The 144,179-nt window shown below is 43.0% G+C and overlaps 1 protein-coding gene across 1 annotated transcript; it reads right to left on the reverse strand.

Moving 5' to 3' along the window:
• Window positions 1-10,808: 10,808 nt before the first annotated feature.
• LOC124613510 (trace amine-associated receptor 1-like) lies at window positions 10,809-67,403 on the reverse strand. Its single transcript, XM_047142219.1, has 3 exons — window positions 67,167-67,403; window positions 11,755-11,880; window positions 10,809-10,889 (listed from the first exon to the last, which is right to left on the reverse strand). Exons 1-3 carry the CDS (start codon window positions 67,401-67,403, stop codon window positions 10,809-10,811), a joined length of 444 nt encoding a protein of 147 aa, XP_046998175.1.
• Window positions 67,404-144,179: the final 76,776 nt, after the last annotated feature.

Below are 144,179 nucleotides of genomic sequence, written 5' to 3' on the forward strand. Positions count from 1 at the left end.
ACTGGACAATGCAGCTATTAAAAATGACAGTTGATCCTGATGCTACTTCGTCACTGTCTATGGTAAGCATCACGGTGAAAATAATATAAAGCCAGGCTAATGATTCTATAGGATCTATTCGCTGCTAGCCTCACTCCTAACATGGTCTAATAGAGGCGATGTAATACTCTCACATACACAACTACACACTTACATCAATTGTCTTTTAAGATGTGGAGCTATGAATCTGTAAACCAAAGTGAACTTTTAATGTATACTATTAATCTGCATTTTACGTGATATTTTGAATGAGATTAGCAGTAAGCACTGTCTGCCGTAATATAGGCTGCATATGGATATACGCATTCAATTTATAGGAAGACAGCTTCTCAGACAAGATCGCATTTGTGAAACCTTTATTTACGATGACCGGCTTCAGTAAACAGAATGACCAACATCTGATCTGTGGGTAGGTAAACTGTAAATCGTGTTAGATTAGAAAAATAGCGAATACTGTCATTATTATAGCAATAAATGTATACTCTGTATCTTACTTAGCTGGATAGCTGAAGTAAGACACATTGTCAAGTTAAAGTTAAAACCAGCAAGTACAAAAAATAGTTCAAATCGCTCTGAGCACAATGGGACTTAACATCTGAGGTCATCAGTCGCCTACAACTTAGAACTACTTAAACCTAACTAACCTAAGGACATCACACACATCCTTGCCCGAGGCAGGATTCGAACCTGCGACCGTAGCAGTCGCGCGGTTCCGGACTGAAGCGCCTAGAACCGCTCGGCCACACCAGCCGGCCCAGAATGTACAATATGTTTCGCCGAGTGGAGCTGTCCCATATAACAAGTCACGGAGGACGTCACTAATACAAGATGGTCACTGAACTGAAACGCTGCGAAAGTTGCTAATAAACATGTTGACATTTAATGCCGCTAGAGGTAGCTTGTGTATTCATGTGATTGTCAGTTGCAAATATGTTATTTTAAAGAGATGGTGGTAATTTCTATACAAAAAAAAAAAAATTTAGCCGGCAGAAGCCAAATTTTTTTTCTAGAACAGCAAGAGCATAAGCAACTAAACAGAGGTAAAAGAGTAAGTCGAAAAAGACAACATGTCGTTAAGACTGCAACGTACATGAACTGCAATAATAAATATGTAATTTCCAAAACAATGTGGAAACTGGTGCACACAATATTTTTTTGTTGCAGGTAAAAGCTAAAACACATTCCAGACAGAGGAAGAGCGTATGTAATCACGCAGAGATAAAGCATGAAGTCGAAAGAACAGCATGTCGTTAATACTGCAACCTAACTCGTATTTTAAAATTCTGTCCATATAGACCGTCAGATATAGGACGAAATAATCGCACAGTAACATTTATTGACAATATGTTTGCACAGTAGATACCTAGTAGAAGACGAGATCGCACAGTACAGAGCGCCATATGTAACACATTACGCATTTCACGAAGAGGCATAGTTTCATAAAATACATTCAGCAAAGTGTTTTTCGTACCTACATACCGGTAGTGTTGACCGCATCACGGGATGTCATCTGAGCGAAAAAGCCTGTTAGATATGCAATATGATACGTAGCCAGAGATCTACGTATGATTGTGGATTCTCGGCAAACGTTACATATAGAAAAATTTACAAGTTCAAAACAAAAATAATATGGCAGCAGCGTCAAGGAAAATTCACTGAGACGTTAAAAGAGTTAGATAAAATAGCAATACAGTCATAACTATGACGTGTAGTTACGAGGTTTATTGTCCCTAGATACAAGAAAGGACTAATTACACGATTTAGGTACATGAAGCCCGCAGCAAAATAATTATTCGGTGCTTAATCCAGCTGAAGACAGGTGAAACAAGAAGACATTCAGCAGCAAGGTAAAGTGAAATGTCTAGTGTACAATGCGATCCATAGATCACCACCTACGTGTGGTACTACCTGAAAGCCAAAGCTGCAGCTAAGTAGGATTGTACCAGAAGTCTAGGGATTGCGTCCTTGATTAGTAATCAAAACTCGTCGGTTCAGGGTTCGTCTCTGATACCGCTTAAGTTTTAAATAAAACTTACCAGCATTTGCAACGGAAGACTTCCGGCATAAGCAATCACCCTCATTCTGTCAAAGAGAGCAGAGGATCAGACCGAGGTTCAGGGCACTCTCTCGTCGGTGAGGTGGCAAACTACTCCTAAAGGTGGAAGAATTAGCGATGATCAACCGCAGTAAAATGCAGACGGAAACCACTGCATTTAAAAAAAAAAAAAAAAAAAAAAAAAAAAAAAAAAAAAAAAAAAAAAAAAAAAACGCTTAATGTGTATCCAAAGGACGTGTGGCCTGTAATTGAAAAAGTGTTATGATGATCTCTCCATTGGCAAAAGATTTGGACTAGACTCCCATTCGAATCTTAGGGATGGTACTGCCAAAGGGGAGCTGACAGTGAGAAAAATATTGAATAACTAACGAAAGGATAATGTCCTTCGAGTCCGGGAGTGGAATGTCAAAGGTTTGAAGGTGGCAGGAGAGCTAGAAAATCTCAAAAGGGACATGCAAAGGCTCAATCTAGATATACTGGGGGTCAGTAAAGTCAAATGAAGGGAAGACAAAGATTTGTGTTCAGATGTGTATATGGTAATATCAACAGCAGTAGAAAAAAGTATAACCTGTGTAGGATTCGTTATGATTTGGATGGTAGAGCAGAGAGTGTGTTACTGTGAACAGTTCAGTGATAGGGTTGTTCTTACCAGAATCGGCCGCTAACCAAAACTGCCAACACTAGCACAAGTATACAAATACACGTCGCAAGCTGAACATGAGAAGATACAGAAAGTGTATGAGGACACTGAACGGGCAATTCAGTTCGTAAAGGGATATGAAACTCCAATGGTCATGGGGACTGGTATGCGGTTGTAAGACAAGGAGTCGAAGAAAGGTTATGGTAGAATATGGGCTTCGTTGTAGGAATAACAAAGGGGAAACTTAATTGAGTTTTTCAATGAATTTCATCTAGGAATTGGGAATACTCTGGTCAAGAATCATAAAAGGATTTGAAGGCGTGCCCGGGAGCAGATATAGGCACAGAACACAATTTAGTAGTGGCGAAGAGTAGACCCCAAGTTTAAGTGACTAGTCAGGAAGAATCAGGAAGAAATACGGAAGTACTAAGGAAAGAGGAGATACGCTTGAAGTTCTCTTACACTATAGATACTTTGATAAACAATAGCTCAGTAGGCATTTCAGTTAAAGAGGAATGGACATTTCTAAAAAGGACAGTCACAGAAGCTGGGAAGAATAACTAACATAGGTACAAAGAATGCAAGAAACCACAGGTAATAGGAGAAATACTGCATTTGATCAATGAAAAAGGAATAACAAAAATGTTCTGGGGAATTCAGGAATTCAGAAATGCAAATCACTGAGGACTGAAATAAATAGGCAGTGCCGGATAGCTAAAGCAAAACGGCTGCATGAAAAATGTAAAGAAATCGAAAAAGAAGTGATTGTCGAATCGGCAGACTCAGCGTGCGGGAAAGTCAAAACAACCTTTGGCGAAATTGAAAGCAAGGGTGGTAACATTAAGAATACAATGGGAGATCCTCTGTTAAAAGCAGACGTGTGAGCAGGTAGGCAAAATGATTACCTCTAAGCCCTCTATGAGGATGAGGACTTGTTTGATGTCGTGATAGAAGAAGAAAGAAGAGTCGACAAAGAAGAGATAAAGGTCCCGTATTAGAATCGCAACTGAGAAAAGTTTTGGACGGCTTAGGGCCAAACAAGGCAGCAGGAATGGATAACATTTCGTCAGAATTTCTAAACTTGTTGGGGGGAGTTGCAACAAGGCGACTATTCGCCTTGTTGTGTAGAATATTTGAGTCTGGCGATATACCATCTGAAATTCGGAAAAATGCCACCCATCCAACTCAGAAAACCCGCAAGAGCTGACCAGTGCGGGAATTATCGCACAATCGGCTTAACACCTCATGCATCTAAGTTGCAGACTAGAATAATATACAAAATTAAGGAAAAGGAAATTCCTGATGTGTTAGATGACGGTCAGTTTGGCCTTAGGAAAGGTAAAGGCACCAGAGAGACAGTTCCGACATTGAAGTTGATAATGGATTCAAGACTAAAGAGAAAGCAAGACACGTTCACAGGCTTAATAGACATGGAATAAGCTTTCGATAACATAAAACGGTGCAAGATGTTCGAAATTATGAGGAAAATGTGGGTAATCTATAGAGAGATCTCGTTCTTCGTTTTATAAACTTATTATTAATCCCTCTTACAACATGTACAAGGGCCAAGAAGGAATAATAAGTGTGGAAGACCAAGAACGAAACGTTCAGATTAAATAGGGTGTACGACAGAGACGCAGTATTTCGCTTCTGGTGTTGAATCTGTACATCGAAGAAGCAATAATGGAAATACAAGAAAGGCTCAAGAGTGGTACTAAAATTGGGTGAAATAATATGAACGGTAAGATTCGGTGATGGCACTGCTATCCTCAGTGAAAATGAAGATGAATTACAGGATCTACTGAATGAAATGTACAGTCTAATGAGTACAGAATATGGACTGAGAGTAAATTGAGGAAAGACGAAATTAATGAAAAGTAGCGGAAATTGGAACAACAGCGAGAAGCCTAACATTAGGATTAATGGTCACGAAGTAGACTAAGTTAAGGAAATCTGCTACCTAGGCAGCAAAATAACCAATGACGGACAATGCAAGGAGGACATCAAAAGCAGACTAGCACTGGCAAAAAGGGCATTCCTGCCTACGATAGGTTTATTAGTATCAAACATAAGCCGTAATTTGAGAAAGAAATTTCTGTGAAAATACGTTTGGAGAACAAAATTGTATGCTAGTGAAACATGAACTGTGGGAAAACCGGAATAAAAGAGACTCGAAGCATTTGAGATGCGGTGCTCCAAAAAAAAGTTGGATCTTAGACGGACTAATAACGTAAGAAATGAGGAGTACTGCGCAGAATCAGAGAGGAAAGAATGTACGGAACATAACGACAAGAAGATGGGACAAATGGTAGAACATATTGTAAGACATCAGGGAATAACTTCCATGGTACCAGAGGGAGCTGTAGAAGATAGAAACTGAACGGAAGACAGAGACTGGCATATATCCAGTAAAGGATTGAGGACGTAAGATTCAAGTGCTACTCTGAGATAAAGAAGTTGGTACAGGTAAGAAATTCGTGGAGGCTCGCATCTAACCAGTCAGAAGATTGATGACTACAAAAAAAGTAAACTACAGCGTTTAATTACGTTTCTTAAAGATATTGCCTCTGAAGCCTAACAAATGGAGCTAAAGGAAAAGAGATTGCAATTACAGTACATCACGAAATATTTTAAATACTTTGTATTCTGTGATGATGATGACGTTTGGTTTGTGGGGCGCTCAACTGCGGGGTCTTCAGCGCCCGTACGAAGTCCCAGTTTTTACACAGACCATTTTCTTTTCAGAATCCAACCTAATAACTCTCACAAATGATGATGATGATATGACGATGACAATACAAACTCCCAGTCCCCGGTATTCCGTGATATCTGACTGGTTGTTAAGAACATTATTTGTGTATAGCTTCTTATGATAACATACTTATAAATTTTCCTGAATATCTAACTTCTTGCTTTTAGAGGGATTGAGAGGACTTTTCATAATGTGATCAGTTCTGGTAATGTTCAGTTTTGAGTCTCACAGATGATCACTAACGCTGTGCGGCTATGTTTTCCAATATGTCCTCCACATCTGGGGAATACCGATCGATTGGTTTGACCTATGTAGAATCCTTAATACTGATCACTTTGTAGTTTACACACACCAGAGTTTTTGTATTTGTCTCTGTTGCCTCAGATATCTTATGCCATAATTTAAATCTTAAACTATTGGCGGTTTGAAAAACTATTGAAATGCTAGGTTTATAGAACTGCTGCTGGATTTTGTCAGAAACTTTTCTTTAATGAACCATAGGTATATACTTTTTCTTTAATTTTATCTTAATTTTGGGAACCTTACTGCCATTTCTGCTCTTCAGTATGTTTTCCAATTTTTTGGACTAATTGTCTAAGACAAACTACTTCAAAGTCCGTAATTTGATGGCAACACAACCTGGCTCTAGTGGTAACGAAAGGATTCTATAAATCATTGAGTTAAAAATGCATATTTTTAGGGTGGTGGATGACACGAATCTGTATTTATAATAGAATCAGTGTACGTCGGTTTAGGGAAAATACCGAGCTTATGCTATCCACTCACTTTTTTAATTGTGACATCTATGTGAATAAAGCTTTCTTGTTTTTCTATTTCTTCAGTAAACTGAACACTCTTATACATCCTATTTAAAGCCTTAGATAATCTAGCACTGTCTTTTCGTCATTCTTAATGGGGCGACCACGTTATCTGCATATATCCTCTAATTTACTGTTTCAATTTTACAACGTACCTTGTTATTAAAAAAATAATTTTTTGCTAGCAAATATATCATCCATAATTCCTGAGAGGCAATTGCCCAGGACCAGAACTACAATATGACAATAAATTTTGTTTTTGCATGAAAATTAATTACAGGGTAATGAAAGTTCCGATAGTTGAATCAATTCCACAACTGAAGCGTGACTCAATTTTTTGTATGTCAATCAATTTTTCGTAATAATTTTTTATAGTTCCTTAACAGACCACCGACACGATCTATATATTCAGGTTATTATTATTATTATTGTGTGACAATGTCCCATCACTATCTGACTGCCTTCGTTTTTGCACCCTTCACTACTATTTTAGTATTCTTATACCCCCCAACACATCTGATGTATTCCACAAAGCGTAGTCACATTAATGTGACCACCATCTATGTTCGACGTCAACATTCAATAACCACCAATAGACCGCAGATGGCAGCACTAGCAGTGGAGGGGATATAAAACGTGTCGAGGGGACAGGGAAAGCAGCGCAGTCGTTATTGCAAAATGTAAACAGAGCGGTTTATCTGACCTCCAATATCTGTTCCTGTGCAGTGTTCACTTGCATCCGAAATATGCTCTCAACCGTAATCACGGACGAAAATGAACCGATCGTTGCGTGACTTTTCATCATACGCCAAAATTTTGTCAACGTACTTGTAGCAAGTATTCAAATATGCAATGTGCTTCTGCAGTGACGAAAAATGGGCGAAAAAGGTTTTTAACATGCCTGAAAGAACTTAATATTACTGCCAGAAATTATATGAAATTGGAAAGTCTGCAAATTTAGCAACAAATTTAAAGTAAAGCTTTTACTCTTTTAGGATGAAAATCATAAGCAGGTGTTTTCAGTGAATTACGATCGATGAGGACAGTATTCAGAAAAAAAAAATATACAGCAAACGTTATTGTGTTAAAAGTATATTATGCGAATATGTTCGCGTGCCATATTTTTTTGTTGAGGATGGCTGAATGACGAATGAGGTGGCGGGGATCCCACTCTTCGGTCAGAGTCTTTCAAACAAGAGCATATTCGCCGTGTTTAGCTCAGGACAGTCATGGACTGTGCGGCTGATCCCGGCGGAGGTTCGAATCCTCCCTCGGCCATGGGTGTGTGTTTGTGTTTGTCTTTAGGATAATTTGGGTTAATTAGTGTTAAGTCCCATAAGATTTCACACACATTTGAAAATTTTTTTTTTAGCTCAGGAGCAGTTTTCCGCTGGAATCTATTGACCAAATTAAAAATTTAAAATCCAGTCATAATCATCTCGTTAAGAGATATTATGTTACGTTAGAGGTTTTATACAGTAAATTAAGAACTGTGTATACGAGTATGTCTTGAGGCTTCCATATTACCAAAACTATACATTTATCAGTACTTGAGAACGGGCGCACTTCGCGACTTTCAACCCACTTTGTACACAATTTGAAACCTTTTCGGAACTTTTTCTTGGTGACATCCCTAAAAAATAAGGAAAGAAAGATAATTTGTCGCTTACTACATTTTCACTCTTCATGCAGTACAACTTCAGCCTCAGGTATGACGTTTTAATTGCAAAAAACAAGAATCTCTCAAAACCGAGCACGTCATCTAATATTTACTACATTTTCTCTTTGTAAGTTAATCAGACGTCTGAAGTTGTGTTATGCACGGTACATCGAGTCTCTGAAGAATCGGTGGTAGAGGATGGAGTTATCGGTAATTTACTAACGCAGTGAAAAATTATTTGCAGTATAAATTCCAATATTCCCGTAATATCAACTGCAGTGTCACAAAATTATATGTGCAATAATTCCCTCTAAATAAATAGAGATGGTTTAAAATACAGGGTGTCTCTTGCAATTAGTGTTACATACGGCTGCTAAAAAAAGTATGTGCGACAGTGCTGAATAATTACGTCTGCTACGTGATTACGCGCATGATAATACCTTTAAAAGCAATTACTAATAATTAACTGTAATATTTGTTATTTTTGACACCGCTGTAATGGTTCATTTGTATCGCTTGCACTGTTTGAAAGACTGCGTTGTCGACCGGCGGGTGAAAACATAATCTTCCTTCCTCTATTACACTAAAAAGTCGCAACATCTTGACAAAGTAGACTCTAATACCTTGTGATATTAGATCCATGCTGTTGTGTGTGTGAGTGTGTGTGTGTGTGTGTGTGTGTGTGTGTGTGTGTGTGAGTGAGAGGGAGAGAGAGAGAGAGAGAGAGAGTGTTTGAGTGTGTGTCTTGAGTGTCTTTCCGACAGTAAAGTACTAGAACAAGCACAACCGATGATCTTTGAGTTGTAACAGAGCTTGCTGTAATCTCTTTGTAAATCTATGTTTGTTATTATTTATCCTGTGATATGGAATTTTTGTCTCATGCTACTACCTGAAGGTATTCTGGGGACTGAATTACATCGGAAGGGCAACTATACCATTGAGGCATGCTGCAAGAAGATGTTACAGGTGCAGGTAAATTCTTAAAGACAAGAAAAATGGGAAGGAGCCTAATTACAAGTGACAGCTTTTCAATGATGAAAGTAATGGAATGAGTAGCTGATGCGTCTACAACAGTACCGAATTATATTTCTGACGTAGATTTAAAGTGCAGCTAACTTTTAAGCACACAAAACGTTGATATACTTTTTCAATAACTGCTTTAGGCAGAGCCTCTAATTAAAGCGAATATCGTTAGATCAGTTTCTGCATTTCAATGATAGACAAGGGCAACGTATTTGTCAAGGCAGAACCCTTCTCTCAGTTCAGTTACGTTTATTTGCGTGATAAACAACGCTGTGTGCAGTTTACATGTTAACTAGCTCTAAAATATTTGATATTATGTGCAGTAAGGAACATACAGGTACTAAGCGAAGAACCAGGAGACGTCATGGTGTTTGCATATTTTACACGCCAACTTCAAGCACGATGAAAGTAACCTCTATAATTAACTTTCATGAAGATCTAATCACAATTTGAGGTCTGTAGTTCACACCCGGTAACTGACGCTGCAGTACCCTGATGTAGTTACGGTTAGTTTAATTGTAAGCTCTGTATCTTCTTCAGGTTGACTAGGTTTTCTACTGAATATGTGACTTTATAGTCAATAAACTAATTGTGATTGAGCAATTAATAAGTGAATTCCAGGAAACTGTTGTGTTTTTATGAGTTGAAATGTATTAAAAATCCCGGCCGCTGTGGCCTAGCGGTTCTAGGCGCTTCAGTTCGGAACCGCGCTGCTGCTGCGGTCGCAGGTTCGAATCCTACCTCGGTCATGGATGTGTATGGATTTCCTTACGTTAGTTAGGTTTAAGTAGTTCTAAGTTTAGGGGACTGATGACCTCAGATGTTAAGTCCCATAGTGCTTGGAGCTATTTGAACCATTTTTTTTATTAAGAATGATCTGCAGTTAGCTGCCACGCGGACGTGTATTTCATCGCTAAGCCAAAACAAAGCAGCAGTGTTGCCATCGGTGTTGCTCGATCCACGTCGAACGAGGTAAATTGTCCTCCGACACAACAACAAGGTCGTACGTGTAGGTCATCTGTAGGTAGGAGCTAACATTTTTAGCGAATATTAGTCCATATTGCTTGAGGGTGCAATACCAAATGTCATTTGGAAGAAAGTCTTAATATGTTTCGTGAACACGTGGTTCTCCTGAACGGTAAAAGCTAACCTCACTCATAGATTTTGCACTGAATGATGCTGATATTCAAGCTGGTCAATCTGGGATTACTGTTGCTATTGTTCGTCTTGATTCTGCATTACGGACATTGGCTACAAGTTTCGAAAATATCCCTGTACGCGATTTAATTACGTACCGAAAATTCATGGTAACACAAGTGGACCTTTCTACGAGAACTGATGCTTCAGCGAATTTCTTTCTTGATAAACCTATGTGCGTATGTGCTCTTCATATGTGTAAATTGTTGAAAGATGACACTGTATCTATTTTTATGAGGGGTCGTGGGACGAACATGAAATTTAAGTTACTTGGTGATATAAAATAAAACCAAACACCGTCCGCACAGGGTTTGAAGACCCAACGGTACCGACCAGCATCCGTGTCATCCGCAGCACACAGGATTCAGTGGTTGTGGTGGATATGGATGGGCATGTGGTCAGCACACCGCTCTCATGGACGTTATCAGTTTTCGTGACCGGTGCTGCTACTCCACTGTCAAGTAGCTCCTCAGCTGGCCTTAATAAGAGCTGAGCGCAGCCCACTTGCCATCAGCACTCGGCAGACCCGGACGGCGACCCATCCAAGTGCTAGCCAAGCTCGACAGCGCTTCACTTAGATTGTCTGGCGGGAACCGGTGTTACCACAGAGGCAAGGCCGTTTGCTACTTGGTTGTATGACTGTGTATATTGGTTTCTAAGAGCTGCAGCGTCAGGTGAGAACTGTCTAAGGGTACATCGAGGACCTGTAGAAGTTAAAGATATAACAGATGACCAAATAAACTACACGCTAAAAATGCAATACGAAATGTCACCCGGAATAAAAGTCTTGACATGTTTCATGTGCAAGTGATTCACCTGCTCGATAAAGCCTATCACTGCGAGAATAGTGTATAAGAATACCTGCAACATGTAGTTCTGAGAACAGCTCCTCAACCCTTCTCAGCTACCAACAGTGCAGACTTCACACAGATCGGCCAACATGAAACTTCCTGGCAGATTAAAACTGTGTGCTAGACCAAAACTCTAACTCAGCACTCCGCTGCAGAGTGAGAATCTCGTTCTGGAAACATCCCTCCCGCTGTGGCTAAGCCATGTCTCCGTAATATCCTTTCTTTCAGGAGTGCAAGGTTCGCAGGAGAGCTTCTGTAAAGTTTCGAAGGTAGGTGACGAGGTACTGACAGAAGTAAAGCTGTGAGGACGAGGCGTGAGTCGTGCTTGGATTGCTCAGATGGTAGAGCACTTGCTCGAGAAAGGCAAAGGTCCCGAATTCGAGTCTCGGTCCGGCACACAGTTTTAATCTGCCAGGAAGTTTCATATCAGCGCACACTCCGTTACAGAGTGAGAATCTCATTCTAGACTGACCAAAAATTATTTAAACGTCTTAAAGGGCTTTTACTAGGGGAATAGTTAGAGACATATCAAATCTTTGTCCAGGAGTATTTACATCACTATAAATGGCTCTTCACTAATGGGACTTCCAATCCCACGGCATGGAACAACTTCAAAGTTTCCCCATACATTTGAGCACGTCTCATTTCTTTGGTGGATTACACGCCAGAGTCTGAGCAGAAGGTGGGTGAGAGGCGTGGCGGTGCGCCGGCGGCCTACCTGTATCTGGCAGAAGATCTCGCCGTATGGCCAGCAGCGGTAGACGGCGGGCAGCACTCCGAACGGCGTCACCAGCAGCCCGATGGCCAGGTCGTTGCTCGCGAGCGACGTCAGCAGGTAGCGCGGCTGCAACACGACAGCGCGGCGCGCGGTGAGCGTCCACAGTCACGTCTAAAACTCTGCTTGCCAGGCCTATTTTAAGACCAAGGGACGCTTGCTGATGCAGAACGTGTCAATGCTGTAAGCTAACACAGTTGAAAGTAGACGATACTAGAAGCACCAAATACTGAGTAAACATAGGCCGGCAAACGAATCTTTTACGGGATAATTGCGGATTTGCAGTTACAATCCACAACTGACGTGATTCTGTGTAAACACTGCACGCCTGTCGGTGTATGGTCTTTGTTTTACAATCTGTAGACGTGGAGTTGTAAAGAGTGGATACAACAGGACAGTACAGAGTCAGAGAGCCACTCTGTCAGCTGTTTGCGGAGTGTCAGTTGTGCTGTACTAATGTCGGTGGTAGTGTGGAGCATTACAATACCGAGCAAGGTGGTGCAGTGGTTAACACACTGGACTTACATTCGGAAGGATAACAGTTCGAACCCACGTTCAGCCATCGTAATTTAAATTTTCCGTGATATCCCTAAATCGCTTAAGGCAACTGCCGGGATGGTTCATTTGAAAGGGAACGTCCAACTTCCTTCCCTAATCCGATGGGACCGATGACCTCGATGTCTGGTTCCGTCCCCACAAATCAATCAACCAACCAACATTACAGTAACGAGTAGTTGACCAACACGCATTTCGTGACAATTCACGGGAGGTTGCACGATTGTACCAAGTAGCATACCCTGCTCGAAGGCTCCCCGAACGTTTACAAGTGTGCATTAATCCCTCCGAGAAACTGGGAGCCTTACAAATGCCGCGGGTGTGGTTAGGCCCGCACGAATATCGCCTGTGCTTGGAAAAGTGATGCTCGAAGTAGTCAAAATACTCTACAGCAATCTTGGCAAGGAGACCTGCCACACAAAATTCTGGAATGAGCCACAGCAGCGTTTGGAGAATAATACATTGCAATGCAGTCTACCCACAACACCCACTAGTTCAGTGCCATACAATAGGACACAGTTCGGAATGAGACTTCGCAGGTTAGTAGTATACCTCAAGGACGTCCACTCATACAAGTCTTAAGGCGCACTATCCTGAAAGTCCCGAAAAAAAAGCTCTAAAGTTTTAAGCGTAGCTCACACGCCATATACATTTAAAGTAGCATGGCAACACTCGCGTGAAATTGCTCAATTAGTAGGGTGCTGGAATGTTATACGGCCGATCCGGGTTCCATTCTACCTGTATGCTCGACTCTTGTGTCTTTCATTAATTGTCTGCAAAAGTAAAACAACTTTTAAATAAAGTTAATCACCTTAAGTATTATGAATTCAATCATAAATAATTTCTTGTTGTTATAAAATGGCTGTCACAGGCTAAAATATGAATTACAATCGTCAATACTTTCTTTTTAAGAAGTTGAATAATTTCAAATGCATTTTGATGGAGACAAATTAAAGCATTAATTACTGTCATTACAATAATACTACAAAATTGGGCGATATTATAAACTGTAGAAAGATTGAAAATATTCGTTGTAAATTCGAGGAACCAGTGTCTTCGTGGAAAAGCAGAAAATTGCTGTTGGCCAACTGTGTGTACAAACAGGCAGACGGTGAAGAAGTGTCAAAGCCCGCACGGAACCAATCGAGCAGTCGGCCTTACCTGCTACAGTGCCAGTTCATTGCAGACACTGGAGCGTTCTGTACCGTGAAATATATTGTGAATTAGAAATGTCTGTCAATGAAGACATCGAGAAAGTATCAGAAGCTGCAGATTCATTATACAATGAAATGTCGAAGGTGATGTGAAAAGATGGTGTTGTTTATTATGAAATCTTGCTTGTTGCAAATTATTTGATTGCCTCGTAATCTTAAACGACAATTTCTCCTGAAGCAATGTTGATGGGTGAAGAAATTTACAGAAGTGCTATGGACGTGTTCGCTGAAAAGATAATTGTGACTGATGATAAACCTGATCAAAAAACTGAAAACTGTGAAGGTAAGCCTTTCAAAAGGTACGAAGGAAACAGCTCGTCTGTTCATTATGAACCAGAAGAAAAAAAGACGAGAGAAGTAGACCGTCTTCTTTGGGTTACAAAATGAACGTAGTTAATATTGTAAATGCTCATCCCACGTGGAAACTACGATATTTCAAAATAAATAAATAAATATATATATATATAAATAAAGCGTTCAGCCGGTTAAGAAAGATGGGATGTTTATCCCAATGGGAAGAAGCAATAGAAAAGGAAGCAAGAACTTTGATAAGCTCGCAGCAATCAGTTCCGGGAAATACTTCTTGGACGTTTGATCTTTCTGTTGAAACCCGACAGAATTATCGGCAAGTGACTGCACGGAATTTCCAGCAGTGGGTTTTACCAGCAGCATAACAGTTTACAGATGTTGAATTTTAAGCTTCTGACAGCTGGGTTCATAGAATCAAAAATAAGCACGGAATTCCTCAGCGAAAAGTGACAAGATTTGTTTCAAGAACAGAAACAGCGACGTTCACATAAATCTTGGCTAATGCAGACATTTTCTAATCCAGACGTTAAAACTGACACCGAATTTCAACAAAGGATTTTTTTTATGAACACTGACCAGATAGGTATTTATTACGGGGTATCGGGATATTTAAAATTAATTTTGCACTCTATTTTTACGATTCTCTAACAAAATACTTTAATATCGGTTGTTATTTCTTTCCAGGAAATCAGTATCAGACGGCGCAAACAAGACTCTTACTGTCAATGGAAGCAAAACTATTTTCGTCAAAAGACACGACATGAATAAAGTGACGCATACATATACCGCTCAATACGCTCTCACTCTGTCTGGAAACATCCTGTCTCAAAGGTTTGTTTGCTTGCAAGTGGCAATCGGTAATTTTGGTCCCCGATTTAAAAAAAAAAAAAAAAAAAGAAAAAAAAAAAAAAAAAAAAAAAAACAGTAAAAGGATACGGCAAAATTATAAAAACTTTGTAATAACGTCTTCCAAATGTTGGAAGCTAGCGACAGAACTGCATAGTGACTTTCTCAACGGGTGTTTGGAATCTTGGTGAAGAGCGGTTTCTGTTAATTATTGACTCTTGAGGTGGACAAGCAAAGCCTGAACTATACGACGAAATCTTCCAGGTTGATGAGAAATCACCAACACGTAAATTAAAGTGATTCTTCCGAAATGTACCCCACGTGTTGAACCATATGATGTCTATTTATATAGACAAGAAAAAATGTGATAGAAATACAAAATTCCGCTCCTCTTACTGAAAAGAACAGAGAAATAAATTTTCTTGAAGACTATATAAAACTACAATTAACAGGCCACCATCAGTTGTCATCGCCAAGTTTTAAGGAAATGATCCGATTTGCCTGGTAGGCTTCCAGGCTTTCTGATGAAAGAGAAGTGTTCAGGAATGTCAACGAAGCATGCTGCTCACCACATCTTTTTTTTAAATCGTTGTTCCTGTAAACAATCGTCCTTCATAAATTTTGCAAGATGCCGAAATATTTTTTGTTTTCAATATTTTAATGACAATTATAATTCTGGTATTTGCACCTAAAATAAAAAATTGGCAAATGAACATGACATTATAAAAAAAAAATTATGTAATTGAAACTCCAACCAGAATTTTGTGACGGTGGTAATTTATTTACCTCGATTAAAAATGAATTTGAAATTACTTAATTTTTAAAAAAGATAATATTGTTGAGCGTAATTCACATTTTACGTAGCTGCGACTGCCATTTCATAAACAAAATAAAATTGTTGATGATGTAATTGATAGTGACTCTGGTCATTAACTTCATTTAACAGTTGTTATAATTTTTAAAACAATTAAAGAAAAAGAAAATGAACCCACATCGGTAGGTGGGAAGGATCGAACCTAGATGAGCCACATGACTCTCTAGTATCCCACTTTTTTTTAATTTTTTAAATTTTTGTTATCTGGTTTTGTTCGTTTTCGTTCGTTTCATCTGCTCGGTGCGGACGTCGCAAGACACCCGTTTCAGTTCGTCGTTGATCCATTAACTGAGTTACTGTGCCGGCATTCTTTTGAGTGAGGTACTTCACTTACGTCCTGCGTTGCTGCTTATGACCCATCAATGAGGTGTGCATGAGCTACGTTTAAAGCTCTAGAATCCTTTTCTTTTCGGGAATTTTCTAGATAGAGTTTTTCGAGATTTCCATGAGTGGACACCCTTGAAGTATAGTAAGAACGTTGGAAATTCAGTTCGGATTGAGATTTCAAAGACCAGAAGGTCCCCTTGTTAGTGACGCTGACTTTAGCCCTAGACTAGCGTTCTACCAGTGGATCGAAGAAAAAGCTTTTATCAATCCTACATCTGGCAAAAACATGTTAATTACAGATGGAAAAGGGTTCACTATTGATGGTGTGATTAATTATCACAAGTCTAACTTATGGAGTCATATCTGTGCTTAGCGATACTAGATGATCGTCTTCTTGGGACATGTATGTTACCAAAAATATTCTGTGGACGAAATCACCTTCAGTTTCTGCGGCATATTTTACAGGGGTGGTTCAGGGTGTTCCCTCAGAGCGACGCAGAGCATGTGGTATATGCATGATGGAGCACCAACACATTTTGCTGATATGGTGAGACGGCATCTAAACGCCTAAATGGCAGAAACTGAATTGGGTGAGGCGTGTTTGAAAGGATTTGAACCTCACTGCAGCGACGGGTGCCGGCCTAGATACGGATATAAGGACGACACTTTGAAGACCTCCTTTAACTATACGTACAGTCATGTAACTGTTATCGTCTCTAATAACTTTTCTTAATACTGTTCAGTATTGTTACTTTTTCCTAATTGGGATGACGTTTACACAAAATCAAGTCAATGGTGGTTGGTACCCACGAAATCGCAGTCACCTCGCAAATGGTCCTTTTGCAGACCTATGTTTACTGACACTTTTTTGCTTCTAGCATCGTGTACTGTCCACTGTATGCGTTTACACCATTCATTATGATACACCTCGCTCAGAAGAAAGATGGACAAACGGTGCGCCGTCTATTGAATTCTTTACGAAGCCACAAGTAAATGGTCGTTTGGCTGTGAATGAAAGCAACCATTACTTGCTGCATCTACATAACTGTATACTCTGCAGACTACTAAGAAGTGAATGACAGAGATTACTTACTGAAGTACCACAGGTTAGGGTTTCTATCTGATCCATTGACATGTAGAGCGCCGAAAGAATGACTGCTGAAATGGCAGTGTGTGCGCTATAAGTAGTCTAATTTCATATCCGTGGTCCCTACGGAACTGGGCGTAGGGATCTGAGGAACATCTCTGGATTCTTCGCTTAACAGTGATTCTTAAACTCTGTAAGTCGGCGTTTGCTAATTTAGTTCTTCATAATCTCCGTGATGTTCTGCTGTGGATCAAAACAGCATGTGATCAGTCATTACGATGGTTTATATATGTTCAATAACCGCTGTTAATTTTATTTGGCACGAATCCAACACACTTAAGCAACATCCTAGGGTATTTGTAAGCAGTCACCTTTGTAGTGTGAGTGCATTTTCCCGCTACCTTGTCGAATAAATCGAAGCCTGCCCCGTGCCTTACCAAGGTCGTGATAATTCCATTTCATATTCCTACTAACTGTTGCGTACAGGTATTTGTATGAGTTGGCTCACAGAAATACTGACTTATCGGATAAAACTTTCCTGTGTTTGGTGAAGTGCACAGCTATACATTTCTCAATAATTGAAACGAGTATCCAATATTTGCCTCTACTCGAAAACTTATTAAAATCTTACTACATATTTGCGCAGATTTTTCAGCTAGTAGTTAATCATAGATTGCTCCATCATCACCAAAAGTCTGAAAATTTCATTGATTTTGTCTTCCGGATCATTAATATACAGAGTGGCCCTAATTAAACTTTCACTACTTGAGCCATTATAGGCGGACAAGCGTAGGCGGAAGGGTGCCAAACTTTATAGAATGATGTTCAGTGTGTAGCAGGATTTGCATTGTTAATAGTGTTAAAGTATCGTAACTTGTCGTTAGACGCCGGTACTAGTACGGCGATGTAGGGTTGAAACACAAGCATCAGAGCGCATTACAGCTACAGATAGTCAAGAGGACTCTGGATAAGGTGAGCAGAGCATTTCTTGTGAGCCTGCTTTATCAAAGCGATAGTAACTGTGCTGCTGCTCTTCGCTTTAAAGTAATACGGAGAGGTCCTCTTTCAGCATCGGGATTGAAGAACATGATTCGAAAATTAGAATTAATTGGCGATTTAGGAATCGCTCCTGGAAGAGACCGATGGCCAATTGTGCCACAAGTTGAAGAAGTTATATTGTCATGTCTGAGAACGCTGGACGCAGTACGCGATCATCAGGAAGTGCAACAGTCGTGTCACGACAACTGAACATTCTAATGGTCCAAAAAGAGCTGCGAACAGTTGCGAAAAGTATCTATAGTACGGTTTCAGACTGACTTGGATGCTGTTGGTCGCCACATTGGCCGACGTTTGTAGCATGGAACGTAAGCTTTGTACGCAATTAAAACATGTTGCTCTCTCATGTGGACATAAAAATTTTGTGTCATACCATGGTTTATTCGTTATTTCTCTTCTGCGTGTCCTTACAAAAGTTTCCGCAAAGTTTTATGGTCCTACGATCACTCATTTTTCACGTGGGCTCTCTCAAGTAGCGATAGTTAAATTATAACCCCCCTATACAACACGAACAGCAACAAGAATTCTCACTTTCTTGGATCACACCTCAAGTTACTTGTGCTTCTATCGACGACTCCTCATCCAAGATAACATGCTGTGCCCTTCCTCTTAAGAAATGTTCAGTCCAGTCATATATTTTGTTTGATATTCCATGTAACAGTAGTTTTGTTAATAAACAGTGGTGTGGTACCTAGTTAAAAGCTTTCGGATGTCAAGAAATAACACATGCCCCCGACTGCTTCGATTCATCGCTCTCAGGCTCTCTCGTGAGGAAAACGGAAGTTGGGTTTCGGTTGACTGACTGCCTGACTGGCTTGATTTCAGTATAAGACGATACATAGTTGCTGAAGATCATCACCAGTTGTGGCTCATTCATAGACCTACAATTATGAGTGAAAGAAGGTTAGCCATGTGTGTCGAGACTTAAAAGAAGGCCGTACAAAAAGTTCAATATAGAGTGCAGAGTGGAAACTTATTATTCTTACCGACAAAACGGTGCAACAGCTTGACCTAAAACTGCGATCTGATCGACGATTGGAGCTTTCACTGATGGATTTCCTCATGCTGAATGAAGTGCTACACCATTCTCACGGGCCGGCCGATGTGGCCGAGTGGTTCTAGGTGCTACAATCTGCAATCGCGCAACCGCTACGGTCGCAGGTTCGAATCCTGCCTCGGGCAGGGGTGTGTGTGATGTCCTTAGGTTAGTTAGGTTTAAGTAGTTGTACGTTCTATGGGACTGATGACCTCAGAAGTTAAGTCCCATAGTGCTCAGAGCCATTTGAACCATTTGAACAATTCTCACGCAGAAGCCTGGATAAGGAAACTGTTATGAACTAATACAAATAAAATAACTGATATCAAAGGATGAGCGTCTTTAGCCGCTGTCGACAAGATGAAGACGGTTTGTGTTCCACATTGTTGAAGGTGAGAACTCGTGCGTCGGCCCTACACTAAAGTATAATTTTGAACTTTCCGATTCAAAAAATTCAAGCAATGGGTCAAAAAATGACGGGTCGACAAAGGATTTCCTTTGGTTAGGTTTAGGAAACGTGTGTCAACATTAAATCTTATGTGTACTAAACAATCCCATCCAAAATCAACAGCGCCGTAGTAGACCTCTACCACGACAACGAGTACTCACATTTACTTGTCCCTATCAAGGATACGATTCAGGATTTGTGATGGAAATTTTTATACCACGCACCCCACAGCGCCGGTGTCGCACCGAGTTATTATTAACTCTCGTTATGCTGTGAGAAAGGTCTGGTCGAGAATGGTTTGAAGATGGGAACTCAAGACCGCCGGTGGAGCAAATCCAGGTGGGTGTATCGTCGTAGTTACAACAATGTGAACTCTCTGTCCCACTCTACGCCGGCAACTCAGAAAGGTAGTTTCGTCACCTGAAAATTAGTGGTAGCGGGTAGGATAGAGCCTTGGTTGCTTCTCTACACACTGGAAACCGGTCCAGTTCTCAAATGGAGAGTTGCTATGCGGAGGCATTGAATAAGCTATTGCAACATTGCTAAAAGAGTTTAAATGTGAAATGTGATTACGAGGGAAAACGACAACAAAAACTTTTTCTAACGAATATAGTTTTCAGCTACCAAACAGCCGCTACTTTCCGAATACTACGCCTCGTACATATACAGCGTGATTCAAATGTCATACTTCGTACGGCAAATTGGGTGAACCAGAATTCTACTGTCAAAATTTCAGAGGTGGTACTATTGTAACACAGCAATATAACTTTATTGTGCAAGCTTAAAATTTTTATTTAAGTTCGTTCAGGTGAAATCGGAACGGAAATGTTGAGCTGATGTGATGTGCCAATTGTTATGTCAACATGGCGTACTGTGAATCCAGTAGATCTCAGGACCGGAACAGACAGAAATGTAAGCACCACTGTACGATTAAGAAAAGATCTGTGAGGCAGCACTGTGTAGCCCCACGGCCGAGCACTGCTACAAAGACAGAAAAGTCGAGCTCGACGGTCTATGATCAATACTGAAACTACTACGGCGGGATAAGCAGCGCTGACAGGTACGGTTAATGGGACAAGTACGATCTCGTACTCAGCGCCACTGCAGTCATGGTCTGTGCGGCTGGTCCCGGCGGAGGTTCGAGTCCTCCCTGGGGCATGGGTGTGTGTGTTTGTCCTTGGGATAATTTAGGTTAAGTAGTGTGTAAGCTTAGGGACTGATGACCTTAGCAGTTAAGTCCCATAAGATTTCACACACATTTTTGTTTTAACTCAGCGCCATTGTGTCATAGGGGACTTAGTTCTTATCAGTGACGCAGCTTTCGGAGTACATGAAAAATGTGTTGTGCTGCCATTCAGTCTGTGTCGAATAAACAGAGAGAGTCACAGTCTAAGTTTCAATGAAACCATGACGAGCTGTTTGATCGTACCTGCTCGTTGACTTCAAGACAGGGGCAGCCAAACCCCGATGCATGCCACAGCAGTGGTCTTCTGGCGCTGCCTGTTGCGTCATCGGAGATGGGAAGACTGTTGAACGACCAGGCACCCCTTCCACCCTTCACCCATTGGGTCGAAGTGGTTGACCTACAACCTGCCATCTAAGCACTGGCCAATGGACGCGAGCCTATGCAGCCTCCTAGCTGACCTATGAACTCCAGCTGCAGTCTTCGTGAGAGAAGAGGGCATGACAAACGGCGTCCTGGACCACCATTAGCAGAATCCATCTGAGTCCAGGACGGGGTTACCATTAAGAGCTGAACGCGGTCACCAGAGCACATTCGGCCGACCATACCTACTTCGCTCGCTCCCGTCGCCAGCTCTGCATACGATAAATGGAGCAAATACGATCATGTACTCAGCGCCATTATGTCATAGGGGGGAGGGGGGTGGTACAGTTCTTATCAGTAACGCAGCTTTCGGAGTATATGACAAATCTGTTGAGAAAAAAGATTGTGGACTACAAGTAGCAACTGTAAATAATGGTCTGCATGTTAGCGACGCTTTTGTTTCATCATTCATGACAAATGAGCTGTTGCAACAAGGTCACGACCCACTGACGAAACGTCAGCAGTCTTCCACAGCACGAGCACCTCGCGGCCAGCCGGCTCTGCAGCTCTGAAGAAGTTAAAACCTTTGTAAATCTTGTTTGACCAGAAATGTATTTACAGGCAACTAATGCCTCCGGGCGTGCGCTCTACCACTCACTCTCATACTTCTCTCGACCTCCTGACTACAACGTGACCTCAGGGACGCGTCGTATCAGTATGGACCAAAACAGTAAGAAAGTGTCTAGTAAACATTGGCTTTAAAATGTATAATCCGTGAGACGAGTGATTCGCATAGACAGTCCAGGGGGGCAGACGGCAATGTTGCCGAACGTGGCGTATGGCACTAAGCGCCCGGTCTCCACTTGAACGCGTTCTCTAGCAGTAGAAACAAAAGCGTCGCTAGCATGCAGGTCGTTATTTATAGTTGCTACTTGTAGTCCACAATCTCGATAAACGGAAAACTGGTTTCTCAAATCGTTGAACATTCTCAGTTTGTGTTTCCTTTTTTATATACTAGCAATATTGTGGTGAGTGGCGCCCTGAACTACAATGAACCCATACGAATAACAATAAAGGGAGAGAAACTAGGGCAGGTTACAGAATTTAACTACTTAGGTAGCAAAATAACAGCAGATGGAAGGAGCAAAAGTGACATTAAAAACAGAATACAACTTGCCAAAATAGCATTCAATGGAAAAAGAAACTTACTGACGAGTAGAAATGTTAGTTTAGACGTAAGAAAGAGAGTCATGAAAACCTATGTGTGGAGTACAGCCCTTTACGGATGTGAAACTTGGACTAGTGGAAAAGAAGAAAAGAGAAGATTAGAGGCATTCGAAATGTGGTGCTACCGGAGAATGGAAAAAATCAGCTGGCGAGACAAGGCTACAAACGAAGATGTCCTCAGAAGAGTGAAAGAAAACAGATCTCTTTGGCGAAATATACAGAAAAGAAGAATAACCTTCATAGGTCACATTTTACGGCATAACAATTTCATTAAGAGAATATTAGAAGGAATCATTGAAGGAAGAACTCGCCGAGGACGACCTAGATTAAGCTACATTCAACAAGTAATAAATGACATCGGGTGCCAGACCTATGCAGATATGAAGAAGAAAGTTGACAAAAGAACGGAATGGCGTGCTGCTGCCAACCAACCTGTGGGTTGATAACCGAAGAAGAAGAAGCAATATTAATTAGTTCTACAATGAGCCACTGAATATTCAGTCTGTATATTAATAGTTATAATTTGAATATGGTACTACAATATGATGGTAGGCCGATGGCATACTCCCACCTTACATTCTTGAGTGTAATGTAGCTATGCTAATGGGAAAAACACAACTCTTATTGCTGTTAGCGTCTGATTTAAAATAGTCTTCTTCGGCACTGCTCGAACTATCGCTGCCGGCCGGTGTGGCCGAGCGGTTCCGGGCGCTACAGTCTGGAACCGCACGACCGCTACGGTCGCAGGTTCGAATCCTGCCTCGGGCATGGATGTATGTGACGTTCTTAGGTTAGTTTGGTTTAAGTAATTCTAAGTTCTAGGGGACTGATGACCTCAGAAGTTAAGTCCCATAGTGCTCAGAGCCATTTGAACCATTTTTTTGAACTATCGCTGGTCCCTCCCAGCCGTATAAATAAATTTCTTACGCACTCATCCACAACGCCTTCGTTTTGGCTGCCTCTATGATGACACTTGCAGTACTGTTCACAATTTTTGGCTACGTCTCGCTTGTCACTTGAGGGTAGCTGCTACAAGAAGATTTTCAACTTCAGAGATAGTGAATTTTTTATTGTTTGTAGCAATGTATCTTTTTATTTGAGCACATACCTCTTCAATGGCACTGAAGTGACAATGGTATGGAGGAAGCTGAACAATTTCATGCTCGTGCCTTTTGGCGATCACATCAATTACATATGTCGGAAATTGTGGTATTTTTGCTCCACAATTTGGAAAAATTCCACCAGCTTTTTATTTTGTCTGAAACCCAATTCTCGTCGTTTCAGTCACTGTATAATACCTTCTTTCTTCTTTGCCAGAGTTGTTGTCCTATCCTGAACAACGGAATGATAAGGGGCATTGTCAATGATGAATTTGTCAGATTCATCATAAGCGATGTTTCGAACCACTTTTGTAAAACTACACAGTTCATCTCTTCGTGGTAATTACTTGTCTTTTTTGAACGAAACATTAGCAAGCAGTCTGGCACAGAACCGTCCGATGTACTTGCATGTAAAACAATAATTCGGCCTCCTTTTCCAACAGTCACTGCCGTGGTCCCCTCTGGCTTCCATCACTCTAGCCTCTATGTAATGGAAGACTGACATTAATCCACGTTTCATCTATCCACACTACATTTCCGAATCTCACACCCATGATTCTGCGCAGAAATCTGCACTTTCATGTCCTTTCCATCAATATTTTGCGTCCGTTAAATCCTGAATAGCTGAAGCCAATGTCCTTCAGCACTGTACGTAATGAAAATTTGCTTCCTTTAAAAAGATCGTCTTTGTGAAGTGACACGAGTAGTTTAGACAGAGTGTGATGTTCAAAAATGGTTCAAATGGCTCTGAGCACTATGGGACTTAGCATCTGAGGTCATCAGTCCCCTAAAACTTAGAACTACTTAAACTTAACTAACCTAAGGACATCACACACATCCATGCCCGAGGCAGGATTCGAACCTGCGACCGTTGCGGTCTCGCGGTTCCAGACTGAAGCTGTGATGTTCCCTTCTCTTTAATAGCCATATATATGACGACGAATAGTGTCTTTCTGTAAATCGTCAAAAGCTATCACTTGCTTCTTGCTCGGTGGCTACTTTCCTCGTGTGGACAGCCTTGTTGTGCCACTCTCACCACAGTCTAAACTGTGATGTTCTTTTCCTATCGTTATAATAGTGTACTTGATTATTCTCGATGCTGATGCAGTGTAGTGGAGTGTAGTGGTATGGCCACCTGAATCATTACCGAACCCCCACCACCTTTCGCTTCTGCCCACAAGCAGTGTGCATTGTATGCTTCGGCCGGCGTACGCCAGACATTAACTCGGCCAGATTTTGCGAACAGTATGAAATAAAACTCATCTGACCAAATGACATTCTTCCATTGCTCCACAGCCCAGGTTTTTTGACTTCGGCACCACTTTTATCTGTAACAGTTCCTTGCATCTCTTATGAGTAGTTTTGGAATTCCAGCTCTAGCAGCAATTCCTAGCTTACGCAGCTCCCTTCGTATTGTTTTGGCGCTGACAAGGATCTCTAGGGTGACATAGAGTTCTGCTGTGACTTTTGTATCTGTCGTCCCCAAATTTTTCGTTACTATCCTCTTGAATCGCCGTCTGTCACGTTCATCCAACACACACTTTCTTTCGCTTTGTGACTTAGCAGATGACAATTTTTCCGCTTTCTCGTATGGACTATGCATCCTCGATACGATCTTTCTTGAAACACCAAGCACTTCGTTTCCCTTTGTTACGGAAGCATATAACATATGAGCACCAACAATCTGTCCACGTTCGAATTCATTTAGCACTCACATAATGCACTCACGCCTACGCAGGGCACTGTTCTGCCTTCTGTTGACACTTACAACGTATTAAGGCAATTCGTGGGCAAGTACGAGCGGCGATCATTAAGTAATGCAACACATTTTTTATCAGTCTATTTCGGTTGAGAAAATACGGAATTTGCTGTGGGATATCGTGGAATTTTTTATCTGACAGATTTGACGCGCTAAAAACGTATTTTCTCAGAATTTTCTTCATCAAATAAAGGCCTATGTTTGGCACTAGTAAACATTCTGCCAGTGCTAGTCTGCTTTTGATGTCCTCCTTTGCTGAGTCCGCTGTGGGTTATTTCGCTGCCTAGGTAGCAGAATTCCTCAACTTCATCTACTTCGTGACCAAAAACTTTCACCTTTCTTCGATATACGATCAATCCACATTCTGTACCCATTAGTTGCTCATTCCCTTCACCAAATCCTGCAGTTCTTCACCCTCAGTGAGAACGTCATCAGTGAATCTTAACATTGATATCTTTTCACCTTGAATTTTAATTCCACTCTTGAACCTTTCTTTTAGTTTCGTCATTGCTTCTTCGATGTATAGATTGAACAGCAGGGTCGGAAGACTACATCGCCGTCTTACACCCTTTTTAATCGGAGCATTTCGTTCCTGGTCTTCCATTCTTATTGTTCCCACTTGATTTTTATGCAAGTTGTATATTACCCATGTTCTCTATAGCTTTCCCTATTTTCCTTGAATTTCGAACATTTTGCACCGTTTGAAATTGTGCGAACGCTTTTCCCAGGTCGACAAATTCTTAGAGCGTGTCAATTTTTATAGTCTTGCTTCCATTACAAACCTCGATCTCAAAACTGCCTCTCTGGTGCCTTTACCTTTCCTAAAGCCAAACTGATCGTCATGTATATTTGTTTTATAAATAAAACCGCCTTTTCCTGCTGCCACTTAATTTGCCTTTTTCTTGTTCTAAGACTTTAACAGTGGGATCTATAACGATAAAGTTTTTTTTATTTGTAGATGTTCACATGTTCACATGTGTGTGAAATCTTATGGGACTTAACTGCTAAGGTCATCAGTCCCTAAGCTTACACACTACTTAACCTAAATTATCTATCCTAAGGACAAACACACACACCCATGCCCGAGGGAGGACTCGAACCTCTGCCGGGATCAGCCGCACAGTCCATGACTGCAGCGCCTCAGACCGCTCGGCTAATCCCACGCGGCTATTTGTAGATAATCAAACAGTTCACTTCGATATTTTTTGTGTAAAAAACTAATTACTTACGATTTGTTGTGCTCTGCGCTTCCTCTCATCTGGTCTGGAGGCCGCACTACCACTTTATTACCGATATATAAGCACAATTTTGAGTTCCGACCTTTTTCACACTGTTCACCATGTTTCTCCTTCTCTTTCGTGGAGTGCTATTGTTCTTTTGCCACTCGATTTAACTGTAGTAGAACAATAGTACACCAAAAACAAGAAGGAGAAACATAGCCAACAGTGTGAAAAAGGTCTGAACTTAAAATTGTGCTTATATATCGGTAATAAAGTGAGAGTGCGGCATCCAGACCAGATGAGAGGAAAAGCAAAGAACAACAAATCGTAAGTAATTACTTTTTTACATAAAAACTCGCGATATGAACTGTTTGATAATCTAAAGATAACAAAACTGTATCGTTATAGATCCCAGTGATAATGCCTTAGAACAATAAAAAGGTGAAACGTGTCTGGGAAAAATAAATTAAGTGGCAGCAGGAAAGGCGGTTTTATTTACAAAACAAGTATTTCTGTACTTGCTTCGGAGGATGACCACTTGCCGGCCGAAGTGGCCGAGCGGTTCTAGGCGCTACGGTCGTAGGTTCGAATCCTGCCTCGGACATGTTCGTGTGTGATGTCCTTAGGTTAGTTAGGTTTAAGTAGTTTTAAGTTCTAGGGGACTGATGGCCTCAGAAGTTAAGGCCCATAGTGCTCAGAGCGACTTGAACCACTTTTTATTTCCATCCTTCTGTATATTATTCTTGACGACAAATTGGGTCCATGAGCTGTTAAGTTGATCGTGCTGTGATTCTCGTACTTGTCTACTCTTGCATTCTTCGGAATTGTGTGGATGATATTTTACCGAAAGTCAGTTGCTATATCGCCAGACTCATACATTCTACACACCAACGTGAACAAGTCGTTTTGCTGGCTCTCCCCCCCCCCCCCCCCCTAATTGCTTTAGAATTCTATCCGTCCCCTCTGCCTTATTTGATCTTACGTCTTCCAGAGCTCTTTTAAATTTTGATTCTAATACTCGACCAGTATCTCTTGCCTCGATTCCTCTTTCTTCTTCTATCACATCAGACGTGTCTTCCCCTCATAGAGGCCTTCAACGGACTCTTTCCACCTATCAGTAATCTCCTCTGTATTTAACAGTGTAGTTACCACTGCACTATTAGTGTTACCACCTTGCTTTTAATTTAATTGAAGGCTGTTTTAACTTTTATATATGGTGAGTCAGTCCTTCCGACAATAATTTAGATTTCTTCACATATTTCACGCAGTAATTTCGCCTTATCTTCCCTGCGCTTCCTATTTATTTCATTTCTAACGGTCTTGTGTATCTGGATTCCTAAATTCCAATACAAATTTTTGTACTTGCTTCTTTCAATGATCAACTGAAGTATTTCTTGTGTTATGCAGAGTTTCTTCTCAATTTACTTCTTTGTACGTACGTTTTTCTTTCCAGCTTCTGTGTTTGTCTTTTTTAGAGATGTCCATTTCTCTTCAACTGAAGTGCTTAATGAGTTCTTCCTTATCGCAGAAGCTGTAGTCTAAGAGAACTTCAAGCGTATCTCTTCATTCCTAGAATTTCTGTGTGCCACTTCTTTGCGTATTGATTCTTCCTCTTTATTGCAAACAAATTGTAATCAGAGCTATATCTGCTCCTGGGTAAGCCTTACAATCCAATGTCTGATTTCGGAATCTGTGCCTGACCATGACGTAACCTTCCTGAAATATTCCTGCATCTACCGGCCTTTTCAAGTGTACCTCCTCTTCTTGTAATTCTTGAACGTAGTATTCCCTGTTACTAGCTGAAATTTATTGCAGAACTCAATTATCTCTTCCCTCTCGCATTCCTGATACACAGCCCATATTCTCCCGTAATCCTTTCTTCTACTCCTTCTCCTACAACCGCATTCCAGTCCCCCATGACTATAAGATTTTCATCTCTCCTTACGTACTGAATTACCTGTTCAGTATCCTCATATACCTTCTCTGCCTCTCCGACGTTTGCGACGTCGGCATGTATACCTGAACTATCGTTGTCAGTGTTGGTTTGCCGTTGATATTGGTAAGAACAATCCTATCACTGAAATGTTCACAGTAACACACTCTTCTTCCTATTCATGACGAATCATACTCCCGTGATACTGTTTTCTGCTGCTGTTGTTATTATCATATAGCCATCTGGCCAGAAATCCTTGACTAATTTACATTCGGTTCACTGATCCCCACTACATCTAGATTGCGGTTTTACATTTCCCTTTTCAGATCTTTCATCTTCCCTACCGCGTTCAATATTATGACAGTCCATGTCCCGACTCGCAGAACGTTATCCTTTCGTTGGTCAGCCCCAGTTGTTTCACGAAGTTCCGATAGGTGGCGGCGCTATACGTAGCCCTTTTTGATGAGAAACAGAGCATCGGAGGTATTCATAGGTGCTTGCGAAATGTATACTGAGAAAATCTCCCCACTGTGTGAGGCGCCTGTCACCATTGTAACAAGATAGCCCAAACACTTGTCCGATCTGCGCACGCCGGCCGGCCGCACACAGCACCGGCTCCTGCAGTGTTGGAACGAGTGGACTCTCTCGTTCGAGCTGATCGACGGATCACAGTCAAACACCTCTCTTCTCAACCGGATCTCTCTGTTGGTAGTGCTGACACACTCGTCCGTCAACTGGGATACTCAAAGGTAGGTGTATAGGTAGGTGTGTGTGTGTGTGTGTGTGTGTGTGTGTGTGTGTGTGTCTGTGTGTGTGTGTGTGTGTGTGTGTGTGTGTGTGTCTGTGTGTCTGTGTGTGTGTGCGTGAGCCGTGCGTGGCTCGTGCTCGTGCCATCTTCTATTTAACATCCTGTTTTTGCCAAACTGCCACCTCGTTATCTTAGTTTCAATTACACTACCGGCCATTAAAATTGCTACTCCACGAAGATGACGTGCTACAGACAGAAAGAAGATGCTGTCATATGCAAATGATTTGCTTTTCAGAGCATTCACACAAGGCTGGCGCCGGTGCCGACACCTACAACGTGCTGACATGAGGAAAGTTTCCAACCGATTTCTCATACACAAACAGCAGTTGACCGGCGTTGCCTGGTGAAACGTTGTTGTGATGCCTCGTGTAAGGAGGAGAAATGCGTACCATCACGTTTCCGACTTCGGTAAAGGCCGGATTGTAGCCTATCGCGATTGCGGTTTATCGCATCGCGACATTGCTGGTCGCGTTGGTCGAGATCTAACGACTGTTAGCAGAATATGGAATCGGTGGGTTCAGGAGGGTAATACGGAACGCCGTTCTGGATCCCAACGGCCTCGTATCACTAGCAGTCTAGATGACAGCCATCTTATCCGCATGGCTGTAATGGATCGTGCAGCCACGTCTCAATCCCTGAGTCAACAGATGGGGACGTTTGCGAGACAACAACCATCTGCACGAACAGTTCGACGACGTTTGCAGCAGCGTGGACTATCAGCTCGGAGACCATGGCTGCGGTTACCCTTGACGCCGCATCACAGACAGGAGGGCCTGCGATCGAGTACTCAACGACGAACCTGGGTGCACGAATGGCAAAACGTCATATTTTCCGATGAATCCAGATTCTGTTTACAGCATCATGATGGTCGCCTCCGTGTTTGGCGACATCGCGGTGAACGTACATTGGAAGCATGTATTCGTCATCGCCATACTGGCGTGTCATCCACCTTGATTGTACGGGGTGCCATTGGTTACACGTCTCGGTCACCTCTTGTTCGCACTGACAGCACTTTGAACAGTGGACGTTACATTTCAGATGTGTTACGACCCGTGGCTCTACCCTTCATTAGATCCCCGCGAAACCCTACATTTGAGCAGGATAATGCACGACCGCATGTTGCAGATCCTGTACGGGTCTTTCTGGATACAGAAAATGTTCGACTGCTGTCCTGGCCAGCACATTCTCCAGATCTCTCACCAATTGAAAACGTCTGGTCAATGGTGGCCGAGGAACTGGCTCGTCACAATACGCCAGTCAATACTTTTGATGAACTGTGGTATCGTGTTGAAGCTGCATGGGCAGCTGTACCTGTACACGCCATCCAAGCTCTGTTTGACTCAATGCCCAGGCGTATCAAGGCCGTTATTACGGCCAGAGGTGGTTGTTCTGGGTACTGATTTCTCAAGAACTATGCACCCAAACTGCGTGAAAATGTAATCACTTGTCAGTCCTAGTATAATATATTTGTCCAATGAATACCTGATTATCATCTGCATTTCTTCTTGGTATAGCAATTTTAATGACCAGTAGTGTACCTGTGTCACTGAGATTCTGCTTTCCCTGCCCGTGAGCGGCAGCAGCAGCGCTTATCGATATAAGCCCCGCCGTATTATCTTTGCGGGACTGCTATTACTTCCTGGTCGTCCTGTGGCAACCAGTCCGTTGGAACGTGCCAGCAGTTAGTTCGGATATGCCAGTCACTTGGGAGGCGCTAGCAGTGCAGTTCGGACCTGTCAGTGTTTGACTTAGGACGTGGCAAAAGTTCAGTCGGGGCGCGGCTGCAGTGAGGTCCGGACAGCCATGACTCGCCCGACGGTTGCCGATACGTAGCACTTGAGTGCGGACCACAGTTCGCTTGCAGACGCGGAACTGTTCAGACGTGCTACGCGGTCGCCCTTCCGCGTGACGCTTGTGTCTACCTGCTGTTGCACGCGAGTAACAGCTTTCGTTTGGTACGCTTTTCTGTTAGGCACATTAACGCCTGACATTACTATCGGTGACGGCAAGCCCCGCCATGTATGGTAGGGTGTACGGAGGAGGGGGTGGTGACTTCGACGCCCCTATAGGACAACATCAACAACAACCACCTGCCCAGCGGCTACATCCAGTTGCAGCACCCTTAACAGCTCCTCCAGGAACTACATTGGACAACATGACGGCTATGATCAGCCACTCGTTAGCAGTTGTTCGGGGAGAATCTGGAATACAGCCGGCAGAAGAGCATATGGATTTATCGGAACAGGATTCCTCCAGCTTCTCCGCTACGAGAAACAAGCGACAAAGAGAGGTCAGTCTGGATTCAAGAAATTCCAAAACCTTCATAGCAGACGCTAATGAACTCTTACCTGTAACTGACGTTTCATATGTAGCTGACCCCCCTGTAGCAACTGCTTCTGGGCTCACTCCTAACCAACATGCTGCAACTAACACCCCTCCTGTGGGACCTGCACCTACTCCGAGGTCTCTCAACTTTTACAAACGTACAGATAGGGGACCATTCGTAGTTTACATGGAATGTTTGGACAAAAACTTAGGCCGCTTGTACCCTATGGCACTAGGGAAATTATTGCATATTTACTTGCCAGAAGTGAAGAATTCTATCCTTAACATCTCTTCAGCAGGAAAAACAAAAGTTAAGACGGAACTGAAAACCCCAGACAAGGCTAATTTCCTAGTTACCAGTGAGATGTTAAAGTAAAAAAATGTAGAAGTTTACATTCCTTCCTTTGTTGTCCATAAGCTGGGAGTAATCAGGAAAGTAGACACCAACCTTGAAGAAACGGAGATTTTGGAAGTCGTACAATCTCCCTTCCCTGTTGTAGGCGTTCGGAGGTTTACGAAGAGATATGGTAAAGACCAAATCGTTAAATTGCAGACCTGTTTGTTAACCTTCGACTCTCAAACCTTACCGGAAGCCGTGTCTATTCACGTAACAAGATATCCCGTAGATCCTTATGTACCAACTGTCAGGCAGTGCTTTAATTGTCTTCGTTACGGGCACATCAGCAAACAATGTCGATCTCAGATGAGATGCATTAAATGTAGTGGTCCACATAATGTTGAATCCTGTGTCTCACCTATCGCTGTTTGCGCTCATTGCGGGGGACAACACGCATCCACGGACCGTTCCTGCCCGGAATACCATATACGGCGACGAGCTCAAGAATTAGCTACGTTCAACAACACTGACTTCAGGGATGCGCTGTCTATTGCTCGTATGCCAACCAATGCATCCGTCACCGGGGTTCAACAACATCACTTGCCGGCTCCGATCATTCCTGCTTCAACAAATTTGAGCTCTCCGGACTTTCAAAACCCACAACTCTTCCCGCCGCTGCCCGCCGCAAGCATGCAGAGTCAACAACGCGGAAGTGGGGACGCAACTCAGTGTGCAACTGTGCCCCAGCAGACACACGTCGCTTACCGGCCTCCCCGGCGGCAGGCGCAAGTAAACAACCAAAGTAACGTTCGTGAGTGGTCTCAGTACCGCAGCCTGTTATATCCTATGCAACATTCATTCACTCCTATCCGCCAAAATCCATACCAGCCTGCTGCTCACAGATTAGCAACCCCACAAGCGCCGAATCAACGACAGCCTCAAGGTCATGCTGAACTTATAGATAAGATAATAAATGTGATTGATATTGTCATGCAAAACATGAGACAAAATAGTGCTATGAACAATTCCGATATCCGGCACCTCGTTACTGGCATATTTCAATCTCTCCCTCCCTAAATTATGGCGGCTTTAAAAGTATTGCAGTGGAATGCGAGATCGGCTAATTCTAATAGAGAAAGCTTGCAACGAGAGCTGTTCGTAAGTCAGCCTGATATCGTTCTGTTATGTGAAACTTGGATCAAATTCGAACGAACTGTTCGCTTTCAATCTTATTCTATAGTAAGGGAAGACCGTCTCGATGGGTGGGGCGGCGTAGCTATACTGGTAAAAACTTCGCTGCCGCGTCGACCATACCCGTTACACGTACCTGTCACCAACCTTGAATTAGTTGCTGTGGAGATACGAACTGCCCACAAAACCTTTACAGTTGTCTCGTTGTTTAACGCTCCCCATCACAATATCGTGGAAAATGACTGGAGACAATTAATAAGTCAGCTTCGTCCTCCCTTTATCGTAGCTGGAGACGTGAATGCCCACCATGTAGCGTGGGGAGAAGACGTGACAGACAGGAACGGCAGGACCTTGATAAGCGTTATCGATGATAATAACCTAGTGATACTCAACGATGGCTCTCCTACTATGATAACTTCACCTCTCCGTAGACCCTCCGCAGTTGATGTAACTCTTTGCAACCCCTGCTTTACTGAAATATCTAATTGGTGCGTTAAAAAGGATTCAATGGGATCCGATCATCTCCCAATAGAGTTTCACATTAACATCAACGTCGATACTATGCACATCTGTTACTCTAATAGTACGTGGAAAATCAAGGAAGCCAATTGGGCCTCTTATGAGGAAACGGTTCGGCGGGCACTCGCAAATACGAGACGTGACTTACGGGATGAAGATGCAAACCCAGTTTTACTCAATGCTATGAACGTCGCAGCTTGCATCAACATCCCTAAGAAAAAAGAGTTTACAGTAATGAAGCACCGTTCTCCTCCTTGGTGGAATTCTGAGTGCTCTCGGGAAGTTGCGAAGCGACGACTCGCCTTGAAAATCTATCAGAATCCTTCATTGGACAACTTTTGGCTGTACAAAAAGTGAATGTGCGAGTTACCAAATTCCTGAAGAAAACCAAGAAGGACAGTTGGAAACAATTTTGCCTGTCCCTAAATAATGAAACCAGTATGGCAAGCATCTGGCATAAAATAAAAGCGTTTAGAACAAGAAGACTGTCTTCCTCCCCTCCTGCTACCACGGCCTGGTTACAGGAATTCATAGATACAATCGCTCCTCCCACGGTGCCATTTTTAAACCATCGGTTCCCTGCTGAAGAAGACCGCTATCATGTTTTCCAACATCCTTTCTCTATAGAAGAACTCAACGAAGCTATTAAAGTATCGAGCGACAGTTGCCCTGGCATTGATCATATACATTACTCTATGCTTGCACACCTGCCTATAGAAGCGAAAGACTAAGAATGTTCAAGAGAAAGTCTGGATGAAGAAAGACCTCATATCAACATGGACGACGCAAGTAATAATTCCAATTCTCAAACGTGGTAAAGATCCAAATGTCGGTACTAATTATAGACCTATTGCCTTGTAGTCGTGTGTCGCAAAAACACTGGAACGAATGGTAAAAAGGAGACTAGAATGGTGGCTTGAAAAAAGTCATTTGTTGCCTCTGAGTCAGTACGGCTTCATAAAAGGCAAAGGGGCCATGTTTTTGCTTAATATGGATATCACGTCAGCCTTTCAAACGAAAGAGACAGTAATGGCAGCTTTTCTTGACGTTAAGGGTGCATATGATCACGTACAAATACCGATACTCTTGGACAAGCTGGCAGGATTCGTAATTCCTTCACGGATGATGTACGGTATCAGTACCCTGATTTCTCAAAGAACGATCTACGTCCGTTTCAAAGGTACCATGATCGGACCTTTTTATGTCTCCCAGGGCTTGCCGCAAGGTGCAATTTTAAGTCCTCTCCTGTATACTCTATATAAGCACGACTTAGAACGCATACTTACTCCCCCCACAAAAATCCTACAGTATGCTGATGATATATGTGTTTATTCTACTGCTGCTTCATATCTTCAGGCCAAAACGGCATTAACCACAACCATCGCACACATCGATGAGTGGCTCTCTATCAATGGGCTGGAGATCTCGGCTGAGAAATCAGCAGTCGTTCCCTTCTCCAAGTCGACGACAGCTCGCACTGAAGATCACATTACCTGTGGCAAGTACACCTTCCAAATAAAATCTCACGTTCGATTTCTGGGGATGATTTTTGACTCTCGGTTAAGCTGGGCGCCCCACATCCGATCCACCGTTACCAAGTGTGAAGAAGGTTTAAATGTAATCAGATCACTCACTCGTGTCTGGTGGGGAGCGCACCAGTGTGTTTTACTCACCATGTACCGAGGGATAATTCGATCTCGATTAGACTATGGCTGTCAATTCTACCACACTGCGTCAAAGATTCATCTCTCCAAATGTGATACTCTTCAATATAGAGCCATTCGTACCTGTCTTGGAGCCATGCAATCGACGCCCACTAACGCCCTTTTAATAGAAGCAGGGGAGATGCCCTTGAGCATTAGGCGCCAAATGTTATCGGACAAATTCTACATTCAAGGCATGGCCATTATGGACAGTTCCGTCTATCAAAGTAGAGACTGCATTTATCGACTGTGGATTGCATCCCACAGAAGGAATAAAGTGCCGGCCGTTTGTGCCAGCTTTGACACTTGGTCACCTGTCATACATTCTATACGGCGTTCTGCGCATCTACCTGTTCTTGAATATGATCTTCAAACGCTGTGCTCCCAGATCCCAGTCCATTATTTAAGTACGACCTGGCTGGACAGTACTAATGTCAACGTTGGCTTCAATCGTCTCGTTCAAGCACAATGGAAGGGTTTTCTCTGTGTATATACCGATGGCTCCAAAATTCCGCAAGAAGAGTGTACAGGATGCGCTTTTTTCTGCCCTCAGATCCAGATCCGCAAAACCTTCAAACTGCCTACGAGCACTTCTATTTTTACGGCGGAGACAGTGGCAGTTTTGGAAGCACTTAAGTTTGTCTCTAGCACTTCCTTCCCCAAGATATTGATAGTATCTGACTCGCAAAGTGTTCTTAAAAACATTCAGTACAGTCGATGGGACAAAATGACCAACAGTTATATCTTGGATGTGATATCTGAATATATTCGCAGCACACGCACAGGCCGGACGATCCATTTGTTGTGGGTACCTTCCCACTCTGGTATCCTCTATAATGATGAAGTTGATGCATTAGCCAAACAAGCGGCAACGTTAGGCACCGTCCTGGATCTGCACCTTTCTTATACAGACTACTTACGTGCAGTCAAGGATCACGCAAGACAACAATGGCAGGAAATGTGGAACGTTTCTTAACAGACAAAAGGCGGTTATTACGCAGTGCTACAACCTCGGATTCCTTCACAGCCGTGGTTCATGAGGACACATCTGGACCGATCCACGATTTCTACCATCATAAGACTCCGCTTCAATCATGCCTCTTTCCCACAACATCTACATAGGATCAACGTTTACAGTTCACCAGCATGTGAGTGTGATCCTGAGTCGGAAGCTGATGTCAATCACATCTTATTTATGTGCCCCAAATTTGACCGTGAACGGTTGGTCTTCTTGAAGACATTGCTGAGGATGGGCTACCATCTTCTTCAATCAGCTTCTTCTCTTTTGTGTACTAAAGACGTTCGTCTACATAAAGTGATCGTTAACTTCATCAAGAGTACTGGTCACAATCTGTAGGTTTTAATGGTGTACGTCAATTATAAATATGTCTTGCTGATGAAGATATTTCAGAATTGGTGTGAATTGTAAGCCAAGACACTTTTAATTATTTTCCAATTCTATTCAATACAATTTTTAAAACAGTATGTACAAAACTGTAACAGTTAAGCTTTTTATTATTGTAAATATGCATTTCTGTATTTGTTTATTCAATTATGTGTGCATTGTCACTGTGTGTTGCCGATGGCTAAATTGAGTACACACTCAAAGGCCAAATAAACAAACAAACAAAAAACAAAAAAAAGAGTGCGGACCACCTTGGTTGGTCGTCGGTCGGTCGTCTTGTCGGATGACGTGTATGTCGGCCGGCGATCGCTTATGGGTTGCCTGCGTGTGTCGACTCGTGATTCGTCCTTGTTATTGCACAGTCACTGCCATTAGTATTGTCTAGTCCTTCGTGCAAGTGTTCGTGAAACTGTGTGTATCTTGTGATATCGACTGCTCAGTTATTTTAGTGCTGTCTCCGTGCTGATGTGTGACAGTCGGTCGGTTGGTGTGGATCAGCCAGGAAATCGCAGCGCGGCGCAGTGGGCCGGGCCCGCTGGCGGTCTCTACGCAGTATCGGAGTGTATGGGAGCTGTTCCGATTGCTACGGGGTTCGTGGCTCACCGACTCAGGACATCAAAGTTGGGTGGTAACTTAATAACCGAAGCCAGACTGTTCACATTGTGCCGCTGGTTTTCATGGTTGGCTGTTGGCGGTATTCCCGTGAGCAACAGCGAGTGTTCGAATTGGCGAAAGTTTGGCCACCATTCGGTGGAATTTAACTCTATTTTGGTTATTTGAAGCCCACGTGCACTAGCTGAATTTTCTGCCTTGTGGCCTTTAGTGTCCCGGTTACCTGCCCTGGCCGCTGACGTAAAATTCAGGCAGTGTCCCTTCCTCACCGTGTTGTTACTGTCCAACACATGTGTGTAGTTTTGAAAGGTTATGCATACTTGGTTGTGGGCGGTTACGCCTTTTGAGTTTAGGCTTTGGAGTTCCTTGTACACTGGTCGGGTGAAAAGCAAGTTGTCTTGTCGGTGGGTCCGTTGACTGTCTCTTGGTTGGATTGCCGGAGGAAGGGACATAGTTGGGCCGACTACCTTTTTCCCCTAAGCGAACGTTAATATTTCAAGTGCAGACCGACCCACGGAAACTACTGAGCGCCGCTGGGCATACTGCCTTTTCTTATTTGTGTGTGATTGTGTATTTTAATGGCTTTTAGCAGATGGTCTGAATTTGTATGCTTTTAGTTGCGTTTTAAAAAACGGGCCTTCAGCCGCTTTAAAATTTATGTGATCAGTGCCACTCTGTGTAGTACCTTCCGCGACGTTCGTTCGGAAACTGGTTGACATGGACCTGCATTCACCAACAGTAGTTCCTCACTTATCAAGTCTTGAATTGTTTGGGCCTTTAGTCTCATTTAAAAATTTTTTTTCTGGATAAAGCTTTGGGCCTTCTGCCTTTTGAAAATTTATTGTGGTTGTGTTATGCAATAATGGTCCTTCAGCCGCTTTAAAATTTAAATTCTTTACTAGTTAAATCTTACAGTGTTTGGGTCTGTGTAAAATATTGTTTAAACATAAAGCATTGGGCCTTCTGCGTACTAAAAATTATTTTAGTTGTTTTAAGTAATCTGCCTTCAGAAGTTTTTAAGTTAAAGTTCTTGTCTTTGAACTATCAGACTGTGAGGGGCCTTCAGCCTAACTGAAGATAAGGCTGTCTGCCTTGTGTTCTGTTTGTTTTTTTTTTTTTTTTTTTTTTTTTTCTTATATCAAGGGCCTTCAGCTGTCTTTAAATTAAACTTGTTTGCTTTTCAAGTGGTATATTTGTTGGGCCTTCAGCCCAGTTACAGAACTTACTTACGTGAGACTTTCTGTCTTCTAAGTATTCAGTTTGAGTCTGAATTTTAAGTTAATTGCCTTCAGCCGTTTGTTAAACTTAAGTGGCTCAAAAATGGCTCTGAGCACAATGCGACTTAACTTCTGAGGTCATCAGTAGCCTAAAATTTAGAACTAATTAAACCTAATTACCCTAAGGACATCACACACATCCATGCCCGAGGCAGGATTCGAACCTGCGACCGTAGCAGTCACGTGGTTCCAGATCGTAGCACCTACAACCGCACGGCCACTCCGGCCAGCTAAATATAAGTGATTGTGCCATTGAGGCATAAGATAATGTGGCCTATTCAGCCGATAACTAAGTTCAAAAATTTTTGCTGTATTGTTTCGACAAGTAAATAAAGTTATATGTGTTTGAGTGTAACTGACAGCCCCCTTTTGGCCCCTTTCCACAATTCCAGGTACCTGTTCTGTCCTGCGGAATTAAGCAGGGCGTGTCAGTGTGTGTGTGTGTGTGTGTGTGTGTGTGTGTGTGTGTGTGTGTGTGTGTGAGCCCAGTCTGTCCCTAACAGAAGACCGTAAAGGGTAACGAAGGACCATTTGTGATGAAGTGCTTGCGCTTTACGATGCTGATCGTGACAATTTTTTGTCGAATATCGTTTCAGAAGATGAAACATAGGTTCATCTCTTCGAACCGGACACAAAAAGGCAATCCATGGAGTGGCGCCATACCACCTCTCCTCCGAAGAAAAAGTTCGAAGCAGCACTCTCAGCGGGGAAAGTTACGGCGATGGTCTTAGAAGACTAGGACTGTGGTGGGGTTATTTGTTTGATGTCCTCCCTCATGGTGCAAGGATCAACTCTGAAATATATTATGCCACACCAGGAAATTGATGGAACGACTTTAGCGTGTTCGTCGCAAAAAAAAAAAAAAAAAAAAAAAAAAAAAAATAATGCGAATGAAGTTCTCCTTTTCTACGACAACGCACCCGCGAGGAGCTTACAAAACTTCCATTATATTGTTCTTCCTCAACCAGCCTTCAGCCGGTATCTCGCACCTTCGGCCTTTCATACGGTGGGCACGATGAAGGGTACACTCCGTAGGAAGCAGTACGTGATAATGGGGAGGTTATAGATGCAACAAGACGTTGGCACCGACGTTGACCAGTAGAGTGGTACCATGCGGGCATACAGGTCCTCGAGTTCAGTGGCGTAAGACCGCCGCATTTAAAGGAGATGATGTTGAAGAATGGTGTTTTGTAGAAAAAATATAGGGTAATAATATAGTGCGTGTCCTGAGCAAAACCAATCTGATATTGCCTTGCCGATCGTTACGCACGGTGTATTTTGTTGCCAGTGAATCGTGTTGCAATGTGTCGCAAATTCCAACTGCCCGAACTCTCTTATTAATCTTTCGCGAAAAGGCCATGTTCTTTGCTCCAGGGATTCTCATTTGGTTTTATAGAACATTTTAGTAATAGTCGAGTGTTTCCTGAATTCTCCGGTAATAAATCTGGCAGCGCACCCCTGAACTGCTTCAATGTCTTCCTCCAATGCGCCCTGGTGGGGATATAGAGCACTTCAACAGTGTTCAAGAATGGATCGCGCAAGTGTTCTGTACGCAGTCTCTTTTATATACGAGCTGAAGTTTTCCAGAATTATCTCAATAAACCTAAGTCGTACATTCGCCTTCCCTACAAGCGACCTTAAGTACTCGTTCCATTTATGTCGCTATACACTTCAATATTTGATCCACGTGACTGTTTCGAGCAACAAATCGCTGATACTGCTATTAAATATTATACTTCTCATCTGCATTAACTTACACTTTTCCACTTTACAACTTCTGTTCCTACGCCTGGGTAGTTCGCGTTGATGCACCAACGAACCGAGCCGCTTCAGTCGCGCAGCGATCAAAAACACGTCCAAACACCATAACTAATTTCCGCCATTCTGTCACGTTTCCATGGTGGCCGATCCGATCTTACTGTGCTTATTCAATACGACCCACTGCCACACACACATACACACACACACACACACACACACACACACACACACACACACACAGAGATCGTTCAAATGGTTCTGAGTACTATGGAACTTAACATCTGAGGTCTTCAGTCCCCTAGAACTTGGAACTACTTAAACCTAACTAACCTAAGGACATCACACACATCCATGCCCGAGGTAGAATTCGAACCTGCGACCGTAGCGGTCGCGCGGTTCCAGACTGAAGCGCCTAGAACCGCTCGGCCACACAGGCCGGCACACGCACACGCACATACACACACACACACACACACACACACACACACACACACACACACACACACACGTAGGCGGTGGATGGTCTTGCGATCGTCTGGTACTATTCACAGCGCTCCAAGGAGACCCGGGTGCTATTTTTGGGGGTTCAACAACATTCTGCCATTATAACTTAATATTTTAGGTACTTAGATACATAATCACATATTTCTGTAACTGTCTGAATAGAAGATATTCTTCGGGTTCCATATTCGACTGATATTTCAGTGCACTGCATCGTTTCGTAAAGGAATGTCAATAAGTTGATTCCCTGAGCCGTATTCCATACAGAACGTCAAAAAGGTTTGGTTAAGAGCGTGATATGACCAAGTCGATTCCCTGAGCCGAATTCCATACAGAAATGCTGGCTGAAGGTTTGGTGGCGCTTGCAGGCCGCTGTAGACGGTTTTTGCTCTGAGAACTGCGTTCTCTTGTTGGAATCTCGAACGCAGTATCACGAACAGCATCAAACGTGGCTTATGAGCAGTGTTGCTTTTCATTTTAGTGGTTTTCATCAAACGTTAGTAACTTTTGTTCTCGGAGACGTCTTGGGATCGCATCAACTATCTCTCGCGGACGCCGCAGGATCCCATGTGCTTTCAGTATGCGAGATACCCTACTAGAACAACGGGGAAACATTTATTAAAGAACTCAGATGAATTCTTTGGACTTTTACAGTTGCTAAATAGTGTTAATAAGATCCTTAGCCTCCTTACACCCCCGCGACGCAGCGTTAAATTTGTCAGTGCCTTAAAAAAGGCAGTGACTAATGCCCTGCAGGTATCTATGTAACTGCATTCAGAACGATTTCGTTGGACCGACCATTCTACCGAAAATAAATGCTGGACGTACTCCTTGTACCAATGTGCAAGAAGTAAAAGTAAGGTAACAGTGCAAAGTAAATAGGTTTAGGGTGCCTCCTATTACATGTATTGCGTACAATAGTGGCGGAAAAGTTGGTAGGTGCTTTTTCCATATTACCCGTCTTACAACACAGGAGAATTTTTATGGAAACTGTTTCCAACCACTTAAGTCCACGAACATAGAGCCTGAAGCCTGATTCGTACCGGTACACATCTTTCTTTCGGGGGGGGGGGGGGGGGGGGGGGGGGAATTTCTCTGACTGAATTCAATAAGATCACGAGAGTCGCGTACCCGTCTGGCACTAATGGTAGATTAATGTATCTGAAACCTACTCCCATCTCTGTAGATCTGGTTAGCACTCTAAGCGTTTCAGCAGTTTGCCAGCCGTAACGTTGGGTGATAAGGTCATTATTATAGCGTGGATGGGTAGAATTTAAGAGCAAACTGGAGCAACATGTGATCAAACATTCATTCTCATGTAAAGTAACGTATATGTTGAGAACGTTTTATGTGTGCATACGTGGTAGCTTACGATTTAAGAATGGTAATAAAAAAGTAAGTTATTTCATAGACTATAATAATCGTGAATGCTCATCTTAGTGGTCATGTGTAATATCGCCACTTAGTTTATTGTGCAGTAAGATCATAAATGCAATTTATGTGACATTATCAATGCTGTCGTAACCATTGAAGACCATAGAACTTCGCTTAATAGCAGCTTCGAATTCAGAATTGAAACAAAAATCAGTAAGCAATAAATTTCGCTGTTATAAAAGCATGTATTCGAAAACAATAACACCATTTTGGAAGCAGGTACCTCAATGTAGCCACATCACTGTGTACAGAAATCACACGCTGCGAAGCATTTGTGAATAAAAACAGTGATCCAGTAAGTGCAGAATTAGTTTCTTTTATTCCTGTCCCGGCCGCGGTGGCCGATCGTTTCTCGGCGCTACAGCCTGGAACCGCGCAACTGCTACGGTCACAGGTTCGAATCCTGCCTCGGGCATGGATGTGTGTGATGTGCTTAGGTTAGTTAGGTTTAAGTAATTCTAAATTCTAGGTGACTGATGACCTCAGAAGTTAGCCGGCCGCGGTGGTCTAGCGGTTCTGGCGCTGCAGTCCGGAACCGCGGGACTGCTACGGTCGCAGGTTCGAATCCTGCCTCGGGCATGGGTGTGTGTGATGTCCTTCGGTTAGTTAGGTTTAAGTAGTTCTAAGTTCTAGGGGACTTATGACCTAAGATGTTGAGTCCCATAGTGCTCAGAGCCATTTGAACCATTTTTTGAACCTCAGAAGTTAAGTCCCATAGTGCTCAGATCCATTTGAACCATTTTATTCCTATCTATGTCACAAACAAGTGTGATTTACTTTACATGTTTGTAGCTTCTTGGTTTCTGCGAGTTACGTTTTGTAACGATTAAGTGTAAACATCATACGCTCAAGTGAAATGTTGTCAAACATGGTTTAGAATCATTCTTTTTTATGAACAATTTTCTCCGAAGGACAATCACAGCTCAGAAACATTATGAATAAAAATACCATCACTCATCACTCAATAACAGTTCAAATTAACATAAAAATTGCAGTGATTTCTATTTTTCACAGATAAACCTGAAGATGCGTCTATACTGACGCGAAACAGGCAGTTGCGAACAAAGCACCTTCATACGGCCGTGAGGCTTTTGGAAACACTTTATCATTCTTGAATTTTTAATTTTTGTATTGAGTGTCAAGTGTTGTTATTGTTATTCATTCTTTTTTATCTCGTTGGTATAGCCAGCATTTTTTAAACTTCTGTCCTAGATGAGAATGTATCAAGATATATAGGCGATACGGTTTAATCTTGCCTTATAACTTGACACAATGTCTTTACCATAAGTGATCAGAGGATGGTTGTGAGAGCAACCTAAACCAGTTATCAAATATAATGTTGTGTATTGTTTGCGATCTAGATAATTAATTTGTACAATTTTTTAAAAATTTTCTGTGAAATAGAATGACCACATATAACCAATTTTAGGGACACCAGATGCCACGCTGGCATTCATTGGAAGAATCTGAAGGAAATTTAATTCTTCCGCGACGTAAGTGGCTTACAGAACACTTTTTCGGTCGCTTTTTGAGTGTTGTTCAGCAGTCTGGGACTCTTAGCGAGTTAACGATAGAGAAGATCCAACGAAGAATACAGTGGAATGAGCACATAAGAGAAGGTGTAGGAATAGCAGACATCACGCTGAGATTCATTCGAAGAATTCTAAGGAAACATAATTCATTCGCGATGAAAATTGTTTACAAACCACTTGTTCGACCGTTTTTGAGAGTTTTTCGACAGACTGGAACACTTACCGAGCGGAATTAATGGTACAGAAGGTACAACTAACAGCGGAACGATTCATTGCGGGAATGTTTAGTGAGATTCAGAGCATCACAAAGATGCTCCACAAACTTCAGTGCCAGTCGCTAAGGGAGACACTGTGTATCGTGGAGAAGGCTAGTGTTAAAACTCCGAGAGCGTCCGTTTGAAGGAGGGATGGGTGGCATATAATTTCCTCCCGCGGACGTCGCGTGAAATGACCACGACGGAAAATTGGAGAAATTAGATCTCCTATGGAAGTTAACCGACAGTCGTTTTTCGCCCGTACCCTACGTGAATGTAACAGAGAAGTGGGAAAAAAGACATTTGTGCCAGAAGTACCCTCCGCCACACACCGAAAGGTCGCTTACAGAGTACAGATGTTGATGAAGATGTAGTCTTAAAACTGTGCGCAGTACAACACTGCCTTCGCTTCGCACCGTTCCGTCTCAATAATTTCAGAGAAAGAGGGTAACGGAAGAGTGAGGATAAAAGAAGTAGAGAATATCGCTCGGTGGCTAGATTGGGACCCGAACTCCGCACGTAACTCAGCCAGCGGGCGTGGCGGCTGGGAACCGTGCCAGCCCCCGACGTACAGGGGGCGTGCGAAGCCAGCGCCGCCTGCACGTCGCCGGTAAACAGCGAACGCCCGTACTGCGGCGTCCACACACGCACCGGATTAGAATTATGCTCGCCAGGCTGCCCGTTACACATACCTAACTGTCGTACACCGCCAGGCCTTTTCTGTACTGCGAGCGAACACATGACTGCATAATCGAAGAAAGCAGTCCACCGCGGAGAGGAAAAAAGCGCACGTATCGATCGAGCACTTGAGAGATCGGGAACGAGCGTCGAATAGCGACGCACGGCTAAAGGAGGTTAACCGCGCAGAATAACGCGACGGGAAGCGGATGCGAGATCGTTTTCAGTTGGTGTAGGAGAGTGAGACGGAACGGGGGGGGGGGGGGGGGGGGTGAGTGGGGGATGCGGGATGTCTGCGAAGCGATTGTGGGAGGCTTGACGTGGGTAGGGTGAGAGCCTCGTTGGAAGAGCGATGGAGCGCCGTCCTCCGAGGAAATGCGGGACGCAGGGGGAGACGCGGGGTGCTCCGTCACAATTACTCAGCAGCGGCAAGTCGAGCGACAAGTCCGGGGGTTCCCTCCAGCGTCGAAGCTGTTCGTGCATTTGTGAACTGGCCAGCTGTCTGCATTTCGACACCGTACACTCGTGGCGCGTACGCCACAGCGGTGGCACGCTGGAAGTTAGGGGGGAAAGGAGTGTCTAGTAAGCGCGATGGAAAAAATCGCAGGTGACTCCCATATATAACATAAGTAAAACGAACAGAAGGGCAAAATCACGAACAAATATCGATAGCGTCGGTATGCTGCAGAGTTCTTGGGCGTGTACTAAGTTAGAACAAAATGTATTTCCTTGCGGGAAAGCTTATATCAACAAATAAACGCAGATTTAGAGTAGCATGACTCGTGCGAAGCTGAGATTCCTGTGAATCATTCACGAAGGGCAACAGATGTATCCTATGTTTCTAGATCCCCGAAAAACTTTACGCTGGAGATTCGCAAACAATTTTATATGCACGGCATCCGGAACTGCTGAAGTCTGTGATGAAAGAAAACGGCGCTGACAGCTGATAAAACATGGTTTTAATTCAGACAGAACTACGTTTGAGCTATATCTTCGAAATAGCTTTTAGCCGTCAGCAGTGTTTCTTTTCCTTATAGATACTTGCACAGGCAATAAATGACCAGTATGTCGGTTCGATATACCCAGAAATATTAGTAGAAGATATTACTTGGACTACCTTCCCAAGCGGCCTTCGTTCGTTTGGTTTTTGAATATTTACGATATACTCTGTATGCCAATACAGAACTACTTAAACCTAACTTCCTAAGGACACCACACACATCCATGCCCGAGGCAGGATTCGAACTTGCGACCGTAGCGGCCGCGCGGCTTCTCACTGAAGCGCCTAGAGCCGCTCGGCCACTCCAGCCGGCTCGATGGGTTCACGTAATAATTTTTGTGAGTGTAAATCTTCAAATAATCTTTATATAACAGCACTAATATAGTATACAGTTTATAATTTATTTTAAATTCCCAAATATCTACCTGAAGCACCTGTAAGCCTTGAAAGCGGCAATGCGATATATTAAAAGCAAGTGTTGCCAGCTGTCACAAGTGTTTCCATTCACTATGGCGCTGCAAGCTGTTAACGAAGTCCGAACATACGGAATATGTGTCGAAACATGTGAGTCACTCGAAGGACTTTTTTCTTTTTTACTAATAGAGTCCTGCACGTTTTCCTAGGCGGCAAGTGCTCATCGAAGACATAGGTATAGTCAGGTGTGATAGGACTGCTCTTGTTGTGTGTTTAATAATAAAGTTACAAATACCCTCCTGTTGGCAAACGATCAAATAATCTTGCCGGCCTCTGAAGACAAATTACAGAGAGCAATTTGATCCTCAAACAAAGTAGCAAATGATTCACATGTGACACTATCTACTGACAAAAGTAAGGCAATGGCATTCCATGTTAAGGAGCATTAAAGAGAAAAAATAGTAATTGATGATAAGCCACGAGAACAAATAAATACGTCCAGTGACAAAGAATACGAGTTGAAAAAAATTCAGCAGTTGGTAGGTGGGTATAATAAATCGCACTCTCCTCAAAAATGTTAGCAAACTGACAGTATTAAAATTTTATAATGTGATGGCAGTACCATTCTAAATTTTGGGTTGGGGACATGAACTCTAACTGTCTGCAACGGAGAAGTATTGTAAGCAACACTTTTTGGCACCTTTTTTCTCATGCGATTTTCGTTTGCAAGGTGTGTAGTTGTTGCCTTCAGGGAAATGCAGATAACTTCTCGCATCATTCAAAGAGTGATAATTTTAGTCACATGTCGTAACCTATGGTGGTAAAGTGGAAAGTGGAGGGCGGGGGGGTGGGTTGGGGAAGGGGCAGGGGGACGATCCGTGACAGATGAATATTGCCACCTACTCGGTATATGGAGAACTCGATAGAGAGAACATGAACTGCCGATGAGAGTGATATCTGTGAAAGAGTGAGGAAACCTAAACAGCTCCAGCGAGGTTTTTTGGTGAGTGACATAGATTCGATTAAAAAAGACAATAATTATTCTTTGATACTGCGATGTAAATGCATAAAAATTAAAGAATGTTCTTGCCCCTTAGATAGAAAGAAGAAATAAGCTGTTTCTTTCTGGAATAATAATGAAATTGATCTGTCAGATAATGGGCACAGAAAAGGGGTTTGATGAGAGATTTTGAGGAGGAAAGAGCGTTGAGCGTCGATAAACTTTTCGCGAGACTGTAAATAACGAATATATGTTAATTAACTGTATGTTAGAATGAAATGAATTTAGGCTAAACATTCCCTTCCTTTCATTAATGAGATTGCAGAATGTTTCTTTTGTTTTAGAAACTGTATTACAGCCTTCAGTTGAAAGGAAACCAATTAAATAGTTTTGCTTTTGATCTAAGTATACTATTGCGAATCGGAGCACATTTCATAACGTGGAACCGGTTACGTCTTTAGTTTCAAAGTGGATCATAGCACAGCATCTGTTCTCCGAGTAAGTATCCTGCAAAGCCATTTTACGAGAGTAATTCACATTGTGTCAGTTGGCGCATGTTTTTCCTGTAAGAATACTGCACTGAGGAAGTGTACTAGATGGATAACTTTATTAGACATATACGCACGCTTTTCTGTACATATATAATAACGCCGTCCTCCCAGCTGAAAACGTGGGAATTGTAACGACATATTTTCGAAGATTCGCTAAAGATACTTTGTCTACTATATACGGATTGCAGTCTCTCACATTATATAGCCTCCACTGCAATTTGGATATTAAATACCTTCTGTCTAGTGAAATGTAGGTTTTCAGTTTTACTCATTTTACGTTACAACACTACACACTGTATTACGAACTTTGGATATACGAGTACGTTTTGGGTCAATGCCCTGGCGACCGAATTTAAATATTCAGCATACAAAATACTTTGCTCGACTCACGGACAAAATGCGATAAACACGGGGTTTCCTTTTGTAATTGTCAGGATTGATACAGCAGAGACGAGACATTTATTGGTCATAGCCTAAAATCTCATAGACGGGATAAAGAAGAGAAATGAACCGAGTGTCGAAACATACTTCGGAAGAGAGAGGAGTACAGGGAGAAATGGTACGAACTCATTCAAAGGATGTCAGATGGACGAATACTTAAGTCAGTATACAAGTGTGCACCTCGAGGGAAATTAAACGTGGTGCGTCATAAGAAGAGTTGGAATGATCAGCTGCAGTCTACCTGAAATTGCAACAGACAAGGACGCCTAAATCGAAACTGCGTAGATGATGAATATTACCACAGTTAACTTTAGTTACAAGCCTCGGGTTCTTCATATGTACGATAGTTACTTGAGAGTTCATCATTTTGCATGTCACCGTCATGTCATGCTATGAAGATCGGGATATTGCAGCTTTTTAAATTTTTCCTGTAATTAGATTAGCTGACACACTTCCTGACAAAAAAGGGAGGCACCCGGAAGGCCAGGAGGAAACGAAATAAAACTCTGTGGGTTGAGAAGATACGTGATGACATGTGAAATAATCGGGTCTACTGCCGGATGTTTGTGTCGCTCTGGCACAGTATTTCGGCCAGTCTCAGGTCGCACCTGAAGAAGGCAACGAGTTACGTGGCCGAAATATTGTGCCAGAGCGACACAAACATCCGGCAGTAGACCCGATTATTTCACATGTCAAGATCTCGCCGGGAAAGCCTGAAGAGTTACATAAGATACGTGATGTTATTTCGGTGATTACAATATCGATTAAAATGTACAAAGAACTCTCTTATCGTCTGAAGTTACATGCGCCTCTGGTCTGGATGCATGAATTCGGTTGAGAAGGGTCTCATTAAGATGTTTTCCCTTCCCGTGAGGCAAGTTCGCTCACAAATGTTACAAATGGTGCTTGGTACCCTGGACACTGACACTGGAACGTAGTTGTTACCCGAGCTGGTGCCACACATGTAGTATCAAAGACAGATACAGGATCTAGCTGGCAACAGACATACCTCAACATCATGCAGACAGTAAGGAATTCCGCTGAAAAATTGTACCACGATACTGTCGCATGAGAGTGGTAATACGCGAGGAGAATAGAAGCATCAGAATTCCCTCAATCACTACCATACGTGATCTGAAGTCGTGACCTATGACTATGCACGCCACGACGCCAGGAACACTGCAGCTGTGCATCTCCAAAAATTGAAAGGCATGGAGCCTCTCTCCAGGTTGCCGCCGTACTCGCCATTGATGGTCATCCAGGGTGCTGCAGAACCGCGGTTCATCGCTGAACACAACGTGACACTATTCATTAGCATTCGATGCTTCCCGATCGCGGTACCACTCCAAACACAGCCGTTTGTGTTGTGTTAGTGACAGCCATGTATGGGACGGGAATTCCCTGGTCCTGCTGCTGTCTGCGGTCTTTGACCATTGGTGCAGGCTTAGACATAATACTGAAAGAAGTCCACTACTTTTCCCCGAATGGTAGACGAGGATGTGAAGGCGCTCAGATGAGATTAATGCATGTGTGGTTGCCAGATGTAGTAGGCCAGAACCTGGAGGACGAGTATGCTTGCACTCAAGTTGCTATACATTCGAACAACGGGCTGCTGATGCTTGTCCGCAGCTCGTGGTCGTGTGGTAGCGTTCTCGCTTCCCGCGCCCTGGTTCCCATGTAAAAGGGTTTAAGGAACAAACAATAAGAGAAAAACGAAAAAGGAAAATATAAAAACGAAAACATATAAAATGACTAATATTAACCATCACTAGGAATATAATAGGTTAATAGAATAAAATGTCTTTTTTTTTAAATGTATCGTTGCTAATATATTTAAATAAATATATATGGTTCAAAAAAAAAGGTTCGATTCCCGGCAGGGTCAAGGATTTTCTCTGCCTCGTGATGACTGGGTGTTGTGTGATGTCCTTAGGTTAGTTAGGTTTAAGTAGTTCTAAGTTCTAGGGGACTGATGACCATAGATGTTAAGTCCCATAGTGCTCAGAGCCATTTGAACCATTTTGCTGATGCTTTGGAATGCTTCACAAATCTGAATACTGTACGATTGGGCCAGTCGGGCAGATGGAGCCCCACAATTAGCTACCTTTCAAACTACAATAACGCTGTCTCCCACGAGTACGCGGCATCTCCGTAGCCTTCACAGTGATTACTCAACACCTGGCGCTGTTCATTTCCCTCATACGCCCTACCAGATGTGATGGTATCATCAAACACAATCTACATCTACATCTACATTTATACTCCGCAAGCCACCCAACAGCGTGTGGCGGAGGGCACTTAACGTGCCACTGTCATTATCTCCCTTTCCTGTTCAAGTCGCGTATGGTTCGCGGGAAGACCTACTGCCAGAAAGCCTCCGTGCGCGCTCGAATCTCTCTAATTTTACATTCGTGATCTCCTCGGGAGGTATAAGTAGGGGGAAGCAATATATTCGATACCTCATCCAGAAACGCACCCTCTCGAAACCTGGACAGCAAGCTACACCGCGAGCAGTGCGCCTCTCTTGCAGAGTCTGCCACTTGAGTTTGCTAAACATTTCCGCAACGCTATCACGCCTACCAAATAACCCTGAGACGAAACGCGACGCTTTTCTTTGATTCTTCTCTATCTCCTCTGTTAACCCGACCTGGTACGGATCCCACACTGATGAGCAATACTCAAGCATAGGTCGAACGAGTGTTTTGTAAGCCACCTCCTTTGTTGATGGACTACATTTTCTAAGGACTCTCCCAATCTCAACCTGGCACCCGCCTTACCAACAATTAATTTTATATGATCATTCCACTTCAAATCGTTGCACGCGCATACTCCGAGATATTTTACAGAAATAACTGCTATCAGTGTTTGTTCCGCTATCATATAATCATACAATAATGGATACTTCTTTCTATGTATTCGCAATACGTTACATTTGACTACGTTAAGGGACAGTTGCCATTCCCTGCACCAAGTGCCTATCCGCTGCAGATCTTCCTGCATTTCGCTACAATTTTCTAATGCTGCAACTTCTCTGTATACTACAGCATCATCCTCGAAAAACCGCATGGAACTTTCGACACTATCTGCTAGGTCATTTATATATATTGTGAAAAGCAATGGTCCCATAACACTCCCCTGTGGCACGCCAGAGGTTACTTTAACATCTGTAGACGTCTCTCCATTGATCAATACTAATGCATTCTGATGGCTGCTCCACCGGAGAACTCCAACATCAGACCATGTCTTCTGGGCACTTCACTTTTTTCCGCAGGGTTGTGTAATTTTGTATGCAGTCCGCAGAATTATGTGTTGTTGGTGAGTAAGGACAAATTTGTGTGATCTGAGGTTTTCCCGCGTGCCGAAATATCGCGCCTTCTTGGCGACACTACGTGGCTGAATACCCGATAAATTTTCAAGGACATATTTAATAACATCCCCCCCCCCTTCCCCCATCAACCATGGACCTTGCCGTAGGTGTAACCACAACGGAGGGGTATCTGTTGAGAGGGCAGACAAACGTATGGTTCCTGAAGAGGGGCAGCAGTCCGTTTCAATAGTTCCAGGGGCAACGGTCTGGATGATTGACTGATCTGGCCTTGTAACACTAACCAAAACGGCCGTGCTATTGTGGTACTGCGAACGGCTTAAAGCAAGGGGAAACTACGGCCGTAATTTTTCCCGAGGGCATGCAGCTTTACTGTATGGTTAAATGATGATGACGTCCTCTTGGGTAAAATATTCCGGAGGTAAAATAGTCCCCCATTAGGATCTCCGGGCGGGGACTACTCGAGAGGATGTCGTTATCAGGAGAAAGAAAACTTGCGTTCTACGGATCGGAGCGTGGAATGTCAGATCCCTTAATCAGGCAGGTAGATTAGAAAATTTAAAAAGGGAAATGGATAGGTTAAAGTTAGATATAGTGGGAATTAGTGAAGTTCGGTGGCAGGAGGAACAAGACTTCTGGTCAGGTGACTACAGTGTTATAAATACAAAATCAAATAGGGGTAATGCAGGAGTAGGTTTAATAATGAATAAAAAAATAGGAGTGCGGGTAAGCTACTACAAACAGCATAGTGAACGCATTATTGTGGCCAAGATAGACACGAAGCCCAAACCTACTACAGTAGTACAAGTCTATATGCAACTAGCTCTGCAGATGATGAAGAAATTGATAAGAGAAGGTCATGGGTGACTGAAATTCGAAGGAAATGTAGTAGGTGAATATTGATTGGGGCTAAGAAATGAAAGACGAAGCCGCCTGGTAGGATTTTGCACAGAGCATAACTTAACCATAGCTAACACTCGATTCAAGAATCATGAAAGAAGGTTGTATACATGGAAGATATTTAAAGGAGATATTTAAAGGTTTCAGATAGATTATATAATGGTAAGACAGAGATTTAGGAACCAGATTTTATATTGTAAGTCATTTCCAGGGGCAGTGTGGACTCTGACCACAATATATTGGTTATGAATTGTAGATTAAAACTGAAGAAACTGCAAAAAGGTGGGAATTAAAGGAAATGGGACCCGGATAAACTGAAAGAACCAGAGGTTGTACAGAGTTTCAGAGAGAGCGTAAGGAAACACTTGACAGGATTGGGGGAAAGAAATACAGTAGAAGAAGAATGAGTAGCTTTGAGGGATGAAGTACTGAAGACAGCAGAGGGTCAAGTAGGTAAAAGTACGAGGGATAGTAGAAATCCTTGGGTAACAGAAGAGATATTGGATTTAATTGATGAAAGGAGAAAATACAAAAATGCAATAAGTGAAGCAGGCAAAAAGGAATACAAACGTCTCAAAAATGAGATCGACAGGAAGTGCAGAATGACTAAGCAGGGATGGCTAGAGGACGAATGTAAGAATGTAGAGGCTTATCTCACTAGGGGTAGGATACATACTGCCTACAGGAAAATTAAAGTGGCCTTTGGAGAAAAGAGAAACACTTGCATGAATATCAAGGGCTCAGATGGAAACCTAGTTCTAAGCAATGAAGGGAAAGCAGATAAGTGGAAGGAGTATATAGAGGGTCTATACAGGGGCGATGTTGTTGAGGACAATATTATGGAAATGGAAGAGGAGGTAGATGAAGATGAAATGGGAGATATGATACTGCGTGAAGAGTTTGACAGAGCACTGAAAGACCTAAGTCGAAACAAGGCCCTGGGAGTAGACAACATTCCATTAGAACCACTGACAGCCTTGGGAGAGCCAGTCCTGACAAAACTCTACCATCTGGTGAGCAAAATGTATGAGACAGGCGAAATTCCCTCAGACTTCAAGAAGAATATAATAATTCCAATCCCAAAGAAAGCAGGTGTTGACAGATGTGAAAATTACCGAACTATCAGATTAATAAGTCACAGCTGCAAAATACGAACGCGAATTCTTTACAGACGAATGGAAAAACTGACAGAAGCCGACCTCGGGGAAGATCAGTTTGGATTCCGTAGAAATGTTGGAACACGTGAGGCAATACTGACCCTACGACTTATCTTAGAAGAAAGGTTAAGGAAAGGCAAACCCACGTTTCTAGCATTTGTAGACTTAGAGAAATCTTTTGACAATGTTGACTGGAATACTCTCTTTCAAATTCTGAAGGTGACAGGGGTAAAATACATGGAGTGAAAGGCTATTTACAACTTGTACAGAAATCAGATGGCAGTTATAAGAGTCGAGGGACATGAAAGGGAAGCAGGTGTTGGGAAGGGAGTGAGACAGGGTTGTAGCCTCCCTTCCCCGATGCTGTTCAATGTGTATATTGAGCAAGCAGTAAAGGAAACAAAAGTTCGGAGTAGGTATTAAAATCCATGGAGAAGAAATAAAAACTTTGAAGTTTGCCAATGACATTGTAATTCTGACAGAGACAGCAAAGGACTTGGAAGAGCAGTTGAACGGAATGGACAGTGTCTTGAAAGGAGGGTATAAGATGAACAAAAGCAAAACGAGGATAATGGAATGTAGTCCAATTAAGTCGGGTGATGCTGAGGGAATTAGATTAAGAAATGAGACACTTAAAGTAGTAAAGGAGTTTTGCTATTTGGGGAGCAAAATAACTGATGATGGTCGAAGTAGAGAGGATATAAAATGTAGACTGGCAATGGCAAGGAAAGTGTTTCTGAAGAAGAGAAATTTGTTAACATCGAGAATTGATTTAAGTGTCAGGAAGTCTTTTCTGAAAGTATTTGTATGGAGTGTAGCCATGTATGGAAGTGAAACACGGACGATAAACAGTTTAGACCAGATTAGAAGCTTTCGAAATGTGGTGCTACAGAAGAATGCTGAAGATTAGATGGGTAGATCACATAACTAATGATGAGGTATTGAATAGAATTTGAGAGAAGAGGAGTTTGTGGCACAACTTGACTAGAAGAAGGGATTGGTTGGTAGGACATGCTCTGAGGCATCAAGGGGTCACCAATTTAGTACTGGAGGGCAGCGTGGAGGGTAAAAATAGGAGATGGAGACCAAGAGATGAATACACTAAGCAGATTCAGAAGGATGTAGGCTGCAGTAGGTACTGGGAGATGAAGAAGCTTACACAGGATAGAGTAGCATGGAGAGCTGCATTAAACCACTCTCAGGACTGAAGACCACAACAACAACAAATATTTAATAAAAGTCAAATTTATAGAACTACTAGATTATTGCACGCTGATTCTCTGGCATAGACTGTTTGGCCTGCGCAGTTCATTTTTGCTTTCCTTCAATCGAATTTTTATTTTGTTCGCAAATCGCAACATCTTCTAAGTTTTGCACGCGAATTAAGCCCATAGAAGAATGATCTTTTGGGAATGTACCTCTGACCAAAAAGAAAGTCCGACACCTAGAGTCAGATGTCTTTATAATCCTGCCTTTTGAGTTCTTGTGATGATATTTCCATGCGAACTTTCATCCCCTAAAACACATTTCTTTAGAAGCCATATACAGATTTTCATAGATTCAGCATTAAAAATGTTTCAATATAACGAGATATTCATAAAACGTTCCGTATCCTTTTCACCTCCTTAGAGTTTAATTTTAAAAAAAAGTTTTTTATTTTTAACAGAGAATTTAAATAAAAATTTTCTTGGATTTAAACGAAATATATCAATGAAAATGGGTTGAATTTTCAAAATACTGAAGCACGGATTTTTTATTTCCAACTGAGAAGCCAAGTACCATCTCTCTTAGCTGTAGCTTTAACAATGATTTGTTTCTATTTTAATAATGCTTGGTTTAGAAACAACTCTCCCCCACTATTTTGTCCCCTTAGAGGTTGAATTTCCAAAAATGCTGAAGCACATGTTCTTTTATTTCTTTCCGAGAAACCAAATGTAAATTTTTGTAGGTCTGGCTCCAAAATAGCCTTAGTGGCATCATTCAAATGTTTTCAAAAAGTCTTTCGTCCCATATTTCACTCTCTTTTTTGTGGAATTTCGAATCAGCCCTTAGCAAACGATGTCTACAGTATAAGATGAACAACTTCTCCAAATTTTGAGTTTTAATCCTTAGCAGTTTGGGGTGAGCGATGATGAGTCAATGACTCAATTAGGCTCCACATCACCCCTCAGGGGTTCAGTTTCCAAAAACATTGAAACACGTATTTCTTTATTTCTATCAGAGAAGTCAACTACCAATTTCTATAGATGTAGCTTTGAAAATGCTTTAGTAGTTCGTTAATATTGACTTGTTTTCAAAAACCTTTCACCTATTACATCACCCCGAAGAAATCAAATTTCAAAAAGTGCTAAATAGATATTTCTTTATTTCTGTCTAAGAAATCAAATTCCGATATTCGTAGGTCTAGCTTCAAGATTGCCTTAATAGCGACATTCTTAAAAAAAAAAACAAAAAAAAAGCTGTCCTCACCTATTTCACCTCCTTAGGGGTAAAAATAGAGAAATGTCTCCTTAAATGGTGCGTACAGTATAAGAACAATAACCTCTCCAGATTTCAAGTTTCTGTCCTTAGTGGTTGGGCTGGCCGATGATGAGTCAGTTAGTCAGTGAATCAGTCAGTCAGTCAGTCAGGACATGCCTTTCATATGTAAAGATGTTTCTTTCATGGACGTCAGGTATATTCTTGTTAATGACACTGCAGCCATCCGATGAACTGTGGGCAGAAGGGAGCGACCATATGACATTCATCCTTCCCTCTCCTGGGTGATGAAATTGTGTATTCAAAAGCGGCCGCTTGAATCGCGTGTCTTTTTCTTTATGTTTTTAGGGCGCAAAACTGCTACCGTCATTAGCGCCCGTTCTGTGGCTTAGGGAAGGTTAAAAAAAAAAAATATTGGAAATCAGCAGCAGTGGGAGCGAAACTCAAAAAGTGGGGAAACTAAAAAACAGAAGGAAAGGGGGGTTGTTTTCCCCAAAAAGAGCTTCAATGGCAGAGGTCATCTCACGGACAGTGATAAACTCGAGGACGCGATCGGCTGAGCGGGAGTCATCTGCTAAAATGGAAGATATATCAGGCGACAGCTGTAAACGGGCGCGTAGCGGATTAAAATAGATGCACTGAAGTAAAAGGTGTCTCACCGTCCACAGTTGAGAGCAGTGGGGACAAAGCGGGGGAGGATCGCCACTTAAAAGATGTCGATGGCTAAAAAGACAGTGCCCTATCCGGAGTCTAGTTAAAATTACCTCTTCCCGACGACGAGTTCTGGAGGAAGAGGTCCAAGCACAGGGAAGAGCTTTCACGTCCTACAATTTGTTATAGACCAATGTTCGTGCCGTAAAAGAGCAACACGACGACATCAAACACTCTGTAGATCGGCGAAGGAAACCATGCGAACAGCGGGCTGAGGAAGAGAGGCTGCAGCCTTGGCCACTATATCGGTCGCCTCGTTTCCACGGATACCAACATGTCCTGGGATCCAGAAGAGTGCCACTGCGACGCCCCCCCCCCCCCCCCCCCCAAGTGGAGCAAGTGGAGGCAGTCCCGAATCCGATGGACCAGAGGGTGGACAGGGTAAAGAGCTTGGAGACTGAGGAGAGAGCTGAGCGAATCTGAGCATATAATATACTGTATCCGCTGATGGCGACGGATTTATTGGGGAGCCTGAAGAACAGCGTAAAGCTCCGCACTAAAAACCGAACACTGGTCGGGAAGCCGAAATCTATTAGGGGTGTCACCAGCAATATAGGCACTCCCAATTTCTGAGCCGTCAGCGTAAATAAATCTGGCATCCTTCATTTGTGCGCATAGAGCATCAAATAAATACCCGACGATAAACGAGAGAAGGGTTACCATCCTTGGGAAGCTGACAAAGGTCATGGAGCAGGCAGGTCCGGGGGCGGAGCCAAGGCGTTGTTGTACCTCAGTTGTCAAGAGAGTTTCAGGAAAGTGGAAGGAAAGAGAACGTAGCAAATGACGGAGTCGGACTCCCGGTGGTATCAGAGAGGAAGAGCGGCCTCCATATCCTAAATCCAAGGAGGCGTCGAAAAAAAGGTCATGGGCCGGATTAGCAGGCGCGGAAGACAGATGGCATATCGACTCAGAAGGACAGCTCGCCGATTGGACAGCGGAGGTTCAGCAGTCTCAGCATAAAGGCTTTCCACAGGGCTGGTGTAAAAAGCTCTAGACGCTAAACGCAATCCACGGTGGCGGTCAGAGTTGAGACGCCGAAAAATAGACGACCGAGCAGCGTAAACTGTGCTTCCATATTCCAATTTCGAGCGCACTAACGCGGGATGCAGGCGGAGGACCACTCGATTCGCTCCCCAGGAGGTACCATTCAGAACACGGAGAGTGTTGACGGATCTCAGACACAGAGCCAAAAGATAGGAAACGTGGGAGGACGAGCACAGTTTTGTGTCAAACATAAGTCCCAAGAATTTAGCGATGTCCGCGAACGAAAGGTCGACAGGGCCTAGATGTAGGGAAGGCGGAAGAAACTCTGCACAGCGCCAAAAACTGACACAAACGGTCTTACTGAGAGAAATGCGGAAGCCGGTTTCGATGCTCTAAGAGTGGAGGCGCTCGAGACATCCTTGAAGACGTCGTTCAAGAAGGCTGGTCCGCTGAGAGCTGTAGTAGATCGCAAAATCGTCCACAAAGAGGGAGCCCGAGACATCGGGAAGGAGACAATCTATAATTGGATTTATGGCGATGGAAACAGTACAACACTTAGCATGGAGCCCTGGGGCACCCCGTTTTCTTGGGAGAAAGTACGGGAGAGAGTAGTGTTCACCGCACTTTAAATGTGCGCTGCTCTGTCATAAATTCACGAATAAAAAGGGGTAGGCGACCTCGAAAGCCCCATGAGAACAGTGTGCGGAGGATGCCTGTCCTCCAACATGTATCGTGTTCTCTCTCCAAATCAAAAAATATTGCTACCGTTTGGCGTTTCTTGAGAAAATTGTTCATGATGTAAGTGGTGAGAGCAGCAAGATGTTCAACTGCAGAATGATGCTTCTGGAAACTGCATTGGGCACGTCCAGCCACCAGGCTAAACGGCAATTCACCATATGGTCGAAAACCTTACGTACACTATTCGCGAGAGAAATGGGGCAATAGCTAGAGGAGAGATGTTTGTCCTTTCCAGGTTTCGGAACAGGAACGACTATAGCTTCCCGCCGTCTTCCGAGAAAAGTACTGACGGTCCAAATTCGATTATAAAGGTGAAGGAGGTAACGCAGACTAGGGTATGATAAATGCAGCAACATTTTGACGTGGACACCATCCGGTACTGGGCGGAAGAGAGAGAGGAAGGGAGTGCGTGTTGGAGTTCCTGCATGGAGAAAACAGTCTTATAGCTTTCGTTATTTTGAGAGGAGAAAGCAAGAGGTTGCTCTTCCGCTGCACGTTTCTTCGGGAGGATGGCTGGCGGGTAATTTGAAGAGCTCGAAATCTCAGCACAGTGTTGACCGAATGAGTTAGAAATTGCGACTAGGTCCACTAACGTATCATGCGCGACAGTGAGCCCAGAGATCGGGGAGAAACTAGGCGCGCCAGATAACCGTCGAATTCGATTCCAAACTTCTGAGGAGGGAGTGAAGGTGTTAAAAGAGATAGTAAAGAAGTCCCAGCTGGCCTTCTTGCTATCGTGGATGACGCTACGGCATCACGCACGTAACTGCTTATAGCGGATACAGTTGGACAAAGTAGGATGTTGGCGGAAAACGCGAAGAGCACGTCTCCGCTCGAGTATTGCGTTACGGCGCGCCTCGTTCCGACAAGGAGCTGGGGGACGCCGGGGCAAATCGGAGGTGCGAGATATTGAACGTTCCGCGGCCGTAAGAATAACTTCTGTAACATGAGTGACCTGATTGTCGACGCTAGGAATGTGACGGTCATCGAATGTCGCTAGACACGAAAAAAGCGTCCAATCGGCTTGGGCAAACTTCCAGCGTTTCGGGCGCATAGATGGCAGTTGTGGCTGCAATCGAAGGACACATGGAAAATGGTCACTCGAGTGTGCATCAGCAAGAGCGAATCATTCAAAGCGCCGAGCTAGCTGAACTGTACCGACCGTAAGGTCCAAATGAGAGAAATTTGTCATGGAGGCAACAAAAATGTAGGTTCCCCAGTGTTGAGGCAAACAAGACCCGCTTGGTGGAAGAGGTCAATCAGAAGAGAGCCTCGCGGACAAGGACGCGGAGATTCCCAAAGCGGGTGGTGGGCATTGAAGTCCCCAACCAGCAAACAGGGGGGCGGGATCTGACCAAGGAGATGAAGGAGATCAGCTCTTGTCATCGGTGTGGACGATGGAATGTATACGGTACAAAGAGAGAAGTTGTATCCAGAAAGGGAAAGAAAAGGGAAAGACGGACAGCAACAGCTTGGAAGGAACTGTTTAAGGGGTTCGGGTGATAATGGACAGTATCATGGAGGAGAATCGTAAGTCCCCCGTCTGTTGGAGTGCCATCAACAGAGGGGAGATCAAACCGGACTGACTGTAAATGAGGGAAAACAAAGCGATCGTGGGGATGCAGCTTTGTTTCCTGAAGACAGAAGATGACCGACGAGTAGGATCTAATGCCGCGGATATTCCAATTGATAATTGACATAGGGTGGACAGAAAAGAGAAGAATCTTACCACGGTTGCTCTCAACGACTGCTGAGAGACAGCGGCCGACAGCGTGAAATGTTATTCAGCCAAATTCAGAAGATCCTGATCCATAGGTTGTTCGGGGGCAGCTCCTGCCTCCAGCGATCGGCCAGGTGGCGCTGTAGATGAGACACGCCGTGGTGGAGAAGGAGAGGAACTTGGTTTCTTATAAGCCTTCTTGGAAACAGAACGTTGAGATGAGGGAGGAATCTATGGTTGTGAAGTCGGGGTACGTAAAAAGTCTCTGCGAGTAGGCTCTTTTTTGGAAGTCTGGGTGTCTGATTTTGGGGCTCGTGATTTAGCAGGAGCCGATGAAGGGTGAGCCATAGAGTGGGCAGGTGATAGTGGGGAGGTTGAACGGGCGATCTTTGCGCTGGCCGATCTGACGACCGTGGCACTAAATGTGAGATCACAAGTCTGCGAGGAGATGCAAGGAAATTACAATATTTACCAGCTGGAGGCACAGAGGGCTCCCGACTGGCTAATAAGTTACAAGAGGCAAATGTAGACACCTTTTCCTTCACTCTGATTTCCTGAATAAGCCATTCATCTTTGAAAAAAAATTGGCTCTGAGCACTATGCGACTTAACTTCTCAGGTCATGAGTCGCCTAGAACTTAGAACTAATTAAACCTAACTAACCTAAGGACATCACACACATCCATGCCCAAGGCAGGATTCGAACCTGCGACTGTAGCGGTCGCTCGGTTCCAGACTGTAGCGCCTAGAGCCGCACGGCTACTCAGGCCGGCTCATCTTTGAAAATATGGCAATCTCTTGAGGAAGCAGCGTGGTCGCCCATCGAGTTGATGCAACGAGGGGATGGGGGTGGACAAGCACCCTCATGGGCATCCCTACCACACGTAACGCATTTAGCCGGATTGGAACACGACTGGCTGATGTGATTATACCACTGACACCGATAGCAACACGTAGGGTTGGGGATGTAAGGCCGAACTGAAATTATCTCATAACCCACTTTAATGTTCGATGGAAGTTGAACTCTGTCAAACGTCAAGAAGATAGTATGGGTTGGTACCAAGTCCCTGTCAACCGTTTTCATGACTCACTGTACAACCATTACGGCCTGGTCAGACAGGTAGTTTTGAATTTCCTCGTTGGACAATCCGTCGAGTGAGCGGGTACAAACCGCCGCACATGATGAATTTAAAGTGCAGTGCGCTTCCACCCTTACAGGGACTGTGTGTAACAGTGGAGTTCGCAGCAATTGTTTTGCCTGGAAGTCACTGACTGTTCTTAACAACAAGGTGCCATTTCGTAGTCCGGAACAAGACTTTACAGGACCTGCAATTTCTAAATAATGAAAGGGTTGACTGTGGAGAAGTCTTGACCTTCGTCCGACCGAGAAACAACAAGGATCTGTGGCACTAATGGAAGAAATGTCAGTAGCTGAGACTTATCTAATTTTCGCTTGTGAGTAGAAGTTGTAGACGTAGAGGAAACCATTGCCGAAGTATCCCTCATGATTACCGGCCTCTCCAATGGCGCGTTCCTTCCTTGTGAGGGCTCTCTCTGAAGTGATTGTTCAAACCTCAGGTCACACCTCCCCAGAAACCAACGGTAGGACCAATCAGCACGTTCGGAAGGTACCAACTCGGATAATCACCCCTCCCTGGGCCTGGCCGTTATCAGGGGGTACGTACGTGTCCTACCTGTGTATCCGGGGCGTGGAATTATGCGTAAACCGTCACCGGCTACGCGTGGGAACGCGTGGGTCTGCCTTCAGACATGCACAGGGAGGAAAGAAAGAGAAAGAGAGGAACAAAGAAAAGGAAAGGTCTCAAACGCCGAAGTGGAGAAGTGGGTAAAGAGAAGAGGCAAGGAAAAGAGAAGAACAAAGGGAGGGCAGATACTTTCCAGCATAGAGAGCAAAGAAGAGAGACTATGTCTTACAGTTACAAGCGCCCGTCTCCAGACGTAGGCACGAAAGATACTCCCAAAGTGGGAGAAGGGGAAGGGAAGAGGCGGTGCTGAGGGGGGGGGGGGGGGGGACGGTGGGTGGTGGAGAAGGATGTGGAAAAGGAAGGTATGCAGCCCGGAAAGGAAAGAGAGCTGCACTAGCTCGGGGTCCCGTGCCCGCCACGCACGTATTCGCAAAAGAGTTGTGGACCCCCTGGGGGGTGAATCGCGTGTCGAGAGAGAGAGAGAGAGAGAGAGAGAGAGAGAGAGGCCTCCGAACAGCGTGGCCGCGGTATTTGATGGGAGTTTTCGCACATTGGGAGCCGGGGGCAGCAGCAAATGATTCAAATGGCTCTGAGCTCTATGGGACTTAACATCTGAGGTCATCAGTCCCATGGCCGGCTGGCAGCAGCAGTGCTTGGAGCGACGCACACGGGCTGTGGATGGGAACGGCGTCTTTTCCTGGTCGTCGTTTACTCTTCTTCCACAGGACTGGGCGGAATGCAAGGTCTGGTTCGCTTACGTTGTGCGCAACTAGTTTTTCAGCTCTGTGCACAGATTTTCCATTCTGCAAGCTCTTTGTATAGATGTTCGTATTTGTGTTTCACTGAATCGTCATGCACGCCTTGTTACTTGGATCTGTGATTTTGTGAACAGTGTACTGCTCTGCCTATCCTGTGCCATTTTGAAGTAACTTCTCTTAATCTGCTGGCCAGTGTACACCCTTAAAAAAAATTCCATGGTTAATGTTGTTAGGGTTATGTAATGTGTCCAGATGTCACGCATAGCTGTATCGGAGACTTAGGTCTTATGTAATTTTTTAACCTCTTTTTGTTTTAATATTCTTGTGGAAGAGATCCAATTATTCTAAGTTTTAATGTTTTAGAAGCTGGTGGGCTCTCTGTTATTACTATTATCCAGCACTTTTAAGCATGTTGTGAACTCCGGTTACTTGTGAGATCCTAAATAGTTGTTTACTGAATTTCTTCCTGAAAGAAATTACAGCCCCCTTTCTGTAGTTTTCTGGTTGGTTCAAATGGCTCTGAGGACTATGGGACTTAACTTCTAAGGTCATCAGTCCCCTAGAACTTAGAACTACTTAAACCCAACTAACCTAAGGACATCACACACATCTATGCCCGAGACAGAATTCGAACCTGCGACCGTAGCGGTCGCGCGGTTCCACACTGTAGCGCCTAGAACCGCTCGGCCACCCCGGCCGGCGTAGTTTTCTGTTATCGAAGCTTATTTCCTATGGCGTATCAACTTATTGGGAAATCTATATAAATGCAATCATGGATAAAGCGTGACTTTACTTGCAGTATAATCCAAACAGAAACTTATCTTTCTCGTTTGTTAACAGCACTTACTAAGTCGCTGGGAGAGTGTTCAGTGTTGGCGGCTTCTTGCCGCTTGGGCCTGTCTTCCTTGCGGCCCTGCGCACGACTCTTGAGAATTTACTGGTGCGGCTTGCTATTTCTTTATTTCTTTGCAGTCGCGCCTCCTGGCTGTCTGTCCTCAAGTTGAGTACCTAATGTTATCTCACTTGCACTGTAAACGAAATTTTACTTTCGACCAATCGGCCTTTGATTAACTGGCTTCGCACAGGAAATTTTCGCTTTAATACTTTATACATACTCTATTGGTGTTCTAAGTTTTATTACAAATTCTTTCGTGTTATCTTTGTTAATATTCACCTTTTGGGGAGTCCGTCTAATGTCTTGAACTTAAATTTTCTTGGAGAAATTTATCTAGAACTTTTTAATTATTTTAATTGACTGGTTTATTTAAAATTGTTTACTTTAAAAATTTAAAAAAAAGGACAATATTGTTAAGGTATTACTTTTTTTAATGTGTTTGAGTATATTATTGCAAATTAACGGTTGTCTTGCTCACCATTTTGAACTCCTGTAACGGCAAATTAACTTCAATTTTTCTACCTGTTTTCCAAAGGGGACCTGTTGTCAAAGAAAATATACAAAAATGAATGTTGTTGTTGTTGAAGGATTAATGATGTTAGTTGAAGTGGTCTTGTCCTTCCATGTCATTTCCCTGATCCAAGTAATTCACAATCTTACTTGAGAATTTGGTAGAAAACCGTTAGTTCGTTTAACAATACATGTATCAGATAAGGCTCGTACACAGAATTCCTATACATCTATTACGGTGTACGCAGACGAGCACGATTGTGCGAGTTATATAGCACAGTAGCCCACAACAAGTGAGCTAATGCGTGATGAGCAGCACGGAAAATCTGTTCTTCGGCTACAACGTCACCCGAAAACAAAGTTCAAGAGGGCTACAGTCAGCCAGAACGACGCAGGGAGAGACACTTTTACCTTCTGCATACAACTGCCAAGGGAGAGAAGCATTTCAAGCACCGAAAATAATCATTTGGAATTGCTGTGTGATATTACGCAATTGTTAAGGCACTGGACCTTCATTCTGGAGCACTGTAATTCAAATCCATGTCAAGTATAATTTTATTTGTTATTTGTCTTACAAGGGGAGGCTACGAGGTTTGGAACGCGGATTTACTGCAGACTTTGTACATACGTAGTACTTCATTAGGACAATAAAATGTGTAAACAATAGCGCGTACTTCTCAAGCGTTATTGAGAAAATCGCAAGATAATTTCGACCGTCAAATGTCGTCAAATATATATACCTGTACGTGGCCAATTTTACCAGGAAGCGCCGGCAGCCGAGTGCTTAGCGTTGAAGTCCCGTAATCGCTGGGTCGCTGGATCAAGTCCCACTAGTCAGTTATTTTTTTTAATATCTAACACAGTCATTTACTATTTATATTACAATTGATGTAATGGGAAAATATGTGTAATCAAATGAACTTTTATTAAATTTACAATGTTATTTGGCAGTCTACAAATTTTTACTATCACAAATAAACGATCAAACGCATAAAGCGATACTGAAAATGTATGCTTGTCTGTGTCTTCAAAATTTTTCGTATTTAATCGAAAGAGAACGAGAAATTGCTTCTATTGAAGACGCTATTAAAATACACCTGATACTGCATGACCAATGATCAGCGCCGATATTTAAGGAAATGCTGCGTTATGCATGGTTTGCTTCCAAGTTATCGGCTGAAAGAGAGGTTTTTGAACATGTTAACGAGGGTTGTTTTTCCACGGAAAACCTCAAAACACCATGCGTGTACGGAAACATAGCATTTATCCAATGCAGCAGGTGCCGTTTAACTTTGTTTTTCATGTTTTTACGAACAATACCATCCCGCAACTTGTAATCGTAATGTCGAAAGCGGCGATTAATTGTACATCTTTCGAAAGCCGTCTGTGCCGGTCGAAACCTGGAGGTAACAAGTCGTTTCGGGCTCCTTCCAGGTATAAGGGGTTTCTCAAATCACGGACAAGCATACATTTTCAGTATCACTTTGTGCGTTTGGCCATTTATTAGTCGGTAGTTATGAATGTTATATTATTTGCGATAATAAAAATTTGTAGACTGCCAAATAACATTGTAAATTTAATAAAAGCTCATCAGATCCCATTACAACAACTGTAATATAAATAACAAAGAAAATGACTGTGTTATAAATTAAAAAAAACTGACGAGCGGGAATCGATCCAGCGACCCAGCGCTTACGTGGTTTGAACGCTAACCACTTTTTTTTCTTCATTTTGTTCGTTGTTTATCGTTGTGTTTGGTCATTGCGGACGCGCACATGACACCCAGTCAAGTGAGTTTGTTGATCCTTGCACTTAGTTTTTTTATTACAGAGGCCAAGCACCTCTCTGACCGAACACACTGAGCTACTAGCCGTCTGCATTCGGCTGCTGGCGCTTCCTGGTAAAAACGGCCACGCACAGGTGTATACAGTTGACGACATTTGACGATCGAAATTATCTTGCGATTCTCTCAATAACGCTTGAGAAGTACGCGCTACTGCCTACACATTTTGTTGTCCTAATCGAGTGCTACGAGTGTACGAAATTTGCAGTAAATCCGCGTTCCAAACGTCGTGGCCTCTCCTTGTGAATCACCTTCTATAGATGACACAGTCGTTCTGTGGAGAAACGATAACTTTCGATTTCCTTCTCAGTCTGAACTTTACCTCAGTCAACCCTACCTCCGTACTAATGACAGCATCATCGACATAACTATACACCTCTGTCTTGTTTTCCTTGAACCGAATTCACCATATGGATGATATGTCTGTTGTGCTTGGAAACCGCGATAATGTTGATTAAAGTCGTTAATGATAATTAGCTGAAAAGACACGAAGACAACCAGAAAAATGTAGAATAACTTTCCACATACTTTCAGTAGAAGGCGTTCAGTAGCTGTGAAATAAAGGAAGTTATGTGAAGAGCACTTACAACAGCTAACATGAATCACATCAATTTTGTTATCAATTTTGGCCATGAACAGTCCTCAAAATGGAACCCATTATCGTATAGGCAAACAATCATGACTATTACGTTTTATATTTTATAGAGAATCTAGTATTAATGATCACGTCATTTACCAAATTGTACTTTATTTCAAATTTTATTTTCGAAGGGACAAATGTGTATTAGACACACATTTTTAGACATTACACTAATCACTTCGAAAGACGTCATTTCTCAAGCCATGATTTCTTTTACGTAGTGGGCTAAGATAATAGTTCCTGCTTCTGAGAATAAGTCTTTTTTATTGAAATTGTATGTAAAATAAAGATTCAGCGGGTATCGGTGTATTTGTATCTTCAGGAATTTAGTAAAGCTGAAGGTCATCTGCATAGACAATATATTTACGGGTCAGAAGCGAGGAGATATTATTGACATTCAGAAAGTCAACAGTGGGCTCAGGACTGAGGCCCAGAGCTGATACCTGTGACACTTCGGAGAGAAAATTCTTCCAGAACACCTTTTCATTCCTACAACATGCAACTGTCTCTTTCCCGAGATAGGTGTTTTCAAGGCGACTGTAGGGGAGGTTCCCTTGTGAGTACTAACAGGCGTGAGTGAGCAGCTGTTCGTGTTTTCTGGCTCAAATGTAGACACAGCCTTTCTCGAAATGAGGCTATTTGCTGAGTAAGCTATGAGAGGTACATGAATGTCACGTAGTGAATTACAATAACGGTAGTTTGGATGGTTACCTGTGCGTGTATGTACTTGGAGTATCTGCGGCTGTTGAGCACGACGATGGCAGTGAGGTTGGCGGCCAGGATGGCGACGGAGAGCAGCAGGACGAGCATGGACTGCGTGACGGCCCACAGCGTGACGCCGCTCCCGGCCGCCGCCCCCGCGCCCCCGGAGGCGGGCCTCGCGGAGCAGCTGCTGTTGTGCAGCGCCGGCGCCTGCAGCCACGAAGACGCCTTCCCGTGCTCCAGCATCGCGCCGAGCCGCGCCTAGCCGCGCGGCCACCCGCGGTACGCCCACACCTGCTACGCTGCGCGCATCTCTCCAGCCCAGCACTACCGGCTCGCCGTTAACAGCATACCACGTAAGGCGCGCGCTGTCTGCCTGCTATTGCAGCAGCATTTCATTTATGATGCACTACGCAACTAAATCTAGTGGTCTGATATTGAACAACCTGATATTATCTTTGCTTTCCCAAAATAAGTCCAAAATCTGCCGTAACTAACACGTGACATTGGCTTTCCCTAAAACGCTGTAGCAACGAAATTGTGAGCATCTATGCTTTCCGGCATTAAATGTAAACACGTTTCAATAAAATACTTATAATTACTTGTTGTCTCATGAAAGTAAATGCTTTCAGAAAACTAGTTACAAAAAAAGTAGTCCCTTTTCAAATCTAGTTAATGATATTTAGGTAAAACGTTATTTTCCGATAATGTCAAATACTCCGTAAAATCGTTCTACATGTCCTTACGTGAGCTGTACTCTTTTTACAGTGAACTTAGCGCATAAATGTATGCAGCAGACAAGGTTTTGTTTCGTCTGTATACACAGCTACGGAAAAATACTTGGGAAAATTGAATTTCTGCAGGAAGTCTTCGAAAGGCAGTGGACCGGTAGGCTGGATCATCATCTGCAACAGAGGCAAAGAAACATTTGCGTAAGTTTCTATATTTTCCGAAGAGCACTAATAAAAACAGTGGAATAGCTTATCATTGGAGGCATACAATTGCCTCTTGTCGTAGACTAAAATGTTATGAGAAGTGTCTAAGCTTTGTATGTACTTTCTGACATATCCGAAATAACAAACACGTCATGTGTATAACTAGGGAGGGACGGCCCAATAGTCTTTTCTGTGCAAATACAGAACACACTCGAACTCTTATGGGAATCAGTGGGTCACAGTGAGTAGTGATGGTAATGAGCAGAGGAATAACCTCAGTAGTGTGTGGATAAGTTGGAACTTTGAAGTAGTCAGGGACCGCGTCCAGACAACCGAAAATAGTCTGCATTTGACAGTTCGGACCTGTTTGTGTCCTAGCTGCGAAGCACTCGAGGAAGAGGCAGTGTTTACACCAACAGTACTCGCTTGCGTTGCTCGTTAAACCGATAGCAATGGCACATACAAACAAACAAAAACAGTCCCAACAGACCTTGAAGGCCCAGCGGCATCGACCGGCCACCGTATCATCATCAGCCCTTCTGCGTCACCGGATGCAGATATGGAAGGGTATGTGGTCAGCACACCGCACTGACAGCCGATGTCGGTTTTCGTGACCAGTGTCATTACTTCTCACACAAGTAACTCCTCAACTGGCCTCACAAGGGCTGAGTGCATCGCACCTGCAACACTCGGCAGACACGGATGGTGACACATCCAAGTGCTAGCCAAGCCCGACAGCGATTAACTTTGGTGATCTGCCGGGTACCAGTGTTACCACTGCGGCAAGAACGTTGGCTAGCAATGGGGACATACGTTTCGAAAAACCACGAAACAGCTTACATTCTCAAGTATGCAAGATCTAAAGCATTCTAAATCGAATGAGTCTTGAGGGATGAGGTGCATATAAATTACACGGTGCTCATGGAATTCATTTATCAATCGTGAGTAGCACTGTTTATTTGAAGATTGTCGACGACGCAGGGTATGATATTATTGTAGAAGTCGCCAAACGAGGAATAGTGGTTCGACACTCTGATCGTCATACTAGCGACGTGTTAGTGGCGCATGTAGGCCTCTGCTTGCGCACGATTCGAATCTTCGAGCTGCCCTTTGAACTACCTGAATCACTGAGACTGAATCACTCCAGCCTTATGACAGAGTTATTAATCATATAGCCGAACGCTGGGCAAGTTCTAGCATGTATCCAACGATGTTCGTCAGGTGCGAAGCGCCCTTCAAAACGTGAGCTCTCCTATTTAAATACAGATGGTTGAGAAGCCAATCCCAGGCGTGCTCTGGGTGTGTTGGTGAAGGGCATCTTCGATGTGAGTGCATGAAGAGGAGCCTACTGCAACTATCCAGCGGAGACTTACCGATGCAGGCCAGCCCCGCGTCACAACCGTTGAAATACGAGTCGGCGCTCTGCGAGGAGATGACGCCGAGATAGGAGCGCATATTCGAACCAATACTGCAGACACCGAGGGGAAACAATGACGATGAAATGGCTCCTACTCCATTCCAGCCCTAGAAGTTGCAGGTGGCAGATCACAAGGACGACCACGTAACACAGGGCATGGAAATTAAACTTGAAGTGGTCACATACGGTGTGGAAACTGCGTTGGAACATAAGGATTGAACAGCACTGGAAGTCAACATCCGGAAGCGTAAACAACGGTTCCCAAAGTGTCACTAGAAGGCTGCCTCGACTCTAGAGAATCCGCTCCTGCTCATCCCGAGACATCTGATGACTGTGGTAATATGAATCTGTTTGACATGGACTAACAGCCACCGGATGTCACTAAACAAATGTATTTGAGGAGTGGAAAGATGTCGTGTCGTTCCGACGATATATTCCCTCGGGTATCCATCGATCCTTCGGGAGCAGTGGATGATGCTGCGAAAAGTTCACGAAATTACATACCAGTAGAGCCGCCGGCGTTGCAGAGACCCTCGCTAGTACCGACTGGGCGCAGCAGGACGAAGATTCGCCGATGTAACTCGTCCCAACGGTAGAAACTCGCATCGTTCTTCCACAACTCAGGACTACTAATGACTCGGGAAGACGTCGGATGGACAACCTTCTGAGGATGTGTAATGAGATTTTTTGCCAGTTCACTATTGTGCGAAGTTGACGGACACTCGGACCAAGACAAACAAAATCTCGATATTTGATTTGTGGGGCTCTCAACAGCGTCGTCATCAGTGACCGTTGAAAATCTCAACCTTTTCACTGTCCAGTCCCGCCACTTTCCCCAATGATGATGAAATGATTAGGACGGTGATCAAAATCACCTACCCGGCCGGTAATCGAACGCAGGGCCCCGTAATCGAAAGGCGGAAACGCTAGCCCATTTTTTCTATTATTATCCGAATGACTTGCTACTATCATGACACTTCAGTAGACCATAGTCAAATCATCATGTAATATCAGCTGCAAATGGGAGAAAAAATTAATCATGATAACAGGATAATAATAATAATTTAAAAAGAAAAAAATCGAGAACGTAGCCGACAAACATCCACCAAGCTGACATGATATGTGTCAAGAATTACCGTTGTATGGTTTTTCAGTAATTTTTTAATTTATTTTTACTTTGTGTTTTTTATTTATTTTTGTAGTATGTAGTAGAATCTAAAAGTAGAAGGAAAACGAAACCAGATTAAATTCGAAATAGCAAACTAAGAAAAATCCCAATTTAATTGAAAGGATTGTAGTCACTCATGTGTATCTGTACTTCATCTATACACATTTAACAAAAGAACTGGAGCGATGCTCAGTCAATACACAAGACAAAACCAACAGGAAAACTAGGAGAGGACAAGCCGAATCAAATCATACGGGAACATACAAAACAAAGAAAAACACTGCTCAGAAAAATTAAATTCACCAGCACCTTGCCGACGGAAAACAAGATTCAACATGTTGGCGAAGAGGTCTGGATATCGAGGCATTCGCAAGCATGTCCAACAGGCAGTGGTCATGTACTGCATGAAGTTCATGTGATCTTCCCCCTCGCCTTCTACAACATAATGAACGAATGTCCCAGCAACCACATAACGGTATGGGTTTTCGACGGTGGAAAGAATATGTTGTCCGTAGTGCATGCAGCCTCAGAAGATCGAGTAAGGAAGGCCAATTGGGTCCTAATCTAAGATCAGTTTCCCATATGACCTCCACAAGTAAAGCGATGTCATATCGTATCTGGAGACGTAGTGTTAGACATAAAAACTGACTGCCGGCCGGCCGCCACAGAAACTAAGTCCAAGTCGTTTCTTAAGATGGCCAATAGAACCGACCGCCCCTGACAACGCTAAATCCGCCCATCTGCACAATCTGGCAACACTGTGAGATGCGGAAGAGTCAGGAGAAAGTGTTGACTACTTCTGAGATGTGAGCCCCTGGTCTAGTGGTAAACCTCATGCATTCTAAACTTATAGTCACGTGTTCGCGTCCAACTGTATTTTCCTTTATTCATACCATATTTCGGCCCTCAAAAGTTATGAGTCTGATTGAACATGGAAGATAATTCGTTTCACATTCTGTCCACCAGTAATAACAAATACTTCCAGAAACAATTCCTCAGGGCAGCTCGTGACTGCATCGCGATCAGAACAGCTTACGCTCGAGCATTTCCTCGTGCTGCAGCATTGGATTTTGCATACTTGAAAATCATGAAGTACGGTTAAGCGTTGTGAAACTGGGTCGCAAGTGGAAAAAGGCGTAACATCTGCACCACACTATTTACTTTTGGTACAATAGAACGGTGAATGCAGAGGAGGCAGCTCGAAAGATTTGAACTGTGTGTGGAGCGAGTGCTTTTGGGAAAAATACGCCAGAAAAAGATATTCTTGTTTCAACAAACATTGTTCTGGCATGAATGATTTTCCACATTACGGATGTCTCGGCTACTGACATAAGTGATGGATTACCATCTAACCATCATGTGACTTTTGCATACAACAGGCAAGACTCAGTCGTCTGGTGTAGGAGTACTGCATGCTCTAATTCTAAACAACAAAAATCAACGGAGTGACTATTATTGCAATTTTTCTTGAACGTCATCAGGGCGCTCATTGAGCACTCTTATGCAATACTGTTACTGGTGACGTGATATGATGCCTTTATTGTTAACTTCCTAAGAAATTAAGGATCAGCCATACCAAAAGACGTAAATTGGAACAGAGAGTAGAGTGAACACAATAATTTCCATCTGATAGCTCCAAGAGTGTCTTTCGCACTACGAACTCTTCCCCAAGCGTGTGTCCACCACAGCTTGAATTTGTTGCCAACAACTGAGACATCTTTCGGTCACAGAGTATCTGCGTAATTGATTGGCGCATCTGTTGATCAACAGACAGCAGTCGCCACTCTCACTTGAATCAATGACTGTGTGTGTGTGTCTGTGTGTGTGTGTGTGTGTGTGTGTGTGTGTGTGTGTGTTCACGCACAACCTAATCAATATTATTAACATTATAGAGACAAGCAACAATAAATACTGGATCAAACATAACTCTAAACTATTTTAATGCAATTGCTAGTCACTACAAACTGAATTTTTACCCAACCCGTGTCCTGCATATTACATTAAGCAAGTAAGATGTGTTAACTCTATAGTATCGTTAGTGCGCTCTTGTCGAGGCTCGCGACAAGCTCAGCGATTAGCAGTGCCCAATGCCGCCACGATTTGTTTATCTTGGCTGAGCGTGGGCATTGCAGCAGATGCTTCGCCATAAACAGAAAGGAATCATCTTGGCTCTCACTGCAGTAAAGCGAACATCACTGCCTGCATGTTCCTATAGTAACCAACGTGAGACTCTTTTCACAGGTGCCATGGAGCAATTGGAACGAGTGTCATGTCATTAGTCATCAGAATATTAACCAGTGATGAAATGTACACTCTATTTTAATTCCAACAAAATAGGAACCTTCTCACAAAGTGATGCTAGTGATATCAAAATTTATCCAACACACAAAAATAACTGCAGAGCTTTCAAGCACGCAGTAGTAGCACGCAAGGAAATGTTATGTCTTGAAGCGTATACCTCATTTCCTCTTCTCACAACAACTCCCTTGTTTTAGTATGAAGTGAGAAATAAACAGTTTAGGGTTCTGAAGTATAGTATGACACCAGATTCTTAACGTAGGCCCTATCGGAAATGCAAAAAGCAGGGAGCTCTACATTCTTTTGTCCAACAGTTTTTTTTCCTTTCATGCGTTACTACCGCTCGCAGATTCGTATGTAAGGACTTGTGGGCATCAAGTTCTGCATCAGAATGAGCCTTATGTTATTGTGCTAATTATGGTATGGAAAAAATGCAACAAAGTCTAGTTCCCCTACAGAAGGGAAGATATTTGCACATGTCTGTATTCAGCAATGACTGCCAGCTGCCACAACAGAATTCGTGCTGCAGCCAACACAACTGTGAGTGCACTTCAAAATTCATTCAGTAAGTCGTCAAGAGACGGACGGAAACGTAAAATTAACGTCGCTCTCCGAGTCATATTCAATCCAAAATGAGATGCTATTAAGGTAGCAACTACACTTTGATAATGGAGGAGGAGGAGATTAGTGTTGAACGTCTCGTCGACAACGAGGTCATTAGAGACGGAGCGCAAGCTCGGGTGAGGGAAGGATGGGGAAGGAAATCGGCTGTGCCCTTTCAAATGAACCATCCCGGCATTTGCCTGAAGCGAGTTAGGGAAATCACGGAACACCTAAATCAGGATGGCCGGAGACGGGATTGAACCGTCGTCCTCCCGAATGCGAGTTCAGTGTGCTAACCACTGCGCCACCTCGCTCGGTACACTTTGATAATGCCCATATGAGTATTCCGATAGCCAAAAGAACTCGTTAGTGTGGAACCATTGGGAACTACACTACAGGCCATTAAAATTGCTACACCACGAAGATGACGTGCTACGGACGCGACATTTAACCGACAGGAAGAAGATGCTGTGATATGCAAATGATTAGCTTTTCAGAGCATTCACACAAGGTTGGCGCCGGTGGCGACACCTACAAAGTGCTGACATGAAGAAAGTTTCTAACCGATTTCTCATACACAAACAGCAGTTGACCGGCGTTGCCTGGTGAAACGTTATTGTGGTGCCTCGTGTAAGGAGGAGAAATGCGTACCATCACGGTTCCGACTTTGATAAAGGTCATTTTAGAGCCTATTGCGATTGCGGTTTATCGTATCGCGATATTGCTGCTCGCGGTGGTCGAGATCCAATGACTGTTAGCAGAATATGGACTCGGTGGGTTCAGGAGGGTAATACGGAACGCCGTGGTGGATCCCAACGGCCTCGTATCACTAGCAGTCTAGATGACAGGCATCTTATCCGCATGGCTGTAGTGGATCGTGCAGCCACGTCTCGATCCCTGAGTCAACAGATGGGGACTTTTGCAAGACAACAACCATCTGCACGAATAGTTCGACGACGTTTGCAGCAGCTCGGAGACCATGGCTGTGGTTACCCTTGACGCCGCATCACAGACAGGAGCGCCTGCGATGGTGTACTCAACGACGAACCTGGGTGCACGAATGGCAAAACGTCATTTTTTCGGATGAATCCAGGTTCTGTTTACAGCATCATGACGGTAGCATCCGTGTTTGGCGAGATCGCGGTGAACGCGCATTGGAAGCGTGTATTCGTCATCGCCATACTGGCGCATCACCCGGCGTGGTTGTATGGGGTGCCATTGGTTACACGTCTCGGTCACCTCTTGTTCGCATTGACGGCCCTTTGAACAGTGGACGTTACATTTCAGATGTGTTACGACCCGTGGCTCTACCCTTCATTCGATCCCTGGGAAACCCTACATTTCAGCAGGATAATGCACGACTGCATGTTTCAGGTCCTGTACAGGCCTTTCTGGAAACAGAAAATGTTCGACTGCTGCCCTGGTCAGCACATTGTCCAGATATCTCATGAAATGAAAACGTCTGGTCAAAGGTGGCCGAGCAACTGGCTCGTCACAATACGCCAGTCACTACCAGTCTTGATGAACTGTGGTATCGTGATGAAGCTGCATGGGCAGTTGTACCTGTACACGCCATCCAAGCTGTTACTGGCTCAATGTCCAGGCGTATCGAGGCCGCTATTACGGCCAGAGGTGGTTGTTCTGGGTACCGATTTCTCAGGTTCTATTCACCCAAACTGGGTGAAAATGTAATCACATGTCAGTTCTAGTATAATATATTTGTCCAATGAATACCGTTTTATCATCTGTATTTCTTCTGGGTGTAGGAATTGTAATGGGCAGTAGTGTACATTAATATCAATCTGCAAGAACTCGAGGCAATACGTTGACTCTTCCCTTCCTGGGTAACCTCTTGCTGTTATTTACGATTCTCTCTGTCCCAGGTGTAATACAAATGGAACTTCACATTCTTGACAAACATTAGCAACTTGTAATCACTGCGAGTAACAATTGTGTGTACAGGTGGTCAGTGGGTGTTCTGGTGTTACGCAGTGAAACTGCTTACAATAAAGTTAATGGTGGCGCACATAATCTAGCGCTGACTGCATTAGTAAAGATAGTGTGGTGGCGTCGTCACTTCTCTTTATTTGGTATCGGCTTGAGTAATCTGATTTAACGAACATGATACTCAGCTCACGAGCTGCTAATGATACAGTATGACTACTGAGATCATCGTGGGAGTATTATATTAATTCTTCACTGAATTGCTTCACAAATATCACCGGCAGCTGTGCAGCAGAAATGACTCACTACACAGGTACTCTATGTTGCACTTGGTTAAATGATCAACTCGGTGGAATCCCGCTTCTGCTGTTCGTAAATGCATGTATACTGACCATTGGTTATTTGACTAAAAAAGCGCTACAATTTGATTTGCATGTATATGACTTGGGTTAGCACCAAGCAATGACTAAGGAATGGATGCCATTGAAGTCCCGTTACATTGATGGTAAGACAAATGTTCGCAAATCACCTGTATTGCCTCAAAAACAATTGCATCTTAAAAATGAAGGACAGACGTCCATACTGTAACAGGGCCTTTGAATACAGCAAAGGTGGCAGATGAAAATTTGTGCCCGACCGGGGTTAGAATCTGGACCTCTTGCTTACCAGGTAGACGCGCTGACCATTGCACTATCGGGACACAACGGCCAACCTGCCTGCAGGACCTATTTACACATGCTCCTCGATAGATGCTAATTCCCATCTTTGCCGCATACTACATATGCGCTACTGCCCCGTCCATTATGCCACTCGCTGGCAGCTACACTGTATTACCGCGAGCGTTCGGACGATGACGTGAGTCTAGTACTGAAAACGTTCGTTGGCCCGTCGAGACCTGAATAATTATACAGGATGTTTCAGGAGGAATTATAAATATTTTAATAGGTGCTAGTATAGACAAACTGCAGAAAAAATGCCATATAACATGTGTCCAATTTTTATTGAGTACGTACAGATGGGTTCAATGCATTTTCAGTTTATTTCTTGGTTCTTAAAGGAGCACATTGTCTACACTTCCTTCAAAATGAGCTTCCAGCACTATTGGAGGAGGTTCCTGTGGCTACAAGACTGCATATGTTCCTCCCGCATGACGGGGCTCCTGCACATTCTACTCGTCAGGTGAAACACCATCCAAACCTAACATTTCCCGGAAGATGGATCAGTAGATGTGGGCCCTTTCTTAGCCACCAAGGTCCCCGATCCTTATCTCTTTGGATTTTTGCCTGTGGCGATGGTTGAAGAGTGAAGTCTTCAAAGAAAAAGTAAACCCACTAGCCGATCTTATCGTTCCGATTACGAATAGTGCAGCCCGTATAAAAGAATGCGACGACGACCTAAGAAGAGCTACACGTGGTGTTATAAAGAGAAGTCAAAAGTGCATGGAAGTTGGTTGGGGAATTTTTGATAATCCACTTTGAAAGTGATTTTTATTTGATTTGAGTATGTTAGGGCTGGGTACTAACAGCTGTATCTCTGTACTCAATAAAAAGTGGACATATTTATATTGAATTTTTTATGCGCTTCGTCAATACTACCACCTGCTAAAATGTCTACTGTTCCTCCTGAAACACCCTGTATGTGCGTGTATGTGTGGTGAGTGTTCTTTCGAACATGTCCGAAAGAAAAGACAGCACAAATCCGGGTTCGAACACACACACACACACACACACACACACACACACACACACACACACACACACACACACACATTTCTGTCTTAAGTACTATTCGCAAAATATTTGACAACTCAGTGATAGTGACTGGAGCTGCATTAACTTGCTCATTTCACTAGATATAATTACAGCTTTCTGAACAATTCATGTTTAGTAAGTGACAGTGGTTTGGAAAATTTACATTTGTCAGCTGGTTACTTTATACGTTAATTATAGTGTCTCTTACCGTTTACTTCGTGGGAAACCTGCTTCTTTCAATCCTAACCTAGACTGCAGCAATGACTGAATGCTCACATTCTTGATACCTCACTGGATGTGCTACTGCAACTATACCTGAAGATTCAAAAATGGCTCTGAGCACTATGGGACTTAACATCTGAGGTCATCAGTCCCCTAGAACTTAGAACTACTTAAACCTAACTAACCTAAGGACATCACACACATCCATGCCCGAGGCAGGATTCGAACCGGCGACCATAGCGGTCGCGCGGTTCCAGACAGGGCCTAGAACCGCTCGGTCACATCGGCCGGCCCAAAGATTCAAATCCCGTTGAAAAATTTTATTTCAAGTCAGATGATTTTGCTCCTCCTCTACTGTCATTGAAAACGATCACAATGAAATTAAGTATAGGAATCCTACGAAACGCTTGAGTTCATACTGCAGTGCTGTGCAAATGAAAAAAAAGTAGTTTTTCACAATTATCAGATGACAGATATATTTATCAGATTCCACTAATTGTGACTGTATTATTAAACGTTGGTTCACAGGTGCTTTTCTGCCACTTATTGTAACTATTTTTAGAATGTTGGATCTGGAAGGGTAGAAGCATCAGACTTTCGCCATATGGAATATTCAAATTCGCCCTTAAGTCTTCACGTTTCCAGCAACTGCAGAATACACGTCAGAAAAGCTGACAACAGTAAACCAGGTCTTCTGGCGGGTGTGCCAATGACCGTGATCTCAATAATAACATTGTATAGGCAAGATATGTTGCCAACTCTACCACTGGAGAAGCTGCAAAATTTTGAGTCGCGTCTGGTGAATACGCTTTCACGGTTTCGGTTCGATTAAGACAGTAGAATACAAATAACACTGCCTAACGAAAAATGTTTTTTGAAAAACTGTTTTTACTGTGATAGCTGGTCTTTATAGACTTTTATGATCTGAATCCAAATCTAGCCTTAGTTTCTTTTGTATCACGCATAGTTTTCGAGCAATATGCTTTTTATTGTATAGTATAGAAATCTTATGCTATACGGTAAACGAAGAAATTGATGAAACGCTTTGTTACAACATAAGCATGGTTTGTATTTACAGTAAGCTACTTAAAACAATGATATGTGTTAATAGGGGTTTCACTTGTCTATTTTTTTTCTCTTTTTTCTTTGAAGCTTCTTGTGTAGCTTTTGCTACAAAATTTTCTGCTGAATTTCTCAGTGAAGTGACCAACAGTAGTCCCTCATGATGTAGGTGTTCCAGCGGCACTGGTGGCATTTTTCCGTTACCCTAATGTCCTGGTGGAAACGCTCTTCTGCCGGCCGTTGCAGCCGAGCGGTTCTAGCCGCTTCAGTCTGGAACCGCGCGCCAGCTACGGTCGCAGGTTCGAATCCTGCCTCGGCCATGGATGTGTGTGATGTCCTTAGGTTAGTTAGGTTTAAGTAGTTCTAAGTTCTATGGGACTGATGACCACAGATGTTAAGTCCCATAGTGCTCAGAGCCATTTTAACCATTTTTGAAACGCTCTTCTTGCTCTTCACTAACATCTCCCATATTGTCTGGGAAGTAATCAAGGTCACTGTTCAAAAAGTGAACTTTCAGGCTCATTAAACACCCTAAAGTTTTCAACTTCTTTAACTTTGTAGCTATTTTAGAAACATATTTTGGGCCTTTTTCATGTCCTAAGAACTTTGCAACGACTTGCATGAATGATACCCATGCTTCTTTCTCATTTAAGGTAATTGTGGATTCAAAGATAACATCAGACATCAATTTTATAATTTCAGGTCCGACAAAGACGCCTTATTGTAGTTTAGCTTCTGAAAGGTGTCGAAACGTTTGGAATAGATACTTAAAACATGACCCATCGTTAGGCAAAGCCTTTACAAACTGTTTCATTAGGCCTAACTTTATATGTAGAGGTGGTACGGATACGTTTTTTGGATCCACAAGGTTTTTGCGTAGAATGTTCTTCTCGCCAGGTTTTAAAGACTGTCTCACAGGCCAGTTCTTTCTGCGCCAATTTTGATCCCTAGCCCTACTGTCCCATTCACACAAGAAACATGGAAATTTGGTGAAGCCACCATGCTGACCAAGGAGCAGGCATATTATATTTAGGTCGCCACACACCATCCAACCATGAGCAGAATAGCCTAATTTATTTAGCTCTATTTCTTGGTTTTCATTGCTTTCTTTCATATGTACAGAATGTCCAACAGGTATAGATGCATACATGTTACCATTGTGTAATAAAACAGCCTTCAAACTAGTTTCGTATGAATCAATAAACAGCTTCCAGTCTTCCATTTGTATTCAATACCAAACTCATTCATCAGACCAGGAATGTTGGATTAACTTTTTTTTTGAAGAAACTTGGAAAATTGCTGCTCTCTTTCTACACATGTATATGCTGGTTCCAACTGCCAATAAGTTCTTTTCTTTTAATCTAGAACCAAGCAATTCAGTTTTTTCTTTCGTTAAGCCCAGATCCCTAACCAAATCGTTAACCTCGGTATGAGTAAACAATTTGGGCTCTAGACTTTCTGTATTACAATGGAATTCATCATCTGGTTCATTCAAATCAGATTATACATCCGAAAATACTTCTGTTTGAACAGAATTTAAATCATCTGGTGGTTCAGGAACCAGCAAATCTACACCATGCCCTACTGGTCGGATGGCGGATGGAAGGTTAGGGTAGCTGATTACCTTCTTGTTTTTCGAATTATGACCAGTAATATCAATACTGAAAATGAAGCAATCATCGGAATGATTTCTTGGCTCCTCCACATCATAGGAACAGCAAATCTACAGGCTTGTTTTCTCCTTCTTGGACCATTTTCTCATATCTTCAACACACATGTAACATACCTTATGTGGCGCCCAAGATTTATCTTGATCACCAAGTTTGGATCCAAGGTATGATAGATAAATCTTTTTCACCAAGTCTTTAATGTTTATTTGGTGGCTTTTAATCACAAATTCAGCACAAATGTAACAAAAACTGTCAGCAGAGTTTTTACAATCACGATTAGACATTGTAATGAGCACATGTACAGGAAACGGGAAAGTGAGGTTAGGGTGACAGTAAACAAAACACCATCTGTTAACACGAAAATAGAATCGACCTTATTTTGCCAGCAAATGTTTTTCAGCAGTGCTACCAACGTCATAGACATTCATTACACCTCTTTTTTAATTATTTTAACTGTATAAAAGCTGTTAAATTCTTTCAAGAATCGCTTAATTTAATAAATTTAACTGTAAAATGAGAAGAGATGGTGGGTGATACAGTTTTTTTAAATATCATATTTGCAATTTTCACCCTAAAAAACACAAGAAAAAGGTATTTTCAGCAAAAAGTTTTTCCATCGTTGGCCGGTGTAACTGTCGTAGTTACTAATTTACGATGTTTCGTTTGCACTCTGTGCATTGATGTATTACAAGTAATTACACTCTAGCCCATAAAGCTTGTTACAGAAATGCGAATAAGACGCATTAACATAGAAGGAGGATATTCCGGTCGTTGCCACCCACAACTCTGAGACGAAGCTATAGTCACTTTCGAGGTCACTCACAGAACACGTCAGCTGGTATCCTTCCTGGTAGTATAACTGAAACTTCACAACAACGCAGAATATGTTTGGCAACTCTGTGACCGACGAATCACTTTCATAACAGCACAGAACTATTTTACTAAATTCGCTTGAGATTAGCGTGTCATTTCAGTTGAAAAATGTGAGTGATTTTCTCTTGAGATGTGATGTAAGGATATCAGTTAATACTTTTGAGTCAGCAAAAATCGTTCCACAAGGGGAAATACAATTCCTCTCGTCTCTTATGTTGCTCTTTATCTGTCATTGCGTCTACTGGGCCAATAAGTAAGACACACACGCCGCATGCGAGCACGGTGTTAGCTGCCCTCTGTAATAAAAACTGAGTCAACGGCTCAACACTGAACTTGAGCGCGTGTCGTGGGACATCCACACCGCAAATACAACGAACTATACCGAACAAAATGAGATCAAAGACAAAGAAAAGAGGTAACGTACTTGCCTACCAGGTGCAAGCTGCTTTCGTTCGCCTTTCGAGACTCACTGAGATTATATTTTTAATTCTGTTGTAGCAGGGAGATAGAAACTCAATAAATTCAATAATGGAATCGTAAGACAACGCTCGAGCAAAATTCGTCTTGCTACTTCCAGTACCCCTTAGCGTCAGAGCGAAAACTTTATGGTACGGCAAAATTCATAGTGCCACTTTTATTTTCTGACGACATATTTTCTGTTGTCGTGAGTACATAATTTTATCTATGAGTTGCCACATTTGCTTTACACTTGAGTATGATACAGGACGTGAAGTAAATAAAGACCTTTCCGAAGTCAAATGTCGGTAACATCCTACTCATTCTTGTTAAAATAAGCACAATCGTCTTAGACACTTAATGCTTTATTAAAAGAGACTGCCGTCATGATGTTTCTATAGTAAGCTGAATTTGATTTATATTAGTACAGTAAATATTTTAATTGTGTTTTCCATTAGTTTATTTAACACTAGAGTAATGATAAAGAGAGGTTAATCAACAACAGTATATTCTTTCACAATATCTATAACAATATGACATGGTAAAGTAGTTTGTAAACTCGACGCCTGTAGAAACCTACTGGTTCTAACGCTGTCATTAAACCAGTGTAGTTTGAAGGGCATTTTCATCTAGAAATTAACAGCCTTGATAATTGTCCGATCAAGAGTGGGAAAGGTAAGTTTACGAGTATACGACTATAGGGAGGAATGCCTGAGAGATGACTTCCCTATCAATCTTCTGGATAGTTTCGTTTCTCAAGTCAACAGAGTGCGTTACCATGCAGTAGCACACGTGATGTAGTATTGTCGGTCGATTTCCTTACACTGCGAACGAAAGGTGTCTCAACTGTCGGCAACAAATTTCAGCTTGGGGAAGAATTTGTAGTGTGAAACATACTCTTGGAGCTTTCAGATGGAAGATATTATGTTCACGCTACTCTTTGCTCCAGTTTACGTCTTTTGGTAGCGCTCGGCCTTTCATTTCTTCTTTAGGAAGTTAACGATGGCTCTGAGCACTATGGGACTTAACATCTATGGTCATCAGTCCCCTAGAACTTAGAACTACTTAAACCTAACTAACCTAAGGACATCACACAACACCCAGCCATCACGAGGTAGAGAAAATCCCTGACCCCGCCGGGAATCGAACCCGGGAACCCGGGCGTGGGAAGCGAGAACGCTACCGCACGACCACGAGATGCGGGCGAAGTTAACGATGAAGGCAACATGACACGTCACCAGTAACCGCATTGCACACGAATGCTCAGTGAGCGACCTGATGACGTTCAAGCAAAATTACAATAATAGTCACTCCGTTGATTTTTGTTGTTTCGAATTGGAGCATGCAGTACTCCTACACCAGACGTCGAGCCTTGCTGGTTGAACGCAACAGCCGCATGGTGGTAAAATGGTAATCCATTGCTTGTGTCAGTAGTCGAGACTTCCTTAATGAGGAAAATCATTCATGTCACAACGATCTTTGCTGAAACAAGAATATGTTTTTCTGGCGTATTTTTCCCAAAAGTACTCGCTCCACACACAGTTCAAATCTTTCGAGCCGCCCCCTCTGCATTCACCCCTCTATTACAACAAAAGTAAATATTGTGGTGCAGATGTTTCACCTTTTTTCACTTGCGACCCAATTTCACAACTCTTAACCGTAGTTCATGATTTTCAAGAATGCAAAATCAAATGCTTAACTGAAAGATGATGATTAAAACTTAAAATTCGAAAATGACAGTTGATGCATACACTGATAGCGTCGCGCCGCTTTCACCTGGGCGGTGGGTGGCATCTCGGCCAGTGGCCGGTAGCCGCTGCAGAGCGAGGAAACGCTCGAGCGTAAGCTGTTCTGATAGCGATGCAGCCTCGAGCTGTCCTGCGGAATTGTTTATGGAAGTATTCGTTATTACTGGTGGGTAGAATGTGAAACGAATTATCTTCGATATTCAGTCAAACTAAGAACTTTAAAGCGCCGAAATATGGTAAAAAAAAGGGAGATACAGTTGGCCGCGAACACTTGACTATAAGCTTAGAAAGCATTAGACGAGATGCTCACACAACACGACAACATCCTTCTAACACTTCCGCATCTTACAGAGTTGCCAGATTGCGCAGCTGGCCTAACTTAGCTTTGTCAAGGATGGCTGGTTTTATTGGCCACCTTAAGTGAGCGACTTGGACTTAGTCTCTGTGGGGGTTGGCCGGCGATCACTTTTTATGTCTAAAACTGTACAATGACTACATAAATCCGTTGCACTAAGCCCAATACCGGAAAGTCGCTCGTTCACTGGAATCATGTTATTCACTACCTTATACCACGAGGACGCTACGCGCGTCAACAAAATGGGAAGACTGATATTGAACCAAACTGTCGTCCAAATTGTATGTGGCGATTCAACGAGCTTCGGACAAGGGACTGCTTCTCATTGAGCCTTTAGGAATTTCAGGGTGAGGACAGGTCTCCATAAGATGTGAGCCCCTAAATAGCTCACCGCAAGACAGAAGTCACGAATGTGTTTTAACTTCTTATTTATTGGACCAACACCAATATGGGGTTCAAGACTAGGACGACGGACAGAGAGAAATGATTGAGATGTGAATGTGCGAGTTTCTTGAGTCAGCGTCAAAACAGTACGTCGCACATATAGCGTCTGCCTTCGTAAATCAGTGAGGGCCAAACCCCCAAAGGAACGATCCTTCGTGATCACCTCATACCGTAAGCGGAATATATGTCTCTTCCATAAGAAACGACCAGACAATTGTTGTAGTTTCTTCGCCATCATCGAGGGAAGCGGATAAACATGGGCCACGTAATAAGCTTTACGTAAGACATATGTATCCAATATTCGGACTTTCTGGAGCAGAGCAAGAGAACGCCTTTCATGCTCTAGTATCGCTACTTGAATTTTTTCCGTAACGTAATTCCCGTTGAGCGTCGCCATTTTGAGTGGACAACGATCAATGATGATACCGAGAGACGTATTCAGATACACTTTAGTAGCCCATGGAACAACCGCGTCATCAAAATCTCGTAAGGGAAGAAGCTTGTATTTACCTGAACGATTACAGCCTTCAGTCGAGGTATTTCAGCAGAGTTGCGAAGTAGAACCATCACGTCATCTACGTATGCGCAAACAACTATAGTCCTGCCGGAAAGCGCCCACTCTGTCAGCTGGGATTCTAGCATCCGAAGCAGGGGCTCCAGAGACAACACAAACAAAGTCATTGACAGCGGGCTCCCTTGAGGCTCTCCCCTATGGATATTTATTGGTGGCATCAGTTGGTCATTAACAACCACCGAAGCCGAAATACCCGCAAACAGGTTTGAGAGAACTCGCCGTGTGTCATCAGTGAAACCAACTACCTCCATAATCCGAAGCAGAAAGACGTGATTAACACGATCAGATGCCTTATCGACGTCTAGAAAAGCAAGGGTACAAGGAACTGACGTTACATCAGCAGCAGAAATCACGTCACGACACTCGATATGAATGGTACGACCAGGTATGCAGCTTTGATGTTTTGCAACAACCATCAGAGCCGACATCCTACAGTTAAATGCCCTCACCACAGTCTTATAATCAAAGCTTAAGAAAGTGAGTGGTTGGAAGCTATCAGGGGCAGCCGGTCCAGTGCGTTTTGGGATTAAAACAATTTTTCCCACTTTGAACGAGGTCGGAACTACTCTGCCCTGTAACACTTCATTCAAAAGGGAAGTAAAGGTAGCACCCAACAACGGCCAAAAGCGCACGTAAAATTCCTTGAGAAGTCCATCTACACCCAGGGGCTTTTGAGAAGGCGATCTCACAGTACGTTTCTAAACTTCCTCAGGCTGAAAGGCGGCTAAGAGCGTTGCATTATGTTCAGGTGTAATTGTGGTATCGAAGATGCTGACAATTGGGTCGTAAAGGGTTTCATTGGACGCATCGATGTCCCAGATGTACTGAGTGTAAGATATGCACTGTATCAGCTTGCGCCGTTGCGATACGTCCATCATTTGTAGTGAGAGAATGAATACAAGCGCGTTCACGACGGGTCTGATGCCAAAGCAAATTATATAAGGAAGTCAGTTCTTCCGTCGCCAGTGAACGCGGCTTCGATCGGATATTCAAACCTTCCATTTTTATTCTCTTCAAGGTCAACAATTTTGCTTTTACACGCCAAACATCCGCAATTCGCAGAGGGGCGTGATCCGAAGCAGCATAAAGTTCACGCAGGATGGAGTAGTAACATTCACAAGTTGTCCGGAAGTCTCGCGCTTTGGCAACACAGCAAATTATTAAAGTTGGCCTGAGCCTCGGTTTTGCTAGCTGTGTCCACCAGTCAAGGGTGGAAGATTATTTCGCAGTGGCCCGCCATCGAGAGAGGGGTCAGCTAGGTGAGCGACGATTAACACCCACGGAGGGTGAAACAGTTTGACTGGTTGCCGTTCTAGATTGAGAGTTATGGCCACAGCACAGTGATCCATAAAGGAAGCTGAGACTTCAACATTAAGAATGCTACCGCTCAGGCAGACTAATAAATAAAACCTGTCTAACCTGCTACAAGAAGTCGCAGTAAAGTGGGTAAATTTAACTAACGTCTGTTATTTACATATCCAGATGTCTTTTAGGCGTAAGGAGCGGACCAATTCATGTAATTCACGAGAGAAATAAAAAACAGGAGATTGATCGGCAGGACGCAATACACAGTTAAATCACCGCCCAACAGAATACCCGGAGGACTCTTACGCAGCCGGCCGTTGTGGCCGAGCGGTTCTAGGCGCCTTCAGTCTGGAACCGCGTGACCGCTACGTTAAAAGGTTCGAATCCTGCCTCGGGCATGGATGTGTGTGATGTTCTTAGGTTACTTAGATTTAAGTAGTTCTAAGTTTTAGGGGACGGATGACCTCAGATGTTAAGTCCCATAGTGCTCAGAGCCATTTGAACCATTTTGACTTATACGCAACAGATAAACAATATCCTCTTTATAAAAACGCGATCGATCCACTACGCGACCAGTGCCAGAAGGGGTATATAAAAGAACCAAGGTAAGATTTAAAAGTTGACAACCTATGCCCCTGCCAGAATCCAACATTTCCGCCTCAGCAACAGGAATGCCTCTGCGAGAAGATAAGGCGGTCTCCGTAGAATATTCGTATGCTACATTAAAGATCATATGAAAACAGGTAAGGAGAAGTTTCTAAATAACACCTCCTGTAAGAAAACTATGTCCGCACATAAATCATAAATGAACTGACGCAGAGAAGCCAGTCGCAATTCCAATTCTAACGACTGACGTTTAAGGAAAGGAACGTTTAGGCATGGGTCATTGATCACAGCTGGACAGGGATGCACGGAACCTCCAAGTAGAATTTGGTAGACTGCTGAGAGTCAGGGTCTAGTGCGGAATTCACAGAGGAACCAGACGTCGTATGACCAGAACCCCCGTCTTCGCAACCTTTTTTCTCAGATTTCTTACCTGTCACCGCACGGTCAGGTTGTATACGCTGTTTCTGTCGGCTACGTGGGATGGAAGCCACTGCAGACGGAGGTGTAGGAGGGGTCTTAGGAACCGCTTTCTCCCCCCACTCCCCCCTCCCCCTCCCCCCTCGCCCTCCCACCTCCCTCCCTCACCTCCCCCCTCCCCCCCATAACTATGGTCGTGTAATGCAGTTCCAGTCAGTAAGGCGGAAGCATATTTTATTCTCCTCGGGAGTTGCTGTAGTCGGCAAATGCAGGAAACCGTCGTGGCTGAAGACGAAGGAACAGGAGGACATTGCATCGTGTCCGACTGTTACGGAGGACACAAAGACGAAGGGGGGGAACTCCGCTCCCTGTCCACACACAGGCAGCACAAAAGGAGCCACTTCGCGAGCAGGAGGGATGCTGGAGACAACTTCTTCGCCACTCAGCGTAACACGGAAGGGAGGTATCGTAGCATCGAGAGGAGCAGGAGGTACAATCGATGCGGAGGAAGTTGGCACAGAAGCCACAGCCAGATCCTCAGCATCACCATACTGAGAGCGACGTCACTTGTTTGTCGCCGTTATAGGTTCTGTCCCGGGGCCAATAGGATTCTGAACTTGTCGCGGAGATAAAGGAGGAAATTCATTGACACGATTATCAGAACTGACTATATGTTCATTATAATCCGAAGCAGAAGTAGGCCCGACGACGGGAGTGGAAGGAACAAGATCAGCAACCCTCAATTCGCGACGCTGCACTAATGACTGATTTAATACAAAAACCCTCCGTGAACAACTAGACCAAACGTCTCCACTTTCATTACCTAGGAAGCAAGTTCCCTATTGACCAGTATAAATGACACGGACGCGCTAACCACACGTTTGTGAATGTGGTGGAATATTGCGTTTGACATGCATTCCCAAGGACCGAATTCCACTATAACACTGTAATTGTGTTGAGTAGATCAGCGTTCACGACGGACGTTTCTCACGTTACCATAAGGGGTCACTATGTCCTTTAGAAAGTCGTCATCAGCTTCCGGCGGGAGGTTGAACACTCAAACATTGGTATATTCGATTTCAGCATCTGCGAGCGACACCATACGAACGGAATTATCGCAATGCTTGAACGGGATTGGTGAACCACGTCCCGACAGTAATCTTTCAACGTGAAGGGGATCCATAAATTTCTCGTCAAACACGTACTCTTCTGCATCAAAATAAACGGTGTGGACCTGATGGAAGTTCACATGAATTGCATCCACATGGCTATCGTGGATTCCTAGAGACCCGGGCTGCACGTATCGCGTTTTTTTTATCGAAAGTAAAGCTCACAGTACCTTTTCGTGGAATACACGTGGAAACCATGGTAGCTATAGCGGAGCGGCCGACGTCGCTGCAAGTAGACGAAGACAAACAGACAGTGAAAGTGGAGCGGAGGCGCTACGACTCACTCGGCAGACAGAACAGCTCTAACGAGGAAAACTCCACACAAGCGGCAAGTGAAGTAAACAAGAGCCTCCCCGCTCAGAGCTCGAAGCGCAACTGCCACTAGACCAAGTGCTGCTGACGCATACAAAATAGGGCCAGTTAACGTTAATACTACTAGATCACCGGTGAAACAGCTTTTCCGGGACATGCCGTATGCCTCAAATGTGGATATACTGATAGTGCAAGAACTTTGTACTGCTGCGTACCACGTAGTACACGGCTAGATCACCTACATCGCTCCAAACTCAGGCAACGAGAGTGGACGGCAATATTAGTCCGAGAGGGGATCACAATTCGCTACCTGATTTGTATGCCTTTGGCTCTGGAGCTTGAGATAACAATTCACGGAATTCGTATTGTCAACGTTTACGTCCCACGCGGCACCGAAAACAGAAGAACACGTGCAGAATATTATTTACCTACTGATTCGATCATTTACTAGTGCTTGGGGACTTCAACTGTGTATTGGCCATAAGGAATGAAACTACACATTAAAATACCTTCGCGAACTATAAACGATAATCCGGAAGATGGACTTATTGTACACACGGGACAGAATATATTGGAACCACGAGGGATATACAGTTTTTACTAGTCACTCAGCAAGCCTCCTTGATCGGATATATATGTGTCTTTTGGCATATGAGTTAAGGCGGTCGATGCTTAACGATGGCCCACTGCCTTTACAGACCATCTATCTTAACTGTGTACCACATTTCTCCCTCAACAAAATGTTAGGGGAAGTCGAGGCATATGGAAGCTCAATTCGTCACAGTTGGCGGACCACTTACGCCTTCAGCGAGTCGAGGGTGTATGCGCTATGTATCAACGCCGCATTTCAGCTTATACTTCGGTACTTCACTGTTGGTTAGTACGACGTATGGAAAACAGATGACATCAAGAGGTCTCATACAATAAGGTTGGGATAATACGAGATAAGGGACACTCTTGGCTATTATTACATGATACTTCGTGAGTATCCTGAACATCATCGTGTCAACCCAGTCATCCTATCGATGTACGACGTTGAATGGGAGGTATCCCGATCGGCGCAAGTTGTCTAGACAACATCGCTAGGGAATACATCTCAGGGCATCATACGTCGCAAGAACACAAACTTTACCGCTAATCATTATTCACAGTGTTCCAGGACTCAGAGGGTCATTGGCTGATGACACAGAAGATCACTACGGCTGGATTATTGGAGCAATTCCGTCACCTCTTTGTTGGTTGGCGGTGCACCGACGGACCGCGAAGTATAGGAGAACATACAGCAGTTGTTGCCAGCGAGACTGATTGAGATGGATAAGGCCGAGCTAATGCAGCCACTCACAGGAGGTGAAAAAATTGGGGCACTCAAGAAGGGAGTGGCACATCAATCTCCTGGGCCAGATAGCATAACGTTGTAATTTCAAAAATGGCCCTAAGCACTATGGGACTTAACATCTGAGGTCATCAGTCACCTAGACCTAGAAGTACTTAAACCTAACTAACCTAAGGACATCACACACATCCATGCCCGAGGCAGGATTCAACCTGCGACCGTAGCAGCAGCGCGATTCCGGTCTGAAGCGCCTAGAACCGCTTCGCCGCAGCAGCCAACGTTGTAATTTTATCGGGAATTCGCGGAGATGATGGTGCCACAATTGGTTTCGATGTACAATCAGCTGATGTGCCCTCATACACACGTGCTACCGGATTTTGCGACTGGTTTTATGCTTCCTGTTCCTAAGTCTGGGGTAGTCGCAGTGCGATTCAATATCGGCCGCCCACCACGCTAAATCTCTACGCGACTGCTAGGGTCTCGTCTTAAATTGGCGATATAGAGGGCTATTTCCCGTGATCAGGCGCGCCCAGGGCTGCGAATCAACATCCGCTCAGCTTTAAGTGAATACCATAAAGTCATAGCCCTTGCGGAAACGTGTCGAACGCGAGCAGTTCTAATAACGGTGGACTTTGCTCATATATTTGACGGAGTGAACCGTGATTTTTTATCATCAGTTACGAGCCGAATGACGGTTCCACCGGTCTTCATCTCCACAGTTACGAGACTGATCCGAAGGGTTACAGCAAAGATGATGGTAAACGGTCTGAAAGCGGACTCCATTTACAGTAACCTTCTACTGCCTGAATAAATTTCTTGGGGAGAAATAAATATCACTAACTGTGTCGCTTTAGATTTACCCGAAACACTCAGGACAATGCAGAACTTGTCAGTGGCATTGGTAGCTTTATTCAGTCAGCACGTACCATCACTATCGCTCAGAAACAGTTAACTTTCTAATTATTAGCTCAGCATTGGTATGATGCGACTTCGACACATTAGGCATTATGCGGTTAACACCACGGTCTGACAACGGTACCCGCTTTCAGTGATGCTTCTCGCGATAACACTCGAGCCGCTGATGCATGTTATACAACGCTCTCCCGCTGAAATAACGCTACATGAGACCTCACTCATTTCTCGTGCCTATGAGGACGACCTGGTACTCCTCACCCGGGAACTGAAGTGAGTCAGACTGTCAGGCATCACAATACTTACGGGATGGCGTCCGGTAGTGTCGCTAACATCCAGAATACTACACACTGGACGAGATCTGGAGCACGTTTCAGGGCCGTTTCAGACGGTGGAAACGCTGCGATGCCTAGGGTTCACATTTACTCGTTCTTTGTGACTGGTTAGGGACGGTGAGTTATTGGCGGCAGCTTCAGAAAATTCCATTGTCCAACGTGTAGCGTACAGCAACGTTCACCTCTTGTCACGACTGCCACATTTAAGGCACATCCAACGATAACGAAGAGTATCTCGGATCCCCGCATGGCTGTTTTGGGTAATGTCTGAGTACTGAGATGTGATCACATTAAACCACGGTTCGGGAACGGCGGTCTCGACTTCGAGAACGTGCGCATCAAAGAGTTGGCACCTTATCTGCGAGCGACGGTTCGGGATTGGCATTACTGAAAACACACCATAACATCATCTCTGATAAATGAGCTTCTTCTGCCGTCCTTCGAACCTCCGACAGCGGTGGGCAACATCTCGCCATCGCTTGCACAAATAGCCTCATTTTTTGCGCATTATAGCTATGTTCGTCCGTAAGATTCTTCATGAGAATACCCACAAGTCAGATTTATGGCTGTTTGATGAGTCACCACCGCCACAACGTCATGGAAATCGAACACCCAACGAGACCTTGGGAGCATATCTTGTGCGCAGTGCATACGCCATTACTGTCAGCAGCAACACGATCGACTTGGTATATCCGCATCACCGGTAAAATTGTCACACGAAACCGGTTGGACCTCATCATATGGTTGATTTTCCTCTTTGCATAAGCTGTGGTTTTTCGAACGTGGAAAAGCACGACGAAGAATACGGCGCAGCGAAGGACGTTTGGATGCTGATGCGTCGTATATTGGCTTCCCTTCGGCGCACCACCGATAATAAGGCACGCCAGACGTACATCTTTTTACCAGACGAGACGTTCTTTCGAAGTATTGGGTATTCCTACAAGAATAACATGAGCTCATACGTTTTCATACGAAATACAGAACCTACTATGCAACTATTTAGGTAGCGTATCCACCCGACAGCTGGGCTGTCCCAGGAATGATACGAATCGCGGGACCTAACGTTTAGAGACAATGTACACAGTTTATGCATGTTGGAAAACTGGACATTGAGCTGTTGGCATCGTATGCGACTGGATAATGTTTACGAGTACTACTAAAGGTAAATTCTTACCACGACTCTGTTTTGATAACTGGTCGGCACCAAAAAATAGGGTTACCCCCCCCCCCCTCTAATAGCGGGGATAAGTTTATCTGGTTGGACGCAAAATTTATGATGTATCTCACCGCGTGCTGCTGGGAATATGATGCTTTCTTTTAACTTCCGCCACTGAGACGAGGATTATCACTTGTCTTTCCTTTCCATTGTATTAAAAAAGGTATATATATATATATATATATATATATATATATATATATATATATATATACAGGGTGTTTCAAAAATGACCGGTATATTTGAAACGGCAATACAAACTAAACGAGCAGCGATAGAAATACACCGTTTGTTGCAATATGCTTGGGACAACAGTACATTTTCAGGCAGACAAACTTTCGAAATTACAGTAGTTACAATTGTCAACAACAGATGGCGCTGCGGTCTGGGAAACTCTATAGTACGATATTTTCCACATATCCACCATGCGTAGCAATAATATGGCGTAGTCTCTGAATGAAATTACCCGAAACCTTTGACAACGTGTCTGGCGGAATGGCTTCACATGCAGATGAGATGTACTGCTTCAGCTGTTCAATTGTTTCTGGATTCTGGCGGTACACCTGGTCTTTCACGTGTCCCCACAGAAAGAAGTCACAGGGGTTCATGTCTGGCGAATAGGGAGGCCAATCCACGCCGTCTCCTGTACGTTTCGGATAGCCCAAAGCAATCACACGATCATCGAAATATTCATTCAGGAAATTAAAGACGTCGGCCGTGCGATGTGGCCGAGCACCATCTTGCATAAACCACGAGGTGTTCGCAGTGTCGCCTAAGGCAGTTTGTACCGCCACAAATTCACGAAGAATGTCCAGATAGCGAGATGCAGTAATCGTTTCGGATCTGAAAAATGGGCCAATGATTCCTTTGGAAGAAATGGCGGCCCAGACCAGTACTTTTTGAGGATGCAGGGACGATGGGACTGCAACATGGGGCTTTTCGGTTCCCCATATGCGCCAGTTCTGTTTATTGACGAAGCCGTCCAGGTAAAAATAAGCTTCGTCAGTAAACCAAATGCTGCCCACATGCATATCGCCGTCATCAATCCTGTGCACTATATCGTTAGCGAATGTCTCTCGTGCAGCAATGGTAGCGGCGCTGAGGGGTTGCCGCGTTTGAATTTTGTATGGATAGAGGTGTAAACTCTGACGCATGAGACGATACGTGGACGTTGGCGTCATTTGGACTGCAGCTGCAACACGGCGAACGGAAACCCGAGGCCGCTGTTGGATCACCTGCTACACTAGCTGCGCGTTGCCCTCTGTGGTTGCCGTACGCGGTCGCCCTACCTTTCCAGCACGTTCATCCGTCACGTTCCCAGTCCGTTGAAATTTTTCATACAGATCCTTTATTGTATCGCTTTTCGGTCCTTTGGTTACATTAAACCTCCGTTGAAAACTTCGTCTTGTTGCAACAACACTGTGTTCTAGGCGGTGGAATTCCAACACCAGAAAAATCCTCTGTTCTAAGGAATAAACCATGTTTTCCACAGCACACTTGCACGTTGTGAACAGCACACGCTTACAGCAGAAAGACGACGTACAGAATGGCGCACCCACAGACTGCGTTGTCTTCTACACTCCTGGAAATGGAAAAAAGAACACATTGACACCGGTGTGTCAGACCCACCATACTTGCTCCGGACACTGCGAGAGGGCTGTACAAGCAATGATCACACGCACGGCACAGCGGACACACCAGGAACCGCGGTGTTGGCCGTCGAATGGCGCTAGCTGCGCAGCATTTGTGCACCGCCGCCGTCAGTGTCAGCCAGTTTGCTGTGGCATACGGAGCTCCATCGCAGTCTTTAACACTGGTAGCATGCCGCGACAGCGTGAACGTGAACCGTATGTGCAGTTGACGGACTTTGAGCGAGGGCGTATAGTGGGCATGCGGGGGGCCGGGTGGACGTACCGCCGAATTGCTCAACACGTGGGGCGTGAGGTCTCCACAGTACATCGATGTTGTCGCCAGTGGTCGGCGGAAGGTGCACGTGCCCGTCGACCTGGGACCGGACCGCAGCGACGCACGGATGCACGCCAAGACCGTAGGATCCTACGCAGTGCCGTAGGGGACCGCACCGCCACTTCCCAGCAAATTAGGGACACTGTTGCTCCTGGGGTATCGGCGAGGACCATTCGCAACCGTCTCCATGAAGCTGGGCTACGGTCCCGCACACCGTTAGGCCGTCTTCCGCTCACGCCCCAACATCGTGCAGCCCGCCTCCAGTGGTGTCGCGACAGGCGTGAATGGAGGGACGAATGGGGACGTGTCGTCTTCAGCGATGAGAGTCGCTTCTGCCTTGGTGCCAATGATGGTCGTATGCGTGTTTGGCGCCGTGCAGGTGAGCGCCACAATCAGGACTGCATACGAGCGAGGCACACAGGGCCAACACCCGGCATCATGGTGTGGGGAGCGATCTCCTACACTGGCCGTACACCACTGGTGATCGTCGAGGGGACACTGAATAGTGCACGGTACATCCAAACCGTCATCGAACCCATCGTTCTACCATTCTTATACCGGCAAGGGAACTTGCTGTTCCAACAGGACAATGCACGTCCGCATGTATCCCGTGCCACCCAACGTGCTCTAGAAGGTGTACGTCAACTACCCTGGCCAGCAAGATCTCCGGATCTGTCCCCCATTGAGCATGTTTGGGACTGGATGAAGCGTCGTCTCACGCGGTCTGCACGTCCAGCACGAACGCTGGTCCAACTGAGGCGCCAGGTGGAAATGGCATGGCAAGCCGTTCCACAGGACTACATCCAGCATCTCTACGATCGTCTCCATGGGAGAATAGCAGCCTGCATTGCTGCGAAAGGTGGATATACACTGTACTAGTGCCGACATTGTGCATGCTCTGTTGCCTGTGTCTATGTGCCTGTGGTTCTGTCAGTGTGATCATGTGATGTATCTGACCCCAGGAATGTGTCAATAAAGTTTCCCCTTCCTGGGACAATGAATTCACGGTGTTCTTATTTCAATTTCCAGGAGTGTATATCTTTCACATCACTTACAGCGGCATCTGTTGTTGAAAGTTGTAACTACTGTAATTTCGAAAGTTTGTCCGCCTGAAAATGTACTGTTGTCCCAAGCATATTGCAACAAACGGTGTATTTCTGTCGCTGCTCGTTTAGTTTTTATTGCCGTTTCAAATATACCGGTCATTTTTGAAACACCCTGTATATATAAGAGTGACATCTTAAACTTCGTTGCTCTTTATAACATTGACATGTGAAAATTTATTCTTCTTTAATGACTGTGTGACTTTTCAAGAGATTCGTTATTGTGTGTAACCATTTTCATTATTGTGCATACACTATAAACTAAAGCTATAAAAGAGATCTGTAATCGGTAAAAAAATTATATGTTGAGACCAAGTATAATATGACTTTTGATGCTGCTAGGGTTACTGATGTTTTGCAGAGGCAGACTGTTTTTCGTTCTGGATGTTTAACATGGCTTTGACAGGTGCTGAAGTTGTTTCTGGACAAGTATGGGTAACTATTGGAATTGTTCAGGTTGATTAAGCTTTACGACCTATTCTACAGTTGCAGAGCTCTCCACCATAATTACCTGGTCTGAATTTATGCCTCGTAGTGACGCATCTGGCAATTTTTTCATTGACCAACCTTTCCGACCTACGATTGGGGACAGCGAAGGAGCTGGTAACTGTAACAAAAACACAGAGTAACCAAAGGAAGCATAACATACAACGAGACGGAGCATAAATGTCAGAAGGATGAGCATGGTAGCGAAGCTAGAAAATCTGAAAATAGAAATGCTAAGAACCAATGTAGATGTAGTGTGTGTCAGTGAAATGAAATGGAAAGTAAATAAGGATATCTCGACGGGCGAATGTATTGTAGTACCAACAACAGCAGAAAGTGGTATAACGGGATTGGCTATGAAAAGGAAGGAAGGGCACCTGGTCAATTGTTGCGATCAGCTTAATGATATGTTTGTTCCCGTTATAATCGCCAACAAACCAAATCCAAGTTCAGGTAGACCTACCGACGTCACAAGCATAATATGAAGAGATAGGGAAAGTGTGTGAGTATACTGAAAGGGTAATTCAGTACATAAAATGAGATGATAATCCGATAATTATGGTGCATTGGAAGGCCGTTGTAGGGGAAGGAGTGGTACACAGGTCGATGGTGAGCCATGGCTTGGTAACATCACTGAGGGACGAGTAATCGTAACTGACTTTTGCAATAAATTTGAGCTATTAATAGTGAAAATTCTGTTAAAAAACCGCAAGGGGAGGTACACTTGGAAAATCACTGTAAATACCTGATGTTTCTAGCTGGGTTATAGCATGCTAATAGAAAAATTATATATTGTAATTTAAGGCACACCCAGGAGCAGATATAGACTCGGATAACATTTTAGTAGTGATGAAGAATTGGTTGGATGTTCGTAAGAATAAATCTTCAAAGAAGTAGGATACTGAAGTACAGGGGAATGATGTGGTGCGTTTGAAGTTGTGCCTGGGCGTAGGTGCTTTGATAATGAAAACCACAGCAAGCAGTTTAGTCGAAGAAGAATAAAAATTTCTAACAAGAGCAATCACAGAAGTCGGACAGACATATACAGATACAAGGAAGGCAACTGCGGAAAACCTTGGACGACAAAACAAGTTATACAACCGATCGACGAAAGAATACAGAAATGTAAGTCATGTAGAATGAAATCAATAGGAAGCGCAGAGAAGGTAAACCGGAACTGTTACAGAAAAATTTGTGAAGAAATCGGAAAAAGAAAATGGTCGTCGGGAGGACTGATACAGCATACAAAAAAGTCAACAACCTTCGATGAAATAAACAGTAAAGGCATCTGCATTAAGAGTGCAATGGCAGTACCACTGTTAAGCACAGATCAGAGAAGGCCAGTATTTGTCTGTTGACGTCACTGAGGAAGAAATATGTGTCGATATGAGGGACGTAAGAGATTTAATATTGGAGTCAGGTTTTAATAAATCTTTGACAGTCTTAAGATCAAATAAGACGGAAGGGATAGCCAATATACCTTCGGAATATCTGAAATCATTTGGGGAAGTGACAACCAAGCAACTATTCAAGCTGCGGTGTAGGAAACACGAGAAGGAGGAACATCATCAAATTTTCGCAGAAATACCATCCACCCAATCTCGAAGATGGCTAAGTAAGGTAAGTGCTAGCACTATCCCACAAATCAGCTTAGTGGCTCAAGCATCCTCTATGGCGACAAGAGTAGTATACAGAAGAACGGAAGAGAAAGCTGAGGATCTTTTAGATGACGATAATTTGGCTTTCGGAAAGGTAAGGACAATAGAGAGGAACTTCAGTCGGAATTGGTAATAGAAGCGAGAAAAGAAAAATCAAGACTATTCATCCGACTTGTCGACCTGGAAAAAGCGTTCGACAACGTGAAAATGTATAGAATTTGAGAAAAATAGGAGTAAACTGTAAGGTGGATAGGCCGGCCGCTGTGGCCGAGAGGTTCTAGGCGCTTCAGTCTGGAAACGCGCGACCGCTACGGTAGCAGGTTCGAATTATGCCTCGGGCATGGATGTGTGTGATGTCCTTAGCTTACTTAGGTTTAAGTAGTTCTAAGTTCTAGGGGACTGATGACCACAGCAGTTAAGACCCCTAGTGCTCAGAGCCATTTGAACCATTTTTTTGATGAGATAAGGAACGAGGAGGTGTTTAGCTGAATCTGCGAAGGAAGTGACCCTGAAAAGAAGAAGGAACAGAAAGACGAAACGTTTGTTGTCAGGAAATATATTTCATGGTACTAGAGTGAGCTCTGGTATGTAAAAACTACAATGGAAGACAGAAATTGGAATACAATTAACGGATAATTGAAGACGTTTGGTGCAAGTGCTGGTCTGAGATGTGAGTGTGACTAAAGACCGAAATTCGTGAGGGGCCGCATCGAGTCGGTTAGAAAACTGATGACGCACAGAAAAATGTTGTGATAATTCGGCTTGCTTGTCTTCTGGGACACGTCGCATGTTTTTCGAGCAACTCCCACGCAAGTAAGAGGAAATTTATTAGTAAATTTCTTTGGCGGCGGCAGCTGCCTTTCTCGTGAAGAACGAGATAAGCTGAGGGGAGCTGTCACCAGCTCACGACGAGCACACGATGGCAGCCGCCACGTTTCATGAATATTTAGGGCCCGTATCTCAGGCTTAAGGCTCTTTCCGTACCTAAATTACTGGACGGAATTCACCCGAGTGGAATTTGCCAGGGATTGCGCGAGTGTCCTCACAGATCTACTCAAGTCTGAGGTGAAGGCTCTTCCACCTAATCAGTTTCCTCGTCGTGTAATAAGTTGGAAGCTACTTGTTCGCTTAAGAGTGGAGCTCCTGCAAATGTTGGAGCAGCAACTGGAGACTCGCTTCTTCTAAGGCTCACCAAGCCTTCGCTCCTCGCCCCCCTGTTTAGAGTATTACGCCTTAAAAACGTAAACTCTATAAATGCGAAGTCGTTTACTGTCCATTATTTGCACTTGTTCGTACTAGTTGTTGGTATATTTGGTTTCCAGCCGGGAAATGCTCTTACCGGAGCACAAGGAAGTCGAAAATGTTCCTGTTTATTTACATTAGTGGCCATTAATATTGCTACACCACGAAGATGACGTGCTACATACGCAAAATTTAACCGACAGGAAGAAGATGCTGTGATATGCAAATGATTAGCTTTTCAGAGCATTCACACAAGGTTGGCGCCGGTGGCAACACCTACAACGTGCTGACATGAAGAAAGTTTCCAACCGATTTCTCATACATAAACAGCAGTTGACCGGCGTTGCCTGGTGAAACGTTGTTGTGATGCCTCATGTAAGGAGGAGAAATGTGTACCATCACGTTTCCGACGTTGATAAAGGTCGGATTGTAGCCTATCGCGATTGCGGTTTCTCGTATCGCGACATTGCTGCTCTCGTTGGTCGAGATCCAATGACTGTTAGCAGAATATGGAATCGGTGGGTTCAGGAGGGTAATACTGAACGCCGTGCTGGATCCCAACCGTCTCGTATCACTATCAGTCTAGATGACTGGCATCTTATCCGCATGGCTGTAATGGATCATGCAGCCACGTCTCGATCCATGAGTCAACAGATGGGGCCGTTTGCAAGACAACAACCATCTGCATGAACAGTTCGACGACGCTTGCAGCAGCATGGACTATCAGCTCGGAGACCATGGCTGCGGTTACCCTTGACGCTGCATCACGGACAGGAGCGCCTGCGATGGTGTACTCAACGACGAACCTGGGTGCACGAATGGCAAAACGTCATTTTTTCGGATGAATCCAGGTTCGGTTTACAGTATTATGATGGTCGCATCTGTGTTTGGCGACATCGCTGTGAACGCACATTGGAAGCGTGTATTCGTCATCGCCATACTGGCGTATCACCCGGCGTGATGGTATAGGGTGCCATTGGTTACACGTCTCGGTAACCTCTTGTGCGCATTATGATGGTCGCATCTGTGTTTGGCGACATCGCTGTGAACGCACATTGGAAGCGTGTATTCGTCATCGCCATACTGGCGTATCACCCGGCGTGATGGTATAGGGTGCCATTGGTTACACGTCTCGGTAACCTCTTGTGCGCATTGACGGCACTTTGAACAGTGGACGTTACATTTCAGATGTGTTGCGACCCGTGGCTCTACCTTTCATTCGATGCCTGCGAAACCCTACATTTCAGCAGGATAATGCACGACTGCATGTTGCAGGTTCTGTACGGGCCTTTCTGGATACAGAAAATGTCCGAGTGCTGCCCTGGCCAGCACATTCTCCAGATGTCTCACCAATTGAAAACGGTTAGTCAATGGTGGCCTAGCAACTTGCTCGTCACAATACGCCAGTCACTACTCTTGATGAAATGTGGTATCGTGTTGAAGCTGCATAGGCAGGTGTACCTGTACACGCCATGCAAGCTCTGTTTGACTCAATGCCCAGGCGTATCAAGGCCGTTATTACGGCCAGAAGTGGTTGTTCTGGGTACTGATTTCTCAGGATCTATGCACCCAAATTGCATGAACATGTAATCACGTGTCAGTTCTAGTATAATATATTTGTCCAATGAATACCCGTTTATCATCTGCATTTCTTCTTGGTGTAGCAATATTAATGGCCAGTAGTGTAGAAGACTCTCCCCGAACACTCGGGTACCAACTGCCTTCCTCAGCATCTCTAAAATTCTGGTAAAAATTTTGGTATGCTAACAAATTCGCTCTTTTTTAACACACAACACCTCAGACGCCCACAACTCACTCACACCCACTAGTCCATGGCTATCTTTCGATCATATCCATCCAATCCCACTTGTCCTTTTTCACTCACTTATTAAGCCCAACTCATTGTTATGTCCTCTTTGTCTTCCTCTGTCGTTGTCTCTTGTGTCACAGTCACAGTCTCATTCTTTCGTTCTTACTACTACAGCTTCCTCGCATAGTCTTCTTTTCGCCCTCTCTTACTAATAATATCTCATTCCTTCTTTCCTACTACTATTGTCTCCTCTTACTGTCGCTATCTCCTTCTTCCTCGTTGTTATTGTCATATACTGTCTCTTTTACTACCAGTGGCTCTCTTTCATTTCCATTTATTCTTTCTCTTTATTCCTCACAAACCCCATAGCACTATATCCTTCATTCATTTTCTAGCACTATCGTGTCACAGTTGACTATGTACCGCTGCTACTGCGTCCCTCTCTTTCTCTCAAACTTCCGTTGTCTCATCCGCTCTTTCTATAACACAATTACTGTTTACCATCTTCTAGTGTTTATTAATTTTCCGACTCTTTGCCCCTCCCACGTTCTTCTTCTCACTCAGCATAAAAACATTTCTAAGGTGCTGAGGAAGCTAGAATAAGACAGCTAGTATTCCGCATTTCAGTCACAGTCTGTTAAATGAACAGAAACACAATCCTATTTTTTGCGCTCCAATAGGAGCATGTTTCCGCTGTTTCCCTTCTTTTCCCTTCTGCAGCAGGGCATCTAACTTATGTGAAAAGAAATGTATTGGTCGGTAAGATTTAGATAGTTTACTTATGTGGAAGAGAAATAATGCAAAATTAATTGTACGCCTCAGACCGGATTTTATGCTCAAAAATCATTTGCCTTTGCTAACATTCTACAACATGGGGTTCTCAGATGGTGACAGAGACACTTTACAGCATATTTCTCGATGATACGTCATTTTATAAATTACATTTTCTCCTCACATCGGATTTTACGTGCGTGTTTTACGTGTACAAGTAGGGTAACATTGAACCTCTGTATCTTGGAAACGGATAAAGATATGTAGAAAATTTTCAAGCTTGTTCGATATCTGGATCGTAGGAATACACCGCAAAAGTTTCAGCCGTCTGCTGTCCATAGCTGTCATGGAATCCTGGCTGGGGTTTGGTCCGCTGGTGATGGAGAAAATACAGTAAAAAGTCTCTATTTGTGAGGAATTCTAGGACCAACCCATGAACTAAAGCTGTCGCCTTAAGTTCCATCAAGCCCACTGCAGAACATATCAATACAAAAAGAATCAAGCGACCTGTTCCAATTGCCTAAGCAGGAGGGAGCGTGTAGCATTCATGCTTTGACCGTGTACTGTATCACAGTAACACTAGGAAGTACCTTCTCTTGATCCCTAGCTCTTAGGTTATACCAGACACTTGACCCTACATTTTTGTTGCCAACAGAACCCGAGACATGAGCACTGGTATATCCCGCTTTTATAAGCAGTGTTTTGGAACACATTACATACGCTTGTTGTCGAATGCATACCGAATCTGCTCTCAATCAGCTCTACCTTTTGTTGCAAGGAACACAAAGGTATGGTTGATCTGAGAATGAATACAGAAGAATACACCTAACTTAGGAAATTTTGTAATTTTACTAATTAAACATTTTAGTTATCATGTCAAATTGTCCTACATGCTGATAAAGCGCTAAGGTAAAATTGAATAGTATTGACTATGAATAAGTGACAACAAAATGTTCTAAAACTGTGGCTCTTCCAGCACTTATCCATGGGAGTGAACGTAGTGTAGCTATCGCTGCCAAATGTAGATGTTGGCGTGCAGTGGAGGAATGTAGGACATGAATGGAAACTGTCAGGAGGCGAAATATTAAAACTCGTCTGTAATCTTCAAGTATTTTATTATTCCCAGGTACAGTGCTGCATTCCTCTCTGTCTGTGCCACAGGGTTCCGCGATGCTGAGGATGCCACTTCACCGTCTGCAAATCAGCTTGGCGTGGAAGGGCTACCTTAGCAACCTGTGCAACGTACTGCAGCGTGCTGGCCATGTACAGCCACAGAATTTTGACGAGGTCAGGATGGGCTGGCAGCCGACTCAGTGGCCTTCGTCCCTATTGCCTCAGCTCCACTCGCTGGGAGCGGCAGAGTGGCCCTCTGTGTGCTTCTTTGTTGTTGTGGTTAAGATCGCAGGCAACACATGGGCCTGTGATCTGTTAGCCAAATCTGTGTCCCTCGCCTCGGGATGCCTCCAGCGTGTGTTGGGAGCCAACAAGACTGCCCACGGAAGCAAACCATCGAGCGGCCCGCTGCTGCTTGGCTACGGACCTCACGTTGGCCTTAGAGTGTTGAACCAGGGACCTGCTATGTACTGGAATGCTGGCGCCCCATCTGCTGCTGCGTGTAGCTGGTGGCGTGACATGCCCTACTGTCCAGGAGAGCTGCCCCACTTGAACCCCCTTCGTTACAAAACCGGCGCCTATTTATATGTAGCTGTGCGCCTCTGTTTTGCTAAAGCGCTGCTCCAAGTCACGTACTCATAACACCTTGGTTGCGTCAGTGCATCCCTTCTGCCTGTAACTTGTGCCATACAAACTGCTGCATTTACTCTTTTCAGCAGTTCGATGGCCCAGTGGCCTCCATTCTACTTTGCAACTGCTGGTCAGCGTAACTTACTGTCAACAGGCTCGTGCCTGGCTGTAACTTGCACACTCAGAAATATTGCACCAAATCAAACTTTCCTATCTTAAACGGTGGTGCCGCTACATTATTCTCCCCTTCGGAAAGACGTGGTCCCCAGACAGACCTCTAACTGCTCTTAGACTTGTTTAGGTCGGCACGTACTTCTGACATATTTACTACTACTATTAGAAAACTTAGATGTGGTCTAGTCCTCTTGAAACACATGACATGAGACAAAATGTAAAAATTCCTTAGTGGACGACCACTCCACTTAAGGCTCGATCAACCACTTGCCTATCCATCTTATGCCCTCAGTATCCAGTCCACTGGGATTTGGACTACCATCAGTTCCCTCTGGGACTGGCTCTCCGCCTGATCAGAATGAAAACAACACACAACAAAGTTAAGGCAGTGATGGCACTTGGCACAGAGGTGTGGAGAACAATCGTTACTTGTTGTTGCCTTTCCCTATATTGAGCGACATGCTGCACAAGCTGCTCGGCTGATATGCGCCCCTCTTGCTCTGAAATGAACTGTTGTACGGATATCAACAGACCTGACTCCAGAGTTTGATTTAACAAGGTCAGATTCTGCCTTGGCAAAATTCTGAAATTGTTTCTGGCCAGTACAGCTGTGGCTGTGTAACATTCAATTGCGTGACTCCTGAAATTGATGCTGGCAGATGGAAGGTTGGTCCTATTTAGTTACACACAATTCCATTGATTAAAATTCCGCTCCCCTCGAAGTCTATACGTTTCGCTTCTGCAAATACTCTCTGCTCAAAACAACTTGCTACTACTACCAAATGTTCGTAGGCAGAGAAGATCCAATGCATCCCGACCCATTGCAAGCTCAATTTTGGCTCCACAATGTCCCTTGGACGGTCTATTTCTTTCCTCCTGGCTAAAAATAACTGCACTGTGCACATGTCCGGATTGGTGCTTATCACCCTGGCTGGACATACTGTTACCTTCCCCCTATGGCAGCTCCATAATACCTCCCTTGTCATCTCGGCATACCGGCTGTTAACTGCTGAGATCAGCAATACTTCCTCAGTTTTCATTTCTAAAAACTTGCCCAACGTTCCCCACTTCAGTGACCTGAGGACAGGGAACACCATCACCCTTCCTCCCTGCTGCCCCCAGCAGGCTCACAATACTTGGAAACACTTACAACATATACAATGCCTAATTAATCTACGCAAACCCAATGATACATAACAAGAAAACAAAAACTACAAATACTCTACTACTTTCTGGATTGCAAGGCATACGGTACGTCATGCTGTAATCTATCTTCCTGGTTTTCCCTGCACTTAACACCTCTCTCCGCTCTCTTTCTTCCTCTTCCCTTCCCGTGGCATGCCTGGAATCACATCTGGACAACCCTTAAATGGCTGCAACTTCCAGTGCGTACTATTGTTGTTGTAGGTGGCAGCTGAAGCTTAACATTAATGGGGGATGTGGTTTCAGTTACTTGGTATGGCCCTTGATATCTTGTGATGAACTTCATTGTTTTCCCTGTTGGCGTATAGTGGCTGGGTAGCATTACCCATTGCCCTACTCTGTACTGTGGTAATCTTCCTCTCTGCTCCAATGCATCTTCCTGCCCTTCCAAGGCCTTCATATTCGTCTTTTGTACCCATTTTGAAACATCCCGAATTGTTCTCGGGAATTGACATACAGATTCACAGGTCCTTCCTTTCTATAGCTTCACTAAATCAAACGGTGATGGCATACCGGTACTGGTATGGATTTTTTGCATTGTGTGCGCATACAGTATGCTTCAAGGACTTGTCTCACTACAGTGATGAGAATCCACATAAAAACTCAACATCTTTCTGATTGTTCTGTGTACCCATTCTGTCCTTCTGCTCCCCTGTGGATGCAACGCACTCATCCTCAACTTCTGTATGTTCAACAATTTACACAGTTTCTTCATTAAATCTGACATGAAGTTGGTTCCTTGGTCAGTATTGTCTCCATATTGTCTCCAATACACTAAACTTCAAAATCCAGTTGTTTATCAATGCTTGCGTGACCATTGCTGCCTGTTGATTTGGCATAACCACCATCTTTACATACCTCGAAAAATGATCTATTATTGTCAGAAAGAATCAGTTCCCCGATGGTGTTCAACTGAAAGGTCCTAAGATATAAATTCCCAATACAGAAAATGGACATGTCGCTTCCAGCAGTCGTTGTAGCTGTATCCATTTCCGACTCAAATCTGCTCTCTTCACACATGGTATACAATCCTTGACATACTGATCCTCATCTCCTTTCCTATCTCTCCACCAATACCTTTCCGCCACTCTCCTATTTGTCACGCTACTCTCACCATGGCCAGATAACATGTGATCCTGTACTTATATTATAATCTCCTCTCTCAGCTTGGCCTGTACTACTACCTCTGGCCCTAACTGCGTTTCCCTGCACAGAAGACCGTCGTACGTAATAAATTGTGGCTGTGTCCAATAGAATTTACAATCTTTGTTAGCGTCCTATAAGTCTTGCCATACTGATAGGTCAAAATATATTACTTCTACTGTCGCCGCCTTTCTGCTCAGTGCATCAGCATTACAGTGCTTCTTCCAACACTTGTGCACCACCTCGTAGTCGAATTCACTAAGCCTCACAGCCCCCCTAGTGAGTTTAGTGGGCAGATCCTTCAACCCCAAGAACCACTTCAATGCAGCTTGATCTGTCACAACCCGAAATCTTCTCTCATATAAATAACATTTAAAATATGTGGTTCCATAGATTACATTAAGCATCTCCCTCTCTGTGCTTGAGTAATTCCTCTCTGTTGCATTGAACTACCTAGACACATAGGCTACAGGATGTTCTTTCCCATCAATTTCCTGACTAAGAACACACCCTAATGCTTGATTTGATGCATCGTATGCTGGAATAAATTCCTTTTCAAAATCTGGAAACACAAGAACCTGACTTGATGTTAACACTTCTTTCAGCTTGTCAAACGCTTTCAGTCACTCTGCTGTACAGGGGACGACATTTGTAACTGAAAGTCGATGTACGATATCGGCTGATAAATATGATACTTCTGTGTTGTTAAGAATAACTATGCAATGATTCTTCACACATGCATGCATGCATTCATGAATCAAATAAAAAGTATGTCAACATTTAGATATTTCTTTTAACACCAAATTTTTAGTTCACATACTTTTCTATGAATTTCTACTCTTAAAACAGCGATATTATCACATAGGCAACACACTTTGAAGATTATGAGAAGATATACGCATGTTTCAATTTTGGTTTGATTCGAAAAACAATTTTTGAGAAATATGTATCAAAGTTAGTATGGTTAATTATAGGAAACACGCTCACGACTGGGATCCTTGAAGAGAGCTGGCGTTGAAAACTGAGGCACTTCTTCATGAAGTTGGAAAACTATGAATCAACGTGCCGCATGTACAATTTCGTGAACATGTTGCGCAAGTTTATCAGTCACATCATAATGTCTTCCTCGAACACCTTCTTCAACCATATCTGTACGACCAGCTTTGAATTTTGAGCACCACCACCCCTTACACAATCAGGTATAGCGCCATCCCATTACACACCATACAAATGACGTCTCGGGAGCTAAGTCACCTTCTCCTTGCAGGAAGCAAATAAGGGAACTTACCTCACAGCTGGTCAGAGACGCAGTAATACTGCCATTTGTATCGCTTGCTTCTTACATATTGATTACATTAGATCATGTTAGATTCAGTGTTAGTTCCATAGACCAAAACTTGAAATGATTCTCTTGGGTGTGGAACATGTCAAAAAGTATAAAACATAAAACATTTCAATATAATACTTACTACTCTGGTCATTTGTCAGGAGACTGGTGATTACATTACAGTAAACTGGAACTGTCAATATTTACAGAATTAATATTGGGTCAGAATGAAACTTTGTTATGCACTTTTAATAAATTTATCATACACAAAATACCTAATCTTGACTGTTGCGACCAAGTGGTGTCAAAACTGAAATCTAACAGACATTTTTACTTAAGCTGGTCTAATAGACCTTGTTAAGACATTCGTTTATAGAGTAGAAGGAGTTGCCAGTCAAAAAGTCTTTCAAACTCTGTTGAATCCGTGCTTTATCTGAAACCAAGATTTTAATGGTTGCTGCTAATTTATTGAAAATATATGTTCCTGATTATTGGACCCCTTTTTGGACCTAGGTAAGTGATTTTAGGTCTTTATGTAGACTGTTCTTATTTCTAGTATTGATAACGTGTATTGAGTTATTGGTTGGAGATGGAGATGTATTACTTGCTACAGATTTCATTCAGGAATAAACTTACTGAGAAGCGGTGGTTAGAATACAAAGTTCCTTGAACAGGTTTCTACGTGATGTTCTTGAATTTACACCAAAAATGATACTTATAACACGCTTTTACATGCTAAAAACTACTTCTCGTATTGATGAGTTACCCCAGAATAGGATACCGTATGACATAATAGAATGAAAGTAAAGAAAGTATACAAGTTCTTTTTTATATTTATGTGTCCTACATCTGACATATTCTCACTGAAAATACAGAGTTGATTAGATGCTTATGCAATTCTGTAGTACGACCTTCCCAACTGAATTTATTATAGAGTTATAATCCCAGAAATTAAACAGTGTCAAACTTTTCGACTTGCATGTCATCGCATGTTATTCACATTCTGGAAGGAAATCTCTTACAGGTTCTGAACTGCATATAGTGGCTTTTTTTTGAATTAGCATTAAATCATTTATTAATGCCAGTGAAAATTTAATTATCAGCTATTTCGAAGACTGTACTTGACTTGCTACTTATTGCAATATTTGTATCATCTGCAAACAAAACAAATTTAGCATCTGGCAATGTAAGAGACGAGAGGTCATTAATATACACAAGGAAAAGCAACGGACACAAGATAGAACCTTGAGGAACACCTCATGTAATTACTTCCCAATCAGATGAAAACTAAATGCTTACTGCACAGGTATTTCACTACGACGCCCTTTATTTCCTGTTAGTTAAATAAGACTGAAACCATTTCGCAGCATTGCCAGTGACACCATAATATTTTAATTTACTTCAGTGAAGGCTGTGGTTCACATGGTCGAAGGTATTTGACAGGTCACAGAAAATGACAGTAGCGTATAATTTGCTACCTAATGAATTAAGTGCCGGCCGGAGTGGCCGAGCGGTTCTAGGCTCTACAGTGTGGAACCGCGCGACCGCTACGGTCGCAGGTACGAATCCTGCCTCGGGCGTGGATGTGTGTGATGTCCTAAGGTTCGTTTGGTTTAAGTAGTTCTAAGTTCTAGGGGACCGATGACATCAGATGTTAAGTCCCATAGTTCTCAGAGCCATTTGAACCATATTTTGAATTAAGTACATTCTCCCAGTAAGTGTAAATAGCTTTCACTATATGATGACACTTAAGAAACCCTGTGATTAGGACAATGTATTACTTGCAGTCAATGCTTAAGGAGATGCTTGAACACAAACACTTCAAATAAATTTGACAAAGCCGGAAAAAGTGAAATCGATCGATAGTCTGATGGTATCTCTTTAACCCCCTTCTTGTAAAGCGGCTTAACTTTGGCCTATTTTAGCCAGTCTGGATATGTTCCGCTGATAAGTGATCGATTACACAAATATCTTAATATAGAACTAAACTCACATGAGCACTCTTTGACGAACGAAACAGTCGCATTGTGTGACTCTTGAAGTCTCCGTTTCGAATCATTTATTATTAATAGTCAGTAGAAGGTTAATTTATGAATAGTCCTCATACCTAGAGAGTCCCACTAATCTCCCTTGACACGCTCAGGAGAGCGTGCCGTCGACCCACGCCTGAAGCCGCTACCTCTCGCATGACACGGTTGAACACGGACTGCCGGATCATCCGTTGTGGCAGAAGCGCTGGAGGTCTCCTGGATCAACTGTGTCCGCCTGCGAGCGGCGTGTGACCGTCAAAGGACGTTCCCGTGACAGGGCTGCACCCGCCCCGACGGTTCACCACAGAGGCGGGGGAGCTGCGGTCGTGTCGCCCGGGCCACCCGATCCCTCTGAAACTACGGACCCGCTCCTGCCGGCCTCCACTCTGTCTTGGTATCCTATACAGCGCCCGTCGTCCTCGTCCTGTATCAACGGGTCAGAAAGAAGAAATTATCACCACGAGTAACAGCTTCTTGTGTTATGATATGTTTCCTGTATGTATATCCCTTATTTCAGCTCACACGCAAAAGCCACCACTTACAGAAAGATTTTTTCATACGCTGGTGACCCTTGCAGTGAAACGATACTTCTTTCTCAACCTATATATATTTCTTTTTGTTTGCTATACAGGCACTGGTGGAACAATGCGCGGAAACAAAGTACATAAACACAATATGTCACGATGGCTTCTATCATCATAGGAAAAAATCCGAGGAAATTTCCCGTTCGAAGAGGACTAAAAGAGGGTGACCCTGTATCGCCAAAACAATTTATTTCATTTACTGTGGTGGCTGTGTTCAAAATTAATTGAGAAAGAAATGGAAATCAGAATAACAGGGAAAAGACGCACTAACTTGAGATTTGCAGACGATATAATTCCCGTAGCCACAATATGGTAGAACTGCAATCTGCTACAAAAGATTTAGTAGACAGTTGCGAAAAAGTGAGTCTTAAGACAAATGTTTTCAAAACAAACACTATGGGCAACAAGTGGGTAACTACGTTACAAATAAACGGAACAACCACTGTCTAAAAAAGTTAACGAATATGTCTATCTGGGACAAGTAACTGATATCCAAGAGCCATTAAAAATAAGTAAGCAATGGATGGCTAACAGAATTAAAATCTCTCGTAAGAGGAAAAGGGAAATTGATACAGAGGCTACAGTAAATTAGGATCCGACATTACTTGTATACTACAAAAAAATTTAGTATTTTACGGAATGTCAGTAAAATGACAAGAAGTATGCACATCCTGATAGAAATAATAAGGCAGATAATAAGATTAAAACTGCAGGAGACAACGCCACGCGAGAGGCAGCACAGCCAGTCAGTGTGCAAGATAGGATAACAATTAAACTCAGTGACAATATAATGACTGATAATTGACAAGTTCCAAGTACTTTTAACAGTTAGTTTTCAAACATACCAGCAAAACTAATATTAAATGGTTCAGTTAAAGAAGCAATAGAATACATTAAAAATGTCACTCCACAAAATTTTAAGCAACTGTAAGTAGCACCAATATACTTCACCGAAGTGAATAGAATTATAAACATTCTAAGAAACAAAAGCTCATGTTGTGTTTACGGAATTTTTAACAGAACTCTGGCAAGTTGTTCCAGCTTAGTAATTAATGTCCTTAGTGATATATGTAACACGTCACTGGCACAGGCAGTTTTTCGAGACTGGTTAAAATATGCAACTATTAAGCCTCACCATAAGAAATGACACGACTGACTTAAACAGTCAAGATCCAGTTTCGTTACTGACGTCCTTTCCCAATTATTGGAAAAAGTTATATACTCTAAAGTAGTCTCACACTTAAACACAAACACTTTACTCAGCAAATAACAGTTCAGATTCCAGAATGTGTGCACCATTCAGAATGCTATTTACACATTCACTCACCAAACAGCACAAGCCATAAATAATAAAATATAATTTTTTTTATCTTTCCAAGGCGTTTGATTCTATGCATCATGTTACTCTCTTAGAAAAACTCAAGTTTTGTCGAACTGATGGACTCACACAGAACTGGTTTGAATCACACTTAACAAGCAGAATGCAAACGATTGTGCTAAATAATTCAGATAATATTGGAAGGGTAGAAAATTTCAGTGACTGCGGAGAACTCACAAAAGAAGTCCCACAGGATTCAGTTTTCTGTGTCCTTCTCTTCCATTTCATAAGTGAAAGACCTTTCACGTAACATGTCACAACCAGAATCGATACTTTTTACAATCGATACTAGTGTTATAATAAACCCCTTAGAGAAAGCAACAGAAGACATGGTAAATAATATCTTCCCAAATATTATAAAGTGATTCTCAGAAAATAGACTCTCCCTAAATTTTCAAAACAACACATTGTATTCAGTTCTGCACAACAAAGAGAGTCATACCAAGAATCGATGTAGCGCACGAGCAGGAGTCAGTAAGTATAGTAATATGCTCGAAATATTTGCATGTACATCTTGATGAAAACTTGAAATGGAAGGATGATACTACTGAGTTTCTCAAATAATGAAACTGAACAAATTTTGTTCTTCGTATAATTGCTAATCCTGGGAAGAACCGAATCTACCATCTCACATATTTTTCATGTTTCCACAGAATAATGTCTTATGGAATAATTTTCTGGCTAACTGATCACTTAGAAAGAGAGTATTGATTGCACAAAAGAGAGCAACAAGAATTACATGTGGTGTGTTCACCCAAGGTCGCTCTTGAAAGAGCTAAAGAGCTAGTCATTTTAAGATCACTGTCACAGTGCATATATTCACTAGGGCGATTTTTCATAGATAATTCGTCACAGATTGTGGAATACAGTTATGTCCATAAATATAGCAGCAGAGGGAAAAATGATCTTTATTAGCCCTTATTAAAGCTGTCAGTGACAAGAAAAAGAGTTCAATACGCAGCAACAAAATCATTGATCAGTTGACAAATATCACAAAAGTCTGACAGACCGCAAAGCAAGCTTTAAATCTACCTTTAAAAACGTTTTATAAGTATAGCTGCATAAATAGGACTAAAATAATAATGCGACCATTAATGTTAACACTGATCGTGTATAAACATCCTGTAATCGCACTCGTTCCACATCATTTCGATAAAAGAACTTTTCAAATGATTTATGGTACATGTAAATAAAAAACCAGCCAACTTAAAAATGAAATTTTACGCTGAACCAAGGTATGGTGGGAGGAAGAAACGCAAACGTTTTTAATCTAATATGCCAAAAAGTTAAAAAAGCTTTTTTTGAACATTTCTTACTTCCTGTAGTAACATATGGCTGTGGAACATGGATTTTAAACGAGTTTTTTGACACTAAATCTACAAACAGCAGGGAAAGCTATGCAAAGGCTACACCTAGGTCTCACTAAGAAAGATCGGAAAGGATATGAAAACATATGAACAATAACAGGAGTTCAGGACGTTGTGGAAAGGGTAAGGGCTCTAAAGTGTAAATGGGCAGGAAGCATCACACGAAGAAATGACGGAAGATGGACAAAGGCAGTACTACAGGGGAATCCCAGAGAAAGACAGGGCTTCAAGGCAGACCACCCGACTGATGGAATAACGAGCTAAAGAAAGTCACAGGCTTGAGCTGGCAGAGGACAGCAAGAGACACAGAGCTATGAAAGTAGAGACTTAAATTATATTTGTTAGCTTAAGATTAAAACACTTAACTAATTATTTCAATAATGACAATTTTGTCGTGTGAAGTCACGGTGAGGAAATGTTCGGTAGTTTTCTAACACTTCTGAAAAGTCTCCACGGCAGCACAAAAGTTATTATGGAGGTAGAAAATGATCAGCAGCTACCCTTGCTAGCTGTAACGTTCCAAGGAATAGTGAAAACCTGCGCCACATCGTGCATCAAAAAGCGACACACACGGACCGATACCGGCAAAAAATTTTCAAATTATCACCCAACTCAGAAAAATGGAATTATCAACGCTCTCGTAGCTTGAGCAAGATGAATATGTGATTTGCAGCATCTCAGTGGCGGATGCGACACCTGTAATATGTCCTGGGGATCTACGCCTACTCCACAGGTTTTGTAAGAAGTGTAGCGAAACCTAACATTGGACATTTAGGAAGAGAACATGAGGGGTAAGGCTTTACTTGCATATATCCCCATGTCGATGGACGCAGTAGGCCGTATATTTTGCAAACACGGCTTAATGTCTATTTGTAAACCATTCGAAAAGATCAAAGAATGTCTTAGATCTTGAAAAGACTAAAAAATGCGAACTCACAATGTCGTGAATACACCTCGGCCACGTACATGTGGAAAAGTCTATGACAGAATAAGCAGATGACGCATCGATACCAGATTCATAAAACATAGATGTATTGCCGGTTAGAACAGGTAAAATATTCGACGTTGCCGGAGGATGCATAAAATTCATTGACATGATGATCCTAGATGTGGAGAAGATGTATCACGCCCTTCTGTTTAGAACAGTAGTAGAAATTCACAAAAATGCAATAGCTTTAACAAGAAAAGAGAAAATTCCTAGCTAAACGGGTCCCATATTCCAGCGCTGCAGCGAAAAACAGTTGCAGGTAACATGGGTAACAAGTGGTAATGACGAGGGAAGCCCCTCAGACGCGAGAGGTACTGCACCTCCACTCCAGTCACTCACCAGTGGTGTAGGGGGAACATCTGACAGTGCCGGCCACTCGTGCAAGCATAACGTCAGAAAAAAATGTTTAAACGTACATCGGGTGAAGATTCCCAGATAAAAACCGAGAGGTTATATGTCCGTTATAACCTGCTGGATATAGATAATATTAAATATTATAAAATTTCGTTATTATTACTTCTTTCAGTAGCACTGATAGCGAGCCAAATCAATAAAGATGTAGAAGTCCTCAGAGTCTTAAGCGGCGGCATAACTGAATAAAATCATCTCGGTTTTCAAACTACAGAATTCTGTAGTCACAATTCTCAGTTTAAAGATAATCTCTTCCCAACGCCACATAAATGTTCCAATTATGATGTTGTACACGTCGATAAGAAATGCTAAAATTTTCCTCAAGGTTAACGTCTATGTTATTTTTCGCTGAGCCAGCCGGCGCACGTGGCTGCCTGCAGTGCGAGTCATTGTCTGTCTCTTTGTTGGTGCGCGTCGTTATTGGGATTTGGAGATCTAACTTCTAGAAATTCACCTTGTCGAGAGGGCCCTGCCCTCTTTGAATCCCGCCAGTTCCAATGAAATTCAGGTCTGTCGTTTTGTCGGTAGTTAACACAGTTTCTTTCCTGTCGGTCACGTGGTGGAGAATTTCTCCCTGAATCGTAACTGCGCGCTGGACCGTTGCATCTAAAGATATTCTGTCTCCCTTGATAATAATTATTTTGGTTCCCATATTGTCTGATTCTCTGATTGTCTCTGTGATAGTCACTACCACAGAGAGGTGATCTTTCCCTATAATTATTACTACTCTGCCAAAAGTTGTCATACGGGTGGTGTCTGTTTTGGTCACGATTTGTGTTGTGAGAATAGCCTTGTCGTGTCCAGTTATTATTTCTTTCATCGCGGAATTGCGACAGATGTGACCCGTAATTGTTGTGTTCCTGTTTTCGCGTTCCGCGATTGTCAGTGTCAATTTCTAATTCTTGTAAGAGTCCCTGAAAAGCTTCAATGTCGTCTTTGCAACGTCCTGCCAAAAAGATATGTCGTAAATGTTCAGGTAATTTGATTAAGCATATGCGGATGAGTTCTGAGGGGCTGTATGGGTTTGACAGGTACTGATTCTTGTGCAACATGTCTTCAAAATATTTCATAAGACTGGAGAATTCAGATTGTTCGAAATGGTTGGTTGGTTGGTTGTTTGGGGGAAGAGACCAAACCGCGAAGTCATCGGTCTCATCGGATTAGGGAAGGATGGGGAAGGAAGTCGGCCGTGCCCTTTCAAAGGAACCATCCCGGCATTTGCCTGGAGTGATTTAGGGAAATCACGGAAAACCTAAATCAGGATGGCCGGACGCGGGATTGAACCGTCGTCCTCCCGAACGCGAGTCCAGTGTGCTAACCACTGTTCGAAATGTTTCATCATTATGATGCTATGTTTTACTCGGTCTTGTGTAGCTTGAGACCAATATGCTGAGAGGAAGGCATGATAAAATTCTCCTTCACTATGGCAATCGTAAATGGCCGATCGCATTCTTACAGCTGGTTCATTCTCTAAGTAGCCACACATTAATTCTAATATATGCTCTAATGACCAGTTGGGAGGAAAGCAATGAGAGAATTGATGAAGCCACGCTTGTGGATGAATGTCCTTGCCGGAATTCTTAAATGTTTTGAATTTACGTGTAGTAATAAACAGCTTATAGTCAAAATCATCATGTCGGCGTGTCGCATGTCGGTCATTGTTACGTCGTTTCGGCGGTTTCATCTCAAAATTCGGTGTACCTTGCCAATTTCTTTCATAATTTCCGAAGTGCCCTGTGTTATTATTTAGTGGCTGTTCCGTATTTCTATGTCCCTCTTCCCGTATTGGAGCACGAGTGTCCTCTGAAATACGTAATTCTTGTATTACCTGTGTCAGCCGATCCTGTACTTCCCGGATTTCTCTTTGGTGTTGCGTATTAATTTGATTCTGATTTTGTTTGAATTTCCTAATTTGTTCGCACTCTTCTGTGTCATTAAAGACTACCGGTTTTTTGTCATTCAGATTATCATCTACCTTCGTAGATAAATTATTTAGCTGATCCGAAAGTTCAACTACTTTCTATGATAATGAACTAATTTCCTCCATGTGTCTTTCTGAACCAATTTTCAGAGTATCTACTGTGTCCTTTAAGTTTTCCTGAGTTTTTGCAAGTTGCGTAACCGAATTGGTAGATGCAACTGAGTCAATTTTAGCTTGCAAGGTTTCATGATTTTCATGAACGATAGTTTGCAGTTCTTTTATGGCTAATTCGTGATTCTGTAATGTATTTTCATGCCGCAAAAACATAGGTTGGAAATGCTCACAAATTTGTGTTTTTACGTCATCACAGACTTTTTGACTAAGTGGGCATCTTTAAAGTGTATAGTGCAAGCCGCGGTTGCCGTCCGCACATCATCCAGGGACGAAATTCCGGTACATTTTGGACTTTCGGTGCTCAAATGGTTCAAATGGCTCTATGCACTATGGGACTTGACATCTGAGGTCATCAGTTCCCTAGACTTAGAACTACATAAACCTAACTAAGGACATCACGCACATCCATGCCCGAGGCAGAATTCGAACCTGCGGCCGTATCAGTAGCGCCGTTCCAGACGAAAGCTCCTATAACCGCTCAGCCACAGCGGAGGGCGCACTTTCTGTGTGACCAGGCACCATTTGGAAGCGTTTAGCTAGGATATCAATCACACCACGGCGCCGCTAAGCAAGGCTACTCTGGTACCTTACAAGTGTTGACTGGAGAGTGGAGTAGCGTCAGTGAAGAGAGTAGGTTCTGCAAGTAAATGAGGGACGGACGTAGATACGCGCCCAGCCACACCCATCACAGGCTTCAGGCTGTGGGTAGCCATCAGTTTCACCTCAAGGTCACATATCGAGCTTCCGTAGAGAAAAGTAACCAGTGGCCGCTACATTTCACAAGCTGTTATCCTCGTGTCACTGCCATTTTTTCGACCGGAAAGTAATATCACTTTTCAGCAAGACACTGCACGTACACATACGACTGCTGTGAAGCAACACGCTCTGCGTAGTTTACAACACAGCTCTGGTCAGGCCGGCCGATGTGGCCGAGCGGTTCTAGACGCTACAGTCTGGAGCCGCGCGACCGCTACGGTCGCAGGTTCGAATCCTGCCTCGGGCATGGATGTGTGTGATGTCCTTAGCTTAGTTAGGTTTAAATGGTTCTAAGTTCTAGGGGACTGATGACCTCAGAAGTTAAGCCCCGTAGTGCTCAGAGCCATTTGCGCTCGTCAGCGAGACCACAAGATACGTCGCCAAGTGAACATGCAGGGGATATGATGAAGCGGGAACTTACTCATCCCCAGAATCTGCAACAACCATATAATTGCAAAAAAATGGGCAAAATACTTGGAAATGTCTATTGCAATATCTCTGAGTTGATAAAGACAAGTTGCTGACCGATAATTTGATTAGCAGAAACCAAGTTTTATTATGATACAGTGCTACCAGTGTTTAGAACGTTGCTGGGATAATACCTTTTATTCTATGTCGGCAGTATTATTTTTAACTTGTTCGTTTTGTTGTGAGAGAAATTAGGGGAGTTAAAGTTCACGATAGCATTATTAATAAGTTTATTTTATCGTGGGTGACTTTACCTTTTTGTATTCTATAAATTATATTTGCTTATTTTAATGATCGAAAATAAGCCTTTGTCTCTAGTTTGCAATGCTTACGACTGCCCCTGACCCTTATATGCCGGCCGCGGTGGCCGTGCGGTTCTAGCGCTGCAGTCTGGAACCGCGGGGCTGCTACGGTCGCAGGTTCGAATCCTGCCTCGGGCATGGATGTGTGTGATGTCCTTAGGTCAGTTAGGTTTAAGTAGTTCTACGTTCTAGGGGACTGATGACCTAAGATGTTAAGTCCCATAGTGCTCAGAGCCATTTGAACCATTTTGGCCCTTATAATTTAATGTTTGGGTTTGTTGATCTTGTATGCATATTTTTTTGTGGTAGGTGGAGGTGCAGCGTCACCGGTGGATCGCAGTCGTACTGTCTTGGTGTGTCCGATCTTACAATGACGCCATACTTGGTGGGACTTGTAGTCCCATAACGCCCTCCGGCGGTGAAAGTTCAAGGTGAAGGCAATAGGTAACACGTGTGCATACGCTGCGCATGGATTATATAATTAAGCTATTTTAGTCGGTATTGCAGAGTTTTAATGATGTATTTTGACTTGCTATTTTTCATGTCATCATTTTGCGTACTTTATTTGTTTTGTATAGGAGTACCTTTAACGCACTTTTGGTTTCATGTGATTGCAATTGTATGCATACATACATCTTAATTTATTAGTCTTACGTAGATCTTTTATTTCGTGAATGTGCCTTAAGCCACGTCTTGCCGCACTATTCGCGATGTTTGCACCTTGATCTATCACAACAATGTCCCCGCGCGCGCCATTTTGTTGTTTGCGGCTCATAGTGCATTTATTTTGTAAGCGTGGCCCTGTTTTGTGCTGCTATGGCGGACTCAGCTGGTGTGCTCAAGGTAACAAGCCATATTCGTCGAATTTTTCCACCACTTTCTTGTGTCTGGAGCTTTTCTTCTTTTTTTTTTTTTTAAAAAAAAACTACATTTCATTCTTTTTATGACGGTTAGATTACGTATCTAGTTACTTTTGCGTCCGTTTTCCATTTTATATGGCTTCATGACGGATGGGTTACACATCCAGCTACGTTTACGAATTCTATTACTTTTAATTAATTTGACCTGCATAGTCGTACAAGAGAGGACCATGCCCCTTCCTCGATTTATTTCGAATTGATTGATCTCTTGGTATTATAGGCAATCCGATGATACCCCAAAACGGTGAAACGCGTTGTTGATATTAAATTACCTTCGCAATCAAGACTGTTTTTATTCTTAAATATCGCAAGGTGCTGTTCGGAACCATTATGGATCGTTATCGTGTGAGTTGCGTGTGCGTTGCCGCCAGAGTGGAGAACACTGTGTACTGACGCAATTGTTTGGGCACCCTTTACTGTGACATGCGCGTTTCATTTGGTCTGGATTTGTTAGCTTAGACTTTTACGGTTATGAACTACCTGTTACTTCACTTCTCGATAAAATGGCCATGTCCTTGGGTTGCTGGATTCCAATAAGGAAATATACGTTTCTAAAATTTATAAAGACTGTCCCTACCCCTCTCTAACCTGCATTAAATTCAACATCTTAGCCAGTATTTCTCTTCAAGTTGGTTTCATCATTTGTCACAAATATGGTTTTCATCAACCATTTCGCTGTGTCCTATAATCGCCTGAAAGGAAAATATGGTATGCTACGAATAGCATACACCTGTGGGGCAGTAAATCAGCCTTGTGACCAACCTGTCTAAAATCAATCTGGGAAGTCTTCCCAGGGGTCAACGCTCCGCAGGTGCCCGCTCTCGGAGCTGCGGTTATTGCCAAAGTTTCCCGACTACCGCACAGTTCGGTGCTTCACTGGGCCTTACTGCGCGCCGGAGTGCCCGTTGAAACTGCCTCATATTCTTTACGCGCCTACACTACTCTTACCTAACGCAAAAGCCGCTCGTAGGTACTCTGACAGAAGACAACTCTCACTGTAATCTAACAAGCTTGATGGTAAAACAATGTGGTGTATGAGTAAGTACTGACAAATGCCTGTTGTTTCATCTTAATTTTCGGTATTAATAACATCGACTCTTTGCTCTCATTAGAGAAAATAGACCAAATAAGTTATATTATCTACAGAATCTGTTTTCCAGCAATTTTGCTCAGAACAGTACTTGTAGAAGCAACATTTTTTTTTACATTCTCTTATTTTGTTAGTCAGCTATGTAAAAGAAATATTTAGTTACTTTTTAAAGAAGATACGCATGGTGTATGTCAGGGTTAGCCAAACGTTTGCGCAGATAGGTCAAATTTTTGAGAGGGCATTTCCCGCGGGTCGCATTAACAGTTTTTTGTGAAAAAAAACAACAAGAAATATGTAGTTACTTTTTAAAGAAGATAAAACAAATCTGAATAAATAACATTTCTTATACAATTTAATGAAATACAATGTCAGTGGGATCTGTGGCTCTGTTTGACTGAAATAATCGCGAAAGGTTTTCCAGTCGAACATCAGTAATTCTTGTTTTCATTTGTGATTTGATGTAATTCATCAGACTATGAAGCTGTTTACACACGTAAGTGTTTTCAAATAATGAAATCATTTATAAATCGTGCCTGTAAGAGGATGAATACTTCTTTTTGTCCAAATGTTTTACAAAAAAATGGTTGAAATGGCTCTGAACACTATCGGACTTAAATTCAGAGGTCATCAGTCCCCTAGAACATAGAACTACTTAAACCTAACTAATCTACGGACATCACACACATCCACGCCCGAGGCAGGATTAGAACCTGCGACCCTAGGGGTCGTACGGAAATGTTTTACCGAACTCTTCCAAACCAACCTGACTAAATTTCTCTTTTAATTGTGCATCACTTTGCTTTTCGCAGCATTCCATTTGTAAATTTCCCGATAGCGATGTCTACGGAGAATGGAATAGCAAGTACAGAAAAAGCTAGACTATGTTTCATTAAATCCTGAAATCGGTTTTCGAATTCATGTTTCAGGTCAAATTCCTACAGAGCGTATTTAATTATTGCTGAGTGTGTGATGTGCGATTGCTTTGACAGTGTAGGAAAATGTGTGAAGTTTTTTTTTCGTAACTGTTGCTCCCAAAGCCCAAGTTTCGTTTGTAATGCGGAAATAAGGTCATGCATGACATTAATCAGTTGATCTTTTCCCTAGAGTCGGGTATTAACATAATTTAGGTGGCTAGTTATATCGACCAAGAACGCAAAGTCGGAAAGCCACTCTTTATCTTATAACTCCGGGAGTCTCTTTGACTTCCTAGGAAAGACTGATCTTATTTCTTGCTCCAAATCAAATTTTTTTTTAAAAAAATTTCGCACGGGTTGATCATCTTACTTCTATATAATACGGAATATTATCATACTCTGAATCCAAAGACTTCAGAAATTCTTGAAGTTGACGGTGATTCAATCCTTTCGATTTCAAAAAGTTCACTGTTTTGACAACTGTCACGACAGGGTCCATTTTCAGGGACTTGGCGCATAAATTCTCTTGATCTAGAATGCAGGGTGGTCAGAAAATGTACTGAGACATAAATGTTAAGAAAAAAATGCGATACGTTGCGCCGTTTTCGGGTTATTTATTGAAATTAGCCAATCAGATCGTCGCGCGCGTAAATTCAGGTTTCAGCAAACGAGACAAAGCACTCGTTGGGCAACACCTCCTGGCAGGCCGCTTGAATGCGAGCGCGTGACGCCCCGATTGGCTAAATTCTATGCTAAATAACTCGGGAACGGAGCAACGTATCGAATTTCTTTCTTAACATTTATGCCTCAGTACAACCTGCCCTGTAACATCCCTACAAGCATTTCACACATTTTCTGACCACTGTATATAACTGATATTTTAGTTCTGAACGTCATGTATCATAAATATAAGAAAATACATATGCTTCACTTAACCTAGTAACCTTACTTAAAAATTTCACCTTCATTTCGACTTGTTTTGTTATGATTGTTTCTTAAAACTATTCTGCATTTCAAGTCAATAACATTCAAAATGGTTCAAAAGGATCTGAGCACTATGGGACATAACATCGATGGTCATCAGTTCCCTAGAACTTAGAACTACTTAAACCTAACTAACCTAAGGACATCACACAACACCCAGTCATCACGAGGCAGAGAAAATGCCTGACCCCGCCGTGAATCGAACCTGGGAACCCGGGCGTGGGAAGCGAGAACGCTACCGCACGACCACGAGCTGCGGACTCAATAACATTATTAGTTGCTATAAATAAGACAGAAAGACAGTTGGGTGAAATTGCACCAGGAAGGTCCCTTTTCTCCTTTTGTAATGCGGAATTTTTACACTCATTGCTACGAACGGATTTTTACAATTAAGTATTTATTTATATTGCATTACTACAATTAAAAGAAGGCACTGAAACAGGAACCATTACTAACGTCGATTGGTGTACCTACTGACCATATACCGAGCGAGGTGGCGCAGTGGTTAGCACACTGGACTTGCATTCGGGAGGACGACGGTTCAATCCCGTCTCCGGCCATCCTGATTTAGGTTTTCCGTGATTTCCCTAATTCGTTTCAGGCAAATGCCGGGATGGTTCCTTTGAAAGGGCACGGCCGATTTCCTTCCCAATCCTTCCCTCACCCGAGCTTGCGCTCCGTCTCTAATGGCCTCGTTGTCGACGGGACGTTAAACACTAACCACCACCACCACCTACTGACCATAACTTAATACATAAAATAAATTGAAGAGAAGCGTGATAGATGAATTCTAAGAAGACAGGCCGCCTGCTGACCTGAGTGGTGCGAGCACGGCAGCTCAGCATGTTCTATTAAAGGGTTAGCATCCTTCTGTAACCAAAAAAACCGAGTGAAGAGATCGACGATGAAGTTGACCAGGTGTCATGGGACGACACCCCCGAACAATTGGAGCGAAAGATAACGAACCAGATAAGATTTTAAAAAAGTGGTAATATGTTTGCCTACCATGCAGTGGGCCTGGGTTCCATTTCCGAAGGGGTTGGAGATATTTTTTCGCTCGTTGACTGGCTGTTGTGTTGTCCCCATCATTATCTCATCGTCACCGACACGCAAGTCGCTCCGTGTGGCGCCACCTCAAATAAGACTTGCAACTCGGCGGCCAAACTTCCCCGCATAGGGCCTCCCTGCCGTCAATGCCACTCTATCATTTCATTTTTTGTAAAAAGATAAAAGCTGGCTTTACTTATCTGAATCGATGGTGGGCCTATGGCGATCGAATGTACTCTACGTATAGACGTGAAGGGCCCTAACTTTACAGCCGATAGTGTTGTGAGTGCAATAAAATTAGATATTAGATGTACTGCCTATGTCTAGCTGTCGTCTCACTCGCGCAGCGCAACAAACGTATCCGGTTGCGCAATCCATACTACTGCTAATTATTGGTTGCATATCTCCAAGGCGAACTATATTTTCTTAAAGATGGCGCAAGGGCTTCTCAAAATAAATCCAACGTAGTTACTGTTTTCAAACAGGAATATAGACGGAAATCTTATGAAGTTGAACCAATGAACTGAGATATTCCTATTGTAACCGGACATGAAACGAAAGACGCTCGATGGAATGCTCTTTTGGAGGTTTTAGGTGAAATAAAAGTTAAATTTTTCTTTCATATGAAACAGCTCCGCGGTCCGAAAGTTAGCACCCAGCGGGCGGCACGGGGCCCGCGGGCCGCGGGTTGGCCACCCCTGGCATCTATTCTTTCGGACATGTCTGAAAGAACGGACATCTCATATGTAATCAATATCTTTTATAAAACTAACTGGGGAGCTATACGGAGTGGTAGCTCACCATCCTCGGGCATGAAGAACGTTCCAGCTTTTACCTAAGGGACGTGCTTTGAGGGCGTAAGGACTGGGAAGTTTCGCTCTCTAGAAATTTCCAGAACATTCCAGAACTATCGAGAGTATTCGACAACATTCCAGAACATTTTACAGTATTCGATGGTATTCCACACCATTCCACAACTTCCTGAATGTTCTGTAATGATGCGGGATGTTCTGGATTTTTCGGGAATAGTTGGAACATTCGGGACGATTACAGAATGTTCGGGAACATCCCGGAACGTCCAAGGTCATTGTGCTACATTCCAGAACGCTATCGTAGGTTGTGTACTGTTCTTTAACATTGTGAACCATTTGAAGTCATTTTGGTAAGTTATCGAATTCTCCAATGGTGGGGCTACGTTGTGGTAGGGTTATATAAAGCAAGACGCGTAGTAGGTTCGAACGGACCAATCAAGCAGTTCCGAGTTGTTTGAGTATGAGAGGTGCTTGGACAGGAAATGATTAACCACTATTTGAAAAGAACTTACTGTGCTAAATATCAGAGACCGATAATTTTTAAAACTTTCTGCAATATTATGTACTTTAAGCAGTGCATTCACCTACCATGACAGTTTAAGTCTGAATTTAATTAAACTTTGCAATGAATCAAATATCCAAAAATTTTTGAGTAAACTTTACAATAAATAAAGAAAGATCAAACTTTATAACTCTCAGCTTTCATATATATCATTAATTTTTAAAGTCCTTTCGGTAAAACTTTACAGTGAATTAAAAAAAATACAAAATATTCAAAATTTATCAACAAATTTATATCTGAAAGATAACTAATGAAACGGTAAGTAGGTCAATTACTTTCCCAATAAGAGTAAATCAGGCACCTTGCTTCCAAAAGGGACCCTGTTTCGATGGCGGCATTAATTCTAGACTCGGCGTCTAGCTAATATATCTTAGACATGCCACTTGTGTAGATTCCAGTTTGGCCTTACATCAATTTTAGTAATACAACTTCAGCAAACAGCAGCAGTTCTTGCAACGCTACAACTTATACACGCATTGTGAATAAGATATTCCTAATAGTGAAGTACCCGTACTCACTCCTAAATTCGAATCCTGCCACCGCTTAAACTTTGACAAAAAAAAACCATCGATAATGGCGGCCAAAGACTTCCGGCATAAATATTTCTGATCCAGCTAGCGGCCTTTTCAAAAAGGGAGGAGGTGCGGACAGAGGTTCAGGGTACCCTCTCACCCTTGGGGTGCATAACTGCCCCTAAAAGCACAAGAATCATCAACGACATGGTGACGCAAAAGTTAATGGAAATCGCTGCGTTAAAGATATATATCGTGTATCCTCAGGACATGTGTATACATATAATATCAACAGCAGCAGAAAATGATGTAAAGGAGGAGGCAGAGAGTTAGGTAGGGCAGAGAGTGAGTTACTGCGAACAGCTCTGTGACAGGGCTATTCTCATCAGAATCGACAGCGAGAGTCAGTTACTGTGAACAGTTCAGTGGTAGGGTTGTTCTCATCTGAGTCGACAGCAAACCAATACTAAAACGATAGTTCAGAGATACATGCCGAAGTCGAAAGCCGAATATGAAGAGTTGGAGAAAGTATATGAAGGTATTAAAGGGATAATTCAGTGCATAATGGGAGATGAAAATCTAATAGTTATGGGGGATTGAAATGCAATTGTAGGGGAAAGTGTAGAAGAACGGGTTATGAGAGAATATGACTTTTGTAGTAGCAGCTAAAGTGAAGAAAGACTGACTGAGTTCTGCAATAAATTTCAGCTAGTAAAAGCTAATACTCTCAGAAACCACAAGAGGAGGAGATGTGCCTGTAAAAGGACGGGCGATATGCGAAGATTTTAATTAGATCACGTCACGGCGGGCAGAGATTCCGAAATCAGATACTGGATTGTAAGGCGTACTCATGAGAAGATACAGAATTCAGATCACAATTTAGTAGTGATGAAGAGTAGGCTGTATCTTAAGAGACTAGTCAGGAAGAATCAATACAAAAAGAAGTGGGATACGGAAGTACTAAGGAATGACGAGATACGTTTTAAAATCTCAAAGGCTATAGATACAGCAATAAGAAATAGCTCAATAGCCTGGACAGTTGAATTGTAATGGATATTTCCTTAAAGGGCAATTACACTGGTCGGAAAGGAAAAAAGAAAAGGTAGAAAGAAGATAACTGCCAAGAAACTATGAGTAACAGAAGAAATACTTCAGCTGATCGATGAAATACGGAAGTATACAGAAATTCAGGAATACATAAAACACAAATCATATAGGAATGAAATAGGAAGTGCAGAGAATCTAAGGCGAAATGGTACCTGAAAATATGAAGAAATCAAAAAAGAGGTAAATGTCAATGACTGACTTAGCATACAGAAAAGCCAAAACGATCTTCGGTGAAATTATAAGATAGCTATGGTGGTGACATTAAGAGTGCGATGGGAAAATCAAAGAAGACAGAGCGCGTATGTGGAAAGACAACAATGAAGGCCTATATGAGTGGGAAACATTGTCTGATGTGAATATTTGTGTCTACGTCACATGTGGCAAATACTTTTGTGTGTGTGTGTGTGTGTGTGTGATGCTTTGCACAATATGGTGATATGCAAATCATATAAGTGCTGCATATAATTTGCAATATTTCAAAAATGCAATCCTGTAACTTCGCAACAAAATTTCGCGGAATTTTCGATGGAACCAACACACCAAGAATATTTCGCTACAGCAGGAACAAAAATTTAAAACTGACGATTATGTAAAGTGCATCATCTTGTGAACAGCCGTCTGATGATGAGTTTGTCTGTTCAAAACCGATTACGGTGCAATTTACTTAAATAAATAGCATTATTAATAGTGGGTGGTTGCTATCTTCTTCTGTATGAGAATCAACTTGCATCACGGTCTCACCATGTCAGTTTTAGACAAAATAGCTTTATGAGAATTTACCTTTGGAGCACAGCACTTTATGGTAATGAAACATGGTCTGTGAAAAAACCCAACCTTAAGAGAATCAAAGCATTTGACATGTGGTGCTACAGAAGAGTGTTGAAAATTAGGTGAACCGATAATGTAAAGAATGACGAGATTCTCCAAAGAATTGGCGAGGAAAGGAATATACGGAAGACACTGTCTGGTATCGAGCGCCGCGGGTTTCGAATCCTCGCCAGACGGCATGGAACTCGATGACCATTTGAGGTCTCTGCAGCAGTCGCGCCGTAAGCCGCGGCTGCGCGCGCTCCTGGCCCCGAGTCTAATGTGAGGGCGTCAATCTGGAGCGCGTGGTCAAACGGCCAATTGCGACATACCCTGTCGTGTATTTAGGCAGCTGCCTCTCACTCAGCGAGGCAATCTGGTATTCGCATTGAGTCGGTTGATATCTCGCTTACAGGCACCGTGTTTACGTTGCATGTGCTCACTTCCCGTTTATGAGTGGACGTTGTTTTGATTTCGTGAGGTTATCTCTTGTGACCCCGTTGCTTAATACTTTGTTGTTGATCTTGGCGTCTTGCTCGGTTGTCTGTCGTCGTGCTTGACCATCGATTTCCGTTCGTCCGTCTTGTTTGTTCACTGGCCGCTCCCGTTCGGTCCCGCCGCGTTTTCGTTAGCGGCAACCCCGCGACCATTCCTGTCGCAGTTACAACACACAACACATCTGTTAAGACATCACGGAATAACGTCCATGGTACTGAAGGGGGCAGTAGAGGGTAAAAACTGTAGAGGAAATTGGAATATATCTGGCAAGTAATTGATGAATAGCGATTTTTTTTGTTAGAAATGTCACCGTTCATAGCATTCCAGAGAAAGTCATCGTGTGTGACTCTGAGATGAATGGCATATGAGAGGAATTCGTAGGAGACCGAATAAAAAAAAAAATAAAAAAATAGCTGCCTGTTTCATGATGTAAATGTTTTCTTTTCTCTTTCATCTAAATAGTACTATGAAAGTAGATAATGGTAGCTGGCAAGAACGATATGAACCACAGACAGTGTCAGATAAATAAGAGCCGATATAGATATTTTAGCTGAATTAATGTTTAGTAATTTCGATTCTTAAGAGAGTGGAATTCTTTACAGCTTTCAAGGTTATTGCCATATCTGTAAGAAATTGTCGTTGAAAATACTAATATCAAACAATGGAAAATCCAGGATGGAATGTAACAATGCGAGAGAAGAAAAGTTGCTACTCACCATATAGCGGAGTTGCTGAGCCGCGATAGGCACAATAAAAAGATTCGCACAATCATAGCTTTCGGCCATTAAGGCTTTTGTCAGCTATAGACACACATACACACACGCACACACACACACTCACGCAAGCGCAACTTGCACACATATCTGCAGTCTCAGAGAGCTAAGAGTACACAGTGTAGTTTCAGCTCTCTGAGACTGCAGATGTGTGTGCAAGTTGCGCTTGCGTGAGTGTGTGTGTTTGTGTGTGTGCGTATGTGTATGTGTGTCTACAGCTGACAAACGCCTTAATGGCCGAAAGCTATGATTGTGCGAATCTTTTTATTGTGCCTATCGCGGCTCAGCGTCTCCGCTACATGGTGAGAAATAACAAAGACTGTCAGATACAGACAAATTACGTGCAAAAGCTTAATGTAAAATTAACAAACATATATAAATACAGGAAGGAAACGGATGTTATCAGAAGATGAATGTGATATGACGTGTGGAGTTTTATCAGACTAAATTTCGTGGTGCCACTGGATGACCTGTGGATACACATGGATACGTAAATGTCCGTTAGTGATTTGAAATGGGAAGTGTCATGAGATTTCCAATAAGTTACCTTAAAACAATGTCAATACAGGACAAGCTCTTAACCTTCGACTCTTAGTGATTACGTTTCAAAGGAAGCCCATTATTCCACCGTAGGCCATTTTTCAAAATTGGTCATTTTTCAGTTGCGCAATCAGTAGATCTACGGACAAGAGAGTGAATCGAGCTCATCCCAGTATAGTGAACTTCGCTGCACAATAGGGATGAAAATGAATGCAGGGCTGGGCAATCGTTTGCTATATGAGCAGTCATCGCAAGTGAAATTTAATTATACCATTGAAGTTGGGCACTCACATGACGAAAAGCAGAAGTACGATCAACGAATGGAAAATCACTATGCGCGTCCGATTCCATTTAAGAAAATTCGTTCAGCTTCGAGGCAGATATGAAATAGGGCGTCAAAAACAAATATAACATTCACTTGAGTGTCAGGAAAGTGTCAAGGACTTTAATAAGTAGAAAATAACTATAGCACGTGATAAATTTAAGTACGTCTTTATTAATGCTTCATGGATAAAACGGATTTGGAGCTCTAGGAAATCAGCAAGTTCCGACTGTAGCGAGTGCAAAGTAACTAATCAATTTCTTTTGTTTAAGACCGAGAGAACAGTGTCATGAGCAAAATAATTCTCTCTTACACTTGGAAGTTTTTAACATGCGTATGTAGCCATTCGTCATCGCCATCTACGCCAATATTTGAATCTGGCCATGCTTTTCAAGACACGTGCTTAGTCTGCGCCTTGCTTACGGTCTTTTGAAAGAATTGTGTCTCTTCTGCATTGAGCATGATTGTTTCGTTAACTACAACGAATACTTATTAATTAGTCAATTCAGTGCTACTGAAAAATTGGAAAACTAGTATTATTTGACATAGGAATATGGCCAAAACCAAACACCTTCAAAACTACTGGAACCTTGAAATGAAGGTATAAACAAAAATGACGAATTTTAACGAACTATTTTCGAAATCATGTAATGGCATATAGTCTATAATATGAGACTGACTATAGACTGTTTACCGTTTGTAGACGACAGTGTGAAACTATATCAGGACATTCAAACAGCACAAGAATTTTTAACGACACGGCAGTAATATATGGTCTCAAATATCGTTTGAAAAATCAAAATACATGCTAGCAACAACGTGGGTCGGTAAATTCTAAAAAGTAATAATACGGGAAATTCAGATCTCAATTAAAATTTTTGAGTAAAACAAATCGTGAAATTGGTCTGGAAAAGATTGGGCGCTAAATTTGTGCACCGTAAAGGAAACAGCTTTCAGACTTTCAGAAGACATCTATAACAGAAATGTATGTAATGGAAGACCAAACTGAGTGAACTGGTAGGGGGCTAGCATCTGGGCGTAGTAAGGTGCTGAGAAAAATAAAATAATGTCTCAAATAAAATTATTTAGTTATTTACCACAGAGGTGAGTTTTTTTAATTTACAGAAGCAAGTAATACTCGTTCGCACCCAAACGTCATGAAAAATTTCTCAGACAACAGTTTCTAAAACAACATACACGTCTGTGACAGGTATAATACACTTTAGCACCAGTAAATACCAAAACACATAGGTGAAAGAATTAACAGTAATAAATGTACATATATAGCCGTGAAGCAACCAAGGAGAACGTAATCCCACTAATATGTAACTAGCAAATTCAAAGAGGTTTTTCTTTCTTTTTAACAACAATTTCTGTAATAAGCATTAACGGGCGCCCAAAACTTGAAATACTATACACATCCGTTAAGCAGACAGGGCAGAATGTAACATCAGTAACTGTTAACATGCTTAGTTAGAATTACTGGTAAAACTTTAAAAAAAATGCACACACACACACAGCTGTAAAGCCACCACAGGTGAGTATTGTCCCACTAGTTTGTAGAGTCATGGGAAGTACACAATCTGATGTTTGAACGTCTGTGAAACAGGCTTTTCCGTCAACAAATATTAGTCACGTAGATGAGAAAATCAATTTAAAAAGGAATTTTAAAAATTTACTTACACACGGCTGTGAAGCAGCCAAAGGGAATTACTATTTCTGTAATTGAACTCTGGCGTTGTGGACCTCGCTTCAGTAGCAAGCTTGGTTCGATATCTGTAGCCGAATTGGAGCTCTGATTACTAGAACTCTGGATCGGTTAGTTTTAATGGGGAGAGTGTGGCCGGAGGGCGACAACGCACCGTGCAGATAGCCGTACACAGCCGCCTGTGTATCGTCTCCTGTGTGGACGGGCAGTCATATGTTGTGTTCGGCCACGCTGAATGAAGTTCACGGTATTTTAACGTCTGCGCTCGGCAAGTGTTAGCTTGGCTTACAAGGGAACATTCCCGAGCGTCCATAGTGTCAATAAGCGATCTTGACGAAACTTGGGCGGTTTGTAGGGGGGACCATATAATGCAATACATGTTTTTAAGTTTGTGAAAATTTGACTTTTAAGGGGTAAAATACACCCTGAAAGGTAATTTGGCATATTAGGTTTAGAGGGAATACCTTCGAAACGATGAGATATAAAAAATATCTTTCATATAAAGGTTGATATGCAAATAACGTTCGTGAAAAGTGTTTAATCATTAACTAGAAATTATGCAGACTACCCCACCACCATTAATTAATTTTGAAAAATGAAAAATTTTGTCACAACATAAATTAAAGAAGCTTTCAAGCCCAGAACATCCATCTGTAACAAAGCTTTGTTTTGAAATACCGTTTTATTTTATAGTGTGTTTTTCGTTGAGAATATTATGAGCAGGAATTTCATTCATTTTATGTGACTAGTGTAAAAAACATTATTTTTTAAGAATTTATGTAAAGGTTATCATAATTATAAGGATTTTCTGAGTTACTTTTATTCTCAATTAACAAAAAGTGAAATGGTAAAGTGAAGAACAAAAAAAATGACAATAAAAGGCAAGTAACAACGAAAACCTAAAGCAAACATAACGAAAACAAATAATTTGAGTAATAATGAATGGTTGGATATTTTAATTACGTATGTTCAATGTACTCCGACTGAACGCTGCGTATAGCTCATTTCCAAAAACGATATTTCAGAAAATATCTTTGCCACAAATGGAAATATGCGGCTTGAGAGCTTCTTTAATATCTTTTCTAAAAATATTTTTCAGTTTTCAAAATTATTCAATAGCGGCTGGGTAATTTTGAAAAATTTATAGTTATTACAGAATTTGATCATCTAGATTACAGGAACGTTATGTACATATTAACTGTTATATGAAAATGGTTTTTATGTATCACTGTTTCGAAGATGTTCCCTCTAAATTGCAGTATGTCACATTACCTTTCCCGATGTGTTTTACCCCTTAAAAGTGAAATTGGGCACAAACTAAAAAAATAAGTATTGCATTATACTAGAAACATGCCAAGTTTCATCAAGATTGTCACTGACACTTGGGAACATTCTCTTGTTAGTTACAAGTCTGGATTGCGCTTTCGGCAATGCTCACTCATTTGTTACATAGTTTAATTCTTAATTTCTTTGCGTGTTTTTGGTACTTGCATTGTTTAATTCATAAATTTCGGGCGTATTATGGTATTTGAGAGTTGTAGCATCGCGTTTTAGTACCTGAATAGTGTAAATTCGCGTAGTCGTTTGTCTTCTGTTTTTGTTTTGAACGGCCAGTGTCGGTTGGTCACAGTCAGTGTGCTCCTGCCGCCGTTGGATAAGCAGCTGCAGCAGCAAGTCGTATACTGCTAGCTCACTCATTTGTTACATAGTTTAATTCTTAATTTCTTTGCGTGTTTTTGGTACTTGCATTGTTTAATTCATAAATTTCGGGCGTATTATAGTATTTGAGAGTTGTAGCATCACGTTTTAGTACCTGAATAGTGTAAATTCGCGTAGTCGTTTGTCTTCTGTTTTTGTTTTGAACGGCCAGTGTCGGTTGGTCACAGTCAGTGTGCCGTTGGATAAGCAACTGCAGCAGCAAGTCGTATACTCCTAGCTCACTCATTTGTTACATAGTTTAATTCTTAATTTCTTTGCGTGTTTTTGGTACTTGCATTGTTTAATTCATAAATTTCGGGCGTATTATAGTATTTGAGAGTGTAGCATCGCGTTTTAGTACCTGAATAGTGTAAATTCGTGTAGTCTCCTTCCGCCGCCGAGCAGTGTCAGCAGTGCGCAAGTAGCAGCATTACTGCATTTACTAGGCAATCTTGTATTTTAATAACCGTTTAAATTTTGTCGATTTGTTTGCGCTCTCTGTAGATTAGTTCAGACGTTCTTTGGAAAACAGTTTTTAGCATGGATAGGGACTGCAACTATTGTGTTCGGATGCAGGCTGAGTTGGCATCCCTTCGCTCCCAGCTTCAGGCAGTGTTGGCTTCGGTCACACGGCTTGAGGCTGTTGCCAATGGGCATCACTGTGGGGGTCCGGATGGGGGTTTGTCGGGGACGGCCAGCTCGTCCCACGCATCCCATGATCGGACTACGACTGTGGTTGCCCAGGATTCTGCCCGTATTGAAGCTGATCCCTCACCTGTGGTAGAGTGGGAGGTCGTCTCAAGGTGTGGCAGGGGGCAAAAGACATTCCGGAGGGCTGAACGGAAAGCCTCTCCAGTTTGTCTGACGAACCGGTTTCAGGCTCTGTCTCAGGCTGATCTTCGGCCTGACATGGCTGCTTGTCCTGTTCCAGAGGTTGCCCCTCAGTCTGCAAGATCCGGGCAGTCGCAGAGGGTGGGCTTACTGGTAGTTGGGAGCTCCAACGTCAGGCGCGTAATGGGGCCCCTTAGGGAAATGGCAGCAAGAGAGGGGAAGAAAACCAATGTGCACTCCGTGTGCATACCGGGGGGAGTCATTCCAGATGTGGAAAGGGTCCTTCCGGATGCCATGAAGGGTACAGGGTGCACCCATCTGCAGGTGGTCGCTGATGTCGGCACCAATGATGTGTGTCGCTATGGATCGGAGGAAATCCTCTCTGGCTTCCGGCGGCTATCTGATTTGGTGAAGACTGCCAGTCTCGCTAGCGGGATGAAAGCAGAGCTCACCATCTGCAGCATCGTCGACAGGACTGACTGCGGACCTTTGGTACAGAGCCGAGTGGAGGGTCTGAATCAGAGGCTGAGACGGTTCTGCGACCGTGTGGGCTGCAGATTCCTCGACTTGCGCCATAGGGTGGTGCGGTTTCGGGTTCCGCTGGATAGGTCAGGAGTCCACTACACGCAACAAGCAGCTACACGGGTAGCAGGGGTTGTGTGGCGTGGGCTGGGCGGTTTTTTTAGGTTAGATGGCCTTGGGCAAGTACAGAAAGGGCAACAGCCTCAACGGGTGCGGGGCAAAGTCAGGACATGCGGGGACCAAGCAGCAATCGGTATTGTAATTGTCAACTGTCGAAGCTGCGTTGGTAAAGTACCAGAACTTCAAGCGCTGATAGAAAGCACCGAAGCTGAAATCGTTATAGGTACAGAAAGCTGGCTTAAGCCAGAGATAAATTCTGCCGAAATATTTACAAAGGTACAGACGGTGTTTAGAAAGGATAGATTGCATGCAACCGGTGGTGGAGTGTTCGTCGCTGTTAGTAGTAGTTTATCCTGTAGTGAAGTAGAAGTGGACAGTTCCTGTGAATTATTATGGGTGGAGGTTACACTCAACAACCGAACTAGGTTAATAATTGGCTCCTTTTTACCGACCTCCCGACTCAGCAGTATTAGTGGCAGAACAACTGAGAGAAAATTTGGAATACATTTCACATAAATTTTCTCAGCATGTTATAGTCTTAGGTGGAGATTTCAATTTACCAGATATAGACTGGGACACTCAGATGTTTAGGACGGGTGGTAGGGACAGAGCATCGAGTGACATTATACTGAGTGCACTATCCGAAAATTACCTCGAGCAATTAAACAGAGAACCGACTCGTGGAGATAACATCTTGGACCTACTGATAACAAACAGACCCGAACTTTTCGACTCTGTATGTACAGAACAGGGAATCAGTGATCATAAGGCCGTTGCAGCATTCCTGAATATGGAAGTTAATAGGAATATTAAAAAAGGGAGGAAGGTTTATCTGTTTAGCAAGAGTAATAGAAGGCAGATTTCAGACTACCTAACAGATCAAAACGAAAATTTCTGTTCCGACACTGACAATGTTGAGTGTTTATGGAAAAAGTTCAAGGCAATCCTAAAATGCGTTTTAGACAGGTACGTGCCGAGTAAAACTGTGAGGGACGGTAAAAACCCACCGTGGGACAACAACAAAGTTAGGAAACTACTGCGAAAGCAAAGAGACTCCACTCCAAGTTTAAACGCAGCCAAAACCTCTCAGACAAACAGAAGCTAAACGATGTCAAAGTTAGCGTAAGGAGGGCTATGCGTGAAGCGTTCAGTGAATTCGAAAGTAAAATTCTATGTACCGACTTGACAGAAAATCCTAGGAAGTTCTGGTCTTACGTTAAATCAGTAAGTGGCTCGAAACAGCATATCCAGACACTACGGGATGATGATGGCATTGAAACAGAGGATACACGCGTAAAGCTGAAATACTAAACACCTTTTTCCAAAGCTGTTTCACAGAGGAAGACCGCGCTGCAGTTCCTTCTCTAAATCCTCGCACGAACGAAAAAATGGCTGACATCGAAATAAGTGTCCAAGGAATAGAAAAGCAACTGGAATCACTCAATAGAGGAAAGTCCACTGGACCTGACGGGATACCAATTCGATTCTACACAGAGTACGCGAAAGAACTTGCCCCCCTTCTAACAGCCGTGTACCGCAAGTCTCTAGAGGAACGGAGGGTTCCAAATGATTGGAAAAGAGCACAGATAGTCCCAGTCTTCAAGAAGGGTCGTTGAGCAGATGCGCAAAACTATAGACCTATATCTCTGACGTCGATCTGTTGTAGAATTTTAGAACATGTTTTTTGCTCGAGTATCATGTCGTTTTTGGAAACCCAGAATCTACTATGTAGGAATCAACATGGATTCCGGAAACAGCGATCGTGTGAGACGCAACTCGCTTTATTTGTTCATGAGACCCAGAAAATATTAGATACAGGCTCCCAGGTAGATGCTATTTTTCTTGACTTCCGGAAGGCGTTCGATACAGTTCCGCACTGTCGCTTGATAAACAAAGTAAGAGCCTACGGAATATCAGACCAGCTGTGTGGCTGGATTGAAGAGTTTTTAGCAAACAGAACACAGCATGTTGTTATCAATTTAGAGACGTCTACAGACGTTAAAGTAACCTCTGGCGTGCCACAGGGGAGTGTTATGGGACCATTGCTTTTCACAATATATATAAATGACCTAGTAGATAGTGTCGGAAGTTCCATGCGGCTTTTCGCGGATGATGCTGTAGTATACAGAGAAGTTGCAGCATTAGAAAATTGTAGCGAAATGCAGGAAGATCTGCAGCGGATAGGCACTTGGTGCTGGGAGTGGCAACTGACCCTTAACATAGACAAATGTAATGTATTGCGAATACATAGAAAGAAGGATCCTTTATTGTATGATTATATGATAGCGGAACAAACACTGGTAGCAGTTACTTCTGTAAAATATCTGGGAGTATGCGTGCGGAACGATTTGAAGTGGATTGATCATATAAAATTAATTGTTGGTAAGGCGGGTACCAGGTTGAGATTCATTGGGAGAGTGCTTAGAAAATGTAGTCCATCAACAAAGGAGGTGGCTTACAAAACACTCGTTCGACCTATACTTGAGTATTGCTCATCAGTGTGGGATCCGTACCAGATCGGTTTGACGAAGGAGATAGAGAAGATCCAAAGAAGAGCGGCGCGTTTCGTCACAGGGTTATTTGGTAACCGTGATAGCGTTACGGAGATGTTTAATAAACTCAAGTGGCAGACTCTGCAAGAGAGGCGCTCTGCATCGCGGTGTAGCTTGCTCGCCTGGTTTCGAGAGGGTGCGTTTCTGGATGAGGTATCGAATATATTGCTTCCCCCTACTTATACCTCCCGAGGAGATCACGAATGTAAAATTAGAGAGATTAGAGCGCGCACGGAGGCTTTCAGACAGTCGTTCTTCCCGCGAACCATACGTGACTGGAACAGGAAAGGGAGGTAATGAAAGTGGCACGTAAAGTGCCCTCCGTCACACACCGTTGGGTGGCTTGCGGAGTATAAATGTAGATGTAGATGTAGATGAACGCTGTCAGCTTTAGATGGGCCCTAACTGCGACTAATGTACGTTGAAACGGAGTTACAGCACTAGCGATGAGCAATCCAGTGAGAGTTTTGTTATTGGTAAGCACTACCCCCGCTCTAAGTAAAAGTGGTAAAGTAAAACTGTGTGAAATTCGCCATCCTGGTTACCGTTTTCAGTTAATAACGTTGATGCAAAGACGTTAGATATTTAAGTTGTTTAGTTGCTTTGGTTAATTAAACCGTCATCTCCTTCTTGCTACGTTAAATTCCTTGCTTGAAATCTGATAAATATGGCAAGCTCTCGTGGTTTGAAGTTTTTCTCTTTAGTCATCAGTCTTCTGTCTTCTGACTGGTTTGATGCGATCCGCCATGAATTTCTCTCCTGTGTCAGACAGTGTTGTTCAAATATTCCTTCCCCCGCCGATTCTCGGGAGACTTCCTCATACCTCATATTGTCAGTCCACCTACTTTTCAATAATCTGCATTACCACCACATCACAAACGCTTCAACTCTCCTGTTTTCCAGTTTTAGTACAGTCTATGTTTCGTTACCATACAATTCTGTGCTCCAGACGCATTTTCTAAGAAATTTCTTCTTCAGATTAAGGCCTGTTTTTGACACCGGTAGATTTCTCTTAGCCAGGAATGCCCTTTTCTCCAATGCTAGTCTGCTTTTTATGTCCTCCCTGCCGCATCCGTCATAGGTTATTTTGCTGCCTAGATAGCAGACTTCCTTGACTTCTTTTACTTCGTGAACCTCAATTCTAATGTTAAGTTTCTTGCTGTTCTCATTTCTGCTGCTTCTCATTACATTTGTCTTTCTTCTATTTACTCTCAATACGTATTCTGTATCCAATAGACACTTCGACGGTTCATTCCGTTCAACAGATACTATAATTATTCTTCTCTTTTTGTGAGGATAGCATAAGCCAATAATGTGATTGATATACTGCACTTGAATCTTTCTTTAGTCTCCCCCATTGCTTCTTGGATGTATAGACTGAGTAGTAGGGGCGAAAGACTACATCCCCATCTTACACCGTTTCTAATTGGAGGACTTCGTTCTTGGTCTTCCAGTGTTCTTGTTTCCTCTTGGTTCTTGCTCATAATTCAAACTACCCGTCATCCCCTATAGATTACCCCTATTTTTCTCAGTATTTCGAACATCTTACACCATTTTACGTTGTCGAACACTTTTTCCAGGTCCACAAATCCTACGAACGTATTTTGATTTTTCTTGAAAAGGTATACAGAAGAAAAACCTGTTGGAGAACCAAATGGATCAGTGATATGGGCCTACGAAACAAAAAGAAGAAAAAAAAACGAAACGTAAGACATTTTGTTAAATTAAGCATTGGTCTATCAAAAATCGTGCAGACGTCCTTTGGCCAATCGTAGTGTAGCAAATTGAACATGGTGTGGACTCGAGTGGCTGGAAGTCCCCTGCAGAAATGAAGAAATATTGAGCCATGTTGTCTCTATAGCTGTCTATAATTACAAAGGCCCAGGGGTAGCCTTGCAGTCTAGGGAGCAAATTTCCATAACTGCAAAAGTAATGCCGGAGCAGGAATTTCTGTACGAACTGACTGCTCGATTATGTCCCAGTAATGTTCGATGGGATTCATGCAGGGTGATCCTGGTGGCCAAATCTTTCGCTCCAGTTGTTCAGATGTTCTTCAAACCAATTACGATCAATTGCGGCTCGGTGATATTGGTGATATTGTCATCCATTAAAATTCCATCGTTGTTTGGAGACTAGAAGTCCATGAAGGGCTGCAAATGATCTCCAGGTAGTGGAACATAACAATTTCCAGATACTGATCGGTTCAGTTGGGCCACAGGATCCAGTCAACTAATCATTATGGAGCCTTCACGAACTTGCACAGTGCCTTGCCTTGTTGACAACTTGTGTCAGTGGCTTCGTGGGGTTTGAGCCCCACTCGGACCCTACTATCAGCTTTTACCAACTGGAATGAAATCGGGATTCATCTGACAATGCCGCGGTTTCCACTCGTCTAGTATCCAACGAGCCAAGGAGAGGCGCCGCAGGTCATGTGTTTTTAGCAAAGGACTCGCCTCGATCGTCTGCTGCCATAGCTGGTTAACTCCAACTACCGACGCACTGTCCCAACCGATGCGTTAGTCGTACGTCCGAAATTGATTTCTTGCAGTGTTGTTTGTCTCCTAGCACTGACAGTTCTATGCAATCACCACTGCTCTCGGCCATTAAGTGAAGGCTGTCGGCCACTGCGTTGTCTGTGGTGAGAGGTAATGCCTCGAATTTAGTGTTGTCGGCACACTCTTGACGCCGTTGATTTCGGAATATTGAATTCCTTAACGATTTCCGAAATGGAATGTTGCATGCGTCTAGCTCCAACTAACATTTCGCATTCAGAGTCTGTTAATTGTCGTCGTGCGGGCATAATCACGTCATAAGCTCTTTCACGTGAATCACCTGAGTGTCAATGAAAGCTTCGCCATTGTGCTTCCTTTTTTATACCTCGTGTACGCGATACCATCGCCGTCCGTGTAGGTGCATATCGCTGTCCCATGATTTCTGTGACCTCAGTGAATGTTTCGAACCATCGATAAAATTTGTGCAAAATAACATTGTTTTTGCCATCTTGTCAGTATATTTCATAACCGTTGTATCTGGAACTGTAGCGAACCTCTAATGTAACTTTTAAGTGTATCACGATACCATAACGCCAAATCATGAACTATTAAAAATTAAACTTCTCTGTTGAATGCAACCGAATTTCAGAATAAGTTCTTACTTTATTTGAGATAAACAGTAATGTAGGAAGATTACTACTCAACCTTGACACTTTGTAAACCACCAACATGTTTAAATTGTTTAACCATATGAAATAACTGTTTCTCTCAATCAAAGTAACAAGCAGGGCAAAAAAAAAAAAAAAAAAAAATTTCGCTCATCTAATTCAAGATGGTTACGGACACGGTTACAAAAATACAACTACTAATCTTCTCGGTATTTATTCTATAGCGGCACTTTTTCCATTTACCATAGATATAAACTCTTGCCTAGGCCTCCTTCGAGAAAGCGTCCGACAAAATGTCTGCAGCAGATAGGAGGGTGACGATACAAAAGATATATACAGTTGTCAACTGCCTATTTTAATTGAAGGTGTCTAATAAAAACCGAGTTAAATTTCACCTGCTCGCACACGCAGCAAATGAATCTCATCACGATTCAGATTAATGTAATGTATAGTCATGGACAAAACGAGCGAGACTTCTCACCTTTTCGTTATGCTGATCTGCACAGATTTGAAGTCAGCTACACAGCATAACAGGCAAGGCGACGAAATGCTACATACTATGCACAGGCGTGAAATTGAAAAACTATATAACTTTGTCAGACTGTTTTCAATCATATGTAAGACTATATTAATGTTGATTAATGTGTTAAACACAACACGTAAATATAAGATATTATGTTATGTTATGTTACGTTAACCGGGGACCTAGAAACGACGGAGAGGCTCCGTCGCAGCCGCAGCCGCAGTGGTCCGCAACCCCATGACGACTATCGCTGTCCACTTCACCCCTCCGCCGCTCCACGCCGAACGCAGGGTTATTGTGCGGTTCGGTGGTATACGCGTACGTCGAGAACTTGTTTGCGCAGCAATCGCCGACATAGTGTAACTGGGGTGGAATAAGGGGTACCAGCTCGCATTTGCCGAGGCAGATGGAAAACCGCCTAAAAACCATCCACAGACTGGCCGGCTCACCGGACCTCGACACAGATTTTCCGGGTGGATTCGTGTCGGGAACCGGCGCTCCTTCCCGCCCGGAAAGTCGTGCGTTAGACCGCACGGCCGACCGTGACGGCAAATATAAGATATTAATGAAAGAAGAAACGCTAATTAGTATGAACCGTACTAATAAAAATGAATTTCAGCTTATCGAGGTAACATAACTGTTTTAGTAAGACAAAGTACCACAGACCGTTACGAATTAGCAAAATATTATGCGCATTCGGTCGCGAAACGGTCTGTGTCAACGTTCAGACCACTCATACTGAATTACCGTTGAAAGTGTGCAAATTTAGCAATGCGTGAAGATTCGTAACGAAATTCAGTAAAAATCATTCAGTGCCACACTTAAGTCAATTCAAATATTGACAGAAGCGGAAAAAGTAGGTTCTAATCTCGATGGAGGCAGATAGACTATTAGTAAAGCAATTTTAAGTAATTCTCGCGTCCCCAATACGTTTTATTGCTACCTTTATTCTGTACCGGCGCCCTATGGATATCAATATGAAACTCTTGTAGAATTTCATACTTTTTACTGCCTACTTTTCGTGTGCGCAAAACTGTTCCTAACTGGGGAATACCATAGCGTGTTGCAAATTCAATTTACAGTTTCTGGTTATTAGAAAATAAATTATTAAGAAAAAGTTATGCACCACATTCAAGATTTGCTTAGGTCTAGTTTTCTTTAAATATGGAACTCTTTCTCAATACTCTTTTGGCAACACCAAATCGTTAATTGTAGTCAGCTGTGTTGTGCAATTAAAAGCCAGTCTGTATTCTCAGTGCAATTCATTACAGTGAGCTGTCTCCAAATACGAATGAGACACTGTTCAGTCTCTCAGAAATTCCCGGAAGGTCATTTAGAACCTAAAGTACGCGCTCATTGCTACTTCGGGAAAAGAAGGGTTTCCAGTACGGAAAGATACGCGTCATTTTAAAAATCAGTCCCTATCTTGAAAAACGCAAGGTATCTGCCTACGGTCAACAGCAGTTGATGAATGGCTGGGGAGAATACGACAAAACCACGCTCTGCCCATTTGGAGGCAGACGATAAATGTGTAACAGATGTCCATTACAAGCAACAGTAAAAACTTCCAGCATCGTTGTGCCCGCAGAATGTGTATAAAGGTGTGGAACATGGATCAACGAAGTCAGTGCAAAATTCTTAAAAGAATTCTGTATCGTTCGTTTTTCAGTCCAGTACAGTGTGATTACTTCAGACTTCTAGTTCATCTTAAGATCTACGTAGTTGCATGAGCAACCCGTCCTGTCTGTATTGGATTTACACTTCTAACAAAACAAAACATCTGATGCATATTGCCGCAAACATTGTGCAACTAAACCCTGACGGAAAAGGTCTCGGAAGACCCAGCGGTACCGACCGACCACCTTTTCATCCTCACTGGCAGATGTCGCTGGCTGCGGATATGGAGGGTAATGAGGTCAGCTCTCCGCTATCCTGGCCGGTTTCGTGACCGGAACAGTCACTTTTCAGTCAAGTAGATCTTCAATAAGCCTCACAAGGGTAGAGTGTATACCTTATGCCATCAGCTCTCGACGAACCGAACGGACAATTCCCGCGTCCGGCCATCCTGATTTAGGTTTCCCGTGATTTCCCTAAATCGCTTCAGGCAAATGCCGAGATGGTTCATTCGAAAGGGCACGGCTGACTTCCTTCCCCGTCGTCCCCTATCCGATGAGATCGATGACCTCGCAGTTTGGTCTCTTCCCCCAAATCAACCCATCCCGAACGGACACCCGTCCAAGTGCTAGCCAAACCTGACAGCGCTTAACGTCGATAGTCTGATGGGAACGGTGTTACCACTGCAGCAAGGGTGTTGGCGCATACATCGTGTCACTGCGACTGAAAAATAAACGATACAGATTTAAAAAAAAAATATCAGTACAGCAGCTGAATTCTTTCGCGATGAACATGTCGGCTATGGCGCGTGCAAGATTTATGTGACGCCCGATGATCGTAGTACACGTGTGTTGAGAGGACAGGTACTAACACACGTTGAGGGTATGCAGTACCGTGAGAGCGGTAGGCAGGTAGGTCTCTCATGTATTGGGCTGGCATCGTGTACAGTCAACACTTAGAAATCCTTCGTACAGGAGGCAGGAGAATGGAAAGGCCTGCGACATCTGTTGACAAGAACGCAATGCATCAGGTTTGAGACCAATTGGTTGACTGCAGGAGGGCAGGACGTCGAAAGAATGGCAGGCTTGCGCATCGACATTTGTGCCACAGGAAAGATGCAAGCATGCAGAGGCTATGGCGACGCGACATTCAATATTACCCAGTAGCAGATTTTGGTTCATACATGTACAAAGACGCGTACATTCGAACAGACTCTATTAATTTTGACTAGTGTTTTGTTTTGCTTCATATAGAAGATTTCTCCTTACAAAATATCTATTTATATGTAAAAAACTGTAATGTGGATTTTTATTTCACTCACTGCACTCCTTCAATCTAAACCCACAAAAGCTAGCAGATGAAAAAAGATAGAGTTAGACTGTTTTTATCAGTTTATGTGTTTTCCGGAGCATGTTAGCACCATGATACTGTAAATTGTCAGTTTCTGATAAGTATTTTTAGCTAAGTAATTTGTTACTTGCTTTCTTGTTGAAATCATTTTGTTCGTCCAGAGTACTTTCGTCTTGTTCTCACAAATCACATAAATACAAAGAACTTTGATGCACTTCGCAGTGAAACTCAAATGCATTTGCCTTCCTTAATATCCATAGCTATAATGCCAATAATCATAAGAGAATAAAAAAGGAGATGAAAAAAGAAAATGACCAAAGAAAATTTAAAATACAAATTAATAACAATGGAAAAGGGATGTGGTGGTGTAGAAGGATGTTGAAAATTAGGTAGACTGATAAGAAACGAAAAGATTCCCTGCAGAATAAGTGATATGAGACAGAATGATGAGGACATTTGTTGAGAGATCAAGGAATAGCTTCCGCGGCACTTGAAGAAGATGTAGAAGATAAAAGGTGTTGGGGAAGACAGAGACAGGAACAAGTCCAACAAATAACTGAGGACGTAGGGTGCAAGTGCTACACTGTGATAAAGAGGCTGGTACACGAGACAAATTCGCTGTGCGCCGCGTCAAATCAGTCAGAAGACTTATTACTCAGATGGATTCCAGTATTTTTATTTCTCTATCGGCCTACAACGCGAGCTGCGGCCGATTCCGGCAGACGACAATCGTGCAGTTGAATACGGAAGAGACCGTAGAGTTGGCAAATAGATGCATTCTCTTCCTCTTTCCACCTAGATACGTCGCAGATTTTCCAACTTATTTACGTCTCTGGATGTGGACGTACGAGACTCATTCCGTAACTCAAACTGGTCAAATGCTTACGGTGTAACATCTCGGCATCTACCGTACCATGTCGTAGTAAAATCGAACTCGCGTATTGATGGAGCGCGGATCGAATCCCTGTCTGGCCATCGAAAGATTTTTCCGAGCTTTCCCTAAGCCGATTAAGGTGGTTGGCTCCAGTGGAAAACGGTCGACTCGTTTTCTTCATAATCCTCTACTTCGTTTATAATGACTTCACGTTTGACGGGATATGGTTCCCGCCATCCTCACTTCCGCGGGCCGGCCGGTGTGGCCGAGCGGTTCTAAGCGCTTCAGTTTGGAACCGCGTGACCGCTACGGTCGCAGGTTCGAATCCTGCCTCGGGCATGGATGTGTATGATGTCCTTAGGTTAGTTAGGTTTAAATAGTTCTAAGTTCTAGGGGACTGATGACCACAGATGTTAAGTCCCATAGTCCTCAGAGCCATTTAAACCATTTGAACCACTTCCGCGGCATTAACACCATTAAGCAAGACGAAGCACCTCATTGTCAAATGAATACAGTCTCAGTTTGATAATATATTCACCAGAGATGGCACGGTTGTGGTGGAACCCTCACCTGTCCCTATCCCTCTCCATCACCATCACCGGCACTTCTTGCCCCGCCCCCGTCGTCACTTCCTCTACACAACTGGAGCCAGACAACGTGAGGCCATACAGTTTGGCCATGAAAGCATCTGACTCGATATCACTCACTGGCGTCAATCAAGCAACCAAATTTATGCCGTCTTAAGACGTCACGCAGCTGCTGCTGCTTCAGATCCTCCGAGCAATGATTGCTGAGCAACTCCTTGGCGGCGCCACCGCGAGGACTCGTGGAGGGCAGAGGAAGCGGATGAGGTGTCTGGTGTTGGAGAGCAGCAAGGACGCGCGTAGTGGCTGCACGGTTAGAGGCGCCATGTCACGAACTGCGCGGCCCCTCCCGCCGGAGGTTCGAGTCCTCCCTCGGGCATGGGTGTGTGTGTCGTTCTTAGCATAAGTTGGTTTAATTAGTGTATAAGTCTAGGGACCGATGACCTCAGCAGTTTGGTCCCTTAGAAAT

This window comes from Schistocerca americana, chromosome 4, assembly GCF_021461395.2.
Source record: "Schistocerca americana isolate TAMUIC-IGC-003095 chromosome 4, iqSchAmer2.1, whole genome shotgun sequence".
In the NCBI taxonomy this organism is placed as follows: domain Eukaryota; kingdom Metazoa; phylum Arthropoda; class Insecta; order Orthoptera; family Acrididae; genus Schistocerca; species Schistocerca americana.

Excerpts from the sequence above, each read along its gene's own strand:
- LOC124613510 (XM_047142219.1), bottom strand. The coding sequence starts at position 67,403 with ATGCTGGAGCACGGGAAGGCGTCTTCGTGGCTGCAGGCGCCGGCGCTG. Across the intron at positions 11,881-67,166 it reads CCAAGTACATACACGCACAG|CCGCGCTACCTGCTGACGTC; the intron begins GTAACCATCCAA and ends GTCGTGTTGCAG. Across the intron at positions 10,890-11,754 it reads AGATCTTCTGCCAGATACAG|GTCCTCGATGTACCCTTAGA; the intron begins GTAGGCCGCCGG and ends TAACTTCTACAG.